We start from the raw sequence: 144,179 nt of genomic DNA on the forward strand, positions 1-144,179 counted from the left end.
AGAGATCCAACAGTAGTACAGTAGTTTAAAGCAAGGGTCTAAAGGGAACGTTTCAAGTCAGCTGGTGGCCACTATTCCATGCAGTTATGCAGGGACTCAGGTTCCTTCTAACATGATGTTCCACCATCTCCAGGGCCTCGTTGCCTGCATGGCCAAGGTCCTAGCTACCCAAATGGCAAGAAGGGAGAGAGAACATGGAGGAGGCATACTCATGGTCTTAAGGCTTAGGCCCAAAAATCTAGGCTCACATTCTCTTACATTCCATCAGACAAAACATAGCCATGTGACCATAACTATCCATTAGGTGGGCTGTAAGTATGGTGTAGCCATGCACCTACGAAGAAGGCAGAATGGATTTTTTTCATAGGTGACTAGTTGTCACCACTGCTGGCCTATTGCCAAGTATCTTGCATGAAAGGGTTAATCTAGGCAGGTGCAATAATATTCTAGAGGCAAGTGCAGCTCACTCTCTAGTTAGAACAGGTAGCAGAAACTTCAGGTGTAGACCAGAGCCAGAGCCAAAGAAACAACTCTGAAAGATATAGTCTGCTGGGCTCATAAATTCATATATTCCTGTACATATAAGGGCAGAGGTGCCTCTACAGTACTGATAGTTAATATATACTACTTAAACACTGCTCATTTTTCAATTAAAATTATTTCTATTGTTTCTTAAGCTTATTAACAATTAGCATATTGAGATAGAAATAGTTGAACCACTTGTAATAAGTCCTCTGTAATGTGGAGACCCGATAAAGGCATTTCAAAAATATTCTGGAGAGTAAATTCCTGATGAGGGGCTTTCACATGCTTAATTACTATCCCTAGATTAAAACTAACAAATGCATGTATATCACTTTGTCCATGCTTTTGATACGTATTGCAAACATTATACACACGTGCGCGCGCGCACACACACACACACACACACACACAGAGAACAGGAGACTAGATATCAGAATAAAGGTGATGTCCTGAACCAAGATGGTGGAGTAGAAGGACATGCTCTCACTCCCTCTTGCGAGAACACCAGAATCACAACAAGCTGCTGGACAATCATCGACAGGAAGACACTGGAACTCACCAATAAAGATACCCCACATCCAAAGACAAAGGAGAAGCCACAATGAGATGGTAAGAAGGGCGCAATCACAGTAACATCAAATCCCATAACTGCTGGGTGGGTGACTCACAGACTAAAGAACACTTATACCACAGAAGTCCACCCACTGGAGTGAAGGTTCTGAGTCCCACATCAGGCTTCCCAACCTGGGGGTCCGGCAACGGGAAGAGGAATTCCTAGAGAATCAGACTTTGAAGGCTAGCGGGATTTGATTGCAGGACTTCGACAGGACTGGGGGAAACAGAGACTCCACCCTTGGAGGGCACACACAAAGTAGTGTGCACATTGGGACCCAGGGGAAGGAGCAGTGACCTCAGGGAAGACTGAACTAGACTGACCTGCTAGTGTTTGGGGGTCTCCTGCAGAGGCGGGGGGTGGCTCTGTCTCACCGTGGGGACAAGGACACTGGCAGTAGAAGTTCTGAGAAGTACTCCTTGGCGTGAGCCCTCCCAGAGTCCGCCATTAGTCCCAGCGAAGGGCCCAGGTAGGCTCCAGTGTTGGGTTGCCTCAGACCAAACAACCAACAGGGAGGGAACCCAGCCCTACCCATCAGCAGTCAAGAAGATTAAAGTTTTACAGAGCTCTGCCCACCAGAGCTACAGTCAGCTCTACCCACCACCAGTCCCTCCCATCAGGAAACTTGCACAAGCCTCTTAGATAGCCTCATCCACCAGAGAGCAGAAAGCAGAAGCAAGAAGAGCTACAATCCTGCAGCCTGTGGAACAAAAACCACATTCACAGAAAGACAGACAAGATGAAAAGGCAGAGGACTATGTACCAGATGAAGGAACAAGATAAAACCCCAGAGAAACAACTAAATGAAGTACAGATAGGCAACCTTCCAGAAAAAGAATTCAGAATAATGATAGTGAAGATGATCCAGGACCTCGGAAAAAGAATGTAGGCAAAGATTGAGAAGATGCAAGAAATGTTTAACAAAGACCTAGAAGAATTAAAGAACAAACAAACAGAGATGAACAATACAATAACTGAAATGAAAACTATGCTAGAAGGAATCCATAGCAGAATAACTGAGGCAGAAGAACAGATAAGTGACCTGGAAGACAGAATGGTGGAATCCACTGCTGTGGAACAGAATAAAGAAAAAAGAATGAAAAGAAATGAAGACAGCCTAAGAGACTTCTGGGACAACATTAAATGCAACAACATTCGCATTATAGGGGTCCCAGAAGGAGAAGAGAGAGAAAAACGACCTGAGAAATGCTTTGAAGAGATTATAGTCGAAAACTTCCCTAACATGGGGAAGGAAATAGCCACCCAAGTCCAGGAAGCGCAGCGAGTCCCATACAGGATAAACCCAAGGAGAAACACACCGAGATACATAGTAATCAAATTGGCAAAAATTAAAGACAAAGAAAAATTATTAAAAGCAGCAAGGGAAAATGACAAATAACATACAGGGGAACTCCCATAAGGTTAACAGTTGATTTTTCAGCAGAAACTCTACAAGCCAGAGGGGAGTGGCAAGATATGCTTAAAGAGATGAAAGGGAAGAACCTACAACCAAGATTACTCTACCCGGCAAGGATCTCATTCAGACTCGATGGCAAAATCAAAAGCTTTACAGACAAGCACAAGCTAAGAGAATTCAGCACCATCAAACCAGCTCTACAACAAATGCTACAGGAATTTCTCTAAGTGGGAAACACAAGAGAAGAAAAGGACCTACAAAAACAAACCCAAAACAATTAAGAAAATGTTCATAGGAACATACATATCGATAATTACCTTAAACGTGAATGGATTAAATGCTCCAACATTTAAATGCTCAAACACAGGCTTGCTGAAAGGATACAAAAACAAGACCCATATATATGCTGTCTACATGAGACCCACTTCAGACCTAGGGACACATACAGACTGAAAGTGAGGGGATGGAAAAAGATATTCCATGCAAATGGAAATCAAAAGAAAGCTGGAGTAGCAATACTCATATCACATAAAATAGACTTTAAAATAAAGAATGTTACAAGAGACAAGAAAGGACACTACATAATGATCAAGGGATCAATCCAAGAGGAAGATATAACAGTTACAAATATATATGCACCCAACATAGGAGCACCTCAATACATAAGGCAACTGCTAACAGCTATAAAAGAGGAAATCGACAGTAACACAATAATAGTGGGGGCTTTAACACCTCACTTACACCAATGGACAGATCATCCAAAATGAAAATAAATAAAGAAACAGAAGCTTTAAATGACACAGTAGACCAGATAGATTTAATTGATATTTACAGGACATTCCATCCAAAAACAGCAGATTACACTTTCTTCTCCAGTGTGCATGGAACATTCTCCAGGATAGATCACATCTTGGGTCACATATCAAGCCTCAGTAAATTTAAGAAAATTGAAATCATATCAAGCATCTTTTCTGTCTACAACGCTATGAGATTAGAAATGAATTACAGGGAAAAAAACATAAAAAACACAAACACATGGAGGCTAAACAATACGTTACTAAACAACCAAGAGATCACTGAAGAAATCAAAGAGGAAATCAAAAAATACCTAGAGACAAATGACAATGAAAACACGACGATCCAAAACCTATGGGATGCAGCAAAAGCAGTTCTAAGAGGGAAGTTTATAGCTATACAAGCCTACCTCAAGAAACAAGAAAAATCTCAAGTAAACAATCTAACCTTACACCTAAAGGAACTAGAGAAAGAAGAACAAACAAAACCCAAAGTTAGCAGAAGGAAAGAAATCATAAAGATCAGAAAGAGCAGAAATAAATGAAATAGAAACAAAGAAAACAATAGCAAAGATCAATATAACTAGAGCTGGTTCTTTGAGAAGATAAATAAACTTGATAAACCATTAGCCAGACTCATCAGGAAAAAGAGGGAGAGGACTCAAATCAATAAAATTAGAAATGAAAAAGGAGAAGTTACAACAGACACCGCAGAAATACAAAGCATCCTTAAGAGACTACTACAAGCAACTCTATGCCAATAAAATGGACAACCTGGAAGAAATGGACAAATTCTTAGAAAGGTATAACCTTCCAAGAGTGAACCAGGAAGAAATAGAAAATATGAACAGACCAATCACAAGTAATGAAATTGAAACTGTGATTAAAAACCTTCCAACAAACAAAAGTCCAGGATCAGATGGCTTCACAGGTGAATTCTATCAAACACTGAGAGAAGAGCTAACACCCATCCTTCTCAAACTCTTCCAAAAAATTGTGGAGGAAGGAACACTCCCAAACCCATTCTATGAGGTCACCATCACCCTGATACCAAAATCAGACAAAGATACTACAAAAAAAGAAAATTACAGACCAATATCACTGATGAATATAGATGCAAAAATCCTCAACAAAATGTTAGCAAACAGACTCCAACAACACATTAAAAGTGTCATACACCATGATCAAGTGGGATTTATCCCAGGGATGCAAGGAATTTTCAGTATATGCAAATCAATCAATGTGATACACCATATTAACAAACTGAAGAATAAAAACCGTATGATCATCTCAATAGATGCAGAAAAAGCTTTTGACAAAATTCAACACCAATTTATGATAAAAGTGCCCCAGAAAGTGGGCATAGAGAGAACCTACCTCAACATAATAAAGGCCATATACGACAAACCCACAGCAAACATCATTCTCAATGGTGAAAAACTGAAACCATTTCCTGTAAGATCAGGACCAAGACAAGGATGTCCACTCCCACCACTATTACTCAACATAGTTTTGGAAGTCCTAGCAACGGCAATCAGAGAAGAAAAAGAAATAAAAGGAATACAAATTGGAAAAGAAGAAGTAAAACTGTCCCTGTTTGCAGATGACATGATACTATACATAGAGAATCCTAAAGATGCCACCAGAACACTACTGGAGCTAATTAATGAATTTGGTAAAGTTGCAGGATACAAAATTAATGCACAGAAATCTCTTGCATTCCTATACACTAACAATGAAAGATCTGAAAGAGAAATTAAGGAAACACTTCCATTTACCATTGCAACAAAAAGAATAAAATACCTAGGAATAAACCTACCTAGGGAGACAAAAGACCTGAATGCAGAAAACTATAAGACACTGATGAAAGAAATTAAAGATGATACCAACAGATGGAGAGATATACCATGTTCTTGGATTAGAAGAATCAATATTGTGAAAATGACTATACTACCCAAAGCAATCTACAGATTCAATGCAATCCCTATCAAATTACCAATGGTATTCTTTATGGAACTAGAACAAAAAATCTTAAAATTTGTATGGAGACACAAAAGACCCCGAATAGCCAAAGCAGTTTTTATGGAAAGAAACGGAGCTAGAGGAATCAGACTCCCTGACTTCAGACTATACTACAAAGCTACAGCAATCAAGGAAATATGGTACTGGCACAAAAACAGAAACATAGATCAATGGAACAAGATAGAAAGCCCAGAGGTAAACCCACACACCTATGGTCAACTAATCTATGACAAAGAATGCAAGGATATACAATGGTGAAAAGACAGCCTCTTCAATAAGTGGTGCTGGGAAAACTGGACAGCTACATGTTAAAGAATGAAATTAGAACACTCCCTAACACCATACATAGAAATAAACTCAAAATGGATTAGAGACCTAAATGTAAGACCAGACACTATAAAACTCTTAGAGGAAAACATAGGCAGAACACTACATGACATAAATCACAGCAAGATCTTTTTTGATCCACCTCCTAGAGAAATGGAAATAAAAACAAAAATAAACAAATGGGACCTAATGAAACTTCAAAGCTTTTGCACAGCAAAAGAAACCATAAACAAGATGAAAAGACAACCCTCAGAATGGGAGAAAATATTTGCAAACGAATCAACAAAGGACTATTCTCCAAAATATAAAAACAGCTCATGCAGTGCAATATTAAAAAAATAAACAACCCAATCCAAAAATGGGCAGAAGACCTAGACAGACATTTCTCCAAAGAAGATATACAGATGGCCAAGAAGCATATGAAAAGCTTCTCAACATCACTAATTATTAGAGAAATGCAAATCAAAACTACAATGAGGTATCACCTCACACCAGTTAGAATGGGCATCATCAGAAAATCTACAAACAACAAATGCTGGAGAGGGTGTGGAGAAAAGGGTACCCTCTTGCACTGTTGGTGGGAATGTAAATTGATACAGCCACTATGGAGAACAGTATGGAGGTTCCTTAACAAACTAAACATAGAATTACCAAATGACCCAGCAATCCCACTACTGGGCATATACCCAGAGAAAACCATAATTCAAAAAGACACATGCACCCCAATGTTCATTGCAGCACTATTTACAATAGCCAGGTCATGGAAGCAACCTAAATGCCCATCGACAGACAAATGGATAAAGAAGTTGTGGTACATATATACAATGGAATATCACTCAGCCACAAAAAGGAACGAAATTGGGTCATTTGTAGAGACGTGGATGGATCTAGAGACTGTCATAGAGAGTGAAGTAAGTAAAAAAGAGAAAAACAAATATCGTATATTAACGCATATATTTGGAACCTAGAAAAATGGTACAGATGAATCAGTTTGCACAACAGAAATTGAGACACAGACGTAGAGAACAAAGGTATGGACATCAAGGGGGGAAAGCGGCGGGGGGTGGGGGTGGGTGTGGTGGTGTGATGAATTGGGCGATTGGGATTGATATGTATACACTTATGTGTATAAAATTGATGACATAAGAACGTGCTGTATAAAAAAAAAATAAAATAAAATTTAAAAAAAAAGAAAAAAAAAAAAACAGAATAAGCATGATAATTATCAGGTAGGGTTCATTCTGTCCAGTTATCAACATACAAATTTTCCCAGAGAGATTCTGCAATTCAGGGTCTTATGAAGAAGACAAAGGGATTTAAAAATGACTGAATCCATTCTGCACTTTACACATTTCTAAAAGTCCTCATGTCAATTTCTGGTTCCCCCCCTCTAAGGAACTGGCCATAAGAGCTAACCTCTGTGCCAGGGGAATATTTCCAGGATGACCTTGATCCCCTTTATGGGGTTCCACACTTATCTCACAGCATTTGGGGATGTCCACTTCCTGTTTCTATGTGTTTATTATAAATTAAAGTGGTTCTTATTTTTTTGCTTCAGTCCTAGCTGAAAATACAGGACCACTGATACAGTCCTTCTCAATTCCTTTGCATGTGACTGTGTTATTGCCTGTGAAAGGGCAATGTGACTGACGGTTAAAGCAAGGACTCTGGACTGATCTTGGGGGGCTGAATCCCAGCACCACCAGTTACCACCTGTGTGACATTTTACTCATTACTCAACCTCTCTCTTCCTCTTTTTCCTGCCTATAAAATGAGTTAATAGGTGCAAAGTGCTTAGAACAATACCTGGAACACAGTAGAACCAGATAGGTGTTGGTTATTATCATTAGTTTCTCACAACAGAGCTTTAGATTGGGAGACTTTGAATCTTCTTCACTTTATTATCATTTTTTATTTTAAGAAGTAAACCAGTAACAAATACTTTTATACTTTAACTAGCATTCTTATCATGTCACAACGCACTATCTCTCCATTAGGTAATTGCAGGTACAGGGTCAGACAACTGCTGGGGTTGTTTTGAAATTTAAAATCCTTAAGACTGTGATTCTGGGATAGAAAAAAATTACTTTTCTCATGTCAGCTGTCTGCCTTTTAGACATTTAACTGATTATCAACCCTTCTATATGAAGGCACAAAGGGGAAAAAAAGAGAACTGAAATAATTTTTTTTAAAGGAAAAAAGTCAGTAGGCAGCTGTTGAAAGAAAGCCTAAAAAAGAGTTTTCACATCACTTGTGCACTGAATTTACTTACATACTATGTGTTCCTCTCAATAGCTGTAGACTTTTACCGGTGTTAAGATATTCTGGGACTTCCCTGGTGGTCCAGTGGGTAAGACTCCATGCTCCCATTACAGGGGGCCCGGGTTTGATCCCTGGTTGGGGAACTAGATACCACATGCACGCTGCAACTAAGAGCCCGTATGCTGTAACTAACAAGTCCGCATGCCGCAGCTAAAGATCCTGCATGCTGCAACAAAGATCCCATGTGCCACAACTAAGACCTGGCACAGCTTAAATAATAAATAAATATTAAAAAAATAAAGTATTAGTGAGACAGAACCCAATTGATTAAAATATTAAAAAAAAAAGATATTGTAAAAATGACTACACTACCCAAAGCAATCTACAGATTCAATGCAATCCCTATCAAACTACCAATGGCATTTTTCACAGAACTAGAACAAAAAATTTCACAATTTATATGGAAACACAAAAGACCCCGAATAGCCAAAGCAACCTTGAGAAAGAAAAACGGAGCTGGAGGAATCAGGCTCCTGGACTTCAGACTATACTACAAAGCTACAGTAATCAAGACAGTATGGTACTGACACAAAAACAGAAATATAGATCAATAGAACAGGATAGAAAGCCCAGAGATAAACCCACGCACGTATGATCACCTTATCTTTGACAAAGGAGGCAAGAATATACAATGGAGAAAAGACAGCCTCCTCAATAAGTGGTGCTGGGAAAAGTGGACAGCTACATATAAAAGAATGAAATTAGAACACTCCCTAACACCATACACAAAAATAAACTCAAAATGGATTAAAGACCTAAATGTAAGACCAGACACTATAAAACTCTTAGAGGAAAACATAGGCAGAACACTACATGACATAAATCACAGCAAGATCCTTTTTGACCCATCTCCTAGAGAAATGGAAATAAAAACAAAAATAAACAAATGGGACCTAATGAAACTTCAAAGCTTTTGCACAGCAAAAGAAACCATAAACAAGACGAAAAGACAACCCTCAGAATGGGAGAAAATATTTGCAAACGAATCAACAAAGGACTATTCTCCAAAATATAAAAACAGCTCATGCAGCACAATATCAAAAAAAAAACAAAACAACCCAATCCAAAAATGGGCAGAAGACTTAGATAGACATTTCTCCAAAGAAGATATACAGATTGCCAACAAACACATGAAAGGATGCTCAACATCACTAATCATTAGAGAAATGCAAATCAAAACTACAATGAGGTATCACTTCACACCAGTCAGAATGGTCATCATCAAAAAATCTACAAACAATAAATGTTGGCAAGGGTGTGGAGAAAAGGGAACTCTCTTGCACTGTTGGTGGGAATGTAAATTGATACAGTCACTATGGAGAACAGTAAGGAGGTTCCTTAAAAAACTAAAAACAGAACTACCATACGACCCAGCAATCCCACTACTGGGCATATACCCTGAGAAAACCATAATTCAAAAAGAGTCATGTCCCACAATGTTCATTGCAGCACTATTTACAATAGCCAGGACGTGGAAGCAACCTAAGTGTCCATCAACAGATGAATGGATAAAGAAGATGTGGCACATATATACAATGGAATATTACTCAGCCATAAAAAGAAATGAAATTGAGTTATTTGTAGTGAGGTGGATGGACCTAGAGTCTGTCATACAGAGTGAAGTAAGTCAGAAAGAGAAAAACAAATACCGTATGCTAACACATATATATGGAATCTAAAAAATTAAAATGGTTCTGAAGAACCTAGGGACAGGACAGGAATAAAGATGCAGACGTAGAGAATGGACTTGAGGACATGGGAAGGGGGAAGGGTAAGCTGGGACGAAATGAGAGAGTGTCATGGACATATATACACTACCAAATGTAAAATAGATAGCTAGTGGGAAGCAGCCACATAGCACAGAGAGATCAGCTCGGTGCTTTGTGACCACCTAGAGGGGTGGGATAGGGAGGGTGGGAGGGAGGGAGACGCAAGAGGGAAGAGATATGGGGATATATGTATATGTATAGCTGATTCACTTTGTTATACAGCAGAAACTAACACAACATTGTAAAGCAATTATACTCCAATAAAGCTGTTAAAAAAAAAAATAAGGATACAGGAGGGAAAAAAAAAGATATTCTGAAAATCCTGAGGAAATTATGTTGACGTCATTTGTCTAAGACAGATTGTGTAATTTGGGGCTGTGAGGCTGTTTCACATGAATTATTCATCCGTTGAATTTATAGTAAATATTTTACCATCTTCTGATTGGAATCAGTACTAATGGCTAGAAGACATATAAAATTTAGAGGATACTTTATTAAAAAATTACATACAAATTAACACACTTGATTCTATCATGAAATGGAGCCAAATCAGATAAGATCTGAGCAATTCATCTTTCTGTTTTCCTGTACTCCTAGGCAATACAGCTGCTGGAATTGTAGCTGGATTACTGGAATATGCCGGTTCTGGTTTGCCTGGAATTTTGCCCGGAATTTCCCTAGTTGTAGCGTGGAAAGTCCAAAGTCACAGGAAACACCTCAGTTCTGGGCAAACCAGGACATTTAGTCAACCTAGCTGTGGGGTAAGGAGGTCTTACATGCCAGCCTAGAAAGGTCTGAGTTTATGAGTACAGCAACACCATGAACAAACAGGCGCCAGGCACTGTCCTCCATCTACAAGTTCCTAGGAGCCTCTTTTCCCAAAGAAGAAAAGAGGAGAAGCAGCCATAATCATTCCCCTCTCAATTGCAGGTTTGCCGCTTAGGATCTAGAACGCCATGTGCCCTCCTCAACACCCACAGCATGGTGAGCTTCAGCTGGACGTACATGTTATGCAGAGCAAGGTTGACGGTTTTATTACCTTGTACTTTGTATGGAGATAAAAGATAATAATGGTTAAGAGTAGGGGCTGGAACTCAAATCCCTGATCTGCCCCTTGCTAGGTGTGGTGGCCCAGAATTCCTCCTCCTGTGAGGCTCTGATTAGGAGGGGTCATAAGCAACACTCTTCATTCAAAGACTTCAGAGTCTGTAAATTCACTTAGGTCGAGAAAACCAAAGTGAAAGGCAGTGACTTGCCACTAGAACAACTCAAGCCAAGTTTCTGGCTACCAGTCCTAGAGTTCCCTGTAATAGAAATCAAACCATATGGCACGCTGCCCCATCCATTTTGATCAGTTAGCCACGGCCAAAGATCTTTGCGAGCCAAAGCATTCTGATTTCTGATATGTCACTGCCATCCTTTACAGTAGACACACCTTGTCTTTGATGGTCAAATGCTGCCACTTGGCCTCTGCTATTCTGGGGTCCCATCATTCCCATTGAAATCAGTGGGCTCCTCTCGATAGTGATCCCTCTATAGTCATGCCTAGCCTATAAAAGAGAGTGACAGAGATTTCCAAGAATGTAGGTGCCTTAGTGAAGGGACTTGTCTCCTGGGTCTTTTCCTGGAACATAGCTGGGAGGTGGATGTACAGAGTGCATGTGATAAATCAGGTCCAACATTCCTATCTCCCTAAGACTTTGTATTCCCTCCTCCACATTATGCCAGGAAAGCTTTCCGGTAAGTGCACTTATATCAGTACATTTGGCCTGACCTAGTGTTATAGTCCACGCTTCTGGTTTTAACATCTTTAGATTAAACTCCCACATGTGAGATATATTAGAAAAGTGTGGCAGTTCTTTCAGGGGGTAAACTATTTCTTCCTGGGTCGTAACGTGTACCTGTCCTGTGGGAGCATGCTGAGGTTTAACCTTAGTTATGCATCTAGTCACAAAGCTGGGCTGGGTCTTGAAGAGAATGAAAGACCCCTTTCAAGACATCTGCCTCAGTTGAGGTTTTCACAGGTATTTAAGCAAAGGAAGGCTAGTTGGCTTGGACTTAGTTTGCAAGCTTCTCTCGTACGAAAGGGAGGCTCAGAAACTGTAAGTTCCACCATTGTTTTAGTTCAGCAATCCAAACAATTAAATTTTATGTTTAATTTTCGGTAGTACCAGCTCTCTAGGTAAAAGGAAAAGATTCTTTTAGGGCTGTCATGGAAGCTTTCTGGTTCTCCAACTGTGACTTGAGCTGAGAGTTCAAAGATTTGAGTTTGTCATTTTCTTTCTGTAAGTACTCAAGCGCACTCAGAAAAATTGATCTCACACCACGTTCCTTATTGTCATCACTGACTGCTGTAACAGGCAGGTGCAGTGACCACTTGGGATGCTAAGACATTTGCTTCAGTTTGCACTTCGTTACAATCAACCACAGGTGATAGTTTGATTGTGATATCCCAGCATGCCAGGAACCGCTAGCTTCCCATATCCCATTGGCAAGGAGCTCGACACTGTGCTCCAATGCAAGGGCATCGGCAAACAAACTGCCCAATCCCATTTTTACAGGTCTACCTCTTAGGGCTGTTCCCAGTACTGATTCTGTAACAGACTGCAGCAGTGAGAGTCTAAGCATAATACGAACAGGGAAAGTTTAATATAAAGAATTATTAACTATAACAGGGTAATAACTATGAGAGGTAAAGAGAACTCTAAAGAATACCCTAGGTCTGAGAAAAGTACCCAAGGAAGAAACAAACTTGGAACGTCTCCCTGTCCTCAAGCTGGGACTCAAACCTGTGGGAGAAGGAGTGGTTGTAGCCCACTGGATGACGGCCAGGCTGCTGGGGGGCCCTCAGCCAGACAGTCTATAGCCACCAGACAAGCAGGGAACACCCATCTGGGGGGAGGAGGGCTGAACTTGGCCGGGAAGCCATGGTCAGGATTGGCAAGAGGAAACATCCTCTGGGGTACACATGGGCAAGGATGGCAAACACTCTGGAGTACAGAAGGACAGGGGCTGGCACATGGGCCTGTGCAGGGGTTATGGGCACAAGAACCCATTTTCCAGCTGGTAGTCATGAGGCCTGATGTCAGGAGGGCTGCAGCAAGGTGGTCGCCTAGCTGTGTAGGGACTGAGAGCTTACCTTTATGTGCACAGCTGGTGTGTTAATTTACTAGGGCTGCCATAACCAAGTCCCACAGACTGGGTGGCTTAAACAACAGAAATTTATTTCCTCACAGTTCTGGAGGCTAGAAGTCCAAGAAAAAATTGTCACCAGGGTTGATTTCTTCTGAGACCTTTCTTCTTGGCTTGTAGATGGCCTTCCTCCAGTATCTTCACATGGTTTTCCCTCTGTGTGATCTCCGCTTATACAGACACCAGTTATATCAGATTAGGGCCCCTCCTAATGACCTCATTTAACCTTAACTACCTTTTTATAGACCCTATCTCCAAATACAGTCACTTTCTAAGGTTCTGGGGATTTACGACTTCAACATATGAATTTTGGGGGAACTCAGTTCAGCTCAGAGTAGCTGGGGAGAAACATTACCGAAATCCTGACCACATGCTGCTGACAGCCACATGTAGAAACAAGAAGCAAATAGAAACGCACCTGAATCCGGAAAGGGAGCCCCTTCCTCCTGCAATGTCCCTCCAGCACCCTCTACTGACAAAGTTTAATATCATGCTCACTGCCAAGGAGAAATGCTTACAGGGTCCAGCCCCATTATTGTAGAGCAGATAATGCGAGTTGAATTTAGACCTGAGAGGCAATAACTTGATTAACTAGCACACCGGTTCTTCATTTCTGTGAGATTTCTGATGTTCTCTCGATAAGTTGTCTGCTGAGATTGACCAGTTTGCAACTAAGAATTGACACACTTGTTTTGTTTTGCTTCCCACTTTTTGACAGTAGTTGTGCATGCTTGTATCTTCCAGTTATCCTTTTGGGATAAATAGACTAAACTTTCCCCAGTATATTATAATTTTGATAGGTATAAATTAAAATGATCTGAATTCATAATGTGGCATGATAGTGGACTATGGAAACAAGACCAGAAATCCGGCAATCTGGTTGCTCCTTGTATCTGCTTGATTCATCCTTGTTTCAAGGTTGATATTCTTGATATTCGTGCTGTTCCCTCTTCCTGGAACAGTCTTGCCACAGCTATTACACAGTCCCTCCATCACATCGTTTAAGCCTCTGTTCAAGTGCCACTCAGAATTTCTTCCCTGGCGCTCTATCAAAAATAGTCTCCTTCCTGGGAACTTCCCTGGTGGTCCAGTGGTTAAGATTCCATGCTTCCAATGCAGAGAGTGCAGGTTCAATCCCTGGTCAGGGGACTAAGATCCCACATGCTGTGTTGTGTGGTCAAAAGGAAAAAAAAAAGTCTCCTTGCCCCATAACTCTCTTTCCCTTTACCATGCTTTATTTTCTTTACAACTTACCACTATGTCAAATTATATTATTTTAAATAGTATATGTATTTATTTACCTATGCATTTATTCACTTATTTATTTGTTATTAAAATGCAAGCTCTAGGAAGGTAGGGACACATCTTGTTCATTGAGGTATCCTCAGAACATAGAACAGTGCATACCATATAGTAGGTATTTGATAAATAATGATTAAATGAATGACTCTAGGTGTTGGAAAAAGGGTGGTTCTTCCGGAGCATAAATCTATATGCGGATGGATAAAATTTTAGCTTCTAGCTTAATTAGCATAACAACAATGTGATTGCATTTTGACTGTTTTCACCTTAACTTGATGAAAAGACTTCCATTCAGTTTTTGTGTGTGAGTGGTATAATTAACGTACAGTAAAATTCATCTTTGTGTGTATGTACATTTCTCTGCGTTTTGACAAATGTATACAATTGTGTAAAATCATTGCAATCAAGATACAGAACAGTTCCAGCATCCCTCCAAACTCCCTCGTGCCTTTTTATAGTCAACCTCTCCCCTGACTGCCGGTTTCTAGCGACAACTGATCTGTTTGCTATCCCCATAGTTTTACTTTTACCAGGATATCATATAAATGGAATCCTACAGTACACTGCTTTTGGAGTCTGGTTTCTTTCACTTGGTATAATGCATTTGAGACCCATGCACGTGGCTGCCTAGATCAGTAATTTGTTCCTTTTTACTGCTGTGTAGTGTTCCATCATATATATGTGCCACAGATTGCTTACCCTTTACCAGTTGAGGGACATTTGGGTTTTTTCCAGTTTGGGGTGATTATAAATTGAGCTACTGTAAACATTCATGTGCAGGTTTTTGTGTGAACCTGCTCCCTTTTCTCTTGGGTAAATGCCTAGGCATGGGATTGCTGGGTCAAGTGGTAAAGGCAGAGTTAACTGGAAGAAACTGCCACACTGTTTTCAAAAGTGGTGACACCGTTTGCACCTTCCAGCAGCAGCCTCACCACCACGTGTTAAAATGCAGCATGGCTCTGGAAATAAATAAGAGATCTGACCTTGCTGTTCCTTGAATCTGCTTGGTTTGTCCCTGTTTCCAGGCTTCGCACTTGTTGTCCTTCCTGCTGGAGCACATCCACACCTGTTTTTGTAATTTCATTCACATCTGACTCTGGAGGAGGGCCTACCTGTACACACAATAAACACCAGCCAGGAACAAAACCGAGGCACTCAGAAACCCGAAGGCAGGGATGGGGAGAAATTATGAAACTGCATACCTTTTTCCTATGTTCTTTTGCACATCCTGAGATCTTAACAATTTTCAGTTAGTAATTAATTAATTTGTGTTTAAAACTTTCTTGTTCTCAGGAATTCCCTGGCAGTCCGGTGGTTAGGACTCTGTGCTTTCACTGCCGAGGGCCTGGGTTCAGGCCCTGGTCAGAGAACTAAGATACCACAAGCTGCACAGCCAAAAAAAAAAAAAAAACTTTCTTGTTTTCAAGTGAATTTATTTGAAATATTCATTGAGTATTTATTATGTTATGTCAGAGACGTAAACTCATTCCTGATGCTAAAGTGGTAAAGTTGTCCTTATCTCTCTTCAAGGAAATAAAGTAAACTGAAAGCAATTAGTGTTTATGAAGCATTCCTGAAACAAGACCTGAACTGGGATCTCAGTAATTTTCACTGATATAGGGCAAGTATTTCTATTACCTAAGCATAAAGGAAGTAAGAGTCATGATAATTTATTTTTGGTACAATGCTCAGTGCTGCCTAAGGAAAAAATTAAATAATAACTTTAATTTTAATTTAATTTAATTTTGTATTTTATTTTATTTAAAAATTTTAATATACGGTTTTAAAGGTTACTTTCCATCTACAGTTATACAACCAATATTTTGTAATAACCAATAATAACTTTAATTTTTGAAAGAAGATTCTTAGAGTTTTAAACTGGTAAGTAAACAAATTGAAATCTAATTAGTATTTGCATAATTACTTTCCATTTCTTTACATTGAACTTGTACTTTATTAGTGGGTAGGATATTTCCTTTAAAATTCATCCATAATTTTAACAAGTTCTCTATTTTCTGTTCCACATTCTCTCACCCCTGATAAGTTGAAACCATTTAAGAAACTCAGGCCTAGGAACTGAATGTTAAAATCGTTCTCCCAAAATAGAACCTTAAACTTAGCTATCTCTTAAGTGAATAGTTCCTCCTGTATGGCTTCTATAAAGAGAGATAGTTTGGAGAGGAAGAAGAAAGCTGAAAATGCCTGCAAACAATCACAATATTTAATAAGCATGTTCTGTGCTATAAAAAGCTTTACATACATGATTCATGCAACAAATATTTATTGAGTGCTTACTCTTTGTTAAGCACTCTTCCAGGCATTGGAGATAAGTACTGGTCAAAACAGGAAATATCCTTGCTCTCATGGAACTTAAATTCTAGATGGTGAGGACAGAAAATGAAGGAAATAAGTATATCAAATTATATCAGGTTTTACTATGGAGAAAAATAAAGCAGAAAAAGAGAAAGGAAGTTTATGTATTGTGAGTGTGCAGTTTGAGAAAGGGAAGACAAAGATTTAGGTTTCACTGACATGGTGATGCTTGGGCAAAGATTGAAGGAGGTGAGGGAGCAGCCTTGATGGAACCTGGGGGAGGCATTCCAGCAAATACAAGGCGGCCTGTAGAGCTGGAGCAGTGTAGCAAGGGAGAGAGTGGTAGAGAAGTCAGGAGGTAACAGGCAGCCTCATCACACAAGACCTGAGGGCCAAGCTTAGGACATTGGCTTTACACTGAGATGACTCCGGAGCCCCTGGGAAGTTCTGAGGAGAGACGTGACAGGTGCCAGCTTGTGTTTTAATAGCATCAGCCAGGCTCTTGTGGTGAGAACAGAATGAGAGGGGGCAAGGGAAAAGAAGGGAGACCAGTCAGGAAGTACTAATCAATGGAAAAAGGATGGTGACTTGGACCAGTGTGGTAGCTGTGGGATTCTGCACACATTTTGAAGGTAGAGCCAAGAGGCTCTCCTAATGTCTTGGATATGGAATGTGAGAGAAAGAGAGGAATCATGGACAATCCCAGGGTTTTGGCCAGAGCAACAGGAAGAGTGGATGCCATTACTGAGATGGTACAGAGGGTGGGAGGAGAAGATTTGAGGGGGAAGATTGAGAGCTCAGTTTTGAACATGTTAAGTTGGAGGTGACTATTTGGCTTGCAAGGAGAAATGTCAAGCAGGCAGTTCAGCAGTCAATTCTGTCCAGTTCAAGTTCAAGGGGAAAGTTTAGGCTGCAGGTACACATTTAGGAGTAATCAATACACAGATGACATTTAAAGTCACGAGACTGGATGAGATCATTTTCTTGTGCAATCCTTACACCACCACCATGAAGTAGGTATTATTTTAATCCCCATTTTAGATACAAAGAAACTGAAGCTGGAAAGGTTTAGTTGGCTCTTAGTCAGGCTTAACCGTAACCATATGGACTTAAATGTTCATTCTTATCTCAGTTCTCTTCTGGCAATAACTTGTTCTGATCATAGGTAAATTATTCCTCTAGGCCTTAGTTTCCTTTCACGTAGAATTAGAGGATAAACGGTTTTCAAACTGGATTGTCTGAGAATCCCAAGGCTCCCCAGAAGTCCAGCAGGGACTCCATTGAACAAGAAAGGGAGCTCAGAGGGAGGATTCAGGCACCTTCACAGGTCAAAGGGCTAAGTCTCTGTTTTAATCTATAATTTATATATTAGGGCTTTATGTAAGATTTTATTTGAAGAATGTTTTTCTGTTGTCTATTTAACAAAAGTTAGAGAGACTCACCGGACTAGGTGGTATCTATGGCCCTTACCTATTCCAATATTTCCATTTATTTAACCAACAAGCAATTAGGGTGTGTGCATACTGTTCTAGGCACTGTGCACTGCTGTTATGATTCTAGCTCAGTGTCAAGAAGGGAAGGAAAGCTAGGAAGTTTTTCCCATTTTTCTGATTAAAATGTCAATAGATGAGGAACGTAACTGAATATCTATGTATCTATTGGCCTGTTTGTCTCTCCATCCATCCATCCATCCATTATTCATCATCTATCTATCATCATCTCTCTCAACTTATTCATGAAAGAGCATCCAGACGGATAGAAAGATACTACTGTTGGTAGCATGAACTTTAAAAGTGCTGACATATTGATTTGTTTCAATGTTTTTCCTTTTCTATAGCAACTTACCTTTCAAAGCAAGGGAATAGGGGGAGAAAGGAACTAAGATTCTTTGAGTTTTTTTCATGTGCCAGGAAATTTATCAGTTTTGCCTCACACCAACCAAGTGAAGTTAAATTTTATTCCCTATGTTTAGCAGATAAGGAAACTAGAGCTCTGAGTTTATGTAATTTTTATAGGTCAAACCTTCTGAATATGGATAATCCCATATAGGGTGTTGCTATATATCAGAAATATAATGTTAGCCACTAATGTAATACAATTTTTTCTAGTAGCCACATTAAAAAAGTAAAAAGAAACAGGTAAAATTAATTGTAATAATATATTGTATTTGAGTCAATATACAAAAATATGATTTCAGCTTGAAATCAATAAATTACTAATGAGATATTTTGCATTTTTTCATAGTAGGTCTTTGGAATCGTGTGTGTATGTTACACTTACAGGACATCTCAATTCAGACAAGCCACATTTCAAATGCTTAATCATCTCATGTGGCCAGTGGCTACATGTTGGACAGCACAGCTCTATAAAGCATATTGTGAGCTTTTTGACCATAGGAACTATCTATGTAATCCATCTGTGTGTCTGCAGCAACTAGTCTGTGCCTGGAATATAGAAGGTGCTCAATAAATGTTTGATGACTGACTGAATAGTACACAATAATAAGAACAACTACAAATACGTTAAACATATTACCGTCTCCATGGAAGAGATAAGACTGTCTAAAGCATGAAATAAAAAATCCCATAACTATTAACATAATAATGATCTTGTAAAATAAGAACACAGTCTAAGTATGTCAAATATCACATTTTGGGGGTACGATCAACAAAGCAGCACGTATTTCTTCTTCTTTTTTTAAATTGAAGTATAGTTGATTTACAGTGTTGTGCCCATCTCTGCTGTACAGCGAAGTGAGTCAGTTACACACATATAGACATTCTTTTTTAATATTCTTTTCCATTATGGTTTATCACAGGATACTGAATATAGTTCCTTGTGCTATACATTAGGACCTTGTTGTTTATCCATTCTAAATGTAATAGTTTGCATCTACCAACCCCAAATTCCCAGTCTATCCCTCTCCCTCCCCCGTTCCCCCTTGGCAACCACAAGTCTGTTCTCTATGTCTATGAGTCTGTTTCTGTTTCGTAGACAGGTTCATTTGTGCCATATTTTAGATTCCATATATAAGTGATATCATATGGTATTTGTCTTCCTCTTTCTGACTTCACTTAGTATGATAATCTCTAGTTGCATCCATGTTGCTGCATGTGGCATTATTTTGTTCTTTTTTATGGCTGAGTAGTATTCCATTGTATATATGTACTACATCTTTTTTGTCCATTCATCTGTCAATGGATATTTAGGTTGTTTCCATGTTTTGGCTATTGTGGATAGTGCTGCTATGAACATAGGGGTGCATGTATCTTTTTGAATTATAGTTTTGTCTGGGTACATTCCCAGGAGTGGGATCACTGGATCATATGGTAATTCTATTTTTAGGTTTCTGAGGAACCTCCATACTGTTTTCCATAGTGGCTATACCAACTTACATTCCCACCAACAGTGTAGGAGGGTTCCCTTTCTCCACACCCTCTCCAGCATTTGTTATTTGTATACTTTTTAATGATGGCCATTCTGACCAGTGTGAGATGGTACCTCATTGTAGTTTTGATTTGCATTTCTCTAATAATTAGTGGCGTTGAGCATCTTTTCATGTGCCTACTGGCCATCTGTATGTCTTCTTTGCCTGTTAAGGTCTTCTGCCCATGTCTATTAATGTCTTTTGCCCATTTTTCGATTGGGTTGTTTATTTTTTTGTTGTTGAGCTGTATGAGCTGTTTGTATATTTGGAGATTAAGCCCTTGTCTGTCGCATCTTTGGCAAATATTTTCTCCCATTCCATAGGCTGTCTTTTCTTTTCTTCTTTTTTAAATTTTTTATGGTTTCCTTTGCTGTGCAAAAGCTTGTAAGTTCGATTAGGTCCTATTTGTTTATTTTTGTTTTTATTTCTATTACCTTGGGAGACTGACCTAAGAAAACATCGGTACAATTTATGTCAGAGAATGTTTTGCCTATGCTCCCTTCTAGGAGTTTTATGGTGTCATGTCTTATGTTTAAGCCTTTAAGAACAAAGCAGCATGTATTAACAACAGCAATAACCAAACAGGCAAGACTCTCAGGGAATTCATATAGAAGAAATATAAATGTCTTATAAACATTTTGAAAAATATTCAACTACATTAGTTATCACAGAAATGTAGGTGTAACAATGTATTATTCTTGCCTATGTAATTTGCAAGGATGAAAAAAATTGTCTCAGTGTTGGTTAGAGTCTTAGGAAAGAGGCCCTCAATGCACTGCAGGTAAAAATACAGACCTTTCTGGAGGTAATTAGAGAAAATGTATCCAAAACCTTAAAAATTTGCATACCAGCACGTCCAGCCCTCTACTTTCACCCTATAATCCCTGGAGATGTGCAGAAACATTCTGCCTCGAGGAATTTTCCTACGGAAATAATCAGAGATGTGCCCAAAGATAGGAATCTATTCATAGCACTGGCGTTTGTGAGGGAGGGAAAAAAGTAAAAAATGTACGTATTCAATAGTAAGATTAATTAAATAAGAGTAAACAATGATTTTTTAAAAACCTATGCAACCAATAAACACTCCTATTTTGAAGGAAGATTTAATGACTTGGGAAAATATTAAGTGAAACTAGATTTTGAAGAAGTACGGTGTGGCTCCAATTTTATTTTATTTATTTACTTTTAAAATTTATTTATTTATTTATTTATTTTTGGCTGCGTTGGGTCTTCGTTGCTGCGTGCGGGCTTTCTCTAGTTGCAGCGAGTGGGGGCTACTCTTCCCTGTGGTGCGTGGGCTTCTTGTTGCAGTGGCTTCTCTTGTTGCAGAGCACGGGCTCTAGGCGCGCGGGCTTCAGTAGTTGTGGCACACGGGCTCAGTAATTGTGGCTCGCGGGCTCTAGAGCGCAGGCTCAGTAGTTGTGGCGCACGGGCTTAGTTGCTCCGCGGCATGTGGGATCTTCCCGGACCAGGGCTCCAACCCGTGTCCCCTGCATTGGCAGGTGGACTCTTAACCCCTGTGCCACCAGGGAAGTCCCTCCAATTTTATTAAAAATATGCTTATGTGCCTATTGAAAGTCTAGAAGACTATCACTGTGCTCATAGTGCATATCTTTAAACAATGACATTAAAAATGAATTTTATTTTCCCCTTTGTGCTTTTTTGTATTTCTACACTTCGTACAATGTACATATGCTACTTTTACATTAGATAAAGAATGCAGGGACTTCCCTGGCAGTCCCGTGGGTAAGACTCTGCGCTTCCAATGCAGGGGGTGCAGGTTCAATCCCTGGTTGGGGAACTAAGATCCCACATGCCACGTGGTATGGTCAAAAAAAAAAAAAATAATGTTGTATGTCAATTGTACCTCAATAAAAAAAAATCTTAAAAAAAAAAAGAATGCAGTAAATATTATTTTAAAAAGACAGAAGAAAGCTATGGGCAACTTTTAATTTCCTGCCCCTTATCAATTCGTCCTGGGGACAAGCAAGGTGGCATTACTCTTCCCAGTCTTCTGTTTCTGATAATGAGCAAGGGGTGGCAGCTCACTGCCCAACGTTACGAGGCCTTTGGACATCATTGGTTAAGAACTATGTTGGCTCCACATTGACATGGGGATATGCCTGCTTTACAGTGTAGCCAAAGGGTTGTCTCTACTTTGGTGCTCTGTTGGGGTTTACTTTCTTTCTCAGAACTAGAATTCTTTTTCAGATTATTGCTTAAAAGAAGACATGGAAGTCTGAGGCTGCAGTTACAGGCCTTCCTTTAGTACTCAATCCTATGCTTTATTTTGGAAAGAACTTATTAAGATAATAATAACCTTCTTTCTTTTGTTTTTGTAGGGGCTAAATATAGGTGATCTTGAGGTCTATTTTTTAAATGCAAATATTAAAAAGTGAAAATAACATGGGAAGAACTAAAGGTTACATTCATATATTAGTTTGAAATATGAAATTTAGGACCAGCACCTGTCTAGTGCTATTATAAAGCAGTATTATAATAACCTATTACCCATGACATATTTTTTTTTTGTTTCTTCAGTCTTCATTATATATATATATATTTTACATATATTTTAATCATGTGTACATGGAAATCTTTATTTTTATTATGGTGCCTCACATTGTGAATTTTTTACTATGTTGCTGAGCACCATTCAGAATTTCTAATGGTGGCACCTAACCCTGGGTCTGGCAAGTGACTCAACTGTCAGATCACTCACTGATGTATGATAAATTACAAATATTTATTGAATACCTACAGTGTGCTGTATTGGGGCTATTTTAGTGAATAAGACAAAGTCCCAGTTATTATGGAATCTGCGTTCTAGCAGAGGGAGACAGATAATTTTTAAATCCACGAGAAGGGTACTATTATTAGCCCCATTTGAGAAACAGAACCACAGGGAGATCAGGTAACTGGCAGGTGTTAAAGGAGAGATTCAAACCCAGGCAACCTGTCACCTGGACTTGCATTCTTAGCCACTGCTCTACTGGTGCCAACAAAGAGCTCTGGCAGTTCAGAGGACAGCTCAATAGCGCTCAAATAGTTGTTGTATTAGTTTACTCGTTGATGCTGCAACAAATTACCACAAATTTAGTGGCTTAAAACCACACAAATTTATGATCTTGCAATTCTGGAGGTCAGAAGTCCAAACTCAGACTCACTGGGCTGAAGTCAAGGTGTCAGCAGGGCTGGTTCCCTCTAGGGGCTCAGAGGGGAGAATCTGTGTCCTTGTCTTTTTCAGCTTCTAAAGGCCACCTGCATTTCTTGGCTTGCAAACCCTTTCTTGCCTCACTCTAACCTCTTGCTTCTGTCATCACATCTGCTACTACTGACTTTGACCTTCTTGCCTCCCTCTTGTAAAGATCCTTGTGATTACACCGCACCACCCAGATAAACCAGGATAATCTCCCTATCTCAAGGTCCTCCTCAATTACATCTGCAAAGCCCCTTACCATATAAGGAAATATATTTGCTGGCTCTGGCATTAGGACATGGACATCTTTGGAAGGTTGTATTCAGCCTACCACTGTTATGAACACTGTAAGGGCTAAAACTTGTGCTTTGAGACAAAAAAGCAGAGTTGGGGTGGAAAAGGGAGCACTTTCTAGTAAACCGCATTGGTAGAGTATCTTTTCTGTGCAGTTCAGTACTACAGTACAGCTTCATATTAAGTTTGCTTGGGCTGCCATAACAAAACACCACAGACAGTGGTTAAAAAACACATTCATTTTCTCACAGTTCTGTAAGCCAGAAGTCTGAGATCAAGGTGTTGGAAGGGTTGGTTTCTTCTGAAGCCTCTCTCCTTGGCTTGTAGATGGCAATATTCTCCCTGTGCATTCACACAGTCATCTCTCTGTGTACAAGTGTCTCTTTGTGTGTCTAAATTTCCTCTTATAAGGACACCAGTCATAATGGTTTAGGGCCCACCCTAATGACCTCATTTTAACTTAATAACCTCTTTAAAGACCTTATCCCCAAATATGGTTATATTCTGAGTTACTGGGGGTTACGATTTCACTATATGAATTTTAGGGCAATACAATTCAGCCCATAACAGGCTTTAACATATACCAACTCTGTTTAATGCTCACAACAGCTCAGGCTTGGCAGATGAGGTGGTGGCTGAGGGAGGTTCATCACTGGTCTGAGGTCTCCCGGCTGCCAAGTATTACACGGAGAATTCACACACAGGCCTGTTTGCCCCGAAGGCCAGGTCCTAATCATCCTACCAGCTGCTAGCTGTGATGGCAGAAGACGTGTTGACAGTGAAGAGACCAACCCAAGGGCGAGAGTGTATCTTGATTTGGGGAAAATGGTAGGGCCTAACTGTGGAGGCCTTTACAGTCTGCAAGAGGTATAAAGCAATTCAGCAAAGTTCAGGAAGCAGGAGAGGCAGTGCTTGTGATGCAATTTTCAGACAGCAAGCCAAATTTCCTGTAGCTTCCACCCCACCTCCACCCTCACCATAAACTTATATTAGATAAGTGTTCAGCTTACAAAGTTCTTTCACATGCTTGCACTTTACAACCTCAAGGTGACTCTACAGCAGAAAACTTGGGCAAGGGCCCTCTCCATTGATCAAATTTCCCAAGACAAGACTGGTAGCTTCACTTATCTTGTTATAATACCCGTCATGGCTACGCAGGAGATAGACAACCCTGATACCAGACAGATGACAGATGTACTTCTTTCCAACCCTGAATTGCTTAAAGTCTATGATTTTAGAAGCAAATAATCTGTTTCATTTTTTCCCCCTTAACTGCCCCTTACCCATTTATATTACTTTCTCAGCCTTTCTACCTGGGGGGAGAAATGAAAAGGAACTAAAATAATTCAATTAAGCTTAAGCAGCTTTTTGAGAGCAAGAGAATTTTTTTTTTAACATCTTTATTGGAGTATAATTGCTTTACAATCTTGTGTTGGTTTCTGCTGTATAAGGGAAAAACAGATTCCTTTTGGCTCTGCTCCCCTGCCACTTATCCTGGCCAACATTCTTTCAGAGCTTACACCTGCAAAAAAGGCATTTAGAGATCAACATTTTTCTGCTATGAGAAGTGGTATATTTTTAAGAGGCATAACTCTTTTCTAAGCTCAATTTTTTTTCCTGGTTCTCACTTCATTCATTGTTGAAGATATCCCCCATCTGTTTAAACTCCCTATTTTTTATTATTACTATATTTTCTAGAAAAATTGTGTAAATTTTGCTAAGTAAATCTTTTTGGGGGGGTGGGGTTGGATGATATTTGTAAGAAAACAGAAATCAACAAAGATTTAAATTTTATCTATCCTGGTACAGTGTCAGGATTCGATAAAATAGTAACCAACTGTATTTCCCTAAAAATAGGGTACAAAGTTTCTATTTGTTCTCCTCTTCAACTCATTGCTGCTATAGCAGAGTACAATTACAGCTGCTATTGCTGTCTGAAGTCTAAACACTCACACTCGGTGGTTTAGTATTTGTCGAATAAGCAGTTAAATGCATTTTCCTATGCTCATTTACCCGTGCCTGGCATGTGTAAGTGCTCTGTGTCAGCTGCATCATCATCCTATCATTACCATCATTAAGCAATTTTGCGTTTACTGCTGCCCATAACCCATCTCCATTGTGGGCAGCAGTGAACGCACTACACCCCACTGTTCATGACAGCCACTTAAATCAAGTAAAACATATTTTAGGTTGAGAGTGGTAAGTTGTGAAGAGAAAAAAACCCAATAATATAGGTAGTGTAGGTAGTATCTGCAAATGAATTTTTTTTAATATATTTTATTTATTTTTTAAAATTTATTTATTTTTGGCTGCGTTGGGTCTTCGTTATTGCACGCAGGCTTTCTCTAGTTGCGGCGAGCGGGGGCTACTCTTCGTGACGGTGCGCGGGCTTCTCATTGCGGTGGCTTCTCTTGTTGCGGAGCACGGGCTCTAGGCACGCGGGCTTCAGTAGTTGTGGCACGTGGGCTCAGTAGTTGTGGCTCCCGGGCTCTAGAGCGCAAGCTCAGTAGTTGAGGCGCATGGGCTTAGCTGCTCTGCGGCATGTGGGATCTTCCCGGACCAGGGCTGGAACCCGTGTCCCCTGCCTTGGCAGGCGGATTCTTAACCACTGCACCACCAGGGAAGCCCCTGGAAATGAAATTTTAGAAACAACGGCTAAGAAAAGCCTCTTTGAGAAGGTGACATTTAGGAAAAGACCTGCAGTGAAGGACTAAGACATAATCCAAGGACAGCACTGTAGGCAAAGGAAATTGTACATGTAAAGGCCCTGGGTCGAGTCTGTCCAGCCTGTTGAGGAGCAGTGCGGAGGCCAGCAGGGCTGCAGAGGGGTGTGAGTGGAGGAGCCACAGACAAGGCCAGATCATGGTGGGCCGAGCAGGTGACAAGACTTTTAGTTTGTACTGAGTGACCTGGGAAGATCCTGGAGGGTTCTGAGAAGAAGAATGACATGGCCTTATAGAGGTTTTAAGAAAATCGTTGTGGCTGCTGTGTTGAGAATATTCTGAAGGGGGTAAGGAAAGAAATAGTTACTACACTTAACCAATATACCACTATCCTATCAATTACAATCACCTGAGATAAAAAATAAATAAATAGAAATTAAAGTCATCATTAGTGACTGCCAGCCCATTCTGGTCACTATGGCTGTATACAGAGACCTCTCAAATAAATGTCAGGGTTGGTAACAAACAGCAGTATGTACAGGTATAACAGGTAAAAAATTTTATTTACTGATTTAAATTCTCCTAAAATATAAAAAACAGAACAGTTTCCTGAATTACAGCTTTTGGCAGTAAGTAAAGGTCAACGCAAAGAACAATAAGCCTCAACTTTCTGTAGCAGCCTTTATTTTGCCCTAAAAAGAGAGTCCATTTTCCTACAGAGACATTCATTTAGATGAGACACACATCAAGTTTTTTTCTAAAGTGCCGAAACTCATATAATTCCTGTAACTGCAGATGAGAATTATAACTTAAATACTCCAGGTAATCGCAAATCCTGAAGAGTTCCTGGTTTCTGTGACGGGGAAGAATTTGACTGGTACATAGTTGAACTAAAATCCAGGCAAAAATGCTCTAAAACTTCATCTACTGGTGTGTAATTCATTAACATATTGTAAGACTGTTATTCAAATCTAGTTATGTGGTAATAAGACCTGACAGTATTTTGTAAAAGTTTGTTTTAAAAATCCCCAGATAAACTTAATTTGCTAATTTTCTATTCTATTATCTATATTTTTCTTTGTTTTATCTGTCTCCTTTTCTTTCCACAAATTCCCAAGGACAATTCCTAAAAAAATTATTAGTCCTGTTGTTCGGTTGGAGGTGAATTTATCCCAACAATCCTCAGGTCTGTGGATGTCCAGAGTGTAAATCTATAAGAAAAGAATACATGCCATGTTAGAATTCAGTATGGACTTTTAGGCATCACAAATAAACACATCAATATGAAGAAGATAACAGCACTTTGTTATAGAATTTTAAGCAATGGGAAGCCTTTAATGTACCCCAGATTGTTTTCCAATGTAGAAAAAATCTACCATATCTCTCAATGGATATCATCTAAGCCAAAGACTTACACTTGACGGGTGCAGGAACACTCTGAGAGGCAACACATGCTATTTTTAATTCTATTTAGAAAGTTCTTCCTTAAACTGATTGATCTAAAATCTGCTCTCTACAACTCCCACCCTCCAGTTTAGCTTTATTCTTCGGAGCAATGTTTCTCAACAGAGGAACAAGTTGCATTTGGGCAGGACAACTCTCTACTGTGCAGGGCTGTCTACTGCATCAAGAGATATTTAATGTACCTGGCCCTCGCTCACTAAATGCCTGTAGTGGTCCCTCCCCAGTTTATTTATGATACCCCAAAATACCCCCATACATGTTAAAATCTCCCTCCCATCCCCACATAGAGAAGGGCACCTAAAATCCTAGATCTGCAGGTAGCAACCAAACATACTCTCTTTTCTCCACAGTTGTCCTGCAAATATATTGAGAAAGTCTCATGTCCCTATTTTACGCTTCCCTGGACTTAAGCATCGGAAGCCCTCAACTATTCTTTATTATGTGACCTGCAGACTTAAAATCATCATGATTTCCTTTCTCCAAATACTAGAAGACTATGTCCATCTTAAAGTATTGTGTCAAGGACTAGGCAGCGGACCACAAAGGCAATTCAGAATATTAAGTGGGTTCCAAATATTTCCTATAATATTTGTGATTATCCCCATAATTTTTGCCTTCCTCTGCTAATATCCAGGTGCTTAAATATTGCTAAACATCCATTATCCTAATCAGACAATCAACTGATGATAACAACTCCCATGGAGCTGAGTAATGACCAAAAGGAGATGCTGAGAAATTCTGAAGAGGAAAATGGTGAAATGTGGAGAATCACTAATTCATACCTTTTAGCTTTCCTGGTGAGGAAAACAATGAAGGTGATATAGTATGTGGTTTACTTTATGGACATCAGATTTTAGTTTCCTTCATACCATGTTATGCAAGTCCTGCTTACACATGCATCGATCTGTATAAAATAGATCATCTAAATACAGGCTTACTAACATCTTTTCGATTCTGTTCAAAGAAAATAACAGTAATACTGATGCAAAAATACAGTCCATTTACAAGCAACCTATTTAATTAAATTCTACTTAGTTCATTCATTTTACAGAAGTCAGTGATGTAGACCTGCCATATAAACATGTGGGGCTGAGGTGCTGGGTGAACATCCTGGCAGTTTCCTACTGTGTAGGCAGAACTCTGACATCTTCGCATTTTGTGTCTTATCTTGCCTTGGTCCCTGTGCCAGTGTGACCCAAACATATGATTAGTTTGCTAACCATCAATAGATGCCCACATTTAAACAATACAGTTGTGTTGATCAGTTTGCTTTCAGAGTAATTCAACTCAACCCACAACCTTAAGACACTGCCCAAATTTTTCTAGACACACATCAGAAATAATTCTAGGAAAATTAGAAGGAAAAAAAAAATCTAGGTTTAGGTTTACATTATTTCTCTAAAATAATACAGCTAGCTTTCTTATATGACATATTGGGGCAGGGAAGGGGCAGTTCAAGGCAGTACAAGCCAAGTAGTTGTTTAAGGAAGTAACTTGCTTGGTAAACCCAGAGGGCATTTTGTTTAAATATTTTTTATAATTTACACCAAAGAAAAAAGAGGGAAAGATAAGGAAAAGATCAAACCTGGTGAGCCAGATGGGCTCCTACAGCAGCCAGAGCAGTGTAGTAGGGCACAGTCTGACCGATGTTCACTCCCACCAGGCTCAGTGCCCCCAGCATCGCCACAGTGAAGCCACTGAGCCACTGCTTGGTATCTTCACGGAACAGCAGTGCCGTGGACTTAAGCCCGATCAGAGCATCATCTCTCTTGTCCTAACATTAGAAAGTAGTAAGAAATTGCCTGGATTTTACTGAGATTTAACTCACATATCATAAAGTTCACCGTTTTGAAGTATGTAATTCAGTGGTTTTAGTATATTCACAAGGTTGTGCAACCATCACTACCATCTAATTCCAGGAGAAACTGTCTTTTAAAGAACATGACAGTAACTCAGAAACAGTTGATCAAAAATGAATGTGCAGGCCAAATCAAAGTTAAATGTTACTGCTAAAATTATCTTCCAGACCTATTTCTACATATCATCATACTTTTATCACCCTATACTGACTTTTAACTATAATTTTACTAATAAATTAGAAGTCAAACTCAACTCTAATTCTTCACATAGCTCTTCTTTACTTCAGAGTTTTCACATCTCAATGATTTCCTACACATTTTAGTTGCAATCGTGCTAAAATCACACATGTGGAAAAATGTTCACTTGCCACCTAATCACATCCATTCAGATTTCACTTCTGGCTCAGTTTATTCCTTGCCTCTCCCAACAAATCCTTCCTGTTTAAGTAGAGCTAGGTCTTGATGATACACTCACATCTGGCTGACTGGTCTCCTCCAGCAACTTTATTTGTAAGCATTTCCATATAGTGTTGTAATCACGGTCATGTGACATCAGAGGCTTCATGCAAAGTGGGTACAGAGGGAATGTACCTCAACATAATAAAGGCCATATATGACAAACCCAAAGCAAACATACTCAATGGTGAAAAACTGAAAGCTGTCCTTCTAAGATCAGAAACAAGATGAGGATGCCCACTCTTGCCACTTTCATTCAACATAGTATTGGAATTCCCAGCTAGAGCAATTAGGCAAGAAAAAGAAATAAAAGACACCCAAATTGGAAAGGAAGAAGAAAAACAATCACTATTTGCAGGTGACATGGTTTTATATATCGAAAACCCTAAAGTTGCCACCAAAAACCTATTAGAAATTATAAACACATACAGTAAAGCTGTAGGGTACAAAATCAATATACAAAAATCTGTTGTGTTTTATATACTAACAGTGAGCTCGAAGAAAGAGAAATTAAGAAAATAATCTCATTTACAATTGCAACAACAACAACAGCAAAATACCTAGGAATAAATTTAACCATGGAGGTGAAAGACCTGTACTCTGAAAACTATGAGACATTGTTAAAAGAAATGAAGAAGACACAGAGAAATGGAAAGATATTCCGTGCTCATGGACTTGAAGAATTAAAATTATTAAAATATCCATACTGCCTAAAGCAATCTACAGATTCAATGCAATCCCTACCAAAATACCAACAACATTTTTCACAGGAATAGAACAAAAAATCCTAAAATTTGTATGGAACCACAAAAGACCCTGAAAAGCCAAAGCAATCTTGAGAACAAACAACAAAGCTGGAGGTATCATACTTCCTGATTTCAAATTATACTACAAAGCTATCGTTATCAAAACAGCATGGTATTGGCAGAAAAACAGACACACACAGATCATTGGAAACAGAACTGAGAGCCCAGAAATAAGCCCATCCATATACGAAAAATTAATTTACAACAAAGGAGCAAAGAACATAAAATGGAAAAAGGACAGTCTCTTCAACAAATGGCACTGGGAAAACTGGACAGCCACATGCAAAAACTGAAACTAGACCATTATCTTATACCATACATAAAAATTAACTCAAAATGGATTAAAGACTTGAAACCACAAAATTCCCATGTCACTCCCTGACATCAGTCTTAGCAATATCTTTCTGGATGTGTCTCCACAGGTAAGGGAAACAAAAGCAGAAATAAATAAATGAGCCTACATCAAACTGAAAAGCTTCTGCACAGCAAAGGAAACCATCGACAAAATGAAAAGACAATCTACCACATGGGAGAAGATATTGGCAAATCATATATCCGGTAAGGTGTTAATATCCAAAATATATAAAGAACTCAACAACAAAAAAACAAATAACCCAATTAAAAAATGGGCAGAGGATCTGAATAGACATTGCCCTCAAGAAATTTTCTAAGGAAGACATACAGATGGCCAATAGGCATGTGAAAAGATGTTCAGCATCTCTAATTAATAGGGAAATGCGAACCAAAACCACAATGAGATATCACCTCATGCTTGTTAGAATGGCTATCAAAAAGACAGGAAATAACTAGTGTTGACAAGGATGTGAAGAAAGAGGAGCCCTTGTGCACTGTTGGTGGGAATATAAATACAGAAAAACAGTAAGGAGATTCCTCAAAAAGTTAAGAATAGAACTACCATATGATCCAGCTATTCCACTTCTGGATATTTACCTGAAGAAAACAAAGACACTAATTCAAAAAGATATGTATGTACCCCAATGTTCATCACAGTGTTATGTGCAAGCCAAGATATGGAAACAATGTGAGTGCCCATCAACAGATGAATGGATAAAGACGTGGTATATACATACAGTGGAATATTACTCAGCCATAAGAAGATAAAATCTTGCCAACTGCAACAACATAGATGGATCTTGAGGGTATTATGCTAAGTAAAGTAAGTCAGACAGAAAAAGACAAATACCACTATGATTTCACTCATGTGTGGAATATTAAAAGAAAGAGAGAAATATACAAACAAAATAAAACTAAACACACAGATACACAGAATAGATTAGTGGTAACCAGAGGGGAAAGGGGAAGGGGGAGGGCAAAATGGGTAAAGGGGGTCAATGGTATGGTGATGGATGGAAACTAAACTTTTGATGCTGAGTATGCTGTAGTGTATACAGAAGTCGAAATATAATGTTGCACACATGACACATATAATGTTACCTCAATTTTTTTAAAAAGCCTAAAGGAAAAAAACTTTCCTTTTAATTTAGTTCTTATTTTAAAGTTCTTAAAAAATGATAACAGTTAAACCAAAGTTACGAAAAAGAATATTTCTTTACCTGATGAGCATAGATAGTATCGTATATTAGAGTCCACATAATTCCAGAAAAATACAGAGGAAGGCAAACAGATGGATCACAGGAGCCCTTGACAGCAGACCATCCAAGTAATGCTCCCCAATTAAAAGTCAACCCTATAATTAGTGAAACAGAAAGAGGAGAAAAGTCTAAATGTACTTTAGAATTCCAAAGGGAAGGAGAGAGGCATCAGCATGTATTAAATGCTTCTATGTATTAGGCTCTGTGTATGCTGTTTTCTCATTTATGTTTCTTCCTTAAATTTTCTCAAGTCTCTCATGTGGTAGTTATTAGCTACATTTTACCAAAAAGGAAAACAGAACCAGAAAGGTTAATTAACAATTAAAATAACATAGCTAACAGAAAGAATAACATCCCCCTGATAAATAGGAGGTTTCATTTATCCTACCTAGTATGACGACTGGCACCAATGATAAATAGTATTAGATGCTAGGGTTTGAACTTAGACCTATCTGAGTCAAACTCCTGTGTTTTTTCCATTATTGCTCTACTTCCCCTTTAAGTTACAGAAACAAGAGTTAGACAGGAACACTTGTTCTTCAAGCCCACCCTCTCTGAGGACTGTAAGCAAACATCCACATGGTGACAACTCCTAAATATCTATGTGTAAGCCTAATCACTTCCCTCAGCTTCAGACTAGATACTGAATTGCCTGCTAGACATCTCCACCTGCAAGTCCCTCAGGTACACTGACATGCATGCTCTGTGGGACTACAGAGGAGAGGTACTTCATCAACTGAGGAGGAGGGATTCTAAGTGGAAATAGGCAATGTGGAGGAGAAAAAGGGTTTCTGAGAAGATGTTTGGGACCCACTGACTTTGAGGTACCTGAGGGACTTGCTCCTTCAAGATGATGAATGTGTTTCAGTCATGTTTATTTTCCTAGTACCTGGTGTGATTCCTGGCACAAAGTACAAGTCAGGGTGTCAATAAATATTTAAAGTAAAAATACTAGTTTTCTTAATACTCTAGATTATTCTAGGAATAGAACAGAAAAGTCTAGGAGTAGATATTTTTGCAATAGATTTTGACTTACCTACCTATCTTCCTCTATCTGCCAACAAATATTTATTGAATACCTGTGATGTGCCAAGTGCCATGTTAGATGCCACACCATCCATATATAAAGAATGCTTTATCTTCTAGGTGTTTATAAGTTATTAACGGGAAGAGAGGGTAGGCTCTCAATATCTTCCTGTTGAATTAGTGCTGTTGAAATGAGTAAGTGTAATGTTAGAGTGCTATGGGAGCCCAGGAGAGACTGGATAACTTTCTTCTGGTAAGTCTAAGGAAGGCTTTCCAGAAAGGGAGCTAAGCTATCACACACTTCAACACTTGTTCTCCTGCCTCAGAGTGCTTTCTATTCCAATCTCCAGAATCTTCAGGGCGTCTAGATCAACTACCTAAAGAGAGCGGTAAAGTCAAGGCGGCTAATTTTTTTTCTTCATGACATACCTAGATTTTGAAGAGCATTTCAGAAAATAATAATGACGATAATCTTAGTAGATGTCCAAGATTTTACATGAAAATCTATTCTTGGTTTGGAAAATTTCATGACTGACTTAACATTTTATCTCTGCCACATTACACACACACACACACACACACACACATCATACACACACCACACACACGCATTGATATTATATATAAAAGTATAGCTTGAGGGTATTGAAGGAAATACTTATAGTTATTTCAAGCTCACCCAAGGCTAATTGAGGCCAGTACGTAATTCTCTTCATTAGCGGGTAGGTGATGACAAGAAGTAGGGATGCTGCTCCAAGAGCTATACTGAAATCAAGAAAAAACATTAAAAAGATTAATATCACCATCTCTTTTTTTTTAAAGCTTGTGATACTAGTTACTTTTTATTTATTTATTTATTTGTTTATTTATTTATTTATTTATGACTGTGTTGGGTCTTCGTTTCTGTGCGAGGGCTTTCTCTAGCTGTGGCAAGTGGGGCCTACTCTTCATCGCGGTGCGCGGGCCTCTCACTATCGCGGCCTCTCTTGTTGCGGAGCACAGGCTCCAGACGCGCAGGCTCAGTAGTTGTGGCTCACGGGCCTAGTTGCTCCGCGGCATGTGGGATCTTCCCAGACCAGGGCTCGAACCCGTGTCCCCTGCATTGGCAGGCAAATTCTCAACCACTGCACCACCAGGGAAGCCCTCACCATCTCTTAAAAATCGGTAAATAAGACAACAATAGCAACACTAATGAGGAAATGATTTATCTAAATTGTATTTTTTGTTATGTAAAATTCTCTTCCTAGACCTTGATTTCTGGACTTTAATTAACATAAAGGGTGATTAGAAAATATCTTAAGTGTTACAAACAATGAAACAAAATAAGAATAGCTAACACATATATTGCTTTCATGTACTACAACTGTTTTAACTGCTCTACATATGTTAACTCATTATAACTTTCACCACAATCTTACGAGGCAGGTAGTTTTATTCTACTTGTTTTTTTGCAGATGAAAAAACTAAAGTCAAAGAGAGAAAGTAATTTGCCAATTGTTATACAGCTAGTCAGTAGCAGGGCCAGGAGGCAAACCTAAGGCATCTGGCCCCAGTATCCAACATAATACTCCCCATGTGCTACTGCCTAAATTTTGCTTTCAAACATTAAGATAGCTAGTAAACTGAGATGTCCTAACAGAGAACTAGAGTCAAGATATCCCTCCCTATATGCACAAGGGGTTACTTCTCTAGAAGAGGATAAGGTCACAAAGTACCTATGAAAGGATGACAGTCAGATAAGATGTTTTTAGGAAGCTCACAGCTCACTTAACACTACCCGTCCAGGAATAGCCTTTCAAAGTGTTCTCACTTAACTGAAGCTATCAGAACAAGATACGCAATTAAGTCTAGTCTCTATAAAATATGCTTATTTGCTGAACTCCTCCTCTTTTTTGTCTTATTGAAGCACTATGTAAGCAGCCATCTGGTGCACAAAAGTCTAATTTTGTCTCTGTTTCAGAGGTATAAGAATGAGTTCTTTTTTCTTCTGTCATTGATTAGGAATACGACTCTGGGAAAGACCCAGTTCCTCTTTTTGCAAAGTGAGCATAATCACTTCTGCCTCTAACGCTTCAGAGATACTAGCAGGATAAATAAAATTATACAAATGGATATATACACACACTCCCACGCACGCACCTAGAAAACCTAGAAGTGTCTTGAGTCCTTTAGGGAACACATAGTGCAAGTACTGGAGGTGGTGCAGAATAAACGGAACGCTGATCTCTTCATTCCTGTGGCTGAAAGCATTCTTGACTTTACAATGTGTGGTGACTTACGTACATTGCTAACTTTACAGATGCCTGATTAGGTAATAAACAACTTTGTAATACAGATATTTCTGTTTTATTTTATACATACTTCTATGTCAAAGGAAAGATTTTTTACATGATTATGAAAAACACATATACTGTACCTGTAGTAATTCAGACACAGAAGAACACCCAGTGCCAAGGTCAGCTGTCCCCCAAGAAAAACAAAGGACTGAAAAGTTGAAATGTCTCCAGCAGCTATTGGGCGACTTGCTGTTCTTGTAACCTTAACAACATGAAAACAGATACCTTAGCGTCGGGGAATAGCTCAATCATTTACTTAAACATTTACTCAAGAGACTGGCCCATGGTACGTACTAAGGCAGAAATATGAATAAAAGGTGAACATTGGAAGTACTACCAAGAATCAAAACTTCCTATTTAAAATAGCTTTGAAAAGAACTAAAAACTCCCACCATTCATTCCTTTCTTTCCTTCTCCCATCCCCATCTCCAAACAAACAAAACAAAGCAACTTCCTAATCTAACTATTTACCTACCCAGCTTAGCAAGTATATGTTCAATTTCCATGGAGCAAAGAGGGACAAAAATAGTAAGAATTCTCAGGAAAGAGGAAAGTGCAGAGCATGTTAGATAAGGCTGATATCATGTAAATGCTTTGAGTATGGGAAGCACTGCAATCAGGTATCAGACATGAAGAAAGAAGACAGATTATCTGAGTCTGAAAGTGGGAGTGCTTTTGCCAGTCTATGTAGGAATGGGGCTGTAATCTTATATTAACTGCACCCATATATAAAGGGCAAACTCACTGTAAGAATATGAACAGGTAGAGCAATTATGTGAACAAATAATATATATTATTCTTTTCCTTCCAAGAGATCATGAAATGTGATTATTCTAAATTCAACCACAAATAAAGTGCATAACCAAAATTTTCAGCATTGCTGGAAGTTAAGAACTCAGGATCTGGGATTAGAGAGCCTAGCATTTGAACTCAATTCCATCACTTATTGGCTGTGTGAATTCTGGCAAGTTACTTGACCTCCCTCAGGCTTAGGTTATTTACCTATTTAAGGAAAAACAGAAAGAGAGGGAGAGGTAATAATAGCACCTACCTCACAGAGTGAATGCAATGCCTGATGCAATAAATGTTAACTATAATTAATATAACATATTTTTGTATAATTTATAGCGAGGGTTTAGCAAACTATGGCCTGTGAGCCAAATCCAGCCTTCTGTCTGTTTTTGTATGGAACCATGAGCTAACAATGGTTTTTACTTTTTTTGGTGGCTGCAAATAAACAAAGAAAGAGTAATGTATTGTGCCACATGAAAATACGAAATTCAAATTTCAGTGTCCACAAATAAAATTTTATTGAAACAGAGACACACCCATTTTTTTACATATTGTATGTGGCTGCTTTCACGCTGTAACAGAGTGCAGTAGTTGCAACAAAGACTGTGTGGCCCACAAAGCCTAAAATATTTACTATCTGGTCCTTTACAGAAGAAATTTGCTGACCTAATTTATAGCATGCTTCACTGTGCAATAAAACAGTTTGTCAAAAACTGTAATGACTCATCTTGCTTAGTGCCAGAACTGGATATCTTATCCTTGATTTGGTCCCTGTAGTTTCAAGTGGGAATAATATTTATGTTCTTATATTTGATTTAGGATATTATGATTATTCCTGCCAGTATTTGAATGCTAATAATCTAAGAGCTATATATGCATCACATCATTGAATCTTTTTAACAACTCTCTTTTAGCCACTCACAAGTTCTTGCCATTTCTAAGTTTTAGGAAACGGAGGCAGAGAGGCTCAGTAACTTTCCAAGGTCGCAGATACTAAGGTAGCACAGTCAGTCCAGTCCCACCAACCACAGTACTAACCACAAAATTACACTGCCCCTTCAGTACAATGGTAATTGCCTGGCTAAACTCGAGAGGTGAAAATAAACAAGCACTCCATCAAAAGAACAAAAATGATGCAATATGATGATCAAAAAACATATTCTATGTGGTTTTTATGAAACTAGAATGCTCACAGCTTACAAAATCAAATCATTAACACCTGTGCATTGATATTATTTCAATGTTTATTGGACTTAATGTTTATCGCATGACTAGCAGATTACATACATCATCAACAAAACACATTTAACCCAAATAACCTAATAGCAATTCACTTATCATTTAATGTATTAGCAATTTACTTAGTCATCTAACATATTAAGCAAAACCCTCAGCCATAAACATACTGTCTTTAAGAAACTGTAAGGTAAGCGTTACAATTTGACCAAGCTTTTTAACCCATTCTGTAAAAGAGATGCTCATAACATTTTAAAATTCATGTTAGCAAAACCATAGCTATAAAATACTCATTTAAGTGCTTTGTTGTATGTCAACATAGACTCTGGATTCCTCTAATCAGAGAAAAATGGCACGGGGGAGATGTAAGATATCTAATCAGTTCCCTTTTATCTAGTGAGAATAAAAATCACTTAAGACAAAACTAAAACGGCTCTATTTCGTTAATTAAAAAAGTAGAAAATGTTGGTTGGTTTGATTATGTTATTTTTTAATTAAACTTCTTTTGAGATAACTGTAGATTCACATGCAATTTTTTTTAAAAAAAAGTCTCTGTATTATAAGAAATATAGAGATCCTATGTATCCTTTATCTAGTTTTCCCCAAGGGTAACATCTTGCAAAACTTTACAGTACAATATCACAACCAGGATTTTGACATTAGGCTGCTCTAAATGTGTTCAATAATTATTTTGAAGTGATACTGGCCAGAAGCCTCATTCATATGGTTATGCAGATGAAAAACTGACCAGGATGTGCAAACCCCCAAAACAAGAAAGTACGCATCTCCTGGCATAGATCAAAGCATCCCAATGGTCAGCGAGACATAGAGATGCCTTTACCATGCATCACCTGCCACTCTGCCACTATCCTACCCTCCAGCCACACACAAACCACATAGTTGCAGTTGTCAAGCATAATATACTTTATCTCACAGCCATGCCTCTGTGTCTGCTGTTCCCTCTGCCTAGAGTGACCTTCACCCTCCTGCCCAGGCTTTTTTTGCCATCTTAGTCTGTCATAGTTCCAAAGTCACCCTACCCCACCTCACCCCATCAAAATTTCTCTCTAACCCCCTGCATTATGCTAAGGTAAGGTAGGTGGTCTGCAGTTAAGTGCCCTTGTGGACACCATCTCTTGATGGCTACTAAACTGAAGTCAGCAATGTTGTCCTTCATCCACACAATCCTAGAACCTGTCACTGTGTCTCATAGACAGTAGGTATTCAATAAATGTTTCTGAATTTAAAAATTATTAATGTGACACTGTTCTATAAGCTAAAAATCATTATAGGTGTGCTTTGCTTAAGGAAAACTAAGACTTATATGAAAGGCAAACCAGGGAAGATTATTCACTTTATGTGAGTGTCACATGATTATTTACTTCACATAATTCACCCTGGATTTCTTATAAATTGAAAGTTTACTTGATTATTTACGCAAGCATTTAATGATTTTATACTTGTTATAGTATGGCTGCTGGAATAAAAGGCAAACAAGACGGACCATTCCCTTGAGAAAAGAACAAAGAAATAATTACACATATGCATTAGAACATACATAGAAAATAATCTAGAGAAATATAATGTATCAAACTTTAAATGAAGTTTTTTCTGGGGGCTTGGGGGTGGTGATAAGGAAGACTGGCATTTTCTATCCTTTCTATTTTTGTACTCTCTGAATTTTTCAGAATAAACATGTATTATTTTTCTAAGGAGAAAAAAATAAAATTATGTTTTTAAAAGAAATAATTATAGCAAATGCTAGTAAGGGCTGCCTTGATTCATTTAAATTAAGATCTGATTTACATATGAATAGTTATGGCTCCAACATATATCTCAAAGGAAGGGATGACAGTTCTTTTAGACACCCAAAGGTTCAGGATAGAATTTTCACCTTCACTCCCAACATCCTTTCTCTGGCCTTCCAAATTCTAATTCATTTTGTAAAAATGATGTACACACCTTGCCCCCATGGCCGCTCCTCTGTTGAGAAAGGAAGCACACTGCACTTTGCAACACCAGCTATTCAACTGATAGTGGCACTTCTTACGGTGAATTTCAGTGAGGACACTAAATGATCCTGTTGCTTTATGTGGCATTCAAAAGTGATGCCACCATCTTACTCTGCAGAATTGAGAGGAGCCTCTCTGTTCCTTTCTGGGACGAATCTACCTTTTTATCGTAGTCCTGGTCCCACATGTCATTAATAGTACAGCCTGCTCCACGCATCAGAACAGCTCCAGTGCCAAAGAGGGATAACATGTACCAATCTGGAAAACAACCTGGTTCAGCTGCCAGACCAATGCTCCAAGTACATGGCAGATACAGTAGCCAGGTTCCTAAGCAAAATAAAAAGACAAAAAAGGTACAAATTAAGTTAGCTGTCTTCATTTGTTTGAAACCCTGTATCCAAGAGAAGTAAGGAACACAAGGTCAAAAACACATGACAAAACTGGGAAAATAAGCTTGCAACTCATATAACAGAGGACTATTCTCCCTAATATATAGGGTCCCCAGAAACTGAAGACAGATCAAAAGCCTGATCGAAAAATGGACAAAAAACATAATAGAAAATACAAATGGCTCTTATACCAATGAAAAGATACTCAACTTTGATAAATACGCATGAAAATTACATTGAGATAATGTTTTCCACCTATCAGACTGGCGCAACCCAAAGGCTGACAACATACTCTGGGGAGCTGGATAGTCATATATGTCTGGAGGCTGCAAATGTTCCAGTTCCTATGGAGGGCAAGCTGAAGAGTTTTCCTGTATGTGTGTGTGGGTACGTGTATATATGCACATGCATACACATATAAAACAAATACATACATTTGAATGTATGTTCACAAACGATGTCAGGAAGGAAACATTAGAAACTGATACTGAGAGTTGCCTTTGGGGAAGAAACCTGGTTGGTTGGGAAAAAGGGGCGGAAGACTTAGTTTTCACTCTATACCCTTACACCTTTTAAAATTTTGTATCATCTGCATGTATTACCTGCTCAAAAAACTTTAATAAAACTTTCTTTATTGTTGTTAATACAATATAATAAAATGGTTTGGGGGGAAAGAAGGATTAACCTACTGTTTTTTAAAATATTTTGCTACTACATGCACAAATGGGATTAGTTCTTGGTACTCAGCCCATAAACTAGATGAAATTAAGCTAAAATCAAATAAATTGTAGGGATAGGAGCCTTCACACATGACCTGTAGTAGATATCCTATTTTCAAAAGAAAATCTTTCAACAAATGTTTGGATATTATACCTATTAGATAAATTCTGAGCTTTTCTTTCCTATTAGTAATATAAGAGTGTATATTAGCAATATAAGAGTGCCACCCAAAAATGTGTCCCTTTGGCATGAGGATTAATTTAGGCCGATTATTTTTAAGAAACAGAAGATTCAAGAACATTTTCAAGAATGTTACCAGAGTAGAGCTATCATCAGATATCTGCCAAAAATATGGGCTAGGTGTGGTGGGGAAACTTGATAGGGCCTAGAGACCAGAGACGCCCGTTTACCAAACATTTACTTTTCTATCTCCAGTGAATTACCTTCCCCCACTTTTAAGTCCCAAATCACTACCCCCAATATCCTGCTGTGTCTTTAGCTGAAGATATTTAAGGTGAGGGTATTTTGGCCATTTTGGTGAGTTACTCAGTCTTCCTGGGTCTCTCTCACCCACACATGCTATTAAATTTTTGTTTGAATTTCTCCTATTAATCTGTCTCATGTCAACTTAATTCTTAGACTTAACTTAGAAGGGTAGAGGATAATTTCTTCCTCCTCAAAAAGTGGAATAAATAGGACATGTGGCTAAAGAAAAATCAGATCCTGTTCAAGAATGGTCAAATGACAAAGTCCTTATGATCATGTTTAAGCTTCATTAAATTTAAGCTTTATTCATTTGCAAATATTTATAAAGCACATACTTTGTACCAGAGCTGTTCCAGGAACTGGGAATACAATGGTGACTAAGTGAGGGCTGATTTCTGCCTTCACACAGCTTATAAAGCAAAAGGAAGAAACACAGTTAAATAAATAACACTGAAATAGATCAATTCAGCAACAGGGAAAGTATAGGATGCTATAAAGGCATAAAACAGTGCCACCCAAGTTAATGGGGGATGGAGTAGGAAAAACTCAGGAAGGCTTTTCCAAAAGGGGCTTAAACACACAGAAAAGGCAAGGCAAGGAGAGGCTAAAAATCAGAAATGACCAGTCTAGACCTGAATTCAGGTTGTCCTGGACAGACGCATATTCAGTGTGTCCCATCTAAAACAATAACAACAATGCCATTTTCTAAATGTCTGTGAAATGTCAAGCAGTGTTCTAAATGCTTTATATATACAAACTCATTTAATCCTCAAAAATACCCTTATAAAGTAGGCACTATTATTATTCCTATTTTACAGATGAGGAAACAGATGCACGAAGAGGTTAGAACACAATGGGTTTAACCACTTCCTTTTCCCTGGACCTATCAGTATAGCTCAGAAGGACAGAGGAGTAGCTAGCTGATCCTGCCCTGATAGAAAAAAAAGAACACTACTTCACAGGCATTTTCCTGGTACAAGTAGAACTGAAGGTTCCATTTAAAAAAGAATTCTAAAGAGAAAGATGTGTAACCACCTATAGCATTTTGTGTCAGTGTCAAAATTTCCTTGGCTGTAAGTCTGCATTTTAGGTACCGTATTCACTGATAGGAATCTGCAGGGCACCCCTACAGATGAGGAGGGTTCCTGTAATGAAGGTTCAATGTCTGCTCCTAGTAAGTGACACTAGACACTAAAGTATATTAAACTGGAAGCCTCAATGCTCCTCATCTACAAAAGAGGGGAAAGAACATCATCCACCTCTTAGAGTTGTTATAAGACAATATTAATAATGGTGATAATGAAAACAATAACAAATTCATAGTGCTTACTCTGTGCCAGGTGCTGTCCTACAATACTTTTGATTCTCACAACAAACCTATGAGATAGGCACAACTTCTTTTATACCCATTTAACAAACACAGAAACTGAAGCATAGAGACAGTAACTTGCCCAAGGCCACACAGGCAAAAAAATGGCAGAGCTGGAATTCAAACCCAAGCAGTTTGGGTCCAGGCTATCACTGTGGATACCTAAAGCTCTAAATACCCATGAGTTCTTATTGTTCCTTTGCCCTCCTGATTCTCAGCAACATTTTTTGGTCTCCCCTATGACACCTTCATTCTGTTCTCTCCCATGAAGAAAGATGCAGAGGTGGGAGGATACAATAGGTTTCAGAAAGATATATTTATTATAGAAAAAGTAAAAACTCTCTGGGAGATTATAAAGTGAGTAAGCATTCTGAGAGGTGATGGGCAGACCAAAGAGCCTGTGTAAACTGAGTCTAAGATTCATTCACTAATTACAAATTATCTTCAAGAAAACATAAATGCAGTTTCAGCCATAAATGTGGTAAAACCAGTTATACCACCAATTTAGTGGAAAGAGTGCTACCTGCTGAAACCTCCTGAAACAATGTAGTTTGTGACATGGTTGTAGGAAGTTGTAATCCTTTCTGAAAAACAATGAAACCCACTTTTTAACAAGATCAAAATTCAACAAAATAAAACAATAAACATAAAATTACCCTACAAAAGAAGAATTTAAGTAAAGAAGTATCAAACCTGGAATTCTACTACTGTCAATTTATTGTTCCTGGCATATAGTAAGGTCTCAAAAACTGTTTGCTGAATGAATTCTAATAGTACTATTCATAAGTTGTCTGAAAAATCCTACAGTCATCTTATTTAGGACCAAAGCAAGCAGGCTTGTATCTTCTTAACATACATAATACTATTAACCCAATCTTCTTCAACTCACCCAATACTCTTTTTAAACTAGACTGGGAGTTTTTTGAAAGTACAAAGTTTCCATAGCTCTTTCTAGCCCTAAGGCTACCCAGTGCTGTAGGACTTAATTCATTCAATACTACTGCTAGGCTGTTCTAGACACTAGATATAAAAGTCCCATATAAGTGGAGCTTATACTGTATTGGAGAAGTGTATCAACCAATAAATGCATAAGGCTAGTGGCGAATGCTATGAAGAAAAATGGGGGGTAAGGAGAGACTGAGGAGAAAGGTGAATTTAAATAGGAAGTTCGGCAAAATCCTCCCTTAGGAGGCGACTGTGAGCTGATAAGTAGTCCATAAATGCTGTACCTGCAGCATCCAAATGAATTAAATCTTTGTGTGACGGACGGTGCAGGTCAAAGAGCTAAAAAAACTCAGCATCATCTGGTCTGGCTCTGCCAAAGAGCCTTAATTTCCTCAGCGTCTTTATCGTCTCAATTATTTGCTCTGGGATTATGGGAAGGATGAAACATAATGAACGTAGAAGTGCTTCCACACTGTAAATCTGCGCAAATGCAGAGATACGGGTACGGAATTTCTGCTCGATTCACTACTTAAACACGGACTGTGCAGTGAGCGAAATTTTTGCCCGGCTCACGTGCTCAGGATTCAGAGAGGAGTGACAGCCAGCCGGTTACTTCGGAGATCGGCCTGTTCGGGTGTCTTGACGGTATTCGGCGCCTGGCGGCCGAGCCCCGGCTTTCGAGCTTCACTTCCACTGCGCCCGCAGCCCCCGGACCGCCGCGTCCGTCCACACTCACCTATGGGCTTGTCCAACCGCATGAGGCGCAGGTAGGGCTGCAGAGGGCGGGGCGCCGAGTTCACGATCGCCGCCGCAGGCAGGCTCGGCCGCCGCTCGAGCGGCCCCCGCCCGGCTGAGGGCCGCCGGTCTCCCGCGTGGAGCCCACGGGCCGCGTGCGGCAAGGTGAGGGAGCGGCCGCGCGAGCCCCACAGCCACACCTGCGTCCCTGCCCGCAGGCCCCGCACGAGCCCCGCGCCCAGCATGGCGCTCCGGAGAGCGTGGACCCGCAGGGGCCTGACGTCATTCCCGAGCGTCCGGTCACAGGCAGGCATGCGCAGACGTCAGCAGGATGACCAGGTGGTCGCAGCTTTTCGAGTAACGTGAAAAAGGAAGGATCGTGGTCCCTTGACCTGTAAGGGAGTTCTTCAGGTAAAGGAGTTCCTATTATCAAAATACGTAGCAGTTGTAACAGGAAAAAAAAAAAAAACACCGAGAAAAACTTACTGAACCCAAAATACTGATTTGCGGTGTTTCCTTTTTAAAGCTAAAAGGGCACCAAGCGGCCAAATCCGAGAATGTACATTAAAATCGTACTCAGAGTTAACAGACATGCATTACACAAGTGAAAACCTTAAACTTGATTGTCAATTCAAAGCAGTTCGTATAATCCAGAACAGCGAGTGTGTGGGATGCTATGAGCCTGCAGCTAGAATATCTGCTCGAAGGGGTTAATCATAGCCAACTTCTGGATAGCGCTCTGTGCCAGGCACGGTTACAGGCACTTTGCATGTATTCTCCCACTTAATCACTTACTGAGTGACTATGGGCAAGTCTCTCATTTGAATTTTAGTATTCTAGGGAATTGGGTTAGTCTTTCAGCGCCTTTCTTTAAAACCTCAACTGTGATTCTGTGATAGCTTGTCTCCAGTGGTGGTGGCAACGGGGTGGTCCTTAATAAATTTACAAAAGTAGCTCACAGCCTGTTCAGATGTAGACAGAGGGATCAAGGCCCTGGGAAATTTCGTTTTATATTTGTAAAGGAAAACACACACTTCCTCCTGTCCGCGTTTGCTCTCAGTATTCTACTACAACACTACTTGGCTTGTGACACCAGACGTGTGGATTTTCCACACATCAAGCAACTCTGCGACCCCTGAGTGTCCTATAACTTTACTCAGTTCTGTCGCTATCTATCTGGAGTTTGCATCAGAGCCCACAGGCTGCAGGCTCAGTTCTGTAAGCTTGCTGACCCCCACTTCAGAAGCCCATCACAGGTGAAGGTTGTCGGGGCTTCCCTGGTGGCGCAGTGGTTAGGAATCCGCCTGCCAATGCAGGGGACACAGGTTCGAGCCCTGGTCCGGGAAGATCCCACGTGCTGTGGAGCAACTAAGCCCGTGCACCACAACTACTGAGCCTGTGCTCTAGAGCCCGCGAGCCACAACTACTGAGCCTGCGTGCTGCAACTACTGAAGCCCACGTGCCTAGAGCCTGTGCTCCGCAACAAGAGAAGCCACCGTAATGAGAAGCCCGCGCACCGCAACGAAGAATAGCCCCTGCTCGCTGCAACTAGAGAAAGCCCGCGCTCAGCAGAGAAGACCCAACACAGCCAAAAATAAATAAATAAAATAAATAAATTAGAAAAAACAAAGTCCAGGTTGTTACTTGTGCTTCTGACCTACCATTGTTGGGGAGGAAAAAGTTTTTCTCCACCTTTCTAGGTTCTTCCAGCTGGTCTCAGAATTGACATGAGACAGATTAACAGGAGAAAGTCAAATTTAATTACATATATATGGGGAATCCTAACAGGAGAGCCTCCAAAGACAGTCAGGTAAAATGAGGTATATATGGTCTCCTGGACTAAGGAGAAGGGGTAGGGGCCTGGGACTTCAAAGGAAAAGAAAGAAATGAAAGAATGAAAAGAGCAAATGTTTGGTAAACAAATGTTTGCTGGACCATACAGAAAAAATAGGACTCAGAGAGAATTTTAACGAACAGATTTTGCTAGGTTCCTCCCCGTCTACCACACCTAGCTCACATTATACTGTAGTTATCTATGGTGATAGCTTCCTTCCTGGAACAGATCCTCTTTCTAAAGTCTTTTAGGCATTTGGAGAGGGGAGAAGGTAAAAACTCTTCCTGAGCCATTTGTTTCTTAAAAACAACCAGCCTAAAAAAATCTCCATGTCAAAAAGACACATTTTGGGGTGACAAATTTTTGCTTCCCTACACTGGCTATAGATCAGAGGTTCCCAAGACCCCTTCCTTGGGTTTGATTAATTTGCCAGTGTGACTCACAGAACTTAGGAAAACATTTCACTTACCTAATTATCAGTTTTTTATAAAAGGACATAACTCACGAACAGCCAGATTGAGCAGATAAATAGGGCAAGGTATGTGGGAAAGAGCACAGAGCTTCCATGCCTTTTCTATACATGCACCACTCTCCCCTCACCTCCACTTATTTCCCAACCCTGAAGCTCTCTGAACCCTGTCCTTTTCGGGTTTTATGGAGGCCTCATTACATAGGCATGATGGATGAAATCACTGGCCATTGGTGATTGAACTCAATCTCTAGTCCTTCTCCCCTCCCTGGAGATCTGAGTGGGGCTAAAAGTTCCAACTCACTAATCGGGTGGTTGGTTCCTCTGGCAACCAGCCCCCATCCTTTGGGACTTTACAAAAGTCCCCTCATTAGTATAAACTCTGGTGCGCTCAAAGGGGACTCCTTATGAATGAGAAAAGACACCACTCAGGAAATTCCAAGGGTTTTAGGAACTTTGTGCCAGGAACTAGAGACAAAAACTAAATATTTTTCTTATATGGCAATATTATATAAATATACAAATATTCATAAATATATATTACATATATAAATTTTATATATACATACATATGTATACATACATATATATATATAGGAGTCAGAAGGGGACTTAAAGGTATACCAATTCTAGTCCTAATAGAAACTTTACCTGCATAAACTTCTTCCTTTCCTAAAGTAACAGACAGACTAACAGGCAGATGTTTGCAATCAGGTCACTAGACTCAGCTTAGGATATTTTATGTGAAAATAAAAGACATGCTCCAAGGACGAGACAGAGCAGTAGCATCCTGAAGCTTACTTGTTCCAGCTGACTTTGCAACTTACTCTTTCAGAAGCTGGAAACAGATGAGCTCACTTTTAAGGACACATAACTGGAGGGCAGTGATAAACAGTAACCCAGAGACACCACTCTTCTGCAGCCAAAACAAATAGACGCACATCAGATAAGCACTTCAGTTAAAGATTTGTATGCCTGCCGCTGAGGATGAGGAAAGTTCTAAAGTGGCAGCCCTTGCTGATCCAGCCTTCTGGCGCGGACTTTTCCTACCTATCCTCCCCCAGTTATAAACATGACAGTATTTTTCTGGTTGGGATCTGCTACAGAGAGGCAGGAGTTCTTGCAACCCTGATTCAAGGGAGGGCTATAAGGAGCTTCTGAGGCTGCATTGGCCCTAGGATAAGAGTACTCTTTGGGGATATGGGTCTTCATAGGGTGTCTTGTGTGGCTGGGGGACAGGTAAGAGGTTTAGGCCAAGGGTCAGCACTGTTGGAGGGGGCCTCCTGATCACACAGCCATCCTCCTCCATATGTTTGTTAGATTAATTAAATGAGGAGGGCGTTAGACTGATGTGATTCTATGCTGTGGCAGCCTAAATAAGCAAACCCAAATCCAAGTTTGTAACTGCCTCAAGGTTAGGAAATCAGAATGCTAAGGATAACTAGTCACAAATAGCCAACTAAGCTTTAAGCTGTAGCCAATCAAATAATTTCTTTTTCTTTGCTTCACACTTTCTTCATATGTCTTTTCCCTGGCTCCTGTCCGAGGTGTGTTCCTAACCACTTCCAGTTTGGTTCTGGACCGTTTGAATAGACAAATGTTCAAATACACTCTTAAAAATTTTAACATGCCTCAGTTTACCTTTTAACAGTTTCGATGTCTTTTCATCTGGATTCTCACACTCAACAAAGACATCTCAGACTCAAATTCAGTAGACATTGCCTTGGCCTTTGGAACAATGTGTTTCTGCAGGCATATCAAGCACTTAAATTGTCCCCAAAGTAGAAATTACCTATGTGATGTGATTCTTAGTTATACTTCTTAGAAGCCTGTCAGTGTGTATTTCTATAGATTTGAGGGAAATATCCCACCTTTTCCTTAGCTTTTCATCATTTTAAGGAGATTTAAATGAGGAATAAGAATACTGTATGTGGTCCTATCTCTGATGAATGGAGCTCAGGGGAGACACAGAGAAAATGTGAACTTCCAGAGTACCCAGACCTTGCTCTGCAGCTTGATGCAGCAGTGCTAGTCCTAGACCTTGTCCTGCCATTGTCACCCTCAATGGGAGTGCCTCTTCTAGCTGGGAGCTGGGCCTCTTCTAGCTCCCTTGGTGGGCTCATTACTGTAGAGCAATCATCAGACTTGCCATCAGAGTGTTTTTTGTGTTTGGTGGGGAAAAGAGCCTTGGAGCTGGGTTTTGTGGGAGACACAGATGAAGGCTGAGTTTTTGAGTCTGTTATTTTGTTTGCGCGTACTCTCTACCACTGAAACTTAAATGAGAACACCATCTGCCCGTAACCACTGCCATGACTTTTGGAATTGCAGACAGTCCTCCTGAAACTGATAGGTGTGGTTTCAGGGGCCTCTGAAGAGCCCAGTCCTTGATGTCTCAGTGCAGAAAGAATTCAGCAAGAGGCAAAGTGAGAGATAAGAAGTGATTTCTTAGAATAGGATGCTTGTGAAGCTTACAGGCAGGCGGGTGAGAGGGTGCCGCACCCCGAGAACTTAGTGGGCTACAGTTTTATAATCAAAGGAAAAGTGAGGAGGGGGAAAAGACCACTTTCCTCTTCATTTTTGAGTAGATGTCATGCTTCCATCATCAGCTCCTTCCACAGGTTGGGCAGGGGAGTTATTTTGTCCCTACATGGTCAAGCCAGGACTGTAAAAAAGTATTTCCGGTCTCTGTACAATGAGCACCTTTCTATAAATTATTGTTTTTTATGTGTGCAGAGAGCATGTCCTAGGGATCATTAACTTACTGAGCTCACTGGGCAGGATGTGGGTCTCATGCCACCATTGTTTTATTGTTTGGGGACATGTCTCATGTTTCTGTTGCCTGGTTTTGTTGCTAAGCAAGCCTGCTTGGTTTTGTGGTTAAGCAAACCTGCTTTCTTGAGTAATCATTAACTTACAGGGGTCTCCCATATTTTTTCTACTTACAATCCCCTAGTGGGATTGATTAACTATTTAATCACCTGCTTTGTCCCTTTACTCTGTCCCTATCATTCCCCCCTCCAGGTGTTTACCATTTTATGCTTAAAAGGGAGTAAGGGGTGACAACTGATCATTAACTGCTTCCTGCTGAGATGGGAAGTAGGCCTGCCTGGGGAAGGAGTAAAACACCTGGCTGACTGTCCCTTCTCTGTTGGGAGAACTGTAAACCAATGTCATTTTGTTTAGCATCATCCTTTAAGCCCTCTTGGATATTAAGCATCAGAGGTTGAGTCTACGAAAAGATATAAATTAAAAGAAATTAAGCATTAAGGGAGTCACTAAAAGAGATTATTACCATGATTTTGAAGATCCAAACCATTTTTTCCCAAACAGTTTCTAAATCTGGAAGAGGGTCACTTAAGGCCTCAATCTGTTTGTTTTTGGCTAGGCCTAGAACGTCAGTGTTTCATATTTTAGGGTCTATTGAGTGTTTTATCTCAGTTATAGATTTAATCTGTTCTTTTTTTTTGTTAATATCATTTGGTGATAAGGGTGCCTCCTTGTCCCTTGAGAAACAGAGTGGCCCCTAACTTAGTTAATATGTCTCTTCCATTAAAAAAATAGGATAATCAGGCATGAACAGAAAGGAATATAGAAACGACCAGCCATTGATGTTGCACAAAAGGGGTCCCAGGAAAGTGTGTCCCTGTCTCTTTCCTGATACTCCCTTCTATATTTCTTATGATTGTTAAGGCTTCCAATCTTTTATGTTAAGACCGAGAAGGTTGCACCAGTGTTTGTAAGAAATTTTATCAAGTGGCCCACCACTTCAATGACCACCTGAGGTTCATCATTAGTTATGTAGATGGTAATTTTAGGCAGAGCTACCTTGGGCCTTGGACCCCCTCACTCCTTTGATTGTGAAACCATCAAAGGACGAGGGGTCCCCCTCGCTCTCTGGCATCTGGGGCATTCCCTCTTCCAATTTCCTGGCTGTTTGCAAAGGGCACATCAATCACAATCTTTCCTATAGTGTCCCTTCTGTCCACACAGGGCACACTGATTTTGTCTGGGTACCCATAGGCCTTGTGGTCTGCTATGGCCAAATTGACCTAGAAAGCCTGGCCTCCCCTTTGGTGGTCTCTGAGTGGACAAAGCCATTGCCATCATTTGGGCTTTTCGTTTATCTCTCTGGGTGCGTTCAGTCTTTTTGGCCACATCCCTATTATTGAAAACAGAACAAGCCAATTGGAGCAAATCACTCATAGGGGTCTGAGGACTGGCAGTTGTTTTTTGAATTTTGTACCTGATGTCTGGGGCAGACTGGGCTATGAAATGCAGAGCCAAAAGGGCCTGTCCCTCAGGGGAGGAGGGATCCACATTTGTATACTTTTTAAAAGCTTCCACTAATCTCCCTTGAAAAACTGTAGGATTTTCATCTGGTCCCTGTTGGTCTTCTTTCACTTTTACATAATTGACGGGTTTCACTGTAAGCTTTCTCATACCCTCTTAAACAATTAATCATATGGTCCCATCTATCCCTACCAATAAAATTTATCTGGCCATTCCATTGTGGATCTGCTTCGGGGACAGCGTTGTTTCCCACCTGCTGTACTGTATGGCCCTCTTGGGCTTGGGCTGCCACTTGGTCAGCATGGGCTCTGGCTGCCAGTATTACATGCTGTTCTTTCTCAGGGGTGTAGCAGTGGGATAAGATCTGTAAATCCCCCCAGGTGAGATCAAAAGATCTCATTAACCCAGTAAACTCCTCTGTGAAAAGTTCAGGATCCTCAGAAAAACTTCCCAACTTATCCTCTGCCAGACTTAGATCGGACATTGAAAAAAAGCACATGAACTCTTATTGTTCCTTGATTTTTATCAGACATTTCTCTTGGAGTCAGAACCGTAGGGGCAGTTGGTTGGTAACTTATGCTGCTGCGGGTGCTAACTAGGCTGAAAATGGGCCCGTTGGGTAGCTTGGGATAAACGGAGGTCTCTCCTCACCCTTGGGTGCATTTTCCCCTGGGATAATAGCCTCCGCTGGAGCAACGGCTCCCACCTGTGAGATAGCCCTTGTTGGAGCAGCCATTTCCATGGATATAGCAGCTTTCACCAGAGCAATAGTTAGCCATCCAAAGGTTTTCTTCCCGTGTCAAAATCCACCATGCAGTTTAATTAAGATTTGTACTTACAACTTTAGATGTTATCCCTTCCAAAGTAGTCTCCCAACCAGGTGTTAATGCCCGAGAGTTGTCGCAAAGGAAGAGTACAGAAGGGGTCCCCAGTGCTGTTGACAGTGAGCAAGAACTGGTCTGGCTGCAAATTGGAATAAAGGGTCAGCACTTGTAAGGGTCAGAGGGAGGGGAAGACTGACATCAGGGCTCAGGAAGTCCTCCGTTGGGTACTTGTAGTAATTAGGGGAAAAGTACCTTAAGTGTTGGAAGTTGATCCCTTTCAGTTGTCTTGGGCATGATGTACTTAAGAATACCTGATAAGAGGCCTTTTATCTAGGTTGGACACAGTCCTTTACATTTTTTTTTTTTTTTTAGTATGTATAATTCCCTGGTTATAGATTATGGGCATCTAGTCTTCATCCAAAAATAGATTACAATGATCAGCTTTAGAAACAAGCTTAAAATACCTTCTTAATAACTCAATTAAGCTTTACAATAATATAACATAGCAACAAAGAGCTATTTGAAAAGTGAGTTTTAGACAGTAGATACGGACCTTAAGTAGCAAAACTAAAATTTTATATCTATTAAAACATAATTTTTTTCTTTAAAATTACCCTTGTTTTTACCAAATATAGCCAAATTAAAATTAATTTGTTTGTAAAATAAGTCTGGATAATTGATCACATAGGTTTGTATAATTTGTTCAATAAAATGGTTACCCTGATTACTAAAAATTGTAAAAAGTATACCCCAAGTGAAAAACACATTTTTAACCTTTTTTTTTTTTTTATTGTGAGGGCATCAGCCTTGTAGCCAAGAAGGGCTTTAACCCATTAAATAAAAAATGGAGTTTGCCAGGGAGCCGGGAAGAGCCAAGTGGCCATCATGGATTTCCCATAGCCCTGACTATTTAATTTACAGCTTTTTTTCATCTATCTTAAGTTTTCTCATTTAGGAGTAACACTGTGTAACTCAGATTGCAACTTGAATCCAGGCAGCAAGGACTCGAACCTGGCTAAAACCCAGATTGGGACTTGAACCCACGGTCTTGTAACTGAGATCACACACCTGGCTTTAGGACCTAATGAAGCTCAGGTTCTTGATGTCTCATCACAGAAAGAATTCAGTGAGAGACAAAGTGATAGGTGAGAAGTGGATTTATTTAGAGAGAAACACATTCCACAGACAGAGTGTGGGCCAGCTCAAAAGGCGAGAGGCCTTGGGAGAAACACATAGAATTGAGTTTTAATCAGGGATAGATATAGAATGTAGAAGAAAAGTCTCAGAATTAAGAAGAAAAGTATAGATTGCCAAATCCTGTCAGAAGCATCCCAAACAGTGAAGTTTCTTCCTTTTTATATACCATTTCCCTTGTCACCTGATCCCTTCCACATCTCTAAACATCCATGCCACCTTTCTATGGCAATCCATGTTGATTGCCACAGTTCCTCCAGTTCTCTGTCCCCTGGCCTGTATCTAGGTGCCTGATCAGAGCCCCAAAGTATTTAGGGTTGATCAGCCCATCTAAAACGGGCAGTCATCGGCGGAGTGTCCTCCCCAATATTCCTGGCTCGTGGCATCCCATGACTCTTTTAGGACCTGACCCCAGACCTTCTTATCTTACCACTGTCCTGCCTCGGTTGCCATCTGAAACCAATAGGTATTGTTTCCGGAGGGGCTCTGAAGTGCCCAGTCCTTGATGTCTCAGTGCAGGAAGAATTCAGCAAGAGGCAAAGTGATAGATAAGAAGTGATTTATTAGAATAGGATGCTTGTGAGGCTTACAAGCGGTCAGGTGAGAGGGTGCAACACCCCAAGAACTTAGTGGGCTACAGTTTTATAATCAAAGGAAACGTGAGGAGGGGGAAAAGACCACTTTCCTCTTCATTTTTGAGTAGACGTCATGCTTCCATCATCAGCTCCTCCTCCAGGTTGGGCAGGGGAGTTTTTTTGTCCCTACATCGTCAAGCCAGGACTGTAAAAAAGTATTTCAGGTCTCTGTACAATGAGCACCTTTCTGTAAGTTGTTGTTTTTTATGTGTGCAGAGAGCATGTCCTAGGGATCATTAACTTACTGAGCTCACTGGGCAGGATGTGGGTCTCATTCCACCATTGTTTTATTGTTTTGGGGCATGTCTCATGTTTCTGTTGCCTGGTTTTGTTGCTAAGCAAGCCTGCTTGGTTTTGTGGTTAAGCAAACCTGCTTTCTTTTTTTTGTTTGTTTTTAAATAAATTTATTTATTTATTTATTTATGGCTGCGTTGGGTCTTTTTTGCTACGCGTGGGTGAGTGGGGGCTACTCTTTGTTGCGGTGCACGGGCTTCTCATTGCAGTAGCCTCTCTAGTTGTGGAGCACGGGCTCTAGGTGTGCAGGCTTCAGTAGCTGGGGCACGCGGGCTCAGTAGTTGTGCCTCGTGGGCTCTAGAGACCAGGCTCACTAGTTGTGGCACACGGGCTTAGTTGCTCTGGGGCATGTGGGATCTTCCTGGACCAGGGCTCGAACCCATGTCCCCTGTTTTGGCAGGTGGATTCTTTTTTAAAATTTTATTATTTTTATTTCTTCTTTTTTATTTTTCAATTTTATTTTGTTTATTTTTTTATACAGCAGGTTCTTATTAGCTATCCATTTTATACATATTAGTGTATATATGTCAACCCCAATCTCCCAATTCATCCCACCACCACCACCCCCCACCACTTTCCCCCCTTGGTGTCCATACGTTTGTTCTCTACATCTGTGTCTCTATTTCTGCCCTGCAAACCGGTTCATCTGTACCATTTTTCTAGGTTCCACATATATGTGTTAATATACGATATTTGTTTTTCTCTTTCTGACTTACTTCACTCTGTGTGACAGTCTCTGGATCCGTCCACGTCTCTACAAATGACTCAGTTTCGTTCCTTTTTATGGCTGAGTAATATTCCATTGTATATATGTACCACATCTTCTTTATCCATTCATCTGTTGCTGGGCATTTAGGTTGCTTCCATGACCTGGCTATTGTAAATAGTGCTGCAAAAAAACCCAGACTAATGGATAAAGAAGATGTCGTACATATATACGATGGAATATTACTCAGCCATAAAAAGGAACGAAATTGGGTCATTTGTAGAGACGTGGATGGATCTAGAGACTGTCATACAGAGTGAAGTATGTCAGAAAGAGAAAAACAAATATCGTATATTAACGCATGTATGTGGAACCTAGAAAAATGGTACAGATGAACTGGTGTGCAGGGCAGAAGTTGATACACAGATGGACACCAAGGGGGGAAAGCCACAGGGGGTGGGGATGGTGGTGTGATGAATTGGGAGATTGGGATTGACATGTATACACTGATGTGTATAAAATTGATGACTAATAAGAACCTGCCGTATAAAAGAATAAAGTAAAATTCAAAAATTAAAAAAAAAAGAAGAGGCACGAAGATAAGTGTATAAAAAATTGGTAGAGAGTGGGATCAGAAGTAAATCTACCAGAGAATATAGATGCTGGGAAGACTGGATGGATATGAACTTCAGATGTGAAGGTTCAGTGACTCATTCTTTACCCAGTACCCAGAGAGTAGACTAGCTACATAACTTGTGGGGCCCAGTGCAAAATGAAAATGCAGAGTGTCTTGTTCAAAAATTATTAAGACTTTCAAAATGGCAATAGCAGGACATTAAACCAAGTGCGAGGTTGTTCTGAGCGGAGGATTTTGAGGGACTGCATACATCATATCTATGATGCTGGCCCTGCCCAGAGGTGATGGGTTCCCCCAAAAATGTGGGCCAATTAAAATGTACAGGAGACTGAGGGAAGTACTCAAATGTCACTGTTTTAATTTATAGGACAATAGAGCAGTCACGTGGAGTGGAACTCCAACTTTCAGGGTCCCCTCTAGACTTTATTGCTGAGATACTTGCTAGGCATACAGTATAGTGCCTCTTGGGCAAGGCACTCAACTGCTGTAAACTCTTTAGAAAAAGCAGGGACTGGATTATCTCTAAAATATCTGCAGCACTCTGATCCCTCAATCTGGATTGTGAATACCTGGGGGAAGGGACTCTTTATTTCTTTAAACTTATTACCCATAGGAACCAGGATGGTAAATTTTATGTGTCAACTTGGCTGAGTTATGGTGCCCAGATATTTAGTCAAATATTATTCTGGATGTTTTCATAAGGATGTTTTTGGATGAGAATAACATTTAAAACGGTGGACTTTGAGTAAAGCAAATTGCCCTCCATAATGTGGGTGGGCCTTGTCCAACCATTTGAATGCCTAATAAAACAAAAGACTGACCTCCCCCAAGTGAGAAGGAATTCTGCCAGCAAATGACCTAAAGACTTGAACTGCAATGGCTCTTTCCTGGGTCACCAGCCTGCTGGCCTACCCTGCAGATTGTGGACTTGCCAGCCTCCATAATCCCATGAGCCAATTCTTTAAAATAAATCATAACTCTCCAGAGAAACCTGCCTAATACAGGAACATAACACCTAGTGGATGGTGAATAAATTTCTTTATTCCACAAATATTTGTTTAAATGATGAATCAACCAGACATTTCACTCTATATGCACCGTTCATTTTTATGGATTTATATTTTTTAAGTAATTCTACATTCATCATAATATTTGACCTTTAGAACAATTTTTACTTCTCTACTATATTTCATCTGATTTTGGAGCTGAGGCCTAGAGCTGTTTTAGATTTTTTTAAAAGTATCATTTGAAAAAAAAAAAGAGTATAATTTGACTCCAAAAATGGATGTTAAATTTAAAAAATGAAACACAAAAGACCCCGAATAGCCAAAGCAATCTTGAGAAAGAAAAACGGAGCTGGAGGAATCAGGCTCCCCAACTTCAAACTATACTACAAAGCTACAGTAATCAAAACAGTATGATACTGGCACAAAAACAGTAATATAGATCAACGGTACAGGATAGAAAGCCCAGAGGTAAACCCACGCACCTATGGTCAACTAATCTATGACAAAGGAGGCAAGGATATACAATGGAGAAAAGACAGCCTCGTCAACAAGTGGTGCTGGGAAAACTGGACAGCTACATGTAAAAGAATGAAACTAGAACACTCCCTAACACCATACACAAAAATAAACTCAGAATGGATTAAAGAGCTAAATGTAAGATTGGACACTATAAAACTCTTAGAGGAAAACATAGGAAAAACAGTCTTTGACATAAACCATAGCAAGATCTTTATTTGACCCACCTCCTAGAGTAATGAAAATAAAAACAAAAATAAACAAATCGGACCTAATTAAACTCAAAGCTTTTGCACAGCAAAGGAAACCATAAACAAGATGAAAAGACAACCCTCAGAATGGGAGAAAAATATTTGCAAACGAAGCAATGGACAAAGGATTAATCTCCAAAATATACAAACAGCTCATGGAGCTCAATATCAAAAAAACAAAAAACCCAATCAAAAATTGGGCAGAAGACCCAAATAGACATCTCTCCAAAGAAGACATACAGATGGCCAAGAGACACATGAAAAGCTGCTCAACATCACTAATTATTAGAGAAATGCAAATCAAAACTATAATGAGGTATCACCTCACACCGGTCAGAATGGCCATCATCACAAAATTTACAAACAACAAATGCTGGAGAGGGTGTGGAGAAAAGAGAATCCTCTGGCACTGTTGGTGGGAATGTAAATTGATACAGCCACTAGGGAGAACAGTATGGAGGCTCCTTAAAAAACTAACAATAGAACTACCATATGACCCAGCAATTCCACTACTGGGCATATACCCTGAGAAAACCATAATTCAAAAGGACACATGTACCCCAATGTTCATTGCAGCACTATTTACAATAGCCAGGACACTGAAACAACCTAAATGTCCATCAACAGATGAATGGATAAAGATGTGGTACATATATACAATGGAATATTACTCAGCCATAAAAAAGAATGAAATTGGGTCATTTGTAGAGATGTGGATGGATCTAGAGACTGTCATACAGAGTGAAGTAAGTCAGAAAGAGAAAAACAAATATTGTATATTAACACATATATGTGGAATCTAGAAAAATGGTACAGATGAACCTATTTGCAGGGCAGGAATAGAGATGCAGATGTAGAGAGCAGACATGTGGACATGGTGGGGAAGGAGGGGTGGGACAAACTGGGACGTTAGGATTGACATATATACACTACCATGTGTAAAATAGATAGCTAGTGGGAACCTGCTATAAAGCACAGGAAGCTCAGCTCAGTGCTCTGTGAAGACCTAGATGGGTGGGATAGGAGGGGTGGGAGGGAGGTCCAAGAGGGAGGGGATATATGTATACATATAGCTGATTCACTTCATTGTACAGCAGAAACTAACACAACATTGTAGATCAATTATACTCCAGTAAAAAAATTTTTTTAATAAAATAAAAAATAATAAAAATCAAAATAAATTTGTAAAAGTACCTTTGGAGCTTAAACAGTAGAATCAATAACTGTAATGCTTCAGGCCTTGAAACTATTTTATGTGAAGTTGGTGTTCTTTATGAAAATTATTATAAAATGATAGCTGCTAAGAAATATGAGAATAATAAGAGAAAAATTATGAAAGGCATCCATGTTTCTCAGTGGTACTGGTGGAACTGAGTTCTCATTGCCTACTGCAGCAAATTCAACAACAAACCTCAGTATTGGCTTTTCCTTCTCCTCCATCTCACTCTCCCTGATCTGTCACACCTGCTTCCTGAGATCACCTCCCAAATAAACTACTGGACCCCAAGTCCTTGTCTCAGCCTTTGCTTTAGATGACCCCCAACATCTGATACTTAAGCATAGGAAGGGGTTGAACCCAACACACTAGTGGTTCTATAGCCTGTCTCTAGACTCTCTAATCAAAAGCTAATTGTTACCGTACTTGGTGTAGAGGACCTGAATTGGTAATTATATTAACTCTGGCTAGAGGAGTAAATTTGTAACTTTGGCATGAGAAAATGACATTTTTGTACAAATTGTGTTTTTTTTTTTAATAAATTAATTTTTTTGGTCTGTGTTTGGTCTTCGTTGCTGCACGCCGGCTTGCTCTAGTTGCAGCGAGTGGGGGCTACTCTTCGTTGTGGTGCGCGGGCTTCTCATTGCGGTGGCTTCTCTTGTTGCGGAGCACGGGCGTTAGAGCACGCGGACTTCAGTAGTTGTGGCGCATGGACTCGGTAGTTGTGGCTCGTGGGCTCTAGAGTGCAGGCTCAGTGGTTGTGGTGCACGGGCTTAGTTGCTCCGCGGCATGTGGGATCTTCCCGGACCAGGACTCGAACCCGTGTCCCCTGCATTGGTAGGCAGCTTCTTAACCACTGCACCACCAGGAAAGCCCTACAAATTGTATTTATATAGGTTTGCTATCACTGTTGTTTGTTTTTTAAGATTTTGAAATGCTTAGGGAACTTGATCTACTAAATTTGTGTGTGATTTATTAGATATATAAGAATATTTTTTAAATGTGGTTAGGAAGAATATGTTAAATATGCAAATTTGCCTTATTAATTTTGGAGTGCTGCAGAATCAGATAAACTAGCCTTATTATTGTCCTTTGAAAGGTCTATGGGAATTGAAATAAATATGTAAGTTGCATTTAATAAAGTAACATAAGAACCAATTTAAAAACTAGTGACTATCATCAAATATATAAAAGTAAGGAACGAATTTAACTTAAATCAAAGGTGTTATAAAAACTTACAGTGTTTGGACTTCCCTGGTGGCGCAGTGGTTAAGAATCTGCCTGCCAATGCAGGGGACATGGGTTTGAGCCCTGGTCTGGGAAGATCCCACATGCTGCAGAGCAACTAAGCCTGTGTGCCACAACTACTGAGCTCATGCACCACAACTACTGAAGCCCGCACGCCTAGAGCCCGTGCTCCGCAACAAGAGAAGCCACTGCTATGAGAAGCCTGCACACTGCAACGAAGAGCAGCCCCTGCTCACTGCAACTAGACAAAGCCCACGCGCAACGAAGACCCAACTAAGCCAAAAATAAATAATACATAAATAAATTTATATAAAAAAAGAAACTTACAGCGTTTAATGACAATGATAGGGAAGATTTTTTTTAAAATACTGTTAAATATTTAAGTATCTAACTTGCTCTAGGGCTTTCTAACCCATAAGTCTGTAGAATTGAGAATGGTATAAAATTGGAAAAGGAGAAGACAGGAGTACCTTATCCTTGAAAAAAACCACAAATCTCTGACCCAGGGATGGGGTGAGTACGGGAACGTTCACACTATATTTTTCTAAGGCACACAGTACGTAAGTTGGTCTGCACATCATTGGTAACATTTTCTTCTACAGTTGAAACTAATTATTTATTCTACTACCATTTAATTTTGAATACTACTGCTTTGATTTTGTATTGTATTATCAGATAAAATAGATGGGTATTTATGTTAGTTTGGTTGGTCATCAAAATTCTGGTTAGAAGGATAATTAAAAGACTTATCAACCATGAGGTGTTTCAATAGGTTGATGAGACACATCAGAAGTTTTAAAAAAGAAAATGGGTGCAATTACAGAACTGACAAGCCCTGAACATACAAGTTTCACAGCAGGACTTGGTAATTCCCATTATCATGTAGATGAGGTGAATCACAAGGGCCAAACTAAAAGACAGACGTAATTTTGAGCCAATATAATAAGTTGCAGAAAATAAATATATTTGATTGATTAAATAAATTAATGAAATCATATGGGCTCAAAAAGTCTCACTAATGTGACAGGCAAGAAGCTTCCTCTAAAAAAGTTAAAAAAAACCCCTATTTATTAATAATGCATTTAATATTCATTAATATACAACTGAGAGCATTCCTTTCTTCACATAACTATGCCCCTGTTCTTCATATAACCACCCACCACAGTAAAAGCTTTCTAGTGATAATTTAAAAAAATTTTTTTGAAGTTATCAGGCAATACTACTTGAGGTTTGAAACATCACTCAGTTTTTCTGTATATTCAAAATCAAACTACCTAAGCTAGTTTCAAATTTGAACGTTCTTCTCTGTCATTAAGGAAACATCTGAATGGCTACTGTGTGCCAGACAATATGCTAAGCATAGGGAATACAAAGATGGTTAAGATATTGAACTTCTTTCTTATAAGCTTAGAGTCAAGTTAGAAAGATATATGGACACAATTTAGATGTATCATAAGTGCCACAGTAAATGTCCAAACTGCTATAGGAGCAAAGAATAGGACTAAAGCTACTTGAATGATAGGGGAGGCGTTGAAACTGCTGTTTGGGCTGGGTCTTAATAAACATAAAAGTTTGCCACATAGAGAGGAGAGGTAGGAGAGTCCAGGTGGAGAGCGGAAGGAGCAGTACCAAAGTTACGGGAGCAAAAGGTAAAAGAGGCTGTATGTCCGGACTGCTCAACCAATGTGTGCGTGGGAGAACAGAACTCATGGGGAAAGGAACAGGAATTGAGGCTGAAGAAAACAGCAGGTGCCAGGTTATGGAGGACCTTATATGCTATAGGAAATGGAGAGCCATTTTAATTTTTAAGCAAACTTTAAGCAAATTTAAGCAAAATTTAAGAATTTTAAGCAAAGTCAGGAAGAACAATTGGGAAATTATTACAATAATACAAGTGAAAAAATGGGCCTTGAATTTATTAAGTGGCAGAGGGGTTAGGGAAAAGAAAAATAGACAGGACCGAACCCTGATCATGATTGAATCTACATGATGAGGGAGGAAATCGTGTTTGTGCCTGATGATCTCTTTTCTTCACGGTCAAGTCGGTATGGGGGAGGCTGAAAGGACAAATAAAGGTAGGAGGTGTAAACAAAGTGGTGAAGGAAGCAAGGGATCTGTAGGCTTAAGCTTTATTGAAAGAATAATCAAGGACTTCCCTGGTGGTGCAGTGGTTAAGAATCCACCTACCAATGCAGGGGACACGGGCTCGATCCCTGGTCCGGGAAGATCCCACATGCCGCAGAGCAACTAAGCCCGAGCGCTACAACAGAGCCTGCGCTCTAGAGCCCGCGAGCCACAACTACTGAGCCCATGTGCCACAACTACTGAAGCCTGCGCACCTAGAGCCCATGCTCCACAACAAGAGAAGCCACTGCAGTGAGAGGCCCGCGTGCCGCATCGAAGAGTGGCCCCTGCTAGCCACAACTAGAGAAAGCCAACGCGCAGCAACGAAGACCCAACACAGCCAAAAATAAGTAAATAAATTAAAAAAAAGAAAGAATAATCATGCAATATTGAGGCTATAAAAGTTACTTTATTTCAAATGTGAAAATATAAAAATCACTTACATATAAAATTTAAGGGTATTAAAGCATCCAAACTTTAAATTTCAGCTTTAGTTCCTTATAAATGTACTTAATTGAGACAATATTCATAGCAGGCATAAATATAAGGAGAATTATATTTCTAAGAATTAAGACACAGGAGAAAATAATACATTCTGTTACTGATAAAAGCACAGAACAGTAGTGGTCAGTGTTATAGACTTCCCAACACCCTCTCCATTCCAAAAGATTATTAGGAGACAATTGGAGGAATCTCATTGATGGTGGCAGTGATTGGGGAGAATGGCCATGCGACCATGACACGAGGAGACATGAGGAGAGTTTTGCTGAGAGAACCTCTGAGAAAGGGTCCTTTAAAAGTCTATGAAGGAGACAGAAAAAATTGCTCATCTTCTTTCTCTGGCTGCTGCCAGGTCTGAATGGGCCCATGGGATAGCTACAGCCATCGTGAAACCAGCTTGAGAATGAAGCCAATACTAAAGGTGACAGAGCAGAGAGACGGAATGAAACCGATTCCTTGATGACATACTGAGCAGTGGCGCTCACCCTGCTTGAACTTCTTGTTATGTGGGATTATAAATGTGTGGTGGTTCAAGCCATTGGAATCAGGGTGTTCTGTTACTTGCAGCCAAACTAAAACAAGAATTTAAGGTCGATTAAAGGTAAACATTAACAGATGGTTACAATGTATTGAATTAAATTTTCTCCTCTTGGTAAATTAATTTCACTTACAGTCATTTTTTATTTCATTTGAAGTTTACATAATCCCTTCCCTCCAAATTGCCATTAATCGTTTTTTTTTTTTTTTTTTTTTGTGCTATCACATCTAACCATCTGTCCTCTCACACAGTATTGCTGACAGAGACAAACAGAACAGAGGGAAGTGAAGCTGCAGCTGAATTTAGCTCTCTGTTAAGCTGCAAAGAGATTGTCTCTCTTTTATAGATGATTTGAAGGTTGTGGTAGTAAACTCTTTCTGACAGCAGCCCTATGGGAGGAAAGCATATGGAGGAAAGAATCTGACAATCTTCTAATAACTGTTTTTTTTTTTAAATAAAAACAACTAAACACTTTCTTAAAACTAATAATATATCCTTCACTTACTTGCCCCCTGGCTGTATTGGGAGTATTTATATACATTTTTAATAATCTTAAATAAAAATAGTACATGCAGAATACAAACATAGTGTTTGGAACTAGGTATTACTATTAACAGTGGTCTACTTAGAACAAAATACTGTGCTAATCTAGCACTGAGAGTGTCCCAGTGGCCCTAAAGCAGTCACCAGTTGATCTGTAATGCATTTGCTCGCCTTCCTACAGCCTGAGTTTTGCTTTCCTCTTATCAATGCACTTGAAAAATTCAGTCTCTGGGCTAGTATATGTCTTTCATTTTCAGATGCAAGCAGCAACTTTGGCATTTCTTATCACAAAAAATCCATATGAGAGAGCTGGCAGGCCCAGTGAACTTCCTGGACGGAGAGGTTTTTCTGTCAAAGCTGGCAGGGTTTGGTCATCCACCATCTTCAGAGTTTGACCATTGAGCTGGACAGATCTGCAAAGGGGAAAGATACGTCCAAGTTAGCCAAGTTGTGTGTCTTCCACCTACTCTATAAAAGTCGTGAGATCTTTTTAAGACCAAAAAATTTTTCTGTGGCAGTTTATATTATATAATTTGTATTTGAACACTATGTCAGTTAGGTATTTGACCTAGATGGTCTTTAAGCTGCACTGGTAGAGTTGAGCAGTTGTGACAGAAACCATATGGCCTGCAAAGCCCCAAATATTTACTATCTGGCCTTTTACAGAAAATGGAACACATGTAATCCATACTAGGCAAGATGATGGAGTTATAAAAAGAACGAAGATGACATACTTCTGGATCTGCAGCATTTTTTTGGATGGTAAGAAATTGAAAATATTTTTATATAAAGCAAATATATAGAATGGAATGTGAATTTCATGAATTTAACATACAAAATGACAGTCAATTTCCCACTCGTAACTATGTCCATAAACCCTCTTACTCCCCTTTTCCCAGGAGGTATGCATTCATTTTCTTAAATTGTTAAGCTATTTTGGTAGAATGTATATTGCTGTGGTGAAGCAAAAATGATTTTGTTTAGCTAAACCACAGATTCCAAAAAAAATATGTTTTCTTTGCATCTCACTGTTGGAATTTAAAATCAAAACTGAGTCAAAAAATGGAAAAAAAATTAAGGACAAATGTTATTTCTTATGCATATTTATTATTATTTAAATCAAATTAATACATGCTTACAGCAATAAATCTCATATAAACAAGAGCTTATGAAGAAAAGCTTTAGTCTGCTTTTAGTTCTGCTGATAGTTACTTCCATAATTCCAAATGATGCTTTTATCTCTATTATCTTTTTCTTAAATGCTTTTTTTTTTAAACATCTTTATTGAAATATAATTGCTTTACAATGATGTGTTAGTTTCTGCTTTATAACAAAGTGAATCAGTTATACATATACATATGTTCCCATATCTCTTCCCTCTTGCGTCTCCCTCCCTCCCACCCTCCCCATCCCACCCCTCTATGTGGTCACAAAGCACCAAGCTGATCTCCCTGTGCTATGCGGCTGCTTCCCACTAGCTATCTATTGTACATTTGGTAGTGTATATATGTCCATGACACTCTCTCACCCTGTCACATCTCACCATTCCCCCTCCCCACATCCTCAAGTCCATTCTCTAGTAGGTCTGTGTCTTTATTCCCGTCTTGCCACTAGGTTCTTCATGGCCTTTTTTTTTTTTTGTCCTTAGATTCCATATATATGTGTTAGCATACTGTACTTGTTTTTCTCTTTCTGACTTACTTCACTCTGTATGACAGACTCTAACTCCATCCACCTCATTACAAATACCTCCATTTCATTTCTTTTTATGGCTGAGTAATATTCCATTGTATATATGTGCCACATCTTCTTTATCCGTTCATCCGATGATGGACACTTAGGTTGCTTCCATGTCCTGGCTATTGTAAATAGAGCTGCAATGAACATTTTGGTACATGACTCTTTTTGAACTATGGTTTTCTCAGGGTATATGCCCAGTAGTGGGATTGCTGGGTCGTATGGTAGTTCTATTTGTAGTTTTTTAAGGAACCTCCATACTGTTCTCCATAGTGGCTGTATCAATTTACATTCCCACCAACAGTGCAAGAGTGTTCCCTTTCCTCCACACCCTCTCCAGCATTTATTGTTTCTAGATTTTTTGATGATGGCCAATCTGACCAGTGTGAGATGATATCTCATTGTAGTTTTGATTTGCATTTCTCTAATGATTAATGATGTTGAGCATTCTTTCATGTGTCTGGTGGCAATCTGTATATCTTCTTTGGAGAAATGTCTATTTAGGTCTTCTGCCCATTTTTGGATTGGGTTGTTCGTTTTTTTGTTATTGAGCTGCATGAGCTGCTTGTAAATCTTGGCGATTAATCCTTTGTCAGTTGCTTCATGTGCAAATATTTTCTCCCATTCTGAGGGTTGTCTTTTGGTCTTGTTTATGGTTTTCTTTGCTGTGCAAAAGCTTTTAAGTTTCATTAGGTCCCATTTGTTTATTTGTGTTTTTATTTCCATTTCTCTAGGAGCTGGGTCAAAAAGAATCTGGCTGTAATTTATGTCAGAAGGTGTTCTGCCTATGTTTTCCTCTAAGAGTTTGATAGTGTCTGGCCTTACACTTAGGTCTTTAATCCATTTTGAGTTTATTTTTGTGTATGGTGTCAGGGAGTGTTCTAATTTCATACTTTTACATGTATCTGTCCAATTTTCCCAGCACCACTTATTGAAGAGGCTGTCTTTTCTCCACTGTATATGCTTGCCTCCTTTATCAAAGATAAGGTGACCATATGTGCCTGGGTTTATCTCTGGGCTCTCTATCCTGTTCCATTGATCTATATTTCTGTTTTTGTGCCAGTACCAAACTGTCTTGATTACTGTAACTTTGTAATATAGTCTGAAGTCAGGGAGCCTGATTCCTCCAGCTCCATTTTTCGTTCTCAAGATTGCTTTGGCTATTCGGGGTCTTTTGTGTTTCCATACAAATTGTGAAATTTTTTGTTCTAGTTCTGTGAAAAATGCCAGTGGTAGTTTGATAGGGATTGCATTGAATCTGTAGATTGCTTTGGGTAGTAGATTCATTTTCACAATGTTGATTCTTCCAATCCAAGAACATGGTATATCTCTCCATCTATTTGTATCATCTTTAAGTTCTTTCATCAGTGTCTTATAATTTTCTGCATACAGGTCTTTTGTCTCCTTAGGTAGGTTTATTCCTAGATATTTTATTCTTTTTGTTGCAATGGTAAACGGGAGTGTTTTCTTAATTTCACTTTCAGATTTTTCATCATTAGTGTATAGAAATGCAAGAGATTTCTGTGCATTAATTTTGTATCCTGCTACTTTACCAAATTCATTGATTAGCTCTAGTAGTTTTCTGGTAGCATCTTTAGGATTCTCTATGTATAGTATCATGTCATCTGCAAACAGTGACAGCTTTACTTCTTCTTTTCCGATTTGGATTCCTTTTATTTCTTTTTCTTCTCTGATTGCTGTGGCTAACACTTCCAAAACTATGTTGAATAATAGTGGTGAGAGTGGGCAACCTTGTCTTGTTCCTGATCTTAGTGGAAATGGTTTCAGTTTTTCACCATTGAGGACAATATTGGCTGTGGGTTTGTCATATATGGCCTTTATTATGTTGAGGAAAGTTCCCTCTATGCCTACTTTCTGCAGGGCTTTTATCACAAATGGGTGTTGAATTTTGTCAAAAGCTTTCTCTGCATCTATTGAGATGATCATATGGTTTTTCTCCTTCAATTTGTTAATATGGTGTATCACGTTGATTGATTTGCGTATATTGAAGAATCCTTGCATTCCTGGGATAAACCCCACTTGATCATGGTGTATGATCCTTTTAATGTGCTGTTGGATTCTGTTTGCTAGTATTTTGTTGAGGATTTTTGCATCTATATTCATCAGTGATATTGGCCTGTAGTTTTCTTTCTTTGTGACATCTTTGTCTGGTTTTGGTATCAGGGTGATGGTGGCCTCGTAGAATGAGTTGGGGAGTGTTCCTCCCTCTGCAATATTTTGGAAGAGTTTGAGAAGGATAGGTGTTAGCTCTTCTCTAAATGTTTGATAGAATTCGCCTGTGAAGCTATCTGGCCCTGGGCTTTTGTTTGTTGGAAGATTTTTAATCACAGTTTCAATTTCAGTGCTTGTGATTGGTCTGTTCATATTTTCTATTTCTTCCTGGTTCAGTCTTGGCAGGTTGTGCATTTCTAAGAATCTGTCCATTTCTTCCAGGTTGTCCATTTTATTGGCATAGAGTTGCTTGTAGTAATCTCTCATGATCGTTTGTATTTCTGCAGTGTCAGTGGTTACTTCTCCTTTTTCATTTCTAATTCTATTGATTTGAGTCTTCTCCCTTTTTCTCTTGATGAGTCTGGCTAATGGTTTATCAATTTTGTTTATCTTCTCAAAGAACCAGCTTTTAGTTTCATTGATTTTTGCTATTGTTTCCTTCATTTCTTTTTCATTTATTTCTGATCTGATCTTTATGATTTCTTTCCTTCTGCTAGCTTTGGGGTTTTTTTGTTCTTCTTTCTCTAATTGCTTCAGGTGCAAGGTTAGGTTGTTTATTCGAGATGTTTCCTGTTTCTTGAGGTAGGCTTGTATTGCTATAAACTTCCCTCTTAGCACTGCTTTTGCTGCGTCCCATAGGTTTTGGGTCGTCGTGTCTCCATTGTCATTTGTTTCTAGGTATTTTTTGATTTCCCCTTTGATTTCTTCAGTGATCACTTCGTTATTAAGTAGTGTATTGTGTAGCCTCCATGTGTTTGTATTTTTTACAGATCTTTTCCTGTAATTGATATCTAGTCTCATAGCATTGTGGTCAGAAAAGATACTTGATACGATTTCAATTTTCTTAAATTTACCAAGGCTTGATTTGTGACCCAAGATATGATCTATCCTGGAGAATGTTCCATGAGCACTTGAGAAAAATGTGTATTCTGTTGTTTTTGGGTGGAATGTCCTATAAATATCAATTAAGTCCATCTTGTTTAATGTATCATTTAAAGCTTGTGTTTCCTTATTTATTTTCATTTTGGATGATCTGTCCATTGGTGAAAGTGGGGTGTTAAAGTCCCCTACTATGATTGTGTTGCTGTCGATTTCCCCTTTTATGGCTGTTAGTACTTGCCTTATGTATTGAGGTGCTCCTATGTTGGGTGCATAAATATTTACAATTGTTATACCTTCCTCTTGGATCGATCCCTTGATCATTATATAGTGTCCTTCTTTGTCTCTTGTAATAGTCTTTATTTTAAAGTCTATTTTGTCTGATATGAGAATTGCTACTCCAGCTTTCTTTTGATTTCCATTTGCATGGAATATCTTTTTCCATCCCCTCACTTTCAGCCTGTATGTGTCTCTAGGTCTGAAGTGGGTCTCTTGTAGACAGCATATATATGGGTCTTGTTTTTGTATCCATTCAGCCAGTCTGTATCTTTTGGTGGGAGCATTTAATCCATTTACATTTAAGGTAATTATCGATATGTATGTTCCTATTCCCATTTTCTTAAATGTTTTGGGTTTGTTATTGTAGGTGTTTTCCTTCTCTTGTGTTTCCTGCCTAGAGAAGTTCCTTTAGCATTTGTTGTAAAGCTGGTTTTGTGGTGCTGAACTCTCTCAGCTTTTGCTTGTCTGTAAAGGTTTTAATTTCTCCATCAAATCTGAATGAGATCCTTGCTGGGTAGATTAATCTTGGTTGTAGGTTTTTCTCCTTCATCACTTTAAGTATATCCTGCCACTCCCTTCTGGCTTGCAGAGTTTCTGCTGAAAGATCAGCTGTTAACCTGATGGGGATTCCCTTGTGTGTTATTTGTTGTTTTTCCTTTGCTGCTTTTAATATGTTTTCTTTATATTTAATTTTTGACAGTTTGATTAATATGTGTCTTGGCGTGTTTCTCCTTGGATTTATCCTGTATGGGACTCTCTGTGCTTCCAGGACTTGATTAACTATTTCCTTTCCCATATTAGGGAAGTTTTCAACTATAATCTCTTCAAATATTTTCTCAGTCCCTTTCTTTTTCTCTTCTTCTTCTGGGACCCCTATAATTCGAATGTTGGTGCATTTAATGTTGTCCCAGAGGTCTCTGAGACTGTCCTCAGTTCTTTTCATTCTTTTTTCTTTATTCTGCTCTGCAGTAGTTATTTCCACCATTTTATCTTCCAGGTCACTTATCCGTTCTTCTGCCTCAGTTATTCTGCTATTGATCCCATCTAGAGTATTTTTAATTTCATTTATTGTGCTTTTCATCGTTGCTTGGTTCCTCTTTAGTTCTTCTACGTCCTTGTTAAATGTTTCTTGCATTTTGTCTATTCTATTTCCAAGATTTTGGATCATCCTTACTATCATTATTCTGAATTCTTTTTCAGGTAGACTACCTATTTCCTCTTCATTTGTTAGGTCTGGTGTGTTTTGACCCTGCTCCTTCATCTGCTGTGTGTTTTTCTGTCATCTCATTTTGCTTATCTTACTGTGTTTGGGTCTCCTTTTCACAGGCTGCAGGTTCATAGTTCCCGTTGTTTTTGGTATCTGTCTCCAGTGGCTAAGGTTGGTTCAGTGGGTTGTGTAGGCTTCCTGGTGGAGGGGACTAGTGCCTGTGTTCCGGTGGTTGAGGCTGGATCTTGTCTTTCTGGTGGGCACGTCCACGTCTGGTGGTGTATTTTGGGGTGTCTGTGGCCTTATTATGATTTTAGGCAGCCTCTCTGCTAATGGATGGGGCTGTGTTCCTGTTTTGCTAGTTGTTTGGCCTAGGGTGTCCAGCACTGTAGCTTGCTGGTCGTTGAGTGAAGCTGGGTCTTGATGTTGAGATGGAGATCTCTGAGAGATTTTCGCCATTTGGTATTACGTGGAGCTGGGAGGTCTCTTGTGGACCAGTGTCCTGAAGTTGGCTCTCCCACCTCAGAGGCACAGCCCTGATGCCTGGCTGGAGCACCAAGAGCCTTTCATCCACACGGCAGCTGAGTAACCTGAGACAGGCTTCTTAAGCAGTACAAACTCCATTTTCTCCATCACTGTGCCATATTTGTTTCTTCTTATGTCTACTCCTCCATTGAACTGTGTGCCAGGCAAGAACCAGGTTTTTTTTGTTTTGTTTTGTTCTGTTTATCTTTATATCTCCAGGGCCTCAAAGCCGCAGTCGTCCCTTAGCTCCAGAAAAGCTTGGCCCCATCCTCTTAAATGCTTTTTACATTATGAAATTTTTATATATGAAAAAAAGTTTTTTATTGTTGAAAATTTAGATTACTGTCAGAGTTTATCTATGTCATGTATATAATACATGTAACAGTACCTTGTATATAGTAAGCACTGTAAAAGTATTATCTATCATCATCATTATTATTCAGATAAATAAATACAACAAAAGCAACCTGTTAACTCATCATAACCATTTTTAAGATTTTAATGTATATTTCTTCATCTCTTTTCTATGTATGTATGTACATACATGTTTTCATTTAGACAAAAATGAGCATACAGTATATAGTCTCTTAAAACTTGATTCTTTTTCCTGTAACACATCCTAACATTTGTTCACACCATTAAACATTCATCCACTACATCATTTTAACGGCTGCACAAGATTCAGTTGTATGAGCATATTAGTTTATTTACTTAATTGTCTAATGTTAGACATTTGATTGTTTCCAATTTAACATTATTATTAAGTTTTCATTTTTAAAGATCTCTCACACTCTATCCTAAGTATCAGTCAGCAGAAAAACTAGTTTCCATTTAACCTTGGTTAAATGCCCAGCTCTGGGCTCTGTGCCTAAAGATGTAATGAGATAACCATGACTGTGCTGGAGGCTAATAAGCCTGCATAGCTGTTACACTCAGCCCACATGCACCTAAGCTTTGTCTTAGCACCTATATCACAGCAGTTCCTGGATGGGGTGTGGGAGGAAATGCCATGACCGTTATCAGGAAACCACAGACAAAAACAGGCCTTGAAAACATCTCTAAATGGTGGTAGTAAGACCTCTTCTGCATGAAATTGAAGACCATTACAAGGTTACACAAAAAAGTTTCAGAAATACTTTAGGAGAGGCCACAGAGTTTAAAGGTAAGTCTGATCATTGTAAATTAATACTGCTCTGGGTTAAGATGATGAAACATGGGCAAGATAAACCATCTGGCTATACTGTTTAATCACCTATAAATATAGCTAAAGGATGCTATCAATATACTGAGTGTAAGCTTAAAGCATGCAGAATATTTCCTCATCAGGCTGGGAAATGAGGGTAGGGTTTTTTTTGAGGGTAGTATCTTGTTTTATATTTTTAAGTCAGTAACATGATGACAAGAAATAGAAGACATCCTTGTCACGTTTCAGATAAATAGAGCTAGAAGGAATTAGCAAGCAACAGATTTGGCAAAATTGGCGATGCTGGGCAAAATTTATGTGAGATAACTATAAAATACTGTTTTTATGTTAACATATATTCACTTCAAATATTTATTAAAAACTTACTATGCAGGACCTTCTATTGGCACTATACAAGTTATTCAAGTAAAAAATAATTTTTTAAAGGTGATTATTATTTAACCCTCTGAGGTCATTAGCGTGAGCAAGTGTGCAGACTGTGCACTCATCAAACTTATCTGCGATGCTTTTGCAACATTTTAAAGAGAGAAAAATATAAGTAATGTATACTCATCAAAGAGAACAGGGTAATAAAACATTATGCACAATTTCACCAATTTTCCAAGTGTAAAGCATGAAACGTGTGATCAGAATGCAACAGGGTCTGATAAATACAGCAAAGAGAAGAATCATTGAAGAAATTGGGCATATTTAGCCTGGAGAGAAGACAGTCCAATTGTCCTTCAAATACTTGAGAGTTATTCTGGAGAAAAGGAGGCATTCAGCATTGTTCCAGATTAACAGTAGCAAACTCAAATGTCCTCAAGGGCCAAGGAAGTTACGTGTGCCAGTGCAGTAGGACAGGCCTAAGACAGCAGGGTCACGTAGGGACTAAGGAGAACAGAAAGCTGAATGACCTGTCTAAAGGAAACAACCCCAGTTCAACTCCATCGAATTGGGAAAACATCCCAGAGCTGCCAGAGCACCCATTTTCAAAGAAAATCTAGAAATCCAGATACTTTAGTAGTTGTCAATTTTTACAACATTGACAACTAATTAAAAATAAAAATTAACACAGAATGTATGCCAATCTCCCCTACCAGAAAAAGAGAAAAAAAAAAAAAAATCCTCTAGGGCTTCCCTGGTGGCGCAGTGGTTGAGAGTCTGCCTGCCAATGCAGGGGACACGGGTTCGAGCCCTGGTCTGGGAAGATCCCACATGCCGCGGAGCAACTGGGCCCGTGAGCCACAACTACTGAGCCTGCGCGTCTGGAGCCTGTGCTCCGCAACAAGAGAGGCCGGCGCACCGCGATGAAGAGTGGCCCCCGCTCGCCGCAACTAGAGAAAGCCCTCGCACAGAAACGAAGACCCAACACAGCCATAAAAAAAAAAAAAAAAAAAAAAAATCCTCTAAACCCGCTTGTCCACAGGCATGAGGTATAGTTTCCATCCTCTGTTCTAGAGAATAGAACTAAGAGCAGCAGATGAAAGGCTTAGAGGCTCACTTTATCCTTGCCACAGAGAGCAGTCGCCAGCAGAGGCTGCGAGATCCAACAGAGGAGGAATCAAACAGAGCTGAATGGCCTTAGATACCCATCTAAAATGATCTCTTAAGACACTTCTAATTCTACAACTATTATTCAACTACTTCAGACAAGCTTTTCTCTTATCTAGCCTCAGACAGAAATATGCTAAAAATAGCCACTTCAAAAAGGGTCAAAACCCAAATAGAGAAAAGTATCTGTTATCCAAATATGCATTATTTACAATAGGGAAAAAAAAAGGTTTAAACAGTCGGAAAATAAGTAAACCATGGCATTTTATAAAACATGCAGCCCATTTAGAAGTCTACAAAGGCTATATATGGAAAGATACTTTGGGAAACTTGTGGGTTCCCCTTCACTTTTTCCTATTAGAGGTTGTATGATTACAGTTATAGTAAAATAAAGGATAGGGAAAAAATAAAGTAATGGTGCCCAGTGTTAATAATGCTTGTCTATGGGGGTTAGGACTTTGGAGAAAGCATGTTTATGGTACTTTTTCAGGTTCTGATGCTGTCACTGAAAACATCACTCATAGAGCATTTGCAAAGATGGGAGGAGGCAGTAAGAATTTTGTAATCTCAATTTTTTATGCTTTAATGTGAGAATAGTCATGATGGAAAGAGCCCCTTCCAACACACAATGAATTTTTATTTTAATTAATTAATTTTTTTGGCTGCACCGCACAGCTTGTGGGATTTTTAGTTCCCTGACTAGGGATTGAACCCGTACCCCCTGATTTGGGAGCACAGAGTCTTAACCACTGGACCACTTGGGAAGTCTCCTTCCAATACATATTAGACAGAAATCTTACAATGTTTGTGTGCCTAACTCTTCAAGGCTTACGGTCATTCTTGGATATTCTGTTGGATTACAGGCTTTTGTAAGACATATTCAATGACAGGCTTTTATAACTAAAATGTGTTAGAACCAACTTTAAATAATTCACCTAAAAGGCACATTTCTGACCACTTTTTTCTTACTTTAACCAATAAAAAAACTACTCTGATACCATAAGAGACTCACACCCAGCTCGCACCATATAATATTTTACACCTACTCCTATGCCTTTATATAGCAGTTACATATAGGTATTTTTGTTTTAGTGACTGTGTTACCAAGAATTATGTCTTTTTGGAGCAAATAGTCTAAATGCATTGAGTGGATCTTGATATATCAAGTTGCTCTGAAATGAAAACATTTCCCTAAGATAACTGCTAGTTTGTGGTCCCATCCTTCTGCTTTGGACTCTCTGAATGAATCACACTTGTATTAGTATGTATTCATATATAACTTCCTGAATATTAAGAATTGTTAGAACTTGAAATAGTTGACTTTTTTTTTTTTGTGCTCCCTATCAACACATGGTATTCTGACAAACACCAATAAAATTCACTTTTGGTGAAAGTTTGAAATGAACCAAGAAAATTACTCACTTGGAAAGTAAGCCATTGGGTCCTGAAGGTTTTATGAGGTATTTGTCCACTTGCTTGTCAAATAAGTGATGTGGTAACCGCAAGCGCTTGGTGACATTATGGAGGTTTAAGGCATACAGAGTTAAATCTCCTTCTTTATACCTTGGGCTAAAAGCAAATGGATTAACTCAATAAAAATATTTATCTAATTTAAGCAATTGAATAGTTGATTAAAAATATAGTCATGGATAATACTAAGTATTAGTATCTATAGTGATGATGGGCCCTCTTTGTATCCTTCCATTTATGATAATATTAGGCTACTGATGTGGTCCTATTTTGAAAACATGATAAAAATATTGCTCTTCACACTGCCATTTTCTGGGCTTTAGTACTTTGAGATCTTTGCTGCTTTGCTAGGCTGCGTTGTGAGGAAGCCAGTCAGCCCATATACGTTCAAACATAGGGAAGTTAAATGGTAAAATGGAAATTTTCAGGGTTCATGTGAACTCCTAATATAAACCATATAAACCCAGGCTTTTCCTAACCTTATGAAAAGACTGAAACAAATAAGAAAATTAAATCTACTGACACTTTTCAGAATTTTTCCACCTAAACCATTCCCTCACTTATTCCTAATGGGGCCCACTCACCAGAAACAGAGTTCCCACTCACTGAAACTGGGAACAGTGTGTAGCTTTTGTAGCTAGAATTAGAATTTTAATATTATTCTATTAGGAAAGACAGACTGAAACTAAAAAGAGAAAAATCTCAGATTTAGGAACATTTTTCCTACCTAAGGCCAGAGTACTGGACTACAAAAATCTCTATGGCCTCTCAACTCCAGAAACTGGGTTGAAACTTTTGAAAACATGAGTGTTATTGTTATTATTGGTCTCATTTTAATTCTTCTTCTTTATTAATCAGATATGCTGTAAAGGGATAAGTATATTCATGTAATTATTCATTCATATGAGTTCATATTCATATTTTATTCATTCATAGTCATTCAATTGATTAATCATTCATACAAAATTAGTTTTATGTGTTTCATTTGTATCATTATTTATTTAAATTCAGGATATATTTTCATTATGGATTGTGATAATTAAATCATTGTACAAATCTTTGCTGGACTGCAAATGCCTATGTTTAACGTATTTTTTTTTTTTTAAGCTAGACTCTGGTACCATATCACTATGAGAATGAAAAGAAATAAAGAACAATGACACACCTTAGACTCACTGTATAGATAGAAGACAACACGGTGTTAGAGTAGGAAGTTGTGTGCTTACTAATTAAAACTCGTTGATTGGTAAAGGGTGTCTTACACACTTACTGGTTGATGTTTGTGCAATGAAGATATACTCGAAGTTTGTTTCTGTCTGGACCTTTCACACTTGCCATTAACACGTTGGTGCCCACCAGTTTCTTGAACAGAAGAGAGAGCCAATAATCCTAGTTGTAGTGATTGGGGAGGGGAGGGACAAAAATAGATCTTTACTTACTCTTTAACAAAAACAGTGTCAAGCAAATAGTTATCCTACAAAGAGTGTGACTGTTATCCTAGAGCTATTTTAAAAGGATTCATCTTTTGGTCTGCATTACCACCACGAATCTGAGGGCAATATCTTGTTTGCTGCTTTTTATCACTGGAGGACTTCACTTCCACAATTCAGAGGGCTATGCGTGCTAGGAGATAAATCTCAAGGATGCAACTCCTTGCTCAGAGACAGTTTAAATATTCTTTGTTGTCAATCATCCAAGAATTCAAAGCTCAAAGCAAAACTTTTAGATATAGACACATACACACACACACACACACTCACACGCACACAAAAAGCCAAGTTTTAAAAATAAAACTTCTGTTTAAGAGACTAAAACAATTTCCTCTGAAACCTTGTAAACCCCCAACCCCTGCCCAATAAAGCAGTGCATTAGGCAATGACCATCACTAGCTATCAAGGTCAAAAAAAGAGACAATCAGACATTATGTGTCTCTTGATGGAAGCACACAATATCACCTATGAAGAATTCTTGCAAAACAAAAAACCCCACAAAAATCAAGCCTCTGGGTCTAACTACCAGTTTACAGGAAATACAGGGACAGAGGAACATGCTAAATGATACCACAGAAATAAATTTAGCAAAATCCAGAATGTGGGAAACACTATATAACATTACCTGGTTTCTCTAATAAATTCCAAGGGACAAAAAAAAGAGAGGGAGAGAGAACTTAAAGACTAACAGACTTAAGAGATATAATAAATACAATATATGGACCTTGTTTGGATTCTGATGTGAGTAAACCAACAATTAAAAACATTTGTGACTGGAGGGTGGGGTGGTGGTGTGATGAATTGGGAGATTGGGATTGACATGTATACACTGATGTGTATAAAATGGATGACTATGGCGATGAAGAGTGGCCCCCGCTTGGCACCACTAGAGAAAGCCCTCGCACAGAAACGAAGACCCAACACAGGCAAAATAAATAAATAAATAAATTAATTAAAAAAAAAATGGATGAGTAATAAGATACAAAAAAAACAAAAACACAAAAACAACATTTGTGACAATAAGGAAAATGTGAAACACTGACTAAATATTTAATGATATTGAGAAATTATTGTTCATATTTTAAAGTATGATAATTATATTTTGTTATGTTTTTACAAAGGAGATACATACTGAAATACTTATGGATAAAGTGGTATACCTGAGATTTGCTTAGAAGTAATCCAGTAGGTGGGAGGTAAAGAGTGGGTACGATTATAGATTAAACAACATTAGGGCTTCATATACTTTTCTCTCTACTTTGAAATTTTTCATAATAAAAAGTTTTTTTTTTTTTTTAATCCACTCAATATATATATACCCCAACCCTTCCTTCTTGAGCTTGGGTAAGGTAGACTCAACAGGCAAACAGCTTTTGTTTCTCTGCTTAACTTCAAAATTTTCACTGGAGACAAGAAGAGAATCAATAAAATGTTTTCAAAGGAGACGTAGCATGGTTCCATGACTTGGGAGTAGAAAGCAGGCTCAGAGCCAGGATTTGTACAGGATTCTTTAGAGTAACAATGAGACAGCTGTGTGACCTCCAGCAAATCACACAAGCTCATCTCAATTTGAACTTCCTCATTTGAAAAATGGATCTAAGATACCTTCCTTGCCACCTTCCAGGACTGTTTTGCGAATTCCCTAGGATTCTGCAGATGTCAAAGGTAACATTTACTCTTGCAAGTTTTTCTAGCTGACTTGTGAACCTTGAGGAAGAAGTATATTTAGCACATATACAAAGAATTCTTAAGCCAAAAGTTTATGTTTGGCTAAGAAGCTTTAGATAACATCATAAATAGCTGGTACTATTTACAAAGAGTGACAGGATAGGCTGGCTAATTTCTAGGCATTGGACTCGAAGCAAATTGTGAAGAAACTATTTATTTCTCTTCCTTGTTCAAGGTCCATTTAAGAAGGGGCCAGTAGTAGATTTTGGATATTTGTCTAATGAAATGATCACATTTGGTTTAACTCATTTTATAAATGACTCATAATATACTTGGGGAAGATAGATTCCATTTTGTGCAAAGACATTTTGCTAAATTTTTTTTTTAAGTTATGTACAGTGTGCTCCAAGAGCTTGGACCACTATAGACTAAAGGCAATTTTGGGGGGAAATCTATCTACAAACCACAAAAGCCTAGCTTATATTTTGGCATGTGCTTTTTGCAGACTTTCTTAGCTTTCCTACAATGTTCAAGCAATTCCCTTAGGAATTATTCTTAGAAAATAGATATTCTCAAATGCTATTTTAGACTCTAAAAATCAAGGTCATACTTCTCAGGCTATATCTATGCTATCCCAATTTTTAGATATATATATCTTCCAGGTGGCTTTTTAAATAGAAAGGCTATATTTCCTGATTTAGTACCAGATGTAGTTGGAGGTAGGATGGAAATGAGACTTTACTCATAAATATCTTGAAGATTATTAACAAAATAGCCAATCCTATGGTGATATTTTTGAACAAATACATGGTACTAGCTTATCTTAAAGTTAAATAAATTATGATTTCATGACAAAAAATTTTGAAACTTTGGATACTACAGGCAATTTTAACTTTGATTTACTTGGCAAAACATTTGATTCAAGTTTATCTTGTAAAATTGAAGTCATAAAATTTCAAATTACTCCTTTTTTTAAAAATCCCACACCATGCCCCAAATAACCCACATTAAAAACATTATTTCTGGGTCTCAATTTCTTGAGACACAAAAAAGTTAGAATGAGTGATCTCTAAGGTTTCTTCTAATTCATCTTTCCATGGTTTGGCTACTTATTGAGAGCATTGAATTTATTGAGAGAATTGACTATTTATAAAAGGTTAATACAGGGAGCCCTTAGTATACTCTAACCTACTCAAGATAATAGGAAAATAATGGTCACTTACAGGCAAAGGTTCAAAATTTTCATCCACTAAGTGGTAGTTTCCAGCTCCGAAGAACACTTGCCTCATCACCACTTCTATGCCCATTCTGGCCGACAGGCCCAATTTATCCAGCCACCTGGAACAGAGTGAGGCCAAGCTTCCTTCAAGTTTGGCAAACAAAATAACTCAGTTTTAACTATACACTATTCTGATTTATTCCTCCGTGTGGGAGGAATTGACAGGAAGCCAGAAAAGTAGTATTAATTATCAATAAGTCATTCAGATGAAATAGAGACTATCCTTCACTTCACGTGTTCTCACACTTCTGCATGATAACAAATCCTAGGAGACTATTAATATGCTATAGGAGTCCCTATCAGGGTAGGAGAACATGTACAAAGCGGAGTAGACAAACGCCCACCCTTATAGACAATTATTCTCCGTCCTGTGGGATCCACACCCGCCCTTCCCACCTCCACCCGCCGCCTCCCCACCCGCATTTCCATGTGAGGTCTGAAGAAAGGATTGCTGGTGGTCAGCAGTACTAAAATGCGAAATAAGTAGAATCACCCCTAAGCTTTTATGGACACTTCCTCCCCCCGTGTTCAGTCAGTGGCAAAACACACATCTCCTTTCTTTCCTCTACTCCTCATGCCTCCACAAGCATAAGGGATGTGTGCTCTAGTCGGGGCTTATAAGAATGAGGGTAGGAGAGGAAAGAGAATAAAGCTCAATATAAGCATGTAGAACTATAGACTAAGAGTGTTAACCGAGTTATGAAATGTAAGTAAACCAGTTGGTTTTAAAGCAGTCAAGTTTGTGGTGCTTGGATAAGGGGGTGATTTAGTAAATCTTTAAATTCATTGGTAGCCCCTCGGGTGTGACCTCATACTTCCAGGCTCTAAACTTCTTGGGAATCTATGAATAGAGCTATATGTACTCAGAATCCTTCTCAGAGTCAAGGCTCTTGATGCACTCTTTTACAATGTATTTCTTTAGAGAAAGGAATGCTTGACATATTTATGGGCCATAATTAAGGAACAAAACTTCTAAAGCAGCTCATTCATACAATGATTAATTTGGGCACATGTTAAAGATGTCCAACCAACTTTAGTAAATCATTTTCTTGCAAAATCTGGCACAAACTTTGGAGCTCAGCCACAGAAACTGTCTTTGACCAGATTTTTGTCTGACGAGTTATTTCAACTGAATAGAAGAACAGGAGAATGCTATTTGGTCCCTGAGACAAGTGCAAGTTCACTCACATAAAGCCAGCAGCAAAGGTGTTGGACAGCAAGGGCGCTCCACCCCCATACGCAGAGCTGGTCTCTCCTAACCAAACCTTCTTGTGGGGTCTGGTCTCCTCAACAGCCTATGTACGGAACAGGAAAATCTCCACAGTGATTGCAAACAAGCTGACCAAATATGGTGCTGAAGATTATTCAATATTCAAAACCTTGCATTCCCAGATCCATCGGTTCAATATAGTTACAAAATATTTTCATGGTCATTTAGGTCTTGGGCAATTAACATTTATTGGAATACTAGGTGTGGAAGGAATGTAAATAATCACATTCTTTTCTTATGGACTATGAGAGTTCATTCTACCGAAAGGCTATTGGAAGTATTTTTAATTTCTAATCAACATACATGGGTAAGACCTGATACTAAGGGGAACTAAAGGTGAATAAGATCTAGTGCCTGCTCTCTAAAATTGGAAAAACATATAAATTTATATACCTGTAGAATTTAGGACTAGCTAGACTACAAAATAAGGACTCTGGTTTTACATTAAAAAGAAAAAAAAGACTATTACCTGGAAAATTTTTTGCACAGATGAAATAAAAGTGTCCAATACATCAGGGTTTAGAAAATCTTCTTTGGTAGCAATTCGCCCATTCAAGTAGTAGCTAAATTATTCAGAAAATATTCAGGAAAAAGTAACAAACTTTACTTTCTGCTTTTAAGTTAATTGGCTGCCCTTGCCCTCCTTCCTACTTCTTCCCACCCCTGTGCTATTAAAAAAAAAAAAAAAAAAAAAAGCAGAAGTTCTACTAAGGAGAGAACAAGATGAAAGGGGACCACTTATTCTGTCTTGAGAAAACATAGTCACAAATGCAGGTATTTGTGGGTTACCCATTCTTTGGCAAGCATATTAGTTTTAGCTACTATTAGCTACATCTATTCCATGACTTAAACGATAGTGTGCCTTGATCTTGTAGAAACTACCACATTACTTAAAACAAGTTTAAATTTTTGTTTTATTAATATTAAGATCCTAGTACAATGCTGCTTGAGACAGTTTCTTATCGGGAACTATAAAGTCAATTAGTAATTAAATGAAAACAATTTTTTGAAAACTAGGTAATAAGTAAAGCTAGCTTTACTTTCTCAGTATTAACAGTAGGAGACATACTTACTGATGCCATGTAACTGAATCAATCACTTCTCCCCCAGCCTTCAGGAAACTAGAAAAAAAAATCTATTATGTTATCACTTAATCCTTATATGAACAATAAATGCACAAGAGTTGTTTTCCCTAGAAATGGGCTGGTTACTACTTTAGGATAAAGCAACACAAACTTCCTAATTCTGATACAAATTTTATCACAGGTGCCATTTGCCCCAAAATCTTTGGTATTCTGAGCCAGTCAATGTTTCCTCTTTTGGTAAACCTTCTAGTCAGGGAACAAATTGTTTAATAACAGGGGGTTTATTGAGGATTCTCCACCAAAGGAAAATATTATATTTAAGAAAATTGGTTCTGCTTCCTCTAGCTCTTACCTCTTCAGCATCTTAACAGTCTTTTCTCGAGGCTGGCCAACATCAGGACCATAGAGTTTTGCATTTTTGAAAGCAGATTTTCGTAGAAGTTTATGCAACTCCATAAAATCTTCTCCTAACTGCAACCCATTGATGAAAATACCAGCCTTCTTCCAGAAACTGTTAGGTTCTGAAAGACAGCAATTCGCAAAATAATTACTTACCTAGAAAATTTTTTATTTAAAAGCAAACATAAAAGCAGCATATAAAAGCAACAAAGCATTTTTCGTATTACAAAAACTTAGACTCCAAAGTCAAGGAAAGTAAAATCTCTAGTTATAAAGAAGATATTCCAGGAAAATAAAAATATAAGTTATATAACTGAAGTATTGGGGGTAATACAACAGTTGGAAATTAATAATTGGGATATTAAACTAGTGGATATTCAGGAAATAGTCTGTATTCAGTATTTAATAACCTAATTTACTTTTAAAAAAAGATTGTGTGGGAGAAGACATTTAAAAACCTATTTCTACAATGTAATTAAAAGTCTTCCTGAGGGGCTTCCCTAGTGGCGCAGTGGTTAAGAATCCACCTGCCAATGCAGGGACACGGGTTTGAGCCCTGGTCCAGGAAGATCCCACATGCCGCGGAGCAACTAAGCCCGTGCGCCACAACTACTGAGCCTGCGCTCTAGAGCCTGCGAGCCACAACTACTGAAGCCTGCGCGCCTAGAGCCTGTGCTCTGCAACAAAAGAAGCCACCACAATGAGAAGCCCGCGCACCGCAAAGAAGGGTAGCCCCTGCTCACCGCAACTAGAGAAAAGCCCACGAGCAGCAACGAAGACCTAACACAGCCTAAAATAAATAAATTTATTTTTTAAAAAAAGTCTTACTGAGAATTATAAGGGCAAATTATGTGTGCATGTGAGACTGGAAGTAGCAAAGCTGAAGGGAGGGGAGGGAGGCATGGAAAGTGTCCAATCTACTTCCCAAATTACCTTACTCTTCTCCTTCACCCCGGAAACCAGACCTTCCCTTTGCAAAATGGGGCCCGAGGAAGAGGGGCACATGATGACACTCTTTACCTTACTCTGAAGAGCAGAAGGAGATGGGGATGGGTAGAAAGTAGGGACGGTGAGACGTACAGAGATGGGTAAGGATGGGTTCAGACGACCTATTATTCACATAGTTGCTGCAGTAAAGTTGTTCAGCATCTAACTAAGATATGGTTGCCTTGACCCTTCCTTTTATTCTGTTTTCAGTGCTTCAACTTGCCAGTTATCCTCAGCAACCCAATCCCAAAATCTGCTGCTAGACTTTATCATAATACATACCACTATAGACATGCATCACTTCTTTGCTTGCTTTCTGGTCGGTCTGCCTCCCTACCTCTAGAACAGAAGTCTCAAGAGAGCAGGGACCTCCTACTAGAGCCAGGCTGCCTGGGTTCAAATCCTAACTCCTGTAAGATTCCTCTCACTGATAATTGCCCCGCATCACACAGCTATTTAGCTAACCTTTTTGTGCCTCTTTTGTCATCTATGAAATGAATGTCATAATTGTGTTCACCTCGGGGCAATTATAAAGATACAATAAGCTAATACTTATTCAATGCTCAGAACAGTGCCTGGAATATAGTATGTGCTCATCGTATTACTACATCTCACTTCCCATTTCATCTTCAGTTCCATCGGCTGATGTGTGAACAAAGCATTGTAAATATGTTTGAATGAATGTGGCTAATCACTAGCACTTTAGTTACAATTTGTAAGTTCCTTACAATAAAAGAGTGACAAAGGAGACAATCAAGAGCTTGACCCAGGTAGGACTCTGTACCGGAACTTCTAGCTTGAACCCATTATGAGTGTTGGGATGGGGTTGCTGAGATTGACAAGTTGAGAACAGAGGAAGGAATGGAAAGGTAAAAGCAAACTGCTTGAGTCCAACCTGCCAAGCATAAGAGGTCTAAGTGACCCTGAAGATCTCAAGGGAACCAGGGAGCTGTGGAAGTGCTCAAATGTAACGTAAACTGGGATTAACGATAGGTTCTGGGATACATAAGGAGTAATTCCAAACTCACACCATTGAGCACTTACACAAATATTCCCAGGCAAAAAGCATATTTGCTATTATTAAAAAGAAGGTGATAAATAGGAACAAATAATGGCAAAGGGGAATCTCCTTATTATTGAAATGTTCCCCGGGCGGGGGCAGGGGAGCACTTACCATTGCCTAGTTCCCAAGAAATGTTATAACTCTTGGAAGAGCAGTAGTCCAGGAGTAACTGAGCATTGGAACTGTTCCAGTGCAAATCTGCAGTTCGTAGTAATGCATTTAGACCAAAGATCAGGTCCAGTCCTGAGCAACTGGCAAAAGTATACAGCATATCCACTGAGCTTCCTAAAAGAAAAATGTTGTCATTTCGTGGTTAGGTCAGCACCAGAGTGCCGAAATGATGAAGGCCTCCAGATTTGCTCCTCATAATGAATTGCTATTTCTGTTGTTAAATGGAAGGAATCCCAATGAGTGCTTATAATTATGAATGCGTCTATAAAATTGGGCTGGCAAATTAAAAAAATATATATATTACTTTATTTGCTTCAGCTGTTGAATCAAGTCCTATGGAAGGTACCAGAGGCTTTGGTCTGGCACTTGGGTTTCGTTCAAGTGACCTCAGGTGAACTGGGGAAACTGCAGTGTACGGCCCAGGGCTCAACACGCACAGGCCAGATTTTCATTAGTCAACACAAACCCCACTCTTTATAATCTAAATATCTCCACTCATAAACTCAGTCACAAAATAACTTGGTAACTTTGATTACATTTTTTAAAAGTTTTTGAAAAATTCATGTATATAATTTATTAATTCAAAATAAATGGAATTTTACGTTAAAAAATTGGCCTAGGGCTCTAGGGCTGTGGTTTCCAAACTCTGCGCCAAGGCACTCTGGGGAGGGAATTCACTGGTACGGTTTAGCAAATAAAAATACAGGACATCTAGCTAAATTTGAACTTCAGATAAATAATGAATAATTTTTAGTGTATGTCATATGCATTATTTGAGAAATACAGCAAAGAAATTATCGTTTATTTGAAATGAAAATTTAACCAGGCAACCCTACTCACAGGGGCACTGCAGGATCTTTTAAATTTGCAAGGGAATGCATCAGCATCTGTTGGACATCATGAGAACTGTTACTATTAGGTTGTTCGGACCTAACAGCTTAATTGAAACTCTCAGGTATTTCTTTTGGGCTAGATGTGCTGTGAAAAAAATTACTGAGTCACTAAGGAGTTATTAAAGCTTTGGAAATTTTGAACTCAGCTTTTTAACCATTAACTAGCCTATAAGCTCTTTTTGAGAGTGGCGGCAGTGTATTTTTGAGTGTTTAAATCAGTTATTATCTGAACAGATCTGGTGATCTTAATGTATATTTAGAGTTATCAAACAGAAATTCACTTCCCTAGTTTAAAAAAAAAATCTCTATCTATCTGGCAAACTTACACCCTTTCTCCTTCAAAGTGGCTTTGTTTCTAAGTCTTCAGCCTGAACTACTTGGATTACCATAGCAGTGAAACCCTAGGTTTAATACTGCCCATAACGGCTGAGGGGTGGTAACAACACTAGCAAGCTACTTTAGGTGTTTTTGATATTTGCTGTGTCACCCACTTCCACAAAACTGCTGCCTGTCATTAAGGAGTTATAGACATTGGGGTCTGAAAAGCTCTCTGAGTCCTAGCCTGTTCCTGGGATCTTAGGGCCACAGTGGAGGACAGTGTGGGACTTTGGGATTATGGAGTCCTCCCCAAACCTCCACCCTCATTTTTCTATGAGGAAACTGACACCCAAAGAAATAAAGTGCTTTGCCCAATATCACATAGCTATTTGGTGACAGTGCCACAGTAATAGAGCCTGTAATAAAGGCCCTGTGACTGTCTTAGTCACAGTTATCTTTTAGACATATACTGCTAATCATGTTGTAGAAAGTGTCCTAAATCAGGAATCATAGATCTGAGTTCCCAGCCCCACTATCCCACTTATAGACTGAATGGTCAGGAGTGACCCCTTTACCTGCATGAGCCCTGGCTACGGATCTACAATCCTGGAACTGGTACCATCATCCATCTACCTCACAAAACCAAGTTGAAACAGCACATGTGAAAACCCTTTGTAAGCCATAAAAAACTCTTACAGGTATAAAGCACTATTATTGCCTAGACCTTCTACAAGGATTATGGCATTTTCAAGAAACAAAGAATGTTTGCATTTTTGAGTATTTATTCAGCTCATTCCTTACTCTTCCTCTATTTCCTCATTTTTCCAAAAACACTTTGAATTTAAGTAGCTTGAAATTCTGTTATATGCCCTCTGTAACAGTAACGTCTCCTAGAATAAGGGCTGTATATTACTGAGTTAAAATCCACTCTTAAAAGTAAAACCCACCCAGCCTATTCCCTCCTCAAAATAAGAAAACTCACAGATAATTATCCAATTCCCAGTCATTACCCAATCTCTTATCTCTTACTATATGAAAGGGTGGAAAGATCCCTGGAATGAAGACAATCTAAATGACACTTTATACATTGGCACTGACGATTATACCATTTTTGTTTACATAAATGTTGCCAGCATCCAGTGTTGGAGTGGGATGATGAGGAAGAAAGGTGGATAAGAAGGAGAAAAAAGAATTAGCTCATTAAATATTATTATTTTAATAAGGTGCAGGCCATTAAGCGATTAACACAATAGACTTTTGCTATCTCTTCCATCGTAGGATGACACATCATACGATGTTACTCAGGCATTACCAACCTTAGCCACAGATGCAGAACCATGTGTAGAGGCACCTACTGGCTTCTTAGATACTTATCCCTATAATGAGCTGGTGCCCAGACCAAACGCAGTAGATTTCTTTTTTTTAAGATTTTTTTTGATGTGGACCACTTTTAAAGTCTTTATTGAATTTGTTGGTATTGCTTCTGTTTTACGTTTTGGTTTTTTGTCCATGAGGCATGTGGGATCTTAGCTCCCCAACCGGGGATCAAACCCATACCCGCTGCATTGGAAGGTGAAGTCTTAACCACTGGACAGCCAGGGAAGTCCCATAGATTTCTATCTATATGTTTCTAATACATGCAGATTAAAATAGAAAATTTAAAATAAGAAGTCAAATATTTCCAAATACAAGTTAACCATCTGTATTTGTTATACATTTTAGCATTGCCAATAGGGTGGCTGGAATTATACTGACCCAGCTACATAGTTAGTAAAAGAAGGGCTTTCCCCTGGTGCAGAAACTATGAAGGCCCCAGTTCCAAAGGCAGGAAAAAGATGTTGAAAACCTACCATCTTGGTTCCAAAAAGATCATGTGAGGTAGCAAACATTTTTAAAGAAAAATTTGGAGGGAGGGGCAAGATGGCGGAAGAGTAAGACGCGGAGATCACCTTCCTCCCCACAGATACATGAGAAATACATCTACACGTGGAACTGCTCCTACAGAACACCCACTGAACGCTGGCAGAAGACGTCAGACCTCCCAAAAGGCAAGAAAATCCCCACGTACTTGGGTAGGGCAAAAGAAAAAAGAAATAACAGAGACAAAAGAATAGGGACGGGACCTGCACCAGTGGGAGGGAGCTGTGAAGGAGGAAAGGTTTCCACACACTAGGAAGCCCCTTCGTGGGCAGAGACTGCGGGTGGCAGAGGGGGCAAGCTTCGGAGCCACGGAGGAGAGCGCAGCCACAGTGGTGCGGAGGGCAAAGCGGAGATTCCCGCACAGAGGAGCGGTGCCGACCAGCACTCACCAGCCCGAGAGGCTTGTCTGCTCAGCCGCCGGGGCGGGCGGGGCCTGGGAGCTGGGGCTCGGGCTTCGGTGCTAGCCGGGAGGGAGTCCGGGAAAAAGACTGCAGCTGCCAAAGAGGCAAGAGAATTTTTCTTGCCTCTTTGTTTCGCGGCGCGCAAGGAGAGGGGATTCAGAGCGCCGCCTAAACGAGCTCCAGAGACGGGCGCGAGCCGCGGCTATCAGCGCGGATCCCACAGCAACAGGGACGCAGAGGGAAAAACGGAGAGATTCCCGCACAGAGGCTCGGCGCCGAGCAGCACTCACCAGCCCGAGAGGCTTGTCTGCTCACCCGCCGGGGCGGGCGGGGGCTGGGAGCTGAGGCGCGGGCTTCGGTCGGATCCCAGGGAGAGGACTGGGGTTGGCTGCGTGAACACAGCCTGAAGGGTCTAGCGCACCACAACTAGCCGGGAGGGTGCACGAGAAAAAGTCTGCAGCTGCCGAAGAGGCAGGAGACTTTTTCTTGCCTCTTTGTTTCGCGGCGTGCAAGGAGAGGGGATTCAGAGCGCCACTTAAACGAACTCCAGAGACGGGCGCGAGCCGCGGCTATCAGCGCGGACCCCAGAGACGGGCATGAGACGCTAAGGCTGCTGCTGCCACCACCAAACAGCCTGTGGGCGAGCACAGGTCATCCTCCACACCGCCCCTCCCGGGAGCCTGTGCAGCCCGCCACGGCCAGGCTCCCGTAATCCGGGGACAACTTCCCCGGGAGAGCGCACGGCGCGCCTCAGGCTGCTGCAACGTCACGCCGGCTTCTGCCGCCGCAGGCTCGCCCCGCCTCCTCCGTACCGCTCCCTCCCCCCGCCTGAGTGAGCCAGAGCCCCCGAATCAGCTGCTCCTTTAACCCCGTTCTGTCTGGGTGGGGAACAGACGCCCTCAGGGGACCTACATGCAGAGGCGGGTCCAAATCCAAAGCTGAACCCCGGGAGCTGTACGAACAAAGAAGAGAAAGGGAAATCTCTCCCAGCAGCCTCAGAAGCAGCGGATTAAAGCTCCACAAACAACTTGATGTGCCTGCATCTGTTGAATACCTGAATAGACAACGAATCATCCCAAATTTAGGAGATGGACTTTGGGAGCAGGATATATTAACTTTTCCCCTTTTCCTTTTTTTTGTGAGTGTAGATGTGTATGCTTCTGGGTGAGATTTTGTCTGTATAGCTTTGCTCTCACCGTTAGTCCTAGGGTTAGGTCCGTCCGTTTTTTTTTTTTTTTTTTTTTTTGGCGTAAAAATTTTTTTTTCCCTAATAAATGTTTTCTTAATAATTTTTTCCTTATTTTCTATTTTTAAAAAAATTTTTAATAAGTTTTTTCATATTTTTTATTTTAAAAAATTAAAAAATTTTTTTTCTTAATAAATTTTTTCTAAATAATTTTTTTCTTATTTTTAGTATAAAAAATTAATAAATCTATTTTTAAAAATTAAAAAAAATTTTTTTTCTTAATAAATTTACTCTTAATAATTTTTTTTCTTATTTTTTATTATAATTGCTTTATTTTATTTTATTTTATCCTCTTTTTTTCTTTCTTTCCATTTTTTCTCCCTTTTATTCTGAGCCGTGTGGATGAAAGGCTCTTGGTGCTCCAGCCAGGCATCAGGGCTGTGCCTCTGAGGTGGGAGAGCCAACTTCAGGACACTGGTCCACAAGAGACCTCCCAGCTCCACGTAATACCAAACGGCGAAAATCTCTCACAGATCTCCATCTCAACATCAAGACCCAGCTTCACTCAACGACCAGCAAGCTACAGTGCTGGACACCCTATGCCAAACAACTAGCAAGAGAGGAACACAGCCCCATCCATTAACAGAGAGGCTGCCTAAAATCATAATAAGGCCACAGACACCCCAAAACACACCACCAGACGTGGACGAACCCACCAGAAAGACAACATCCAGCCTCATCCACCAGAACACAGGCACTAGTTCCCTCCACCAGGAAACCTACACAACCCACTGAACCAACCTTAGCCACTGGGGACAGATACCAAAAACAACGGGAACTACGAACCTGCAGCCTGTGAAAAGGAGACCCCAAACACAGTAAGATAAGCAAAATGAGATGACAGAAAAACACACAGCAGATGAAGGAGCAGGGTCAAAACACACCAGACCTAACAAATGAAGAGGAAATAGGTAGTCTACCTGAAAAAGAATTCAGAATAATGATAGTAAGGATGATCCAAAGTCTTGGAAATAGAATAGACAAAATGCAAGAAACATTTAACAAGGACGTAGAAGAACTAAAGAGGAACCAAGAAACGATGACAAGCACAATAAATGAAATTAAAAATACTCTAGATGGGATCAATAGCAGAATAACTGAGGCAGAAGAACGGATAAGTGACCTGGAAGATAAAATGGTGGAAATAACTACTGCAGACCAGAATAAAGAAAAAAGAATGAAAAGAACTGAGGACAGTCTCAGAGACCTCTGGGACAACATTAAACGCACCAACATTCGAATTATAGGGGTCCCAGAAGAAGAAGAGAAAAAGAAAGGGACTGAGAAAATATTTGAAGAGATTATAGTTGAAAACTTCCCTAATATGGGAAAGGAAATAGTTAATCAAGTCCTGGAAGCACAGAGAGTCCCATACAGGATAAATCCAAGGAGAAACACACCAAGACACATATTAATCAAACTATCAAAAATTAAATATAAAGAAAACATATTAAAAGCAGCAAGGGAAAAACAACAAATAACACACAAGGGCATCCCCATAAGGTTAACAGCTGATCTTTCAGCAGAAACGCTGCAAGCCAGAAGGGAGTGGCAGGATATACTTAAAGTGATGAAGGAGAAAAACCTACAACCAAGATTACTCTACCCAGAAAGGATCTCATTCAGATTTGATGGAGAAATTAAAACCTTTACAGACAAGCAAAAGCTGAGAGAGTTCAGCACCACCAAACCAGCTTTACAACAAATGCTAAAGGAACTTCTCTAGGCAAGAAACACAAGAGAAGGAAAACACCTACAATAACAAACCCAAAACATTTAAGAAAATGGGAATAGGAACATACATATCGATAATTACCTTAAATGTAAATGGATTAAATGCTCCCACCAAAAGACACAGACTGGCTGAATGGATACAAAAACAAGACCCATATATATGCTGTCTACAAGAGACCCACTTCAGACCTAGAGACACATACAGACTGAAAGTGAGGGGATGGAAAAAGATATTCCATGCAAATGGAAATCAAAAGAAAGCTGGAGTAGCAATTCTCATATCAGACAAAATAGACTTTAAAATAAAGACAATTACAAGAGACAAAGAAGGACACTATATAATGATCAAGGGATCGATCCAAGAGGAAGGTATAACAATTGTAAATATTTATGCACCCAACATAGGAGCACCTCAATACATAAGGCAAATACTAACAGCCATAAAAGGGGAAATCGACAGTAACACAATCATAGTAGGGGACTTTAACACCCCACTTTCACCAATGGACAGATCATCCAAAATGAAAATAAATAAGGAAACACAAGCTTTAAATGATACATTAAACAAGATGGACTTAATTGATATTTATAGGACATTCCACCCAAAAACAACAGAATACACATTTTTCTCAAGTGCTCATGGAACATTCTCCAGGATAGATCATATCTTGGGTCACAAATCAAGCCTTGGTAAATTTAAGAAAATTGAAATCGTATCAAGTATCTTTTCCAACCACAACGCTATGAGACTAGATATCAATTACAGGAAAAGATCTGTAAAAAATACAAACACATGGAGGCTACACAATACACTACTTAATAACGAAGTGATCACTGAAGAAATCAAAGGGGAAATCAAAAAATACCTAGAAACAAATGACAATGGAGACACGACGATCCAAAACCTATGGGATGCAGCAAAAGCAGTTCTAAGAGGGAAGTTTATAGCAAAACAAGCCTACATCAAGAAACAGGAAACATCTCGAATAAACAACCTAACCTTGCACCTAAAGCAATTAGAGAAAGAAGAACAAAAAAACCCCAAAGCTAGCAGAAGGAAAGAAATCATAAAGATCAGATCAGAAATAAATGAAAAAGAAATGAAGGAAACAATAGCAAAAATCAATGAAACTAAAAGCTGGTTCTTTGAGAAGATAAACAAAATTGATAAACCATTAGCCAGACTCATCAAGAGAAAAAAGGAGAAGACTCAAATTAATAGAATTAGAAATGAAAAAGGAGAAGTAACCACTGACACTGCAGAAATACAAACGATCATAAGAGATTACTACAAGCAACTCTATGCTAATAAAATGGACAACCTGGAAGAAATGGACAGATTCTTAGAAATGCACAACCTGCCGAGACTGAACCAGGAAGAAATAGAAAATATGAACAGACCAATCACAAGCACTGAAATTGAAACTGTGATTAAAAATTTTCCAACACACAAAAGCCCAGGACCAGATGGCTTCACAGGCGAATTCTATCAAACATTTAGAGAAGAGCTAACACCTATCCTTCTCAAACTCTTCCAAAATATTGCAGAGGGAGGAACACTCCCCAACTCATTCTACGAGGCCACCATCACCCTGATACCAAAACCAGGCAAAGATGTCACAAAGAAAGAAAACTACAGGCCAATATCACTGATGAACATAGATGCAAAAATCCTCAACAAAATACTAGCAAACAGAATCCAACAGCACATTAAAAGGATCATACACCATGATCAAGTGGGGTTTATTCCAGGAATGCAAGGATTCTTCAATATACGCAAATCAATCAACGTGATACATCATATTAACAAATTGAAGGAGAAAAACCATATGATCATCTCAATAGATGCAGAGAAAGCTTTCGACAAAATTCAACACCCATTTATGATAAAAGTCCTGCAGAAAGTAGGCATAGAGGGAACTTTCCTCAACATAATAAAGGCCATATATGACAAACCCACAGCCAACATTGTCCTCAATGGTGAAAAACTGAAACCATTTCCACTAAGATCAGGAACAAGACAAGGTTGCCCACTCTCACCACTATTATTCAACATAGTTTTGGAAGTGTTAGCCACAGCAATCAGAGACGAAAAAGAAATAAAAGGAATCCAAATCGGAAAAGAAGAAGTAAAGCTGTCACTGTTTGCAGATGACATGATACTATACATAGAGAATCCAAAAGATGCTACCAGAAAACTACTAGAGCTAATCAATGAATTTGGTAAAGTAGCAGGATACAAAATTAATGCACAGAAATCTCTTGCATTCCTGTATACTAATGATGAAAAATCTGAAAGTGAAATTAAGAAAACACTCCCGTTTACCATTGCAACAAAAAGAATAAAATACCTAGGAATAAACCTACCTAAGGAGACAAAAGACCTGTATGCAGAAAATTATAGGACACTGATGAAAGAAATTAAAGATGATACAAATAGATGGAGAGATATACCATGTTCTTGGATTGGAAGAATAAACATTGTGAAAATGACTCTGCTACCCAAAGCAATCTACAGATTCAATGCAATCCCTATCAAACTACCACTGGCATTTTTCACAGAACTAGAACAAAAAATTTCACAATTTGTATGGAAACACAAAAGACCCCGAATAGCCAAAGCAATCTTGAGAACGAAAAATGGAGCTGGAGGAATCAGGCTCCCTGACTTCAGACTATATTACAAAGCTACAGTAATCAAGACAGTTTGGTACTGGCACAAAAACAGAAATATAGATCAATGGAACAGGATAGAAAGCCCAGAGATAAGCCCACGCACATATGGTCACCTTATCTTTGATAAAGGAGGCAAGCATATACAGTGGAGAAAAGACAGCCTCTTCAATAAGTGGTGCTGGGAAAATTGGACAGGTACATGTAAAAGTATGAAATTAGAACACTCCCTAACACCATACACAAAAATAAACTCAAAATGGATTAAAGACCTAAGTGTAAGGCCAGACACTATCAAACTCTTAGAGGAAAACATAGGCAGAACACTGTATGACATAAGTCACAGCAAGATCCTTTTTGACCCAGGTCCTAGAGAAATGGAAATAAAAACACAAATAAACAAATGGGACCTAATGAAACTTAAAAGCTTTTGCACAGCAAAGGAAACCATAAACAAGACCAAAAGACAACCCTCAGAATGGGAGAAAATATTTGCAAATGAAGCAACGGACAAAGGATTAATCTCCAAGATTTACAAGCAGCTCATGCAGCTCAATAACAAAAAAACAAACAACCCAATCCAAAAATGGGCAGAAGACCTAAATAGACATTTCTCCAAAGAAGAGATACAGATTGCCAACAGACACATGAAAGAATGCTCAACATCATTAATCATTAGAGAAATGCAAATCAAAACTACAATGAGGTATCATCTCACACCGGTCAGAATGGCCATCATCAAAAAATCTAGAAACAATAAATGCTGGAGAGGGTGTGGAGAAAAGGGAACACTCTTGCCCTGTTGGTGGGAATGTAAATTGATACAGCCACTATGGAGAACAGTATGGAGGTTCCTTAAAAAACTAAAAATAGAACTACCATATGACCCAGCAATCCCACTACTGGGCATATACCCTGAGAAAACCATAATTCAGAAAGAGTCATGTACCAAAATATTCATTGCAGCTCTGTTTACAATAGCCAGGACATGGAAGCAACCTAGGTGTCCATCATCGGATGAATGGATAAAGAAGATGTGGCACATATATACAATGGAATATTACTCAGCCATAAAAAGAAATGAAATGGAGGTGTTTGTAATGAGGTGGATGGAGTTAGAGTCTGTCATACAGAGTGAAGTAAGTCAGAAAGAGAAAAACAAATACAGTATGCTAACACATATATATGGAATCTAAGGGAAAAAAAAAAAAAAAAAAAAAAAAGAGGTCATGAAGAACCTAGTGGCAAGATGGGAATAAAGACACAGACCTACTAGAGAATGGACTTGAGGATATGGGGAGGGGGAGGGGTGAGATGTGACAGGGTGAGAGAGTGTCATGGACATATATACACTACCAAATGTAAAATAGATAACTAGTGGGAAGCAGCCGCATAGCACAGGGAGATCAGCTCGGTGCTTTGTGACCACCTAGAGGGGTGGGATAGGGAGGGTGGGAGGGAGGGAGATGCAAGAGGGAAGAGATATGGCAACATATGTATATGTGTAACTGATTCACTTTGTTGTAAAGCAGAAGCTAGCACACCATTGTAAAGCAATTATACTTCAATAAAGATGTTTAAAAAAAAAAAAAAAAAAAAAAAAAAGAAAAATTTAAGGTAAATTGGCATATGTTTAAGATGACCAAGAAAAAAAGTAAAAAGCTATAGATTACCTAATACCATAGGGTCTTCTCCTAGCAGGCCTATATCAGATGATTAATTACAAATAAGGCTTTCCTGCTGTGGGTCTCTTGGACTTCTGTCATCCCTTTAATGGGATCTGAGAAGGCCCTGTCCTGCCAAATTCTGTTCAACCATAGATCATGTTATTGAACCGTTAGCGTAGCTCCCCCCCGGCCCTCTGCTTTAAAATGCAAAAAATAATTTAGAGGACCACATTTTCTATTAGCATATAACCTATTTTCTGATTTCTTATGTGTTACTTTTTCCCTTACCTTATAAATAAAAAATATAAAAATAAAAAAATCCATTGTACACACTGGAATCTAGGTAGCGTATAGTAAAATCTTACAAAGAAATAATTTACTGTCAATAATGTACTCTTAGAAATGTTGACTAACCCAAACTAACTTCAAGATCATTTATTTTTCAAAAGTCAAAAGAAGACAGTTGTAGCGTATCTAAGCAGGTTATTTTCTTAGCTGAGATCTGGGGCAACATCATCCCTTAGTTGGGTATAAAACATCAGCTTTCGTATAAAAATATATTTCATAGTTAGATAAGGATTGCTTGTTTCAGTTGTTTTAAAGCCCTGCACGACATCATCCCATTTAAACACCGGAAAAGTGTTTCCATGAATGGAAATAAATTCCTGGTTAGTTGAGCTAGTCCTGTGTTTTCAAACCCACAGAGGAAAGAAAATGAGAAAGCTGCCCTGCCAGTGATACACAACACGTCACTGGCAGGGCAGTGGCTGCTTCTTGGAGGGGAAACAGAATGGACAATGAGGTGTGAATGGTTTCACATTTTACTCTTCACACTTTTATATTTTACTTTTACACAAGGAGTATATCCATGTCTTCCTTGACTTCCTAGTTCTTCAGAGCAGTAAAGGTCATTATTAGCTTGTGAATGAATGATTCTATATTTCACTCCGTGGCTAGTAGGCAAAGTTGGGCGAAGAAAAGAAAAAAACAGAAGTTTGGGGTTCAAGATTGCCCATTAACTCTTGCTAACATTTGAGGATTATGCAGCTTAACACAACTGCTATAGGGCTTATTAGATTCAAGCCCAAGTTCAAGCCATCCAAATATTTTGGGGGCTGGGACACTTGCAGGGTACCTTTCATTTCTTACTTGAGTAGGTACTGTTCTTGAACTTTTTCTGATACTGTTCTCTGAGTAGCAATTGCTCCTGGAAGGGCCATTCTAACTTCAACCTCTTCTCCACATCAGAAGGGACGGATCCAGATTCGCAAATATCTGCAAATGGAGTAAATAATTTAGAGAATTTATTTTCACAATGATACGGTTGAAATCCCATGCACTTATTTAGCTAGCTATTTATGTGACTAAAGCAGGATAATTGAGTTTCTGGTTGTTAAGTGTAACATCAGAGAAGGATATATTCTGCCATAAATGTCAAATTTGCTGGCTAATCAATTACCACAAAAAAATAGCCAAAGGGCAGGTTTCTGAAGAAACACTGGACATATACTGGACATAGATACATTGGACATAACTTCAAGTTATTTAACAATTCAGAAGGCTCCTCCGAAACCTGAAATTACTAGAGAACCCACCGGAAAAAAACATAGTTCAGTTCTCTTAAGGTTCACTTTCAACATACATAGAAATTTGTTTTACATGGACTATATCTGCTTTGTGGTGATTTCCTCTTGCCAAATGGTAGGACAGGGAATGTTGACTTTTATTCCTTCAAATTTGGTATCATCAAAGCTCCTGAGACCACAACATGTGTACTTGGAAAATCCACCACTATCCTATCAGGCAGACCGTGCTTCTTTATCACAAGGCAGCAGGGCTGCGGGGGGCGGCTGCCAGGGCTGGCTGACCCCCCAGTGACTTCCTTCCTGGGAAGCTGCACATTCTGGCTCTCTGACAGCGGGTGCCTCATCCACCCCTGTGCTCACAAAGGATGTTTCTGAAGCACTTGGATAACCCCAGTGATTCCCCCCTCCCCACAGGATGAAGAAAATTGATGAGCAAAGGACAGTTTCCTATCTAAATTTATGAGACCTTTTGAACGCATATGACTGGTGAGAAAGGGCCAGGTCTCAACATATTGCAACGTGTTATACTAAGAAAACTCTCCTGCTTTTTTCATTTTTTCTAATTACTATTCTATCAATTGGCGCAGTGACTGATTAACGGTTCTAAACACTTCCTAACTGCAGAAAATAAACAGAAGGAAATATGCAATATATAAAATAATAAAATATTGTTCATTTATATATATCATAATTCATTATTGTAATTCAATGATGTATATGGTTTTTTAAATAACTGTTAAGATAATGATTTAGCTTCCATTTGATGTCTGTATAGCACTTATGAAAGACACAGGGCAAATCCTCGTGGCGCCCCAGGGTGTTTCTCAGATGAAGCCCACAGACTCCCAATATCAGAATCACCTGAGGATCTTGCTAAACTTGTAACCTAAGGTTGGAGCTCAAGAATCCAAATATTCAAACTCACCCCAGGTGATTATGTCTAGTCAATAAAGTTTGACCGCCCAACAAATCAAGTCTTGAAATCCATTCTTAGAAGCAGAGCATATCTCCATGTCCCCTTATTACACCTTTCATCCACATTTTTTGGAATAAATGGGTTTCGATCAGTGCTGTGTCTTGAGCGGGAAATACTCTTTTTGTTTTGGTGCATTTCTACCCACAGGCCCCTCTAGGCAGCTCTGTCCTTTTAGCTACAATCACTGTTCTGTTTACACCACAATTAACTCTCCCCTGCCCCAGTGTTGTGTCCAGCACACCATCCCCCCTGCCCCAATGTCTCACATTCATGAAAACATCAGGAGGAGGAAACCTGCCCACCGCTTCCTCCTTTTGTATAGGTGCCTCCATGGGTCCGCTGGGAGCCCTTCATCTCTTATTAATTGTTAGATGTAAGCAATAGCTCTTCTCTGAGAATGCCCACGACTGACTCAAGTTAACTCAGATATATGTTTAATCTTTAAAGTTTCACCCTGGTTGACTTGAGATTGCCAGTAACTTCTCTCTTCAAAGGTTGGTTCCTTCTTGGGATCAAAAATGAGAAAGTCTGCCTTCGTGCCACCAAATCTCAGGTATGCGGGAGACAAACCTCTGGCCAAAGTGCGAAGCTTTGAAGAACTGTTATGAAGACAAGCAAGAAATTAAAATTATTTTTTCCAAGACAATGCAGTCAAACACATTTACTCCCGTCTCTCTTGGTGGACCCATTTCCTAATAGCTGTACAGGCCCTGGAGGGAGAAATATCGCTCTAACAGGGACATCGGCTCAATCGGAATCGTCCTAATTGCAAGGCTGCTCTTCCAGGCACCTGAGAACACTTGGAGCTCTGACTCGGGCAAGAGCTTATACTTCAACTTGACAAGCAGGATGATGTTCAGTACTTTCAAAAAATTCACGACCTTTTGTGATTCATGGAGGTAAAGAGGTGAGAGAGTGGAAAGATGACTCTGTTTCTTTGAAAAATAGATTGTCTCCAAAAATTTATGTTCCCAGAGAAGTTCATAAATGATTGGGAGTCCTCTTCCTCTCCTTAACCAAGCCCCACCTCCACCTCAAGGAAAACCTTCCTTTTAAATTTAAGTCAAATGACTTAGAACGATGTAAGATTCTAATTCCTCCCCACCTAGGACACTTCCAATTCAAGCAATTCTAAATATGTATATGCATATGTCATCAAGCCCAAAACGCTCTTGATAGGTGCCTATTATGCACTCAGAATGGTACAGAATGCTATAGAATGGAATTAGAATGGTTTATAATTCCTTCTCTCAGAGAGATGAAGATGTCATGAATATTTAAGTGAACAAAATGAAAAAAACAGAAGACCCAGGTAACAGGGACACTTGCCATGTATTTCTGAAGCCTCACATATGTGATCCTGGTTTCAGGGCTCTCTGGAAAGCTCTTAAAACACATGGAACCAATGCTGTGTGTTCTCAAAATGGCCCAGTTAATTAGTTTACATTTGGGTTTATTTCAAATTGGAAAATCATGCCAGGAGGACTATCTAATTGCCAGTATTTCTTGACATCCTAGGAACTGAAGACAGGACCTAAAATTTAAAATTTCAATGCATGCTCCTGCTTTAACTATATATAGTGCTATGTAAAATTTCTGTAAGATTTCTTTATTTTTTCTTAGGAAAGAGAAATTAAAAGGTGGAAATTGACCAAAGGATAAGTGTCTTGCGTTAAAAACTTCAGCGATTCCTCCTCACCATTTTTTTTGTTCGTAACATGAAAGCATTTACAGTACTACTTAGGCACTTTTGCCTTCATGAACCTCTTCCACCATAAAAAATTTTTTAAGTTATATTTTGTGATGATATTCATGTAAAGACAAATATGTTAACATTATATATTAAAACATTTTCTTTGACCTAAAAGTTCATTTTCTTTGGATCTTAAAAGAACTTGAAATATTTTCGAGGGCCCCTGAACCTATTGTGGGTCCTGGCATAAGGAGATGTAGCACAAAGTGAGACTTCAGGGATGTTATCAACATGGAATTGACTGAAATATCTGACAGCACCAAAGAACTCTGGGAAGGATGGCATCTGCCAGGAAATCCTCAGAACCTCTTGAAGATAAATGGGAATGTTCGCTTGAACTGAGTAAGGATTCAGAAGAAAGCCATTTCCACTATGCTATGAACCCAAATAAAACTAAACTGTAGGGACTTCCCTGGTGATTCAGTGGTTAAGAGTCCAATGCAGGGGGCACGGGTTCAATCCCTGGTCGGGGAGCTAAGATCCCATATGCCTCGAGGCATGGCCAAAAAATAAAAAAAATAAACTGTAGGAAGGGGGAATAGCACATTATTGTTTAATGGGTACAGAGTTTCAGTTTGGGAAGATGAAAAAGTTCTAAGATGGCTGGTGGTGATGGCTGCACAACAATGTGAATACACTTAATGCCAGGGAACTCTGCACTTTAAATAACCACAACTTTTACTATTAAAGGAACAACCTGTAGACATAGTGTGATTTCAACAATGAAAATAATATATATATAGAAGGAGATAACAGGAGTCATAATTATGTGGTGAGATGGATGGTAGACTCTTTCCTATTGCTTTTATGTGTTTTTCACATTTTCTATAATAAGCACATAATATTTTAATTCATACAAGGTGACTCTGTGTGTGTGTGTTTCTGTCTTTTTAAGAATAGGTGAAAAAAACAAGATTTGTTTAAAGGAGACATAGTCATCCATTAATTTATTCAATAAATATTCATTGTAGGTGCATTCTGTGTCAGGCATTATGTTAGTTGCTGGGGACACAATGGCAAACAAGACAGAGGTAGCTGCTGTTCTCATATAATTTATAGTCCAGTGATATATATATATATATATGAACAAGTAAATAGGCAATTCCAAAACAATGCTATCAGAACATACAAAGGGGATCTTAACTCTGACTTTGCCCTAGAGGTAGGAGATGGTTAGAGGTTTTCCAGGGGCAAGTGTCTGCACTGTTAGATGTTCAAAAGGAAAAAATCTTATCCAGATCGAAGATAGTGAGGTGGGATTGAAGAAAGTGTTCCAGGTGTAGGGAAAAGTCTGTGCAAACACCAGAGGTAGAAGAAGGGAATATGGCACCACCGAAGAGCTGACAGGTGTGGCGAGAGGCTAGAGATTGGGGACAGTGAGGTGCTGGGAGAAGATAGACTGGAGAGGCAAGCAGGACCATATCATGGAGGGCTTGTAAGCCACCATGTCCAGGAGTTCCAATTTTATATCAAGGCAGTGGGGAGCCATGGAAGGATTTAAAGCAGTGGAGTGCCCACACCAGACTTTTATTTTAGAAAAGAATCTCAGGCTGCAGTGTAAATAACTGAATAGAAGGACCAAGACTGTGGTCACTTTAATGTAGACAGAAAGTGATGGGCTGAGGTAATGTAAAAACAGTGGGGATGAAGAGAGGGATAAATTGAAGATACATGTGGAGACAGAAATACTAGATGTGGTGTTTAACTGGATGTTGGAGGAGAGTCCAAGAGATGAAGAATAGGTGATAGACTGAGATGAAGAATAGGTGATAGACTGGAGATGGGGATGAAGGTGAGGGCAGGGCACAGTGCCGTAGAATTTGAGATGCCAGTGAAAACCAAAAACCATTTCCATTAGGCCCTTGGCCATGTGTGCCTGGAGCTCAGAAGGCACATAAAGGCGAGGTGTAGAATGGAGAGTCCTCAGTCTAGAAGTCAGTGACTAGTGAATCCCTAGCCCACAGGTGCAGAGATGTGGCCCTAAAACTGATACAAGGAACTTCTTCAGAGTCACTCTGGGCTGACCCTGTTCCACTGCTTTTGTCCAGGCACCGATTCTGGTCCTCGATTTTGATTTTGATTGTGTTTGATGATGGAGGAAGCTCATTTAGATTTGTGTAACTGGTATCTGTAAGTAATTGAGACGGGAGAGACTGGTGCTGTCTGGGAAAGGAAGGGAACGTGAGCAGCAGGAAGGAGCTGTGGTATCACGAGATGTGCATCTGTGTGCGGCCCTGCTCAGATGCCGGAGGATCAGAGCCTGATTCCCAGAAGTGGTGACTGTACCACCTCGGGTCACTCTCGACCACATTACCCTGCCTTTATGTTCTTCACAGCATTCACCACTCTCTGAAATCAGCTTCCTTTTTTGTTTATGTGGTTTACTATCTATCCCCACCACTGAGCTAAGCTCTGCGAAAGCAGGGACTCTGTATGGCTCCTCAGAATCTCCTCAGCACCTAGATAAGTACCTGGTCCACAGCTGGTGCTTAATAAATATTCGTCAAGTGAATGAACAGTTAAGTCCAGCCTGATGAAAGGGCAAGTGGGTCCAGACAAAGACTGTTTTCTGAACAAAATTAAAACCCAGTGCTATGGCTCCTGCCAAGTAAAGGAAATCACATGTTTCGAAGTATTGGTACGAAGGACCTTTTTGTTTGTCTCCTTTGTAATGGAATATTTTCTTGTTTTGAGATACAATTTTGATGCCCTCTGACAAAAACCAGATTTAAAACAGCTGCAAACTTGTCATAAAAACAAAATTGATCAAAGGTACAGTATTTCTATCATACACAGTAAAAAGAAAGGGGGGAAAAATCCACCGGCATCAGCACTGCCACCACAGCGACGTGGAAATAGCAAAAGAACACGTAAAAGCAGCTGCAGATATTCCATTTCTGGAACAGTTTGTTAGGGGAAAGAAACGTCTGCAGGTACTTTTATTTTACCTTATGTGTAAAAATAAGTTGCTTATCTCTGACACAAAAGCAGAGATGAGTTGGAGCCACCCTGCGCTGACTCGTACCAGCTTGTGAGAGCCAACTGTTTCCTTTTGAGAACCAGCTGTTAAACTGTTGGCAGTTTGAAATCAGCCATGGTGGGGATATTTATACTACAGAAATCAGAAAAAAACATAAATCAGTTTCCTCTCCTCCCAGAGAGCCAGTCGTGAAACATTTTCTGGCACACCACTGCATGAACAGTAATTCAAGCCATGGAAGTAGGTGAAACCACTCAGGAGATTATGTGAAGTAAAAAAGAAGGCCTAGGTCAGAAATCTGAGGAACATCAACAATGAAGATAAGCTAGAAGAAGAGATGGAGAAGAACTGTTAGAGAGATGGGAGAAATCCCTAGAAATGGAAGTGACACAGGGATGATTGTTTCCATTGTCAACCTCGTCAAATGCTTCTGGGAGACTGTATTGGTTTGCTAGGGCTGTAGTAACAAAGTATCACAAACTGAGTGGCTTAAACAGTGGAAATTTATTGTCTTATAGTTCTGGAGGCTAGAAGTCTGAAATCAAGGTGTTGGCAAGGCCATACTCCCTCTGCAGGTGCTGGGGGAAGATCTGCTCCAGGCCTTTTTCCCAACTTCGGGTAGTTCCTTGTAGCAGTATAACTCCAATCTGCACAGGGTGTTCTCTGTGTGTGTATGTCTATCTCCAAATTTCCCCTTTTTATAAGCTCATCAGTCATATTGGATTGGGGCCCACTCCATTCCATTATGACCAATTCTTAACTAGTTATGTCTGCAATGACACTATTTCCAAATAAGGTCACAGACTGAGGTACCAGGGGTTAGGACTTCAGCATATGCATTTGGAGGGGACACCCAGACATTCAACCCATAATAGAGACAAGTAAGATAAGGATTGAAAGGTAGTCATTGGATTTCGCAACAAAAGGTCACTGGTGATGTGGGAGAGATTGATTTTATGACACGATGATGGGAACATCATGAGGGTGGACCAAGGAAGGCATGGTTAGTAAGAAAGGCTGCAAAGGGGAGGAGAAAGAGGGTGGTGACTGCAGAGGCACACGTGCTGGGAGGTGTTTGCGATGGGAAAGACTTGAGGATGTTTCTATGCTGGGAAGAAGGATCCAACAAAAAGGGAGAGGTTAAAGATACAGGAGAGAGAAGAGATGATTGCTAGAGCAAAGTCCTTGGGGAGGGGACAGGAGCCACAGCAGAGCTAGAAGAACTGGGCTGAGAAGAGAGAAAGGAAGAAAGCTAGAGGTAGCCATGCTGTCTGCAGGTTCGACTGCAAGAAGAAAAGGAAGTTCCTGTCTAGTGACTTCATTTTCTTTGGGAAAGAGAAATGCGGTCATAGACTAAGAGTGATGAAGTGGAAGCGGGATCAGAGTTTTGAAGGAAGTGGAGAATGAGAGAGGCCAGAAAAGGAGTGTTAAGGAGTAGCATTAAAGGCCAAGTAAGTCTGGAGGCCAGGAATTTACAGCACGACATCAATCCATGTCACTGAGAGATTCCCCTCTGCCCCCAAGAGCGTAATAGCCCTGCTATGCAGGGTGGCTACTACGACTGGAAGCAAAGGCAAATACCTATAAGTGGCTTATTAATATGCATGACAGTACATGATTAGATAATATTTTCCATTTCCAGACTTTATGGCCACCTTATAGATTCCAAAGAGGGGAAATATAGTTAGACTAAGCTAGGTTTGGGTTTTAGCAAGAAGAAAAATGGGGCAGGAGTTTGGGGAATATTATCATAAAAATGATTCATGTGATAAATCAAGAAGCCCAAATCAGATATGGAAGAAGTAAGAGGAAGAGGCTATTCAGTGGAGGTACTTAAAAATAGTTGCGGTGGGATCCACAAAGTAAAAAAAAGCTAAGAGGGTAAGGAGTACAGTCCAAGAATGGGAGATTTTAATTTAATATTTCAGATGTTGAAAGGTTCTTAATGATGGAAAGAGTCAAGGCATGGCCATGGCATCAGGTTGTTGAAATGGAGTGAAATGGTGTGTTCTAGGAAGCTGCCCACCCCCCCCAACAGAAAAGTGCCCTGTTTTTTGCATTTGCCAATTTCCATGGTGTAAATATTCCCATCAAGGCTGATTTCAAGATAATTGTGTTGATGTCACTGAATGTGGAGTTGGGAAGAAATGCACACATTTCACCAGCTGGTGGAAACTGGCTCCAGTAAAACACTGAGTGAAGATTATTAGAAAATGTGGGTGTGAAGAAACTGAGAGACAGTATTCAAGTGGACTTGAAGTCATCTAGGATGATGGTGGGACGTGGGAGTGCAGAGGAAACTGTGAGATCAGTGTGGATCTTCAGTCAGTAATGAGGAGTGAGTAACAGGGGAGCAGAGTTCGGTTGCAAGGAGCATAGGAGGAGAGCCAGACGTGGAGCTAGCAAACCTCACACTGGATCAGGACAGTCATCTCTAGCAGGCATCAAGTTATCCAAACTGAGTGTTTTAGACACTTTGCATAGATTATTTCACTTAATGCCCAAACATCCCAAAGAGGTAGGTGTCATTATTACCCTCATTTTACAGACAAGGAACCTGAACAAAAGCAGGCTAGGTAATTTGCCCAAGGTAACAAGCCAATGGGGATTTGAACCACAGCAATCTGCAGTTCAAACCAGTGGGCAATTATCTAGAAGCCACACTGGGGAATGGGGGAGGGCTGCAGTGTGGGAGAATACACAACTTCTACTCCAAAGGGCTACTTCAGAGAAGTAGCTGCGTCTACATCTCCACTTGGGTCTTCAAAAGAAGAGCCAAGTTTTAGCTAGGGCAAAGAGGAGGCCGGAATATTCTCCAAGGAGAATGGAGCAGGGTTACCATGCAAAGGGCTCTAGGCTGCACAATGAAAGACTTTGTGGAGGAAGGGAACAGTGAGCGCTGCTCAGCCAGGGGGAAGCGCAGAGTCTCAGGGGTCAGAAACTATGAGCCTATGGCTTCTTGATTGTTCTCAGTTTTCTGTTTCTCTGGCTGTGGTTCTTTCTCTCAGCAACAGGCACAAAGAGGGCCTGAGGTTATTTCCAACATTGGTTATCAAAACATGCATTTGACATTGATAATAAGTGCTTTTCTAATGTGGAAAGCAACTTTGTCCATGAAGATGCAGGAATCTGATTATTGAAAGTTATTAATAATAAATATTTATCAAATGGGCAAAAAGGGATGAACTTTGCTGAAATAAAATAAGCAAATCCTTATGAAATGCAAGCACAGCTGCATTTTCACTGCAATCGCTGTGCAGCACCCCCATTTTTGCTCTGTGATTTCTACCACTGACTCGGCGCTCTAATTTTTACCTTGAATTAGTGAACTGTGCTTGTATTGAAATGTGGCTGCACTGCCAAGACAGTAACCATGTGCGGCGTGAAATGTGGCTAGTCTGAACTGAGATGTGCTGGGAGTATAAAACATACACCAGACTTTGAAGACTTGGTTTGAAAAAGAATGTAAAATATCTCATTAATATTCTGTACTGATTACATGTTGAATGATAATAATTTGGATATTTTGTTAGTAAAATATATTATTAAAATTAATTTTACCTGTTTCTTTTTTCCCTTTTTTAATATGGCTACTAGAAAACTTTAAATTACATTATGTGGCTTACTCATGAGGCCCACATTCTATTTCTATTTAGCCCTACTGGTCTCTGTCCTCCCATCTTTGAGGGCCAGGGCCTCTTGGGAGCTCTGCACGTAGTCGGGCTTAGGAAGTTTTTGACTGGGTTGTGCATGAGTTACCTCCAGAAAGAGGGCAAACTGAAAAGATGCTCCTTTCTGATTCTAGATCGTTCTACCATTGGCATTTAAGTTCTGTGTACTCCATGTTCTTTAACTGCAAATGTGGGGAAACAAACAAACAAACCCAAAACACATCTGTTTGCCATCGTGGGAAACCAGAACTGTGCCATCTGACTGAATTTGCTTAGGCCTCTTTTGAAGTACCATAGAGATATGGGCCCTGATTCTCCTGTTCGCAAGACAGTGCTTCTTTTCATTACATCAATGTTCTCAATTTGTTTCCAGACAATCTTTTTCTACCATCCCTCCTCTGCTGCCTTTAAAAAATATGAACTGCTTTATTTTCTTTTTGTGTACTCGTGTGTCTACAATTAGCATCTGGCTTCAAATTCTTCTCCTTCATGTCATAGCTGGCTGACCATGGGCAAGTTGTTGAATCTCCCTAGGCCTCAATCTCTTCATTTTAAAAATGGGGATGATAATAGTACTGACCTCACAGTTTTGTAGCAAGGACTAAATGAATTAATGCCTGCGAGGTGCTTAGAACAGGGCCTGGCCTATGACGACGGTTCAGTTGATGTCAGCTATTTTTATCATCCTTTCCTTCTTAGTACTTCAGCTTTCATCTGCTCAGCTCTTGCCGTCTTCACCCAAGCAGCTTCACTCTTGAGGAACTGAAATACAACAATGCCCCTCTGACTCTCTGCTCTTGTGATAGATGATAAGCCTTGTGATGTCTTCTGAGATGGCCAGGTCACTTTGGGCACTGTGTCAGCCATCCTGGGGAGATGGACCCTCAGACCCTAATTCAGAAGCTCCGTCTCAGGTGAGAAGGGGAGGGAGCTCATTCCTCTTTGAGCTGCAGTCTTTAAGGTCTCAGACTAGAATTGTGTGGATGCCTCTGGGGAGCAGGCATGGAAAACAGTTTCTGCCCAGGGAAGGGACCTGGAGGGGTCAGGAGCCAGCCCTGGAGAGAAGCCCGTATGAACAGGAATACATTGTGTTTTGTAAACAAACAGCCTTATTTATTGCATGCTATGCTTTTTTGGTTTCATTATCCTCCAGCCTTTAACAAAAAGGTAGAGACCAGGGGGGAAGAAAGAGTGCTATGGGAAATTAAGAGATGTGTTTAAGAAGAATGGAAGTTCTGTGTGTGTTTGGGGGTGGGGAGCATTGCTAGTGAGTTGGTTAGCTTGACTGCAGGGTGATCAGGCCTGGACCCCAAAAGTCACACTGTAGGTTTTTTCTTTTGGACTTTTGTCTCCAGGAAGGGATACCCAAATGCTCCTCCTTGGGGAGGGGTAGGGTATATGCTGGCTGCAGCAGCAGAAAAGGGCCTAAGTTCTCACATTTCAATAAATGGTCATTTACTTAATCTTTCTGTTTGCAGTAAGGCACCTCACACTCTCTCTTCCCCATCACCACCCCCCCAACCCAAGCTAGGCCTGGGGTCCTCAGATATGGAGCTCTCTAGTTCAGTGTTTCACCAGAATAATCTTTCTGTCTCTCAGCCAGCTGCTGCCTGATATCAGCTCACTTTCCATAAGGGAAAGGGGAAAAAGTGGTAACTCCTTCCCACCAGGAAATTCTTCCTTTCTTGCCACATGGGGAAAGAAAGAGGTTAACTACGATTGAAAGAAATGCACAGAGAACTGATGATTGCTTAGCAAACACCAATTTCCAGGAAGAAGCAATTAACAAATTTTGAGCACTGTCAAACACTAAGTACTTATTTATTATCTCATCAAATGCTCATAGCAATCCTACAGGAAGGTTTTAGAAGTTCCAATCTACAGTTGAAGAAATCGAGGCTCGGAGTTGCCAAGCAACCTGTAAAAACCAAGCCACCGGTTTGGGCAGAGTTGGGAATCAAGGCTGGTCTCACTGCCAGTCTCGCAACCTTAGGCTATCTGCTTTTATTTGCAAAGTAAGTGATTGAAATTAGCAATAGCAGCTGAAGGTATGGGCACAGAAAGGCCAGCCTGTAGGTGTTTGGCAATGGCAGGATTCGAGTTGTTTGAGTTGGTTGAGGTGTGGTCATCTCTGGAGGCTCTCATGACCTAGATGAGTGGCCTAGATGACCTGGGTGTGTCCCTGCAGCGCCCTATCTTGGAATCAGCCTGCACTCACGGGCAGGGGCCAGTGAACCTGCACTAGGCTCAGTCTTTCTCAAGTGAGAAAAAAAATTACAGCTAGTAAAGCAGTGCCACATTTTGCAGTCTCATCTTGGAGAGAGAGCTTTTTATTAAGGCTCTGTAAGTCACTGAAATAGTCTTCCAGGTCTCATTGATGTGATACTAAAATTTTTTTTAAAGAGTGTAGTATGGGAAATCTGTGTACCTTGCGCTCAATTTTGCTGTGAACGTAAAACTGCTCTTTAAAAGTCTTTTTATAGAATAAATAAGCTTATTCTCCTTTGTGGTCTTTTCCTCCCCCCCCCACCCCCCACCCGAAGGAAAAAGTTGTTTTTTTCCTTTAACCTTACTAACAGAGTTTAAGAGACTGAAGCCTGGCGCACAGCGTTACTTGTCCTACAAGGTGCAGCAGATTCAAGAGCTCAAAGCCCTCCAGGTGCACTTGCCGGGCCCCCTCCTTCCGGCGAGTTTCTGGGGCAGACGGGAAGTTTCTTTCCGCAATTTCCCCTAATGCCTGGCCTTTAGTGGGCGCTCAGGCAACATTTGCTGAATGAATGAAGGCGGGAAAGAAGGGTTTGGGGGACCTGCAGGGGGTGGGCTGGGGGGAAAAAGACAGAGAGAGAGAGGGAGAGAGAGAGGTGTGAGAAGGTTCCGGAGTAGAGAGAAGAGAGCGGCCGGCAGGGCGGGCGTGATGCCAGCAGGGCAGGAGAGAGGACAAGGACCCGCAGGCCCGCACTTACCCCAGGAAGGTGAGGAACCGCGGGTCCGTGGCCAGATTGGCGTCGATGGTGAAGGACAGGAACGCGGGACTCACCAGATGCACTGGCCGCTCGGTGGAGAAAAGCAGCTCCACGACGTCGTCAGCTGGCGCGGGTTCCGCCAGGGCGCCGGGGGAGCGGGGACACAGCGGCCCCAGGAACAGCAGCAGCGGCAGCGGCAGCCCGGGCTTCCAGCGCAGCAGCATCTCGGGCTCACCTGGCGGCCCCACTCGCCAGGGGTGCGCAGCGACCGTCGAGACCGGGCGCACTTCCTCCTGCCCGGCCCCGGCGTCCTTTTCTCCTTTCCACCACCCTCTCACTCCTCCTCACCCCTCCCACTGCATTCGGCATCCCTCCCCCTGCTCCCTCCCCACCCCGCTCCGCCTCCCCGCTCACTCCCACTTCCTTGCACGCTTTCCCCTCGGCGGTGGTCACGTTCACTTAAGAAATCACCCACACCCATTTGAAGGGTGAGGACTTGGCTAGGATCCAAGCGCCCGGGAGGCCTGGGGAGGGAGCTCCCGGGGTGGAGCGCTGGGCATCCCGGACCGGCTTCCTGAAGCATAAGGTCCAGCGAGTGCTGGTGAGAACGCCAGCGGTTCCCTCTTCCAGGTCCTCGCCTGTGGCGCCTGGTCTTCTGACCTCAACTAAAGCCTCCAGTGAGCATTTATCGCTTCCCTCCTCATCTGGCTTCTGAACACTTGCCTGTCACTTGAGCTTGCCAAAATCTGATTAACTATGTCCTCTGGCGGGAGTGCTGTTTCCCAGGCATCTTACTTTTGCCAGAAAAAAATCTGACCTGTGCATTGGCTAACCTACACCTAGAAAGAGATTAACTCCAAATATTTCTTATCAATTTCTCATGAAAACAGTATTTAGCAGAGCCTTAAAGTATTAGGTGTTCCAATATCTGAAACTCGGGACATACAGCCTCCATACGAGTGTGGGGTAACGACTGTCCCTTGAATTTGGAGACTTTGCCAAGTTTCCCCTCCATACATTTATCTTTAGCTGTTGGCCAAACTTTTCTTCAGTTTCCTTTTGATGCCTACATTGGTATGTAATTACACCAAGCGCCATGCACTTTGGGCTTACTACATGCCTGGTACCGCAGGAGGTGATTTACCTTGTATTCTCTTTCACTCCCACAGCACTGACAAGTGGGCATTATCCTCATTTTACATGTGAGGACCCAAGCTCTGAGACATTAACATGACCAAGGGTCAGAATCGCGATGGGAATGCACTTACACGACCTGGAGCAGATGGCAGTCTGTCTCGGCTGAAATGTAACTTCCTCAAAGACGCTTCGCCTGAATCTCCAGGGAGCTGAATTCCCCCCATGACACACTCTTACAGCATCCTGAACTTGCTAGAATTTACCACATTTGTGCTCCACACTGGCCTCACCTGCTGGATTATAAACTCCGTGAAAGCGGCGATGGGGTTTGTCTTATCTACTGCATTCATCGAAGCTCACAGCACCGTGCTTGGCACTTAGTAGGCATCCAATCAAGGTTGAGTAAGCAAATGACACCAAAACCCTTAGATTTTTCTGCTTAGATTGTACCACCAATAAAGTAATAAATAAAAATGGATTGTTTTGAAATTTATGTCTAATTTTCATAGATCTGTCTATTCGTAAGCAATTTAAAAGATTTTCCCCTGTGCTGCGTGGCTTGTGGGATCTTAGGTCCCCCAAAGTCCCTGACTAGAGATCGAACCCGGGTCCCGGCAGTGAAAGTTCTGAGTCCTAACCACTGGACCTCCAGAGAATTCCCATTAAAAGTTAAATGTATAGTTAATTGAGGAAGGTTACAGTTTGGAGATTTTGTGTGTATGTATCCATTACTTAGCAACTGTGCAATCTGAATCAGGTTTCTATCCTACAATTATACATAAGAAAAAAATTCATATATAAACACCAAGCTACCAGGGGATCATATGGCCACAGACATAAAGTTGGAAAAGCAGATGCCTGGGCTCCTTTTCTGCCTTTGTGCATACAACCTACCCCACTCCACCCATGCCCCTGTTGTCATGGGGCAAATCACACCAATTTCTTTGGAATATTTGGGCGATTTCGAAAACTGATCATTGCAAGTTTTCTAAATAGTAAATCCTTGTGACATGGTGAGATGTGGGTCAGTGCGGTCCACATGTGAGTTACTAATATGGAAACTGGGAAAACATAAATGAGGAAGTGAAGAAAAGCGACTTGCATAAATGATGGCTGAGATCAGATGAGTTCTCAGCTCCTGGATCTAAGCTGGTTTGATCCACTGTGCCAGATAAGAATATACAGGCACATAGAAGGGAGGCTATGTGGTAATATTAAAATAACTGGTCATTTCAGAGACACTTTATAATAAGATACCTTATATTTTTATGGCAAGTCCAGCTTACATGCATTCTAGCTAGAGCCCTTTTACATGCATTTTAGGCCTGCAGCTTGGAAGGGTGTGGAAGCTTGGGCCAGTTTTTCAACTTCCCAGAGCCTCAGCTTCCTCATTTGGAAACTGAGTGTAATAATACATATTTCACAGTGCTTCTTTTAAGACTCAATTAACCTAATATATGTAACACATCTAGCTCCATATGCAGTATGAAGTACGTGTTCAACAGATGAGTTATTATTATTACTCATTTAATCTTCACAATAATCTTGTAAAGTAGATTTGGACCCAGCTTTCTGATTCTGAAAGTCCAGAGGTTTTCCACTATTATCTCCCAGACTTAGTGACTCACAAATTATGTGACGATAATGATTTAGAAATAAAAACCTTTAAATGAAATAGGACCAGTGCATGCGAATCATTTAATAATTATGACATAACATCATTTCCATGTGGCCTTGGATTGACTTTCAGTAGTGGCATTGGGCTAAAAGCCTAAAAGGGACTCACAGAAAGTTTACCAGGTCAACGACTATAAACACTTGTAAGACAACAGCTGACTGCAGGGCGTCTTCAGAAAATAATAATCTTTTCACTTGTCTGTCTAGAAAATTAAGATTTTCCTAATGTAGAAATCCCTTAGTGATGGCAATCTCTCAGGCATTTGTGGCTCCCTCCAGACTGTGTAAATAGTACACAGATAATATGTTGTTTTCAGTTATTGGGTTAAGACTTACTAAAGTTTTACTTTTAATTTTTCGACGATCAAACTATAAAACAAGGGGAAACTAAAAGCAAATATATGCTACAGACTGGAAAGAAGGAAGTTAACATGTACTGAGCATATGTTATTCTTCAAGGTGCTTTCACATATTTGTTTATTCATCTAATCATTCAAAAATGTATTGGGTGCCTATCATGTGTCAAGCACTGGGTTGGGCAGCAGGAAGTAGCAAGCAGGAGGGGTCCCTGCACTCTACAGCTCTCAGTCTCCCTGGGGAGGCAGACGGTATTAAAACATAAGAATCACACAGAAGTGAAATTGCAAGTGTGACAGATGCTTCAAAGATGATCATGGTGCGTTACATGCGTATGTTGGAAGATTTGAATTTGTGTGGGTGGGAGAGTTCCAATGGAGATAAAACAAGTGAGAGCTGAAAGATTAGTAAACAACTTGGCAAAGTTGGGGGTTGGGAAGCATTCAAGGCCAAGGGGATGGCATGTGCAAGGGTGAGGGAGCCAGGAAGGAAGAGGCTAAGAGAAGTCTAGGGGAGCTGGACAGAGAGAGCGAGGGGACTGGCATTGCAGGGTCTTGCAATATCCTTGCAGCGATGGGGTTGAAGCACTGGAAGGGCTTCAAGCTTTCAGCAGGCAGAGAGGGGATGTGATATGATCAGATTTATATTTCATTTTATTTTTTTATTTAAAAAAAATTTTTGGCCACGTTGAGTCTTTGTTGCTGCGCACGGGCTTTCTCTAGTTGCGGCGAGTGGGGGCCACTCTTCATTGCGGTGCGCGGGCTTCTCATTGCGGTGGCTTCTCTTGTTGCGGAGCACGGGCTCTAGGCGCACGGGTTTCAGTAGCTGTGGCACGTGGGTTCAGTAGTTGTGGCTCGCTGGCTCCAGAGCGCAGGCTCAGTAGTTGTGGCGCTCGGGCTTAGTTGCTCGGTAGCATGTGGGATCTTCCCAGACCAGGGCTTGAACCCGTGTCCCCTGCATTGGCAGGTGGATTCCCAACCACTGAACCACCAGGGAAGTCCCAGATTTATATTTTAAAAAGCAAACTATAGATGTTCTGTTTCCTCTCTTGTGTGGACGTCTGTTCATAGAACATGGATGTGCATTTCTCTATAGCTCTAGACTGGGTTCCCAGTTTTTTTCTATTAAGTTTATGTCTATTTATACCTTATAAATATGTATTTCACTCTGTGTCTGTAGGAAAGTAGGTACTTGGGGCCAGGAAGTGAGCCTGGGGGTGTCAGAGAAAGCAGGAAGTGTCCCTAGAATAAGGACTTATAAGTCCCAGTGTTCACACACAGTAACCAGGTAGGTTACTGTGGTGTAGGCTGAAGGATTATTCAAAGATCCCCAGAGGAAAGCTGACAGCCCAATTTTGGTCACCTGTTGCTGGGATGGTGAAGGCCCTGGAAGACCCTGTTAATTATACTTATGCCAAAAAAAGCACAATAAAGTGAGTTAAGTGGACATTATTTATTATTATCTCCGGGTTCTATAAAGAGTGTAAACAATACAAACATGGGCAAAGAAGGAAATTTCCAGCAAATGCATTGGAAATAAGTAAGTGGTTGGGGAGATAGGGAGGAGGTGTCCTACCCCAGTACTATATGTAGGATAGACTCTCTACTATGTTCTTGACTTGGGTCCAGGCATCAGGTAGTTTGGGGCCCTCTCAAGAAATAAGTGCTATGAAGCAGGTTGATAGTATTTCCTGCTTTGTTGACTCCAGATAAACAGTTAATAAGGAAGGTGGCCTGTGTAGGAAACTGTTCTTGTGATGGAACTGATTTCGTGCTGGTGGCTTAGGCATTGTAATGACTACTGTTTGCATCCAGATTGTGGCCAAAGTGCATGTTGGAATGCTCAATGAGCTGGGCGGGCAATGGCTTCTACAACTTTCATTGAATAGTTGGTTCGGGCATGATTGTGCAATTATTTGAATATTGCATTAGATTTTGCCATTATTTCATAAAAAGAATAGAAAATGGAAAATACTATTGCTGGGAAGCATGCATCTTAGTAACTTACTTCATTTGCAACCAGGTGGGAAATCGTTAGGTGTGCTGATAGAGACAAATCTTTTTTTTTTTTTTTGCATTTTTTAAATTGAAGTATAGTTGATCTATAATGTTGTGTTAATTACTGATGTACAGCAAAGTGACTCAGTAATGCATATATATTTATATATTTTCTTTTTTTAATATATTCTTTTCCATTATGGTTTATCATAGGATATTGGATATAGTTCTCTGTGCTATACAGCAGGACCTTGTTGTTTTTCCATTCTGTATATAAAAGCTTACATCTGCTCACCCCACCCTCCTACTCCATCCCTCCCCCAACCCCCCCCCCTTTGGCAACTACCAGTCTGTTCCCTATGTCTGCAATTCTCTTTCTGTTTCATATATAGGTTCATTTCTGTCATATTTTAGATTCCACATATGAGTGATATTATATGGTATTTGTCTTTCTCTTTCTGACTTACTTCACTTAGTATGGTAATCTCTAGTTGCATCCATGTTGCTACAAATGGTATTATTTTGTTCTTTTTTTATGGCTGAGTAGAGTTCCATTGTGTATATGTACCACATCTTCTTCATCCATGCATCTGTCGATGGACATTTAAGTTGTTTCCATGTCTTGGCTATTGTGAATAGTGCTGCTATGAACATAGGGGTGCATGTATCTTTTTGAATTATAGTTTTGTCTGGATATATGCCCAGGAGTGGGATTGCTGGATCATATGGTAATTCTATTTCTAGTTTTCTGAGGAATCCCCACACTGTGTTCCACAGGGGCTGCACCTAGAGACAAATTTTTATCCTCAATCTGAAGCTCTTCAGACATACTCAGGCCAAATGTGCATTCAGTTCTGAAGGAAAAATTTATATTAAAGACTCTATTCAAAAATGCTAGAAATAACCTGATTCCAATCCCAACCCAAACAAATAAACTTGGTTTTAAAAAATTTATGAGGCAATTAGGGAAACACAGACTGGATATTTAATGATACGAGACAAGTTATTGTTAATTTTTTTTAAGGTGGGATAATGGCATTGTGGCTGTTTTTCAAGAATCTTTATGTTTTAGAGATATACACTGAAGGTGTTTATGGGTACAGTGATATGATGTTTGGGATTTGCTTCAAAATAAACTCAGCAGGAGGAGGGAAGTGGGTTTGGGTATGGATGAAACAAGATTGATGGGACTTCCCTGGTGGTTCAGTGGGTAAGACTCTGCACTCCCAATACAGGGGGCCCGGGGTCAGGGATCTAGATCCCGCATGCATGCCACAACTAAGAGTTCGCATGTTGCAACTATGAACCTGCGTGCCACAACTAAGACCCAGCACAGGCAAAATAAATAAATAAATAAATATTTTAAAAAATAAGATAAAGTCAAGGACAAAGAATAAAAAAAAAAGATTGACTGTGAGTGAACAATTATTGACGCCGGGTGATGGGTATGTGATTTTATTTTCTAAATATGGAAGTAACAGTATTTCCCAAACCACATATCCTTCTGTAATTTGACCTATCCAACCTCCCATAGAAAGGTGGGGATCTATGTTTCTTCCCTTTGAAAATTAGGCAGGCTTATAATGACTTTGATCAATATGGCATAAGAGGAATGATACAAGGTGACTTCTAAGGCTAGGTCATAAAAGCCACATGGCTCCCACCTGATTCCCTTGGTACACTTGCTCTCCAGACACTCCCTCTCAGGATGCTCCATCTGGGAACCCAGTTGCCATATTATGAGGAGCCCAAGTCAAATGGAGAGGCCATGTACAGATGCTCCAGTCAACAACCTCACCTAAGTTCAGCCTCGAAGTCACCCCAGCACCAGGACGGATCTGTGAGCGAAGAAACCTCCAGATGATTCCAGCCCTGGTGATTCAAATCACACCAACCATTCTGTTCTTTTCACTTGAGTCCCCAGACATTGTGAAGCAGAAATAAGCCATCTCTGCTGTGTGCTGTCCAAATTCCTGACCTTTAGAATCCATGAACATGGTAAAATGGTTCTTGATTTATATCATAAAAGTTGGGGTTATGCAGCAACAGAGAAATGAAATAGAGGGGCATTTTGCTCTTTAGCTTTTGTATATATTTGAAATTGTCCATAATAAAAAGTTTTGAAAAGGTTTGTATGGACATTAAAAAAAGAATGCTAGAAATACACCATCAGGTTGTCTAAAAGGTGAGATGCAATGAAGGATTTTACAATGGTTTTAGCTCTCTGGGGACAGAATCCCCCTTATAGTACGGTAAACTTTCAGACTCCTTGACCATACACATGCAGCCTGTGAGAAAGTCAGAGACTGTCTAGATGAGATTTCTTGCATTAAATTGGAGAGGACAGAGTGTGGGGAGATAGTGGGAAGGGTAGACTCCTGTATTCAGAGTGAAAGGTCAAATTAGAGTAAATTGCAGGTTCTAGGTAGATTTCTTTTTTTTTTTAAAGATTTTTTTTTTGATGTGGACCATTTTTAAAGTCTTTATTGAATTTGTTACAATATTGCTTCTGTTTTTATGTTTTGGCTTTTTGGCCACGAGGCATGTGGGATCTTAGTTCCTCGACCAGGGATCAAACCCGCACCCCCTGCCCTGGAAGGTGAAGTCAACCACTGGACCGCCTGGGAAATCCCAAGCTTCTAGGTAGATTTCTATATTTTATGTGTAGAGAAGCTGTCTAAGCCCTTATTTCTTCTTCATGAATATTGAGATTGTGAAGTAAAGTTCATATTTTATGGCAAGACAAGAAAAATTTAAATATAAAAAATTTTCTCTGCCCTTTGCCCTCTTCTCGCCCCGCACTGTGCACTGTGTATCTGCATTATGCAGTGAGCAAGCCTCTCCCGTAGGCAGAAACACCTGCTCAGCCATAAAAAAGCAACATTCTCCCAGCACCGATAAGACAACACCTTAAAAGACGACATTCCTTCTTGATCTTGTAAGGGGCCACGATGACGCTTAGATCTGGATTGTGTGAACTGTCAATAATACGTCATTTGATGTACAGCCCTCGGTCTCAAAAAACGGATATAACTCTGCCTTGACTTCTAATGGGCGGAACAGTTTTCGGAGCTTTCTGAGATGTTCTTCCCGAGTTATAATCCTCAAATTTGGCTCAAATAAAATGTTCCCTTTCTTTCTTAGATCAACTGCTTAATTTTTCATCGACAGGATTATGGACAATCTTTTTTTTCCCTTCATAGTTGACTAAATTCCCAGGAGTCCTGCACAATAGGGTAATCAGCAAAGTTAAAGACCTTTGTACCTCCCTTTCCTTCTCTTTGTTACCTGTGCTTTTCGAGGGAGAATGTGTTGTCTTTTTCCAAAATGGATATAGCCTAATTTTATTTCTATTTATAAAGTGAATTCGTGTTCTTTAAAAAATTAATATGTTTAGAAGCAACTCAAATGTCTATTAGTGAATAAATATGTAAACAAGTGTGGTATATACATACAATAAAATGTTATTGTCTTAAAAAGGAAGGAAATCCTGTCACATGCTATAACATAGATGAACCTAAGTGATATTATGCTATGTAAAATAAGCCAATCACACACACAAAAACCAAATATTCTGTAATTCCACTTATATGAGGTTCCTAAATTAGTTAGATTCGTAGGAACAGGAAGTAGAATGGTGGTTGCCAGTGGCTGGGGGCTGGGGGGAACGGGGAGTTTTTGTTTATTGAGTATAGAGTTTCAGATTTGCAAGCTGTAAAATATCTAGAGATCTGGTTCACAGCAATGTGAATATACTTAGCACTACTGGACTGTACACTTGAAGAGGTTGAAATGGTGAATTGTATGTTATGTGTTTTTTACCACAATGAAATGTTTCAAATTAGTATATAAAGAAAAGGAATAAAGAAAATAAATATCTTCATAATCTTATAACCTAGAAATAACTGGCATTAATAGACATGTATCCTTCCATACATTTTCCCTATGGGTATACACACACACACACACACACACACATTTATTTTAATTAAATATGGGATCACACCATACCCATTTAACAATAAAGAAGATAACTTTTCATTCAATAGATATGTTTCCATGCTCCATTTCAGTGGTTGCAGAGTTTTCTGCCATACTAGATGTGTGGCAGAATAAAACTTTGGCAGTGGTACTCAAAGTTTTTGCTCGTAGGAACCCTTTACACAATTATAAATTATTGGGGCCTCCCCGCCAAGTCTGCCACCCTCTCCCTTCTACGTGGGCTTTGCTGTATCTCCTGTAGAACAATGAAGGGCTACCAAGTTTGCTAAGACTCCCAGGCACATTCTTTGGACTTCTGTGATAGTCTTAAAATGTTTTGCCACCAACTTTTACAAGAAGCTGTTTTTTTAAAAGCCCTTCCCTTCGTGGATTGCTTTGTCTGAAGATTTTCAGGGTGACCACGGCTCAGCACTTTAGCCTCAGAAGGCAGCTATCCAAGAGTGTTTTTGTGCGTGTCTATCAGTTGAGACTTAGGAAACTAGCCACAAATGTTGGTCTCAATTAACAAATTCTCTTTGGACAAAATTGAAAATCTGACCCAGGCTATTCAGTATCTAGTGCCCAAAATGCAACATCCGGGAGCAGAGTTTCACACTTGGAACTCTGGTCTGAAGTACCAGGTGGAGGCCTCTGCATGCAGCATCCTATGAGCAAGTGAAACTAGATGAAGCACAAAGGAAAACAAACAAACAAGAAAAAGATCTAAGGAAACCAGAGGCTGGAGATGTGGAGTAATTGTCCCAGCTCTCAAGGTGATAGAGTGAGAACCAGAACAGAAGTGTTTGTATTCCCTGCCTCATGCTCTTCTGGGTATTGCCAGAGCCTAAGAGCTGGACTTAGAAAAGACAGCAGTTCAAATCCTGGTAACACCACTTCCAAGCTGGGAGACTGGTTTTGGTGCTCTGGCCTGGTGGCAGGCCTGAGCCTCTGAGGTGGGAGAGCTGCGTTCTGCACATTGGTCCACCAGAGACCTCCTAGTCCCACATAATATCAATCGGTAAGAGCTCTCCCAGAGAACTCTGTCTCAATGCTAAGACCCAGCTCACTCAACGACCAGCAAGCTCCAGTGCTGGACTCCCCATGCCAAACAGCTAGCAAGACAGGAACACAAACCCACCCACTAGCACGAGGCTGTCTAAAATCATAATAAGTTCACAGACACCCCAAAACACACCACAGGACGCGGTCCTGGCCACCAGAAAGACAAGATCCAGCCTCATCCACCAGAACACAGGCACCAGTCCCCTCCACCAGGAAGCCTACACAACCCATTGAACCAACCCTAGCCACTGGGGGCAGACACCAAAAACAATGGGAATTCTGAACCTGCCGCCTGCGAAAAGGAGACCCCAAACACAGTAAGTTAAGCAAAATGAGAAGACAGAGAAACACACAGCAGATGAAGGAGCAAAGTAAAAACCCACCAGACCAAACAAATGAAGAGGAAATAGGCAGTCTACTTGAAAAAGAATTCAGAGTAATTATAGTAAAGATGATCCAAAATCTTGGAAATAGAATGGAGAAAATACAAGAAATGTTTAACAAAGACCTAGAAGAACTAAAGAGCAACCAAACAATGATGAAAAACACAATAAATGAAATTAAAAATTATCTAAAAGGAATCAATAGCAGAATAACTGAGGCAGAAGAACAGATAAGTGACCTGCAGGATAAAATAGTGGAAATAACTACTGCAGAGCAGAATAAAGAAAAAAGAATGAAAAGAATTGAGGACACTCCCCGAGATGTCTGGGACAACATTAAATGCACCAACATTTTAATTATAGGGGTCCCAGAAGAAGAAGAGAAAAAGAAAGGGACTGAGAAAATATGTGAAGAGATTATAGTTGAAAACTTCCCTAATATGGGAAAGGAAATAGTCAACCAAGTCCAGGAAGCAAAGAGAGTCCCATACAGGATAAACCCAAGGAAAAACTCACAAAGACACATATTAATCAAACTTTCAAAAATTAAATACAAAGAAAAAATATTAAAAGCAGTAAGGGAAAAACAATAACATACAAGGGAATCCCCATAAGGTTAACAGCTGATCTTTCAGCAGAAACTCTGCAAGCCAGAAGGGAGTGGCAGGACATAGTTAGAGTGATGAAAGGGAAAAACCTACAACCAAGACTACTCTACCCAGCAAGGATCTCATTCAGATTTGACAGAGAAGTTAAAACCTTTACAGACAAGCAAAAGCTGAGAGAATTCAGCACCACCAAATCAACTTTATAACAAATGCTAAAGGAACTTCTCTAGGCAGGAAACACAAGAGTAGGAAAAGACCTACAATAACAAACCCAAAACAATTAAGAAATGGTAATAGGAACATACATATCGAAAATTACCTAAAATGTAAATGGATTAAATGCTCCCACCAAAAGATATAGACTGGTTGAATGGATACAAAAACAAGACCTGTATATACGCTGTCTACAAGAGACTCACTTCAGACCTAGGGACACATACAGACTGAAAGTGAGGGGATGGAAAAAGATATTCCATGCAAATGGAAATCAAAAGAAAGCTGGAGTAGCAATTCTCATATCAGACAAAATAGATTTAAAAAAAAAGACTATTACAAGAGACAAAGAAGGACACTACATAATGATCAAGGGATCAATCCAAGCAGAAGATATAACAATTGTAAATATTTATGCACCCAACACAGGAGCACCTCAATACACAAGGCAAATGCTAACAGCCATAAAAGGGGAAATCGACAGTAACACAATCATAGTAGGGGACTTTAACACCCCACTTTCACCAATGGACAGATCATCTAAAATGAAAATAAATAAGGAAACACAAGCTTTAAATGACACATTAAACAAGATGGACTTAGTTGATATTTATAGGACATTCCATCCAAAAACAACAGAATACACTTTCTTCTCAAGTGCTCATGGAACATTCTCCAGAATAGAACATATCTTGGGTCACAAATCAAGCCTTGGTAAATTTAAGAAAATTGAAATCACATCAACTATCTTTTCTGACCACAACGTTATGAGACTAGATATCAATTACAGGAAAAAAACTGTAAAAAATACAAACACATGGAGGCTAAACAATACGCTACTTAATAACCAAGAGATCACTGAAGAAATCAAAGAGGAAACCAAAAAATACCTAGAAACAAATGACAATGAAAACACAACCACCCAAAATCTATGGGATGCAGCAAAAGCAGTTCTAAGAGGGAAGTTTATAGCCATACAATGCTACCTCAAGGAACAAGAAACATCTGAAATAAACAACCTAACTTTACACCTAAAGCAATCAGAGAAAGAAGAACAAAGAAACCCCCCAAAGTTAGCAGAAGGAAAGAAATCATAAAGATTAGATGAGAAATAAATGAAAAAAAAATGAAGGAAACCATAGCAAAGATCAATAAAACTAAAAGCTGGTTCTTTGAGAAGATAAACAATATTGATAAACCATTAACCAGACTTATCAAGAAAAAGAGGGAGAGGACTCAGATCAATAGAATTAGAAATGAAAAAGGAGAAGTTACAACTGACACTACAGAAATACAAAGGATCATGAGAGATTCCTACAAGCAACTCTATGCCAATAAAATGGACAACCTGGAAGAAATGGACACATCCTTAGAAAAGCACAACCTTCAGAGACTGAACCAGGAAGAAATAGAAAATATAAACAGACCAATCACAAGCACTGAAATTGAAACTGTGTTTAAAAATCTTCCAACAAATAAAAGCCCTGGACCAGATGGCTTCACAGGCGAATTCTATCAAACATTTAGAGAGGAGTGAACACCTATCCTTCTCAAACTCTTCCAAAATATAGAAGACGGAGGAACACTCCCAAACTCAATCTATGAGGCCACCATCACCCTGATACCAAAACCAGACAAAGATGTCACAAAGAAAGAAAACTACAGGCCAATATCACTGATGAACATAGATGCAAAAATCCTCAACAAAATACTAGCAAACAGAAGCCAACAGCACATTAAGAGGATCATACACCATGATCAAGTGGGGTTTATCCCAGGAGTGGAAGGATTCTTCAATATACGCAAATCAATCAATGTGAAACACCATATTAAAAAATTGAAGGAGAAAAACCATATCATCATCTCAATAGATGCAGAAAAAGCTTTCGACAAAATTCAACACCAATTTATGATAAAAACTCTCTAGAAAGTAGGCATAGGGGGAACATACCTCAACATAATAAAGGCCATATATGACAAACCCACAGCCAACATCGTTCTCAGTGGTGAAAAACTGAAACCATTTCCTCTAAGATCAGGAACAAGACAAGGTTGCCCTCTATCACCACTATTATTCAACATAGTTTTGGAAGTTTTAGCCATAGCAATCAGAGAAGAAAAATAGATAAAAGGAATCCAAATAGGAAAAGAAGTAAAGCTGACACTGTTTGCAGATGACATGATACTATACATAGAGAATCCTAAAGATGCTACCAGAAAACTACTAGAGCTAATCAATGAATTTGGTGAAGTAGCAGGATACAAAATTAATGCACAGAAATCTCTTGCATTCCTATACACTAATGATGAAAAATCTGAAAGAGAAATTAAGGAAACACTCCCATGCAATGTTACCATTGCAACAAAAAGAATAAAATACTTAGAAACAAACTTACCTAAGGAGACAAAAGACTTGTAGGCAGAAAACTGTAAGACACTGATGAAAGAAATTAAAGATGATACAAATAGATGGAGAGATATACTATGTTCTTGGATTGGAAGAATAAACATTGTGAAAAGGACTATACTACCCAAAGCAATCTACAGATTCAATGCAATCCCTATTAAACTACCAATGGTATTTTTCACAGAACTAGAACAAAAAATGTCACAATTTGTATGGAAACACAAAAGACCCCAAATAGCCAAAGCAATCTTGAGAAAGAAAAACGGAGCTGAGGAATCAGACTCCCTGACTTCAGACTACACTACAAAGCTACAGTAATCAAGACAGTATGGTATGGGCACAAAAACAGAAATATAGATCAATAGAACAGGATAGAAAGCCCAGGGATAAACCCACGCACATATGATCACCTTATTTTTGACAAAGGAGGCAAGAATATATAATGGAGAAAAGACAGCCTCTTCAATAAGTGGTGCTGGGAAAACTGGAGAGCTACATGTAAAAGAATGAATTTAGAACACTCCCTAACACCGTACACAAAAATAAACTCAAAATGGATTACAGACCTAAATGTAAGGCCAGACATTTTAAAACTCTTAGAGAAAAACAAAGGCAGAACACTCTATGACATAAATCACAGCAAGATCCTTTTTGACCCACCTCCTAGAGCAATGGAAATAAAAACAAAAATAAACAAATGGGACCTAATTAAACTTAAAAGCTTTTGCACAGGAAAGGAAACCATAAACAAGACAAAAAGACAACCCTCAGAATGGGAGAAAATATTTGCAAATGAAGCAACTGACAAAGGATTAATCTCCAAAGTATACAAGCAGCTCATGCAGCTCAATATCAAAAAAACAAACAACGCAATCCAAAAATGGGCAGAAGACTTAAATAGACATCTCTCCAAAGAAGATATACAGATTGCCAGCAAACACATGAAAAGATGCTCAACATCACTAATCATTAGAGAAATGCAAATCAAAACTACAATGAGGTATCACCTCACACTTGTCAGGATGGCCACCATCAAAAAAATCTATAGACAATAAATGCTGGAGAGGATGTGGAGAAAAGGGAACTCTCTTGCACTGTTGGTGGGAATGTAAATTGATACAGCCACTATGGAGAACAGTATGGAGGTTCCTTAAAAAACTAAAAATAGAACTACTATACGACTCAGCAATCCCACTGCTGGACATATACCCTGAGAAAACCATAATTCAAAAAGAGTCATGTACCACAATGTTCATTGCAGCTCTATTTACAATAGCCAGGACATGGAAGCAACCTAAGTGACCACTGACAGATGAATGGATAAAGAAGATGTGGCACATATATACAATGGAATATTACTCAGCCATAGAAAGAAATAAAATTGAATTATTTGTAGTGAGGTGGATGGACCTGGAGTCTGTCATACAGAGTGAAGTAAGTCAGGAAGAGCAAAACAAATACCGTATGCTTACACATATATATGGAATCTAAAAGAAAAAGAAAAAGAAAAAAATGGTTCTGAAGAACCTAGGGGCAGGACAGGAATAAAGACGCAGACGTAGAGAATGGACTTGAGGACACAGGGAGGGGGAAGGGTAAGCTGGGACGAAGTGAGAGAGTGGTATGGACATATATACACTACCAAATGTAAAATAGATAGCTAGTGGGAAGCAGCTGCATAGCACAGAGAGGTCAGCTCGGTGCTTTGTGACCACCTAGAGGGGTGGGATAGGGATGGTAGGAGGGAGACACAAGAGGGAGGGGATATGGGGATATATGTATACATATAGGTGATACACTTTGTTATATAGCAGAAACTAACACAGCAATGTAAAGCAATTATACTCCAATAAACATGTTAAAAAAATTATTAGGATCCCAAATAATTTTTTTGTAGTTATATCTGTGATATATGATGTACTAGATATTAAAACTGAGAAAGTTAAAATATCTATTCATTTAAAAATACTATAATAAACACATTTTAAATTAATATAAACATTATTGTGAAAAATAATTATATTTTCTAAAACGACAATTAGTGAGAAAGGTGGCATTGTTTTACATTTCTGCAAATCCCTTTCATGTCTGGCTTAATAGAAGACGCTGGATTCTCATGTCAACTTCTGCAGTCAATCTGTTAGCATATCACATACGTAGCTTCTGGAAAACTGCACTGTTCTCTCATGAGAGAATGAAAATGAAAAGAGCAAATAACATTTTTGTATTATAATGAAAAGTGCTTTGATCTCACAGACCCCCTGCATGGGTGTCTGAGACCCTTTATGGACTGTGGACTACATTTTAAGAACAGTCTTTTTATACAATAGATATTGCCATATGTCCTATTCAAAAATTTTTTGAAAATTTCAGCTTTATTGAAGTACCATTGGCAAAATTTTAAGACACTTAAAAGTGTACGTGGGTGGCACAGTGATAAAGAATCCACCTGCCAATGCAGGGGACACGGGTTTAAGCCCTGGTCCCGGAAGACCCCACATGCCGCGGAGCAACTAAGCCCGTGCGCCACAACTACTGATCCTGTGCTCTAGAGCTCGCGAGCCACAACTACTGAGTCCCTGCATGCCACAACTATCGAAGCCTGCATGCCTAGAGCCTGTGCTCTGCAACAAAGACAAGCCTCGGCTATGAGAAGCCCGCGCACAGCAATGAAGAGTAACCCCTGGCTCACCGCAACTAGAGAAAGCCCGTGCACAACAACAAAGACCCAACACAGCCAAAACAATAAATAAATAAATAAATAAATAATATTAAAAAAAAAATAAAGTGTAGGTCATGGGAATTCCCTGGTGGTCCAGTGGTTAGGATTCCGCGCTTTCACTGCCGAGGGTGCGGGTTCAATCCCTGGTTGGGCAACTAAGATCCCGCAAGCTGCGCAGCGTGGCCAATAGTAAATAAAGTGTACATCATAGTGATTTGATATATGTATGCACTGTGAAAGGATTTCCCACTCTAGTTAATTAATACATCTATCATCTCGGGTATTTATTTTGTGTGTGTGTGAGAGAAAACATTTAATTTCCACTCTCTAAGCAAATTTCAAGTATACGCTACAGTGTTATCAACTATAGTCACCATGTTTTAAACAATCTAACCTTACACCTAAAGAAACTAGAGAAAGAAGAACAAACAAAACCCAAAGTTAGCAGAAGGAAAGAAATCATAAAGATCAGAGCAGAAATAAATGAAATAGAAACAAAGAAAACAATAGCAAAGATCAATAAAACTAAAAGCTGGTTCTTTGAGAAGATAAACAAAATTGATAAGCCATTAGCCAGACTCATCAAGAAAAAGAGGGAGAGGACTCAAATCAATAAAATCAGAAATGAAAAAGGAGAAGTTACAACAGACACCGCAGAAATACAAAGCATCCTAAGAGACTACTACAAGCAACTTTATGCCAATAAAATGGACAACCTGGAAGAAATGGACAAATTCTTAGAAAGGTATAACCTTCCAACACTGAACCAGGAAGAAGCAGAAAATATGAACAGACCAATCACAAGTAATGAAATTGAAACTGTGATTAAAAATCTTCCAACAAACAAAAGTCCAGGACCAGATGGCTTCACAGGTGAATTCTATCAAACATTTAGAGAAGAGCTAACACCTATCCTTCTCAAACTCTTCCAAAAAATTGCAGAGGAAGGAACACTCCCAAACTCATTCTATGAGGCCACCATCACCCTGATACCAAAACCAGACAAAGACACTACAAAAAAAGAAAATTACAGACCAATATCACTGATGAATATAGATGCAAAAATCCTCAACAAAATACTAGCAAACAGAATCCAACAACACATTAAAAGGATCATACACCACGATCAAGTGGGATTTATCCCAGGGATGCAAGGATTCTTCAACATACGCAAGTCAATCAATGTGATACACCATATTAACAAATTGAAGAATAAAAACCATATGATCATCTCAATAGATGCAGAAAAAGCTTTTGACAAAATTCAACACCCATTTATGATAAAAACTCTCCAGAAAGTAGGCATAGAGGGAACCTACCTCAACATAATAAAGGCCATATATGACAAACCCACAGCAAACATCATTCTCAATGGTGAAAAACTGAAAGCATTTCCTCTAAGATCAGGAACGAGACAAGGATGTCCACTCTCACCACTATTATTCAACATAGTTCTGGAAGTCCTAGCCACGGCAATCAGAGAAGAAAAAGAAATAAAAGGAATACAAATTGGAAAAGAAGAAGTAAAACTGTCACTGTTTGCAGATGACATGATACTATACATAGAGAATCCTAAAACTGCCACCAGAAAACTGCTAGAGCTAATTAATGAATATGGTAAAGTTGCAGGATACAAAATTAATGCACAGAAATCTCTTGCATTCCTATACACTAATGATGAAAAATCTGAAAGAGAAATTATGGAAACACTCCCATTTACCATTGCAACAAAAAGAATAAAATACCTAGGAATAAACCTGCCTAGGGAGACAAAAGACCTGTATGCAGAAAACTATAAGACACTGATGAAAGAAATTAAAGATGATACCAACAGATGGAGAGATATACCATGTTCTTGGATTGGAAGACTCAACATTGTGAAAATGACTATACTACCCAAAGCAATCTACAGATTCAATGCAATCCCTATCAAATTACCAATGGCATTTTTTACGGAGCTAGAAAAAATCATCTTAAAATTTGTATGGAGACACAAAAGACCCCGAATAGCCAAAGCAGTCTTGAGGGAAAAAAACGGAGCTGGAGGAATCAGACTCCCTGACTTCAGGCTATACTACAAAGCTACAGTAATCAAGACAATATGGTACTGGCACAAAACCAGAAACATAGATCAATGGAACAAGATAGAAAGCCCAGAGATAAACCCACGCACCTATGGTCAACTAATCTATGACAAAGGAGGCAAAGATATACGATGGAGAAAAGACAGTCTCTTCAATAAGTGGTGCTGGGAAAACTGGACAGCTACATGTAAAAGAATGAAATTAGAATACTCCCTAACACCATACACAAAAATAAACTCAAAATGGATTACAGACCTAAATGTAAGACTGGACACTATAAAACTCTTAGAGGAAAACATAGGAAGAATACTCTTTGACATAAATCACAGCAAGATCTTTTTTGATCCACCTCCTAGAGTAATGGAAATAAAAACAAAAATAAACAAATGGGACCTAATGAAACTTCAAAGCTTTTGCACAGCAAAGGAAACCATAAACAAGACGAAAAGACAACCCTCAGAATGGGAGAAAATATTTGCAAACGAATCAACGGACAAAGGATTAATCTCCAAAATATATAAACAGCTCATTCAGCTCAATATTAAAGAAACAAACACCCCAATCCAAAAATGGGCAGAAGACCTAAATAGACATTTCTCCAAAGAAGACATACAGACGGCCAAGAAGCACATGAAAAGATGCTCAACATCACTAATTATTAGAGAAATGCAAATCAAAACTACAATGAGGTATCACCTCACACCAATTAGAATGGGCATCATCAGAAAATCTACAAACAACAAATGCTGGAGAGGGTGTGGAGAAAAGGGAACCCTCTTGCACTGTTGGTGGGAATGTAAATTGATACAGCCACTATGGAGAACAATATGGAGGTTCCTTAAAAAACTAAAAATAGAATTACCATATGACCCAGCAATCCCACTACTGGGCATATACCCAGAGAAAACCGTAATTCAAAAGGACACATGCACCCAAATGTTCATTGCAGCACTATTTACAATAGCCAGGTCATGGAAGCAACCTAAATGCCCATCAACAGACGAATGGATAAAGAAGTTGTGGTACATATATACAATGGAATATTACTCAGCCATAAAAAGGAACGAAATTGAGTCATTTGTTGAGACGTGGATGAATCTAGAGACTGTCATACAGAGTGAAGTAAGTCAGAAAGAGAAAAACAAATATTGTATATTAACGCATGTATGTGGAACCTAGAAAAATGGTACAGATGAGCCAGTTTGCAGGGCAGAAGTTGAGACACAGATGTAGAGAACAGACATATGGACACCAAGGGGGGAAAACTGCGGTGGGGTGGGGATAGTGGTGTGCTGAATTGGGCGATTGGGATTGACATGTATACACTGATGTGTATAAAATTGATGACTAATAAGAACCTGCAGTATAAACAAACAAACAAAACAACTAATACTAAACTTTCATTGGGTTATTTGTATGGAAATATGTTAATATAAATGTTTCAGACATTACATGAAATTTCTAAAAATCTTATATGTTCTGGTATAATGTTATAAGTCATAATCTTAGTTATTACTTTAAAATGTATATCTCAGAAATAACTAATTTTCTTGTCAACTGCATTATTATGAACTTTCATCAAATCTTTAACCGTGGTCATTTTTAAGTCTTTTGTCATTTACAGACAGTTCTGGGTGTACTCTGATGCTTTTGTAAATATGTTCCTATAAAAGGGTTTCATCTTCAGGAAATTCATGGAAAAGACTCTGACAAGTACAGGTTTCTGGTACCTGACTGTACTGCTGAACTGAATGAATAAGCATTTTCAGAACTCTAATGAAAAACTGATGAGCTCATAAAAGTGCTAACAAAAGATCAAGATAAAAAAAAAATTAATTACATGGGACTGAGTGAACTGATGAGGATGAGTATAATTTTTGTGACTTTCTGGTTGAATTTAAAAAAAGAAAAAATCCCACAAGAACTCAGAGGCAAAGAATATACAAATCAATTTTCACTGCAAAGTAAAGGAGCTGTTGCAGTGGAGGATTACTGGACTGAATGTCAATATTATGACATAGTATGAGTGTGTTTCATGTTTGGTAATTGCAATCATTGTTGCTTTTGTTGTGGTCATCCATGTACAATGCTTGGTGTCAGTCTATTTATCACTTGTAAAAATAAAATACAGTGTGTGTGAAAAAAAAAAAAAAAACTATAGTCACCATGTTTTACATTAGATCCTCAGACTTTATTCATCTTATAGTTGAAAGTTTGTACCCTTTTACCACCCTCTATATGTTTTGTTTTGTTTTTTCTTTCTAGTCTTCCCTTTAGAACAAGTAGCCAGCCAGGCTCATTGCCCCATGGTAGGGATGTGACAAGGTAAAAAAAAAAAAAAAGAAAGAGAAAAAGCTTTCATTTCTAAAAGCCTATGCCTAAATCCTCTAAGGAGATTATATGATGTGCATCAGAGGTAACATGTCACTGTAGTGCAGCTGCCCAACCTCGTACTTGTTTTGACATACACAGGAAACTACAGCATTTGTAGGGCACTCTAGGGAAAGCTAATGCTTTGGAGGGAATCTATATACACTTGGCAAAAAATCATTCCATTTTGTGTATTATATAATTATAATAAGAAAAATAAAATACAGAGCATATGCTTCTTAAATATTTGATTTGTACACAACTTCCAAATACAGTCTCTTCCATTTTCTTAACAAAAGACTTGAGCTTGATTCCATGAACAAAACTTTATAACATCCAATGTTGTGCTTGAAATGGCTGGCCACCATCTTGATCAAAAGCTTTAAATGATGATCTCTTCAAATTCTTGAGAAAAACTTTACTCACACAGTATATAATAAACAAAAAAAAATTGTTTTTACTAGTTGCAATTCCATTACAAGAATCTTACAGCAATTCCTTTTCTTTCATGACAAAGATAATGTTGAAATTTCCTGTGATAAAGTGAATAGAGTTTTAGATATAATTTAACTTTTCATAGTAAGTATTTCAAAATACTGATGAAGCTGTAATTGGCAGAAAGGGCTTGCTGATGACCAAGAGGCAGATGGGCCAGTAGACATTCCAGCTGACACCAGAGTGGATGGATGCCCAGAACCTCAGTCCCACCCATCACCTGCTTGCTCCCTCCAAATACCACACCTTGGCACTGTGCAAGCATCCCCAAACTCAGAATAATCCTACAGAAGAGGGAAAATTCTTTTTTTATTTTTCTTTTCCATTATGGTTTATTACAAGATTTTGAATATAGTTCCCTCTTCTATACAATAGGACCTTGTTGTTTATCCATTCTATATATGATAGTCTGCATCTGCTGACCCCAAACTCCCTCCCCCTCGCCCCACCCCACCCTGCCAACCTCAAGTCTGTTTCCTGTGTCTGTGAGTCCGTTTCTGTTTCATAGATATGTTCATTCGTGCCATATTTTAGATTCCATGGATAAGTGATATCATATGGTATTTGTCTTTCTCTTTCTGACTTACTTTGCTTAGTATGATGATCTCTAGGTCCATCCATGTAGCTGCAAGTGGCATTATTTCATTCTTTTTATGGCTGAGTAATATTCCACTGTACCACATCTTTTTTTAAAAACGCCATTTATTCTATGAGTATTATTTTTTTGTTTTGTTTTTTGGCCGTGTGGCATGTGGGATCTTAGTTCCCTACCAGGGATCAAAGACGCACCCCCTGCATTGGAAGCACAAGTCTTAACCACTGGACCACTGGGGATGTCCCACCACATCTTTATCCATTCATCTGTCAATGGACATTTAGGTTGCTTCCACATCTTGGCTGTTGTAAATAGTGCTGCTATGAACATAGGGGTGCATGTATCTTTTTGAATTATAGCCTTGTTTGGATATATGCACAGGAGTGGGATTGCTGGATCATATGGTAACTCTATTTTTAGTTTTTCGAGGAACCTCCATACTGTTCTCCATAGCCGCTGCACCAATTTACGTTCCCACCAACAGTGTAGGAGGATTCCCTTTTCTCCACGCCTGAAGAGGGAAAATTCTTAATTGACTGAGATTGTGTCTACCCCTCCTATGGAATGGGCTCAAAATAAAAATTAATTTGTCATAGAAAATGTGTTTAAAGATTTTTTTTTTTTTAAGGTGGAACTCTATTCTCTCGTGTTCTTTTTTTTTTTTTTTTAATCTTTATTGGGGTATAATTGCTTTACAATGTTGTGTTATTTTCTGATGTACAACAAAGTGAATCAGCTATATGTATACATATATCCCCATATCCCCTCCCTCTTGAGCCTCCTTCCCACCCTCCCTATCCCACCCCTCTAGGTCATCACAAAGCATCGAGCTGATCTCCCTGTGCTATGCAGCAGCTTCCCACTAGCTATCTATTTTACATTTGGTAGTGTATATATGTCAGTACTATGTTTAAAGTTTTATACTTAAGGCACACCTCAATTTGTGCTCTGAGATTCATTTCTGTCACAGTATTTATTTAGGGTATTTCCAAGTGTTTTGTTATGATAAACAACACTTTGGGAAACTTCTTTCCACATACATTTTTTTCAGCTAAGATATGATTATTTCCTTAGATTAAGTTGCTGAAACAGACTTGCTGGGTCTAAGGTTTGTGGTATCTATCTATCACCTATCATCTATTTATACTCTGTTTTTTTATTTTTAAAAAATGTCCTTGATATATGTTGGTAAAATAATCTTAAAAGTTGAATAAATTGATCATTCGGGGTTTTTTCCATCATTTTGTTATAAAAGCTGCAAATATACAGAAAAGTTGAAAGAATCATACAGCGAACACTCATAGCCACCACCTAAATTCTACAATTAACATTTTGCTATGTTTGTTCTATCATGTATCTATCCATCTAACCATCCCTCTATCCCATCCATCAATCCATCTTATTTTTTTCACTGAGGTACAATTCTCATATTATAAATTCACCCTTTTAAAGTGTACAATTCAGTGGTTTTTAATATATTCACAATGTTGTGCAACCATCATCACTGTCTAATTCCAGAACATTTTCATTACCCCTAAAAGAAATCTTATACCCATGAAGCAGTCACTCTATGTTGCTATCTACTTCCTGTCTCTATGGATTTGCCTATTCTGGACATTTCATAAAAAAGGAATCATACACTCTGTGGCCTTTTGAGACTGGCTCCTTTCACTTAGCACAGTGTTTTCAAGGTTCTTCCATGTTGCTGCATGACTCAGTATATTGTTCTTTTTATGGCTGAATGATATTCCATTGTATGGATATACACCACCTGTATTTATCCGTTCATTGGTTGACAGACATTTATGTTTTTTCCATTTTTTGGCTATTATGTATAATGCTCCTGCGAACATTCATGTACAAGTTTTTGTGTGGACATATATTTTCAATTCTCTTGAGTATATACCTTAGGAGTGGAATTGCTGAGTCATATGATAACTCTGTGTTTAATATTTTGAAGAATGTTTTTCCATGGTGACTGTACCATATTACATTCCCAACAGCAATACATGAGGGTTCTAATTTTTCCACATACTTGCAAATACTTGTTATTGTCTGCCTTTTTTTTTATTATACTTATCCTAGGAGGTGTGAAGTGATATTTTATTGTGGTTTTCATTTGCATTTCCCTATTGAAAAATGCTGCTGAACATCTTTTCATGTTCTTATTAGGCACTTGTATATTTTCTTTGAAAAAAAGTCTACTTAAATTCTTTGTCCATCATCTTATTTTTTTTTTTTTTTTTAATGAATGGGTTTTCTTTTTGCTTTTTTTTTTTTTTTAATTTTTATTTATTTATTTATTTATTTATGGCTGTGTTGGGTCTTCGTTTCTGTGCGAGGGCTTTCTCTAGTTGTGACAAGCGGGGGCCACTCTTCATCGCGGTGCGCGGGCCTCTCACTATCGCGGCCTCTCGTTGCGGAGCACAGGCTCCAGATGCGCAAGCTCAGTAATTGTGGCTCACGGGCCCAGCTGCTCCACGGCATGTGGGATCTTCCCAGACCAGGGCTCGAACCCGTGTCCCCTGCATTGGCAGGCAGATTCTCAACCACTGCGCCACCAGGGAAGCCCCATCATCTTATTTTTTTGATATTGCAATGTAAGCTGCAGATAGTATACTTTAAAGACTTCAACATGCATATTATTACCTATAGTTCAATATTTGTTTATGGCTCTTTCATTTTTAGGAAAAATTTACATACAGTATGTTATAAACAACAGTCCCCAAATGGAGTCATTTAGGCTAAACCCCATGCCACTAAACCGAGATAGATATAGTTTCAGCATCTCCCAGAAATGGAATCTTCAACCAGTCAATCAGGAATCACTTGATCAGCACTAGTTAGGTAATCGGCCTGTTAGACCCCTCCCATCCCCTAAAGAAAAGTGATCTTGCAGTAACCAACCTGCTTTTTTGCCTAGTATAACTTCCTTGCTCCCGCTCCCTTCTGCCTATAAAAGTCTTTCATTTTGTACAGCTCCTCAGAGCTACTTTCTGTCTGCTAGATTGGATGCTGCCTGATTCATGAATCATTGAATAAAGCCAGTAAGATCTTTAAAATTTACTCAGTTGAATTTTGTTTTTTAACAAGTGAAATGCACTAATTGTAAGTGTAACATTTGATGAGTTTTGACAATGCGTGAACCCAAATCTCTATCACTCCAGAAAGTTCCTTCAGACTCTTCCCCTGTAAATCCCTTCTCCCATCCCCAAAGGCAATCACTGTTCTGACTATATTCATCAAGTATTAGTTTAGCCTGCTCTAGAACTAAAAAAAAAAACAACAAATCACTAGAATCATACATTATATACTCTTGTGTAATACTCCTTTCACTCAGCATAATGTTTTTTAAATTAATTCAGGTTGTTGTATGTATCAGAATTTATTCATTTTTTTTTCTAAGCAGTTTCTATTGTATGAATATACCACAGCTTGTTTATCCATTTTTCTATTGATGGGCATTTTAGGTTGTTGCCAATTTTGGGCTATTATGAGTAAGGCTGCTTAGGACATTCTTATCTTAGTCTTTTTGTGGACATATATTTGCATTTCTCTAGGGTAAATAGCCAGGAGTGGAATTGTTGGGTCATAGGGTCATTATGAAACTGCCAAAACTTTTTTCCCAAGTGACTGTACCATTTCACACTCCCTTAAACAATGTTTGGGAGTCCTGGTTGTTCCATGCCCTCACCAACATTTAGTGCTGTCACTTTAAAAAACTGTACCCATTATATGCCCATACAGGGCGTATAATCCTATCTCATTGTGGTTTCTATTTTCATTTCTCTGATGACTAATGATGTTATTTATGTGCTTATTTGCCATATGAACAGCTTCCTTTATGAAATGATTGCCCAAAAGTTTGTTAACTGTATAGCATTTTAATATATGTAAGGGTTGTATGCCCTTCAAGGTAGTAAAATTTTACAAAGAACACAGAATTCTGAGAATTCAGACACATGTATCTGAAGAGCCAAGGAAATGCAAAATGCATTTGGCATGAGGGGCCCATCTAGGTGGGATGTCAGAGTTCTGTAGAATGATTTAAGAATAAGGTCCTGATAGAACTCACACCCAGGGAAGTGGGCTAAGTGACTAGAGTGCCATTATGACTTCATAGACTCTGGGCACTTTTGCCTTTATGGAAAAAAGATATTAAAATTTGTATTTTACTACTGCATTGGAATAAAGATGAATATAATCCATGCTTGATTTGGTATTATATATTCATTATTGTTATACTAATATTTTTCTTCTGATTTTAAAAGAAATTAAAATTAGGATATATTTGTGGGCACCAAAAGTATTGTAGGTCCTAGACACTGTGCCACTCAGCTTAATGGATAAGTCAGCCCTGTTGTTCATCACCCCTTCCTTAAATTACGGCATAAAACACCATAGTGATTAGAGATGGGAACTCAGTCTAGGCTGGGATTGTAAGAAAAGCTGGTCAGGTTGAAACTTCTGGTTGTTCTGCAACCTCTCAAGCATCTGAGAAGATAATTCCCTAAGAGTGTGGAATGACATCATCTTTTCCTTGGTGGGTAAGCATCTCTCAAGCTCAGAAAGCATTAAGTATAGGAGTTTAGGAAAATCACACTTATACATGAATATCTTTGGGTTAAAGAAATTGTACATATTTGACATTTAAATGTTTAAGGGAATTTGGCCTCTTTTCTTAATATTTTAGCTTTGTAACTCCCAGTTAAATGTATAACTGAGGATATAACTCCTGATTTTAAGTTGAGGTGTTATATAAATTTGATTTATTAGATTTTAACTCACCTAAGAACATAGGAAGGTTTTGTTTGTTTAAACGGTACGTGAAAGGTAAGTCAAATATGTTAAAAGTCTAAGTATAGTTGGGAATATTTAAGGGAATCTACTCCCTTTAAAAATCCATCTTTAAGGTGAGTGTTAAAATTGTCTAGAAATATAAAGAGAATTATATGTTTTAAAAAACTGTGACTTCTTGTGTGGTGAATCGGGAGATTGGGATTGACATATATATGCTAATATGTATAAAATGGATAACTAATAAGAACCTGCTGTATAAAAAAATAAATAAAATTCTAAAATTCAAAAACAAACCGTGACTTCTTAAAAGCTTAGGAAATAATCAGGTTTTAAATAAACGAGATACTAATTTTTAAAATGAAAATACCTTTCTGTGCACAGAAACTACCCATGAGGACATTAAAAAAAAAACGTGTTGACAATATATATTGCCGCAGTGGAGGAAACTTGCTTTAGATGAGTGGTGAGGAGAACGGGTTGTATAAAGCGGGGATGCCAGGAACACAGTGAGAATAAGAGCCTGCTTCTCTTACCCAGATCTCAGACTTGCCATTCTGGGGGCTTAGCCCTAAGCTCAAACATGTATCTATGAAGGCATATGTGCTAGATAATGACATCCCAGTATCAAAGCCTTGTATCAAATCAATTTGTTATGGTCACCCTCCCACAAAACACACTTTAAATCTTTCCATCAGTATCCGAGCTCTCAAATATGACTTCCACCTTGGCCCAGACTCTCTGCTTTTGCATTATTTATCTAGCTATTTATTCCACCCAGATTCTTCTTTGTACTCCCTGGGTGCAAATTAGAGCTTTTGGAAGCAGCCTCAAATTTTTCAGTCACTAGGGTTCTATTTACCCTCACTTCTCAGCATAATAATTCCTCAGATGGTGCCCTGGTGACCTGAATAAATGGAGGCCCCTTCCACATGGCCTAATTTGCATCCTGAGCATGATTTAGCCACCCAGCAACATCTAGGATTCTGTTTCTATTTATCTCATTAGTTAACTTTCTAGTTACTTTGATAACTATTCTCAGAGTAGCCATATCATACTGCTTGAATAAGAGAAATATTAAAGCCACAGAGCTAATGTGGGTTATTTTAAGTTGCCGTATGTGAATACACATTCATATGCAAAGAGTATCATTTTTTAAATGTGAAGCATGATATTCCTATATGCGGGCAGTTTAAGAGTTACATCAATTCCACATTAAAGCTACAAAGTCCTTATTCCCTGGGACATTGTCATGTACGTATGACAGTGTGTTTACCTACTCTCCATCCTCCAAGAGCTGCTCCTCCCACCCATCCACAGCGTTGATTCTGTGCAGTAAATTTGTTCTGTGTGATGGCCACTGTTTCCCACCACAGTCGATTGACCAAGGATGAGAATGCAAACTAAACGTGGTCATTCTGGGAAGTTAAGACTTAGAGAGCCAGGAGAGTGTTTGCTGGTCTGCAAACGAGAGCTCCTATGAACGAGGTTCTGAAGCTATGGCTGTGGGGCAACCATCTTGCACCACACATCTGTAGAGACCAAGGACTCTGTCTGCAGAGTGAGAGAGAGAGAGAGCGAGAGAGAGATGCAGAAGTGCTGAGCAAAGCAAAGGTAGATATGCTCTAGGCAGCATGGGAAAGACACAGAGCAGCTGTCTGACAGCTTTCTAGCTCCTGGTTCCGTCCCTTATGAACCTGAGGGCACATCCCATCCTTGGAGTCTGTAAAGTGACCCTGCATTTTATAATAAATCCCCCCCCCACTCACCCTACATTACTCTGCTTGGGTTTCTCTTACTTGTAACCCAAAGAACTTTGACTATGAAGGTCACTTACTGGGACTTCCCTGGTAGCACAGTGGTTAAGAGTCCGCCTGCCAATGCAGGCGACACAGGTTTGGTCCCTGGTGCCAGAAGATCCCACATGCCACGGAGCCCATGCACCACAACTACTGAGCCTGTGCTCTAGAGCCCGCGAGCCACAACTACTGAGCCTGAGCTCTAGAGCCCACGAGCCACAACTACTGAGTCTGAGCTCTAGAGCTCACGAGCCACAACTACTGCGCCTGTGGTCTAGAGCCCGCGAGCCACAACTACTGAGCCTGCGCTCTAGAGCCCATGCTCCGCAACAAGAGAAACCACTGCAATGAGAAGCCCGTGCACGGCAACGAAGAGTAGCCCCCGCTCGCCGCAACCAAGACCCAACGCAGCCAAAATAAATAAGTTAATTAATTAATTAATTAATTAATTAATTTAAAAAAAAGAAAGAAAAGTCACTTACTAAATAGTAGTCACAGAATCTGAATATCATTTTAAAATTAACTTATTTGGTTAATGCAATCTTAAATGAAAGAGGTGTCACGGTTTCAACAGTTTAATTAGGTTCTACTGTGTTAGGATTTCCATTCTCAGCTTAAAGCAAACAAAGTGCACAGTAAGTTCAACCTAAAATACCAACCTAAAACACGCATGGAAATAAGCACATCGTCATTTTCCCTTGATTTTCTCGGAAACTTTTACTTTTCAGAGGAGATGTGTGAATTCTGTAATACACCCTGTTCAACAGCTCAGTTCAGATCTTTAACAGACATTTGATGAGCATATAATAGATAGTGCCAATATTGGGGATACAAGATGAATAAGAATGGTCTTTTGCTTCTAGAGGAGTGTCCAACACAGAGGGAATGTCAATAAATATAAGCTCCCTTCCTTCCCCTTCTCTGCTGTCGGCTCCATGGGGAGGTGTGGCGTGGATCAGCTCCAGCCAGCCTTGGAGTCTGACCTAACAGAAAAGCACTGAGCAGGACACCGGGTTTCAGGCTGGGCTTTACCAAAACCAACACAGCTCTGTGACACCTTCTCCTAAGCCAGTTTTCCTGTTCATTTTCACAACTGTAAATGGGCAAAGGGAGACTGAGAAAGGGGCCCACGTGGGTAGATCACTCAAGATTCAGTTGTGGGAAACAGACGCCACTCCATGTATACTATGCAGAAAGGGATTTCTAAAAAGGTAATTAAGCACTTACAAAATTGCTGCAGGGGCTATAAGAGAGGACTCCAGGCTGGGCCTCTGCGATGAGTCTCAAAAGCATGCTGCAGAATTGGCCCACCAGGGAATCAGAGGCTGAAGCAGGACCCATTGACTTCAAGGACACACTTCCACTGCCTTGATCCATGACCACCTGCCTCAGGACACCTAGGAAGCTAATGATGGACACCAGACCCAGGCTGTAGAAAATCCCAGGGCAGTACTTGGCAGAGAAAGTCAGCTACATAGCAGGAAGGTGGCCTGCACTGCACTTCCACCTTCAAAATAACCACCACGGGGCTTCCCTGGTGGTGCAGTGGTTGAGAGTCTGCCTGCCGATGCAGGGGACACGGGTTCGAGCCCTGGTCTGGGAAGATCCCACATGCCGCGGAGCAACTAGGCCCGTGAGCTACAACTACTGAGCCTGCGCGTCTGGAGCCTGTGCTCCGCAACAGGAGAGGCCATGACAGTGAGAGGCCCGCTCACCGCGATGAAGAGTGGCCCCCGCTCGCCGCAACTAGAGAAAGCCCATGCACAGAAACGAAGACCCAACACAGCCATAAATAAATAAATAAATAAAATTAAAAAAAAAAAATAACCACCACAAAAAAGATGATAATAGAGCTAACATTTATTGATACTATGTGCCAGACTAAGCAGTTTATAGGACTTAATTCACTAGTTCTCATAACAAACCTAGAGGTAGTTGCTGTTATTTCTATTTTACAGACAAGGAAGCTGAGGCAGAGAGAGTAAGCATCTCCAGGTCACGCAGGTAGTAGTAGCAGTAGAGGTGGGCATGCATTTTATGGTGTAACCTCTTTCATGTCTAGGACCCCAGTTGCAAAGAAGTCTAGGAAGCAAAGTGTGGTTTTTGTTTTCCCACCTCTGGAGTTTTCAAGATCACACTATAAGGGAGTCAGGCTATGCTGCGTGGATGTCCACGACATCCATCCCCGTGAGGTAGCTGCAGACCCAGGGCTGAACATGGTAAAAATGCTGCAGCAACAGTAATTCAGTGCAAATAGATTCAATGCACCTAATCTCTTTGTCATCTGTTACCCTAAGATTAGCTCACCACAAAACCCTATCAAAGCAATACAGACAGCTTCTAGATTGTATCTGACATGCATTCCTGTTTGAATAAGGCTTAAATTAGTGTGTTGCTTGTGTTTATTTCATTGATACAAAATTACAGCCTAAATTTTGGTGTTTCAGATTTACTCATTTTTTTGGCAAAATATGAAGTGTTTTTCTTTAAAAACTAGCAGACCAACTCCGAATAATGATTACAAGCTCATTGGGTGTCAACAATTCCCCTTTATTTTTCAGAACCAAAGTCAAAAGTCATCTCTTTTGTGAGGATTTCCATTCTGGTTTTGCGTACTTTTATTCATTGTATTATTTTCTGTAAAATATCTGTACATGTATGCATTAGTTTGCTAGGGCTGTTGTAAAAAAGTACAACAGACTGGGTGGCTTAAACAACAGAAATTTATTTTCTCACTATACTGGAGGCTAGAAGCCCAAGATCAAGGTGTTGACATGATGGTTTCTATTGAGGCCTCTCTCCTTGGCTTGTAGACAGCTGGCTGTCTTCTCCCTGTGCCTTCAGGTGGTCTTCCCTCTGTGTGTCTGTGTCCTAATCTCCTCTTCTTATAAAGACACCATTCATATTGGATTAAGGTCCATCCTAATGGCCTCATTTTACCTTAATTACCTCTTTAAAGACTCTCTCCAAATACAGTCATATTCTGAGGGGGAGTTAGGGTTTCAACATTTGAGTTTAGCGGGACACAATTCAGTCCATAACAAATCCTTTGCCAACTAAACTATTTTGCTCTCAGCATTTTTCATACCAAATACATTTTTTTCCAAATCTAAATTTATTTTTCCATGTAAGGGATAAGAAATTTTATGTAGTCAAATATGCCCATGTTTCCTCCAATTCTTCAATTACAGTTTCTTATTTTTTGTTCTGTTTATTTATATAACTTTAAAGTATCTTGAGCTTATTCAAGTGAGAACCTAGTTGTTATTCCTCTAAATTTTTAACTAATTATCCCACCATCACCTTCTGAATATGCCTTCCTTTACTCATTTGAGTAATAATAACTAACTAAATAATAATAACAAATGAATGGTAAAATAAATAATAAATAAAGTTGTATTTTTATGTAACTCTGTTGTTTTGCACCCAAGACCTGTATATAGGTTCAGACCTTCACCAGAACGAACGGCAGAATATTTCTTTATGTTTTCAGTTGGCACATCCCTCGGTCTGTCTGGAGGCAGCTGAGGATGGTCATTTGCAAGTGGCCCTACTTCCCTCCTTGCTCTGGTCTCCTCTGCTGTCCCCCGGGGTCCAGACTCCACCTCGCTTCACTTCTAGCTGCTGGGGTTGGTGGAACCATTTGCTCTTGGCATCTGAGACAGGTAGGATCGATTTTTTTCTCTTTGTCCTGGAGGGCGATGGATCCTTACAACCTTCAGAGATCTGATGGGTATGGAGGCTTGAAATAGCCGTTCTGTTGAGTGCAAGAGGGAGTTGATCAGAGAAATGCAGTGTGATTTCTGGGCAGGGCTGAGCCCATTTGAGGTTGGTGATCATGAATTTATAGTGGAAACCAGCAACTCCATCGTGTACATCTCTTCAGTGGAGACTGGACAGCTTTGAATTCTTTTGTGTGGGGATTGAAAACGAGCGGAGTGGAGAGGTTGAAATCGGAGGAGAGATGGAGACAGTGGACAAGAGAGAAAATACTTCACCCTCTTTGAGGAGGGAGGAGAGGAAAGGGAGTGTGCGTGTACATGCGTGTACGTGTGTGTGTGTGTGTGTGTGTGTGTGTGTGTGTGTGTGTGTGTGTGTCGGGCAGGGGGCATGTGCAGAAACTGAGGGAGTCCCTGCCTGACATGTCACAGTGCCCTCTTTCTGACAGGGGCAGCGGAAATGGGAGGATACCTCTCTCCCAATCCCTTTGCAACCAGGGCCAGGTCATATGCTCCAGGCTCCCTCCATCTGATGCTGACCTGGGACTTTGAATCTGGAACAAGCAGCTGTTCTTTGCAACTGCAGTGATGTTCTGCTGAGATGGCAGCAGTGTCTGGTGTCACAGTGTCTCTCCCAACTGTCGCGGCTAAAAGATGCCTTTATATACTTCCTTTTTTGTTCCCCAGAGCTGCCTTGGTTCCAGCTAATTTTCCAAGTCTGGTCCTCAGGCCTCAAGCCAATATCGTAACCCCTCACTATACTTCTGTTATAATAGTCAGTGTCAGTTTCTGTCACCTGCAACCAAGAACCCTGACCATTGCTTGGGGATGGGCTTTGGAACTAAGCACAAGTTTTCATCTCAGCCCTGGTACTAGCTTTGCAGCCTTGAGCAAGACACTTAAGCATTCTAAGCCCCAATTTCTCTCATTTTGTAAAATAAGAATACGTATCTTACAGAGTTGTTGTTAGATCAAATGAAACAATAAGTGTAAAATAGCCTCAAAAATACCTACATTTTGGGCTTCCCTGGTGGCGCAGTGGTTGGGAGTCTGCCTGCCAATACAGGGGACACGGGTTCGAGCCCTGGTCTGGGAAGATCCCACATGCCGCGGAGCAACTAGGCCCGTGAGCCACAATTACTGAGCCTGCGCATCTGGAGCCCGTGCTCCGCAACAAGAGAGGCCACGATAGTGAGAGGCCCGCGCACCGCGATGAAGAGTGGCCCCCGTTTGCCGCAACTGGAGAAAGCCCTCGCACAGAAACGAAGACCCAACACAGCCATAAATAAATAAATTTTTTAAAAAAAACCTACATTTTGGTAAGGCCTTGATGAAGAACAGTTGTTTTTTCACAAAGTGCTTTTATGTATATAATCTCACATGACCTTCATACAAGGCAGGGTAGAAATCCCCATTTCACAGATTTGGAAACTGAGTTTCAGAGGGGCAAGGTGGCACCCTCGAGCTCACACAAGGAGTGAGTGAATCTGAGGTTTGAGTCCAGGTTTTCTGATTCGTGGCCCAGCTGTCTAAGAGCCCTGGCTGCAGGCTTGTAGATGGATAGGAGAGTTTCATTGGGTGTTCATGGAAACCTTTGGGCAAAGGTAATTTGGGGGCAGGAATTTGGAACTTAGGACCAGCAAGAGGCATTGTAATCCTACGATTATAGTGAAGAGGGGGAGAGTGAGGTCTATCTGGTGTGCACCAGCTCAGAGAGTAAAGAGGCACAAACAGAAGGTATGGAGTAGCATGCAGAGAAAAGAATCGGCGTCTTTACAAAGCCTGAGAATAAATAAATAAGACCATGGGACTGCTTGACAGAATCAGGCATTTCAAAGAGGTCAAACAGAATCAGGACTGAGAACAGGCCATTGAACACAGCTACAGAGACGTCACTGGTGTCCAAAGACTCCTCAATGTTCCCTAGTTTACTCACAAGACTTATCTATATCATCAGATCAACAAACGTTTTTTAAATTGAAGTATAGGTGATTTACAATGTTTCCAGTGTACAGCAAAGTGATTCAGTTATACATGTATATTTACATATTCTTTTTAAATGGACATTTTAAAGCATTTGTTTCATTCACAAAAGTAGACGGAAATAAATAGAATAACATCAGCAACATCTTTCATTAAATATACTGTATTATGGTTTTCACTAATTACCATTAATCTTCTAAATAGTAATGTTCCCAGAAATGGAAGAACATAATAATAATTTCTAAAATCACTCCATTTGCTGATTTTCAGTACCTTTTTCTATTGATCCCTGGAAAAAAATGAATAGCTTTTCTGATACATGTAAGTGCACAATGAAAACATTTTAAAAAGCCAGCTATACAGGTAATGTAAATCTATCTCCTAATATCTAGAAATAGGAAGTATATAATACCAGTGAGCAGTTTGGATTTTTTTTGCAAGGTTCAGGAATACAAATGAGCGCCGAGTCTGACAGGTTCACTCAGCTCTAAAGTCATAAGTTAAAGACTGAGCACAGTATTTGCAATTGACTTTGGAGGTCAATCAACACAGACAAGCAAGAGGATGCTAAAAAAAAAACCTTCTCTGGTGCTTTGCATTGTCTCCTCTATATCTTCTGGGGATAATAATGACACTGGTTTCTCTTCATCACTATGAAAAAGACATTATTTGGAGAATATAGTGTTATTCTATATTCTTTTGCTAGTTTTTGAAAATCTATTTTCAAATATATTTTAATATAAAATATAAATATAAATATATTTTTACGAGAATGTATTACTCCCATGTTTGCGTCATCAAAATTTACGATCTTTGGGCTTTGTTTAAGGCCAAAAGAGACATTGGCTACTTTGACAGCCTTAAAATAGACTCGAGGAAAGCCATCAACATTGCAGCGTTTGAGACCAAACACAGCAACCTAACTTCATCGTTTTCCTCAATACAGTTCAAGCAGCCATCACTGTTAGGCCTGGTAGAATTTGCCTGCTTGGCTTCAACCCTACTTTTCCCAGCACCTCCAAAGGGCCTGGCTTTCAGGGCCATGCCAGATGGTTTTCTTGTACTGTTTACCGTGCCACTTCTGCTCCTGTGGGGGGCTCAGAGCTTCCTGGCAGTGGGAAGACTGCGACACTGGCCCATCCTGCCAGCACTGCAGGCCTGAGCAAAAAGGCGAGGTAACGCAGGCTCTTTTGTGAATTTGAGGGTAAATATTATAAACACTCAGAAAGAACAGAGAGGACTTCCCTGGTGGCGCAGTGGTTAAGAATCCGCCTGCCAATGCAG

The 144,179-nt window shown here is 39.6% G+C and overlaps 2 protein-coding genes across 3 annotated transcripts; both read right to left on the minus strand.

Moving 5' to 3' along the window:
- Window positions 1–26,723: 26,723 nt before the first annotated feature.
- Window positions 26,724–51,500, minus strand: COQ2 (coenzyme Q2, polyprenyltransferase). The gene is made up of 11 exons (XM_061191027.1): window positions 51,209–51,500; window positions 50,970–51,126; window positions 50,776–50,885; window positions 50,552–50,656; window positions 44,425–44,748; window positions 39,940–40,106; window positions 35,820–35,941; window positions 34,083–34,168; window positions 32,339–32,472; window positions 29,229–29,417; window positions 26,724–27,390 (listed from the first exon to the last, which is right to left on the minus strand). Exons 1-11 carry the CDS (start codon window positions 51,498–51,500, stop codon window positions 27,226–27,228), a joined length of 1,851 nt encoding a protein of 616 aa, XP_061047010.1. The 3' UTR covers window positions 26,724–27,225.
- Window positions 51,501–62,099: 10,599 nt separating this feature from the next.
- HPSE (heparanase) lies at window positions 62,100–108,837 on the minus strand. Of its 2 annotated transcripts, XM_061192447.1 has the most exons (12): window positions 108,510–108,837; window positions 97,596–97,741; window positions 95,730–95,855; window positions 83,669–83,842; window positions 81,461–81,629; window positions 81,097–81,144; window positions 80,493–80,586; window positions 79,942–80,048; window positions 78,698–78,812; window positions 75,587–75,705; window positions 74,269–74,415; window positions 62,100–63,663 (listed from the first exon to the last, which is right to left on the minus strand). In XM_061192447.1, the coding sequence occupies exons 1-12, from the start codon at window positions 108,731–108,733 to the stop codon at window positions 63,504–63,506; spliced, it is 1,629 nt and encodes a 542-aa protein (XP_061048430.1). In that variant the 5' UTR covers window positions 108,734–108,837; the 3' UTR covers window positions 62,100–63,503. The 2 variants fall into 2 exon arrangements, with proteins under 2 accessions (XP_061048430.1, XP_061048432.1); XM_061192449.1 differs by lacking the exon at window positions 83,669–83,842.
- Window positions 108,838–144,179: the final 35,342 nt, after the last annotated feature.

This window comes from Eubalaena glacialis, chromosome 5 (genome assembly GCF_028564815.1).
Source record: "Eubalaena glacialis isolate mEubGla1 chromosome 5, mEubGla1.1.hap2.+ XY, whole genome shotgun sequence".
Taxonomy (NCBI): domain Eukaryota; kingdom Metazoa; phylum Chordata; class Mammalia; order Artiodactyla; family Balaenidae; genus Eubalaena; species Eubalaena glacialis.

Excerpts from the sequence above, each read along its gene's own strand:
- COQ2 (XM_061191027.1), bottom strand. The coding sequence starts at position 51,500 with ATGTCCGATCTAAGTCTGGCAGAGGATAAGTTGGGAAGTTTTTCTGAG. Across the intron at positions 50,657-50,775 it reads GGGGAGGCCAGGCTTTCTAG|CCAGGAAATTGGAAGAGGGA; the intron begins GTCAATTTGGCC and ends CTTTGCAAACAG. Across the intron at positions 35,942-39,939 it reads ACCAGGACTACGATAAAAAG|GTTACAAGAACAGCAAGTCG; the intron begins GTAGATTCGTCC and ends CATGTTGTTAAG.
- HPSE (XM_061192447.1), bottom strand. The coding sequence starts at position 108,733 with ATGCTGCTGCGCTGGAAGCCCGGGCTGCCGCTGCCGCTGCTGCTGTTC. Across the intron at positions 81,145-81,460 it reads ACTGTTAAGATGCTGAAGAG|TTTCCTGAAGGCTGGGGGAG; the intron begins GTAAGAGCTAGA and ends TTTTTTTTCTAG. Across the intron at positions 78,813-79,941 it reads ACCTTTGCTGCTGGCTTTAT|GTGGCTGGATAAATTGGGCC; the intron begins GTGAGTGAACTT and ends ACTCTGTTCCAG.